A 144,179-nucleotide genomic window follows, 5' to 3' on the forward strand; every position below is an offset into this window, starting at 1 on the left:
TAAGGATGAGCCGAACACCCCCCAGTTCGGTTTGCACCAGAACCTGCGAACAGACCTAAACTTAGTGTGAACTTTAGAACTCTAGATTTTGAACGTTCGAGTCCCATATACTTTAATAAAGTGCTAATTTTAAAGGCTAATATGCAAAAAGGGTGCTTCCAGATTCTGATAAGCCCCCCCGCCCGCAGACCCCCACAACCACCGGCCAGGGTTGTGACCCTTGTGCCCATCAACATGGGGACATGGTGCTTTGAGGGGTCACAGACCCCCAAAGCATCCTCCCAATGTTGAGGGCATGTGGCCTGGTATGGTTCAGGAGGGGGGGGGCGCTCTCTCGTCCGCCCCCCCTTTCCTGCGGCCTGCCGGTTGTGTGCTCAGATAAAGGGTCTGGTATGGATTTTTAGGGGGACCACGTCAATTTATTTTGTTTAATTTTTTTTGACACGGGGTTCCCCTTAATATCCATACCAGACCTGAAGGGCCTGGTAATTGAATTTGGGGGGGAACCCCACGCTTTTATTTTTTTATTTTTTAATCAATGACTTTCAATGACTGTTCTCTGTATTACGGGGAGCCGACAATTCATTATAGCCACGAGTGATTTTAACTGAATTTTTTTTCTGCAGAAATTACACTTTGTGCAGGGACAGTTCTAAGCACGGGAAACATGCGCCCCGTCACAGGCATACTATAGACACCCCCCAGGTACAAAATTTAAAGGAATATTACACTTTTATTGCTTCACTTTAATCATTATTAAAATCACTGCTCTGGAAAACTTTTTTTTGCATTGATCCATGTCCCCTGGGGCAGGACCCAGGTCCCCAAGCACTTTAACTTGCATATTAGCCTTTAAAATTAGCACTTTAGATTTCTCCCATAGACTTGTACAGGGTGTTCCGCGGCTTTTCGAATTTGCCGCGAACACCCCAAATTGTTCACTGTTCGCTAAACAGGCAATATTCGAGTCAAACATGAGTTCGACTTGAACTCGAAGCTCATCCCTACTTGGGATACATACAGTTGTGCTCATAAGTTTACATACCCTGGCAGAAGTTATGATTTCTTGGCCATTTTTCAGAGAATATAACACAAAAACTTTTTTCACTCATGGTTAGTGTTTGGCTGAAGCCATTTATTATCAACTGTAAATCATAATGGCAACAGAATCTACCCACATGACCCAGATTAAAAGTTTACATACCCCAGTTATCAATACCGTGTATAGCCCTCTTTAACATCAATGACAGCTTGAAGTCTTTTGTGGATGAGGCTCTTTGTCTTCTCAAATGGTAAAGCTGCTCATTCCTCTTGGGAAAAAGCCTCCAGTTTCTGTAAATTCTTGGGCTGTCTTGCATGGACTGCGTGTTTGAGATCTCCCCAGAGTGGCTCACTGCTATTGAGGTCAGGAGACCAAGATGGTCACTCCAGAACCTTCACTTTATTCTGCTGCACAGGTCGATTTGGGCTTGTGTTTAGGATCATTGTCATGTTGGAATGTCCAAGTAGGTCCCATGCGCAGCTTCCTGGCTGATGAATGCAAATGTTCCTCCAGTATTTTTTGATAACGTACTGCATTCATCTTGCCATCAATTGTGACCATATTTCCTGTGCCTTTGTAGCTCACACATCCCCAAAACATCAGCGATCCACCTCCGTGTTTTAAAGTAGGAATGGTGTACCTTGCATCATAAGCCTTGTTGACTCCCCTCCAAATGTAGTGTTTATGGTTGCTCACTTTTAGTCTCATCACGCCAAATGACTTTGTGCCAGAAGGTTTGAGGCTTGTCTCTGTGCCGTTTGGTGTATTGTAAGGGGGATACTTCGTGGCATTTGCGTAGTAATAGCTTTCGTCTGGCAATTCGACCATGTAGCCCATCTTTCTTCAAGTGCCTCCTTGTACATCTGGAAAACAGCCACACCATGTTTTGAGAGTCCTGTATTTCACCTGAAGTTATTTGTGGGTTTTTCTTTGCATCCCAGACCATGTTCCTGGCAGTTGTGGCTGAAAATTTATTTGGGCTACCGGACCGTGGTTTGGTTTCAACAGAACCCTTCATTTTCCACTTCTTGATTAGAGTTTGAACAATGCTGATTGGCAGTCTCAATTCCTTTATATCCCTTTCCCATTTTATACAGTTCAACTACTCTTTTCCACAGATCCTTTGAAAATTCTTTTGCTTTCCCCATGACTCAGAATCCAGAAATGTCAGTGTAGCACTGGATGAAAGATGCAAGGGTCTGTCAGGAGTCCAGAAACTCATTGAGCTTTTTATACACACACACACACACACACACACACACACACTTAATACAAGCAAAACAGATCACAGATGAGGATGATTACCTTTTTAATAGCCATTCAAATCCCTTTGTCAACTTATATGCATGTTATCAGGCAAAAATCATGGTATGTAAACTTTTGATTAGGGGCATTTGGGTAGTTTGTTTCCATTATGATTTAAAAAGAGTAAACGCAGTTGATTAATAAATGGCTTCAGCCAAACACTAACCATGAGTGAAAGAAAAGTTTGTGTTCTTCATATTCTCAGAAAAATGGCTAATAAATCAAATTCTGCCAGGGCATGTAAACTTATGAGCACAACTGTATGTATCCCAAGGCACATAAGCATGGATGGGAGACTGCCCGGGAATACCGGATGCTGTAAGCTTTCCCACCTGCATGAGGGAGGCATCTGTGTTTTGAGAGTATCTCAGGCCAGAAGATCTTAGGGCAGTCTGAGGTGGTTTGCTCGATCTTTAGCCAGCAGAAGCTTAATAGGTTAGTCACACCCCTTTGGGCCTTAGCTGTTTGCCACAGAGTTGTCAGTCTTTTTGCCTTGAATTTGACTCTTGGAGCAGAAAATATGGGCTCTTTATTTTAAAAAAAATACAACCAGTAGCGATCCCAAAACCAAATGGGGACATAAGGTCTAGCTTAGATCTTAAGCCGATGGACATCCTCCGGTTTCAGGCTCTGTCCATTTAGTGTTGACTTCTCTGCAAGAGGTAGATTTCAGGGGTCCATAGTCATCAATTGACTCATTTCTTCATGTGCTGCTTATTTCCAGGCTCATCAAGGGTTTTTGCAATTGCAGCAAAGTAGTCTTTTATTTTGTGACTGCTGGCCACAGCTCCAAGGGTTCCTAAAGCTCCCAGCACTGGACTTAATGAAAACACAGGGAGTGCCAATCTCAGTATACCTTAATCTTTTTTTTCAGGAAGCAGTCTGTTCCAGATTTTCCTTTGATACAACTGCCTCCTCCATAAATGTATCTAGGTCAAGGCACGTTCCCCGTGTACAGTCCTAATCCAGGTCTTTTATGGAGGATCATTTTCTGTCTGAAACAGGAGGATCCAGGCACTGGCTTGCTAGAGGGCTCTGTTCCTGGGGTATGGCAGAGCTAAAATTAGTGGCGGATGGTTTGAAATCTGGAGGAGGGATTGGGAAGAGGATAACCACCGATGCCACCTTCTTCAGTTGGTTTGAAGGTGGCTATAGTTCAGTGGACTTGGTTTCCACAGGAGAAAATACTGCCCATCAATATCTTGGAACTTTGGGCAAGTGCACCTTGCTCTGGACGTGGGGACAGACCAGTTATTAGGTTTAATCCAGAAATGCCTCTGCAGGGGCATGTTTTATCTACCACGAGGGCAGCACCAGGAGTCATGCGGCTCAGGAAGGTAAACCACATTCTGAGATAGTACAAGTGCTGTTTCTATCACTAGTACATATTCCAGGTATAGAATGGCAGGGAGAACTCAATAGGGGCCAATGCACTGGTAACACTCTAAGAACCAGCTCTCCCTTTTTGACACTTTCCCTCCATTTCAACTTCTCCCACATGTTTTGTGAAGAATCCAGGAGGTGCCAACACTGATAATAGTGTTAGCCCAGGAGGGCTTGGTACACTGACATAGCAAGATTTGCGGGGGTCACGCCTTGGTCACTTCCAGTCCAGCAGGTCCTAATGGTCTTGAGGCCTGTATCTCAGCACTGTTGAGCCCTGGAAACCAGCTTTGGGGAACTTCAATTACAGTACTTGGAAATATATAATTTTGCCTGGGGAAGTCAAGAAGTGGCACCCGCAGAAATATGCAAATGGGAAATTCTCTTTTCTTTCCCCAATCAATAGGGGAAAGGAGATTGGCCTTAAGTGCCGTTAAGGGTTAGATTTCATCCCTATCCGTTTTTTTTTTCCCCAGAGGCCATTGCTGCTTGCTTCTCGCTGCTTGCTTCATACAGCGTGTAAACGTAGACAGTAGCACATGTCAGGCAACACTTGGGTCCTTGGGACTGGAATTTGCTCGACTGTCCTTACAGAAAAGTGGCTTCTTTGGTGGCTTATCACTTAACTAAGTGGAGTGCCAGAGTTGGCAGCTCTTTCATGCAAGAAGCTGTTCTTGGTCTCGCATCATGAGGTGATTTTGCGTCCTCAACCATTTTTTTTTTTGCCTAGAGTGGTGTCTAGTTTTCACTGAAAGACAATGTCTTGCTGTTTTTTCTGATCCTGAAGGAGTACGATCATTGCATACTGTGGAGGTATTTCAGGCAGTCAGAATTACATGAATTGTCAGGTCAGGAATCCTGGTTTGTGCTGCCAGTAGAGCCCAGGACAGGCGAGAGGCATCAAAGTTAACCATTTTCATTGGATTGGCCAGTTAATTATTTAAGCCTATGGCTTAAAATGTTTATGGTTGCTCTGTGTCCCATGAGGTACTCCAAGCAAAGGATTTTACAGGCAAGTATGACCAAAAAAAAAAAAAAGATTCCACAGTGTAAAGTTGTACAAAGTGAGGCAGTTCATTAACTTCCAGCAATAACACTACACACAGCATGAACTAGAGCTTTTTCAGAGGCAGGTTCATCAGGTCACTGGGGAGATTTAAACTGGTTACAAACATAACTGAATGAAGGTCTTCAAACAGGCAAAAGGCTTTGTTGCTCCTGAATGAAATGAGAGAAATCAAATAAAGCAGCAATATTCTGCTCAGGACAAAAAAACAAACCGATCAGCTGCTTATGTTTATCTGACTAATGAAGGCGATGCAATGAAAGAGTGGAAGCCACTGGTTGTTGGAGCCAGGCCAATCCTTGTCCACAAGGAAAGCTTCTTCTTTAACATTTTTGTAGCACGTGTGGTGTATCCAGAGCGATGTGGTGAGCACAGGAGACTTCCAGAACCCAGAATTAAGTCTTTCATAGACTAACACTAAAAGGATCAGCGCAGTCGAGGAGATTAGCATTCTTCCCTCTTAGCCAGAGGCACTTCTGCTTGAGAAGCCTCAAAAATGTAGTGCCAAAAGATAAATACTTTCTAATTTTTGGGGCAACAAAATAATTATCCCCCCCTCCCTCGGCTGTGGCTACAGTAACAAATTAAAGGTCAGGCTTTAATTGCTGTCTGCATGCCTTTAGGTGAGATTCACCTCCTTTCTTATGCAATGACCAGAAGTGATGTGATGCAAGTCTTCTGTATTTACATTAAAGCCAGTAATCCATAGCTCAGAACTGGGCTGGCTCAGCAGAGACCAGCCAAAATGTGATTAATTTATAGGCAGGGTGGTTCTACCAATGTCAATCCATCAATTGATTTAGGTACCATGATCCAGTCCATTATTTTTACTTGCGATTATTGCAGGTAGCTATAGCCACCATACAGTAGCACTGCAAGAGGCGTGTACAGGCAGTGTTGCTGGGGGAAATACAGTGATTCTTTTTCACCCATTGTGGAAGGATTGAAAATCAAATCTATGGATTGCTTCAACAGCAGTAAATATATGGACAAGAGTTCTAACCCTTCTCAATCCAAAAAAAAAAAAAATCTAAATTAAAGGTTTTGGCAGGATATAAAACTAATGAGGCAGTATAAAAAGAAAGGGCACATAAAGTAACAATATCCCTTGCAACTCCCACTGTGGATTAGCCACTGGCCAACCAGCCCCCGCCATACAACAGCAACATGGTGCGGCTGCGCGAATCGCCATCATATTACGTCATTCCAGATTTGGCCACTAGGGGCACACACCCCCCACAGAGCTGATGCAAGTGCCTGGCGACGATCACTCAGGAGGCACTAGGATCTGTGTAAAGTTTGCGGTTCTCTGAGGGGAGAACAGACAGATCATCTGTTCATACAGAGTAGAAACAGCGATCTGTCATCTCCCCTACACAGTCCCCTCCCTCCTCAGTTAGCACACACTAGGGAACACAATCAACTTCTTCCCTGCCAGTGACATTTTTACAGTAATCAATGCATTTTCATAGCACTGATCCTTTATACATGCCAATGGTTCCAAACATGTGTTAAAATTGTCAGCCATGATGCATATAGATATATAAAAAAAAACAAAAAAATATATGCCATAAAACTAAGGATTAGGTTGAAGTAAGTCTGGAAGCATGTGTCGTAATTAGGAAGAGCTCAGGCATGTTCAGCTACTAATCTGAACACACCTGGTTGATTCTGCTGTAAGTCACGACTTTGCGAGCACAGACCCAGAAGACACAGCTGCCATTCACTGCAGCACAAGCCGATCAGTGGGTCCTGCCCACTGATTTATGGCTGGGACCCGATTGGCTCAGCAAATGACAGACAAGAGCTCTGCATTGGTAAACAAGGGGCTCTCTTCATACAGCAGCGATGTGCTTGTTTTTCTCCCTGCAAAGCAGGGAATAAAAACCAGCACATTGGTGTGTGGTGTTTTATAAAGCAAACACATTAAACATTGTTAGGCACACATTTAACCCCTTGATCACCCTAGATGTTAAGTTCCCTGTCAGTACAGTGACCTGTGTATTTTGATCACTGTATTAGTGATGGACGAACTTCCGACGGGACGTTTCGCGAACGCGAAACGCGAACGGACACAAACGTTCGCGAAAACGACCGTTCGCCGCGGGCTCCATTGACTTCAATGGGAGGCGAATTTCGCAAACCTTTAGGTCGAATTTGCGGCCACGGGGTAATTATTAGGGGGTAGCACGTAGTCCCACCACCTGGACAATAGCATAATACATGTATGAGGTGAATTTGGGATCGATAACTACAAGCATTTTTTTTTTATTTGGGAAATTGTTCTGACAATTCAGGACTATGGAGCTAATGAAGGCAATGGAGGAGAGGGAAGGTCAGGGACCAGGGTAGGCAAACAAGAGGGTGCAGGAGATACAGAGCACTGACAGCAGCACCGTAATACAGAGCACTGACATCAGCACCGTGACATACAGCGCTGACAGCAGCTCCGTGACATACAGCGCTGACAGCAGCTCCGTGACATACAGCGCTGACAGCAGCTCCGTGACATACAGCGCTGACAGCAGCTCCGTGACATACAGCGCTGACAGCAGCTCCGTGACATACAGCGCTGACAGCAGCACCGTGACATACAGCGCTGACAGCAGCTCCGTGACATACAGCGCTGACAGCAGCTCCGTGACATACAGCGCTGACAGCAGCTCCGTGACATACAGCACTGACAGCAGCTCCGTGACATACAGCGCTGACAGCAGCTCCGTGACATACAGCGCTGACAGCAGCACCGTGACATACAGCGCTGACAGCAGCTCCGTGACATACAGCGCTGACAGCAGCTCCGTGACATACAGCGCTGACAGCAGCTCCGTGACATACAGCGCTGACAGCAGCTCCGTGACATACAGCGCTGACAGCAGCTCCGTGACATACAGCGCTGACAGCAGCACCGTGACATACAGCGCTGACAGCAGCTCCGTGACATACAGCGCTGACAGCAGCTCCGTGACATACAGCGCTGACAGCAGCTCCGTGACATACAGCACTGACAGCAGCTCCGTGACATACAGCGCTGACAGCAGCTCCGTGACATACAGCGCTGACAGCAGCACCGTGACATACAGCGCTGACAGCAGCTCCGTGACATACAGCGCTGACAGCAGCTCCGTGACATACAGCGCTGACAGCAGCTCCGTGACATACAGCGCTGACAGCAGCTCCGTGACATACAGCGCTGACAGCAGCTCCGTGACATACAGCGCTGACAGCAGCTCCGTGACATACAGCGCTGACAGCAGCTCCGTGACATACAGCGCTGACAGCAGCTCCGTGACATACAGCGCTGACAGCAGCTCCGTGACATACAGCGCTGACAGCAGCTCCGTGACATACAGCGCTGACAGCAGCTCCGTGACATACAGCGCTGACAGCAGCTCCGTGACATACAGCGCTGACAGCAGCTCCGTGACATACAGCGCTGACAGCAGCTCCGTGACATACAGCGCTGACAGCAGCTCCGTGACATACAGCGCTGACAGCAGCTCCGTGACATACAGCGCTGACAGCAGCACCGTAAGCAGCCCCAGGAGGAAGTCAGCACAGCACAGGGATGGTGTGATCCCCTCATAATAAGAACCCCCAGGAGGAAGTCAGCACAGCACAGGGATGGTGGGAGCCCCTCATAATAAGAACACCCAGGAGGAAGTCAGCACAGCACAGGGATGGTGGGAACCCCTCATAATAAGCAGCCCCAGTAGAAATATGACACCGCTCAACCTCTTCAAAGAGGAGGGTAGGGGCATATAGTACGGTGTGCTTTTTTGGGTCAGGGAAGTGAGCCAAATGAATTAAGAAGGTCTGTGTGCTTGATTCCAAAAATTGTTTATAGACATATACATGGTCTACTGATCACATGTGTTGAATTCCTCCGAGATCCATGCCTCATTCATTTTTAGAAATGTGAGGTAGTTAACACTGTGGTGAGCTAGGCGAGTACGCTTATCGGTCACAATCCCCCCTGCTGCGCTGAACGTCCTTTCGGACAGGACACTGGATGAGGGGCAAGCCAACAGTTCGATTGCAAATTGGGCAAGCTCTGGCCAGAGGTCAAGCCTGCCCACCCAGTAGTCTAGGGGTTCATCACTCCTCAGAGCGTCCACATCGGCCGTTAACCCAATGTAGTCGGACACCTGACGGTCTAGGCGTTCCCTGATGCTGGATCCGGATGACACCTGTCGATGGGTCGGCTGAAAGAATGACCTCATATCCGAAGTCACCAACACATCTTCAAACCGGCCTCTTCTTGCAGGCGCTGTTGGATTGGTACCCGCAAATCCTTCTCTGGGAGTGGGAATTGCTCCTCTGCCAGCGCACGCAAAAGCAGAATGCAGCATTTCTCGAAGCAAGGCCTGGAAGTGCTGCATTCTGACAGCCCTCTGCGACGGCGGTAACATTTCCGCCATTTTGTGTTTGTACCGGGGGTCTAAGTACGTTGCCACCCAGTACTGGTCCTTGACCCTCATGCTTTTTATACGGGGGTCCCTATTAAAACACTGGAGCATGAAGGCCCCCATTTGCACTAAAGTGGAAGCGGTGTGGTGGCCTGGCTCCTGCTCATCATCCAGGATAATGTCGTCCTCTTCATTCTCCTCTCCCCATCCTCGCACAACAGGGATCCCAGAAAGGTTTAAAGCATGCTCTTCTTGCTCCTGCTCATCCGCCCCGGCACCATCCTCCTCTGACTCCTCATCAGACTCCTGTTGTTGACTTGTCTCAGATAGAGTAGCCCCCCCTGGGAATTCATCCAGCATTGCGACTTCCTCATCTTCCCGCTCCTGCTCCTCCACAGCCTGATCAATGACACGACGCAATGCACGCTCCAGAAAGAAGGCATAAGGTACCATGTCACTGATGGCGCCATGGCTGCGACTGACCAGTTTGGTGATCTCCTCAAATGGCCGCAGAAGTCTGCATGTGTCGCGCATGAGCAGCCACTGGCGCGGTGAAAAAAAACCCAGCTCCCCAGAACCGTTTCTTTCGCAGAGTTCATACAGGTAGACGTTAACTGCACGTTTCTGCTGGAGCAGCCTATCAAGCATATAGAAGGTTGAGTTCCATCGCGTCGGGCAATCGCAAATAAGACGTCTGACCGGCAGATGGTGTCGCCGCTGAATGTCAGCAAGGCGAGCCATGGCCGTGTAAGATCTTCTGAAATGGGCCGAGATTTTCCTTGCCTGCCGCAAGATGTCCTGGACCCCAGGGTATTTGACAAGGAATCGCTGCACGACCAAGTTTAAGACGTGTGCCATGCACGGCACGTGCGTGATTTTGCCCTGTTTCAATGCGCTAAGCAGATTGGCACCGTTGTCACACACCACTTTACCAACTGTCAAATTGAGCGGTGTTAGCCACTCATCTGCCTGTGAACGCAAAGCTGAAAGGAGTGCCGGGCCAGTGTGGCTCTTTGCTTCCAGGCACAACAGACGCAGCACGGCATGGCAACGTCTCACCTGGCATGTGGAATAGGTTCTGGGGAGCTTGGGCGGTGCAGTGGAAGAGACGCTAGCAGCGGAAAAGGAGGAGGCAGCTGAGGAGGAGAGGGAGGAGGATGGAGTAGGAGGAGGAGAAGAAGAGTCAGGCCTGCATGCAATCCGTGGCGGTAAAACCAAATCTACACGGGTGCCACGGGTTACATGCTTGACGGCCGTCAGAAGGTTCACCCAGTGGGCAGTAAAACTGATATACCTTCCCTGCCCGTGTTTGCTAGACCACGTGTCTGTGGTCAGATGTATCTTGGCACCGACACTGTGTGCCAGAGATACATTCACTTGCCGCTGAACATGGCCATATAGCTCTGGGATGCCCTTCTCTGAGAAATACTTCCTTCCTGGGACCTTCCATTGTGGTGTTCCAATGGCCACAAATTTGCGAAAGGCCTCCGAGTCCACCAGTTTATATGGCAGTAGTTGGCGGGCTATGAGTTCTGACAAGCCAGCCGCCAACCGTTGGGCAAGAGGGTTATCCGGCGTCATCATTTTTTTACGCTCAAACATTAGGCCCACGGAAGCCTGCCTTTTTGCAGAAAAATGTGAGCTTGGCGTGATGGAAGGTGGAGTGGAGGACAATTGTGAGGAGAGAGGAGAAGGAGAAGTAGAAGACGAGGCTGGACGGTGAGAGCCTGCAGTGTGGCTTTGTGTGTTCCGTTGCTCCCACTGGGCTCGGTGATGGCTGCTCATGTGCCTTCTTAAGGCGGTCGTCCCTAGGTGAGTATTGGGCTTACCGCGACTAACGCGTTGACTGCAAAGATTGCAGATGGCAACGCTATTGTCAGCAGCGGACACGTTAAAAAAAGCCCACACTGCGGAGCCATGTGCCGGTGTCCTGGGAGCGCCAGATGTGACCGTACATGGTCGATGACTCGCTCCTGATACATTTGCAGTCTGCTTTGTCCCTGCTGTGCAATGTAAGTCATTGCTGCTTCTCCTCCCTATCTGCTGGTCCATATCTCCCTCTGAACTCCCCTCCTCTTCCTCTCTTGTGGGCACCCACGTGACATCACTAGACACGTCATCATCAACGTCACCTTCCCCACCGCTATAAGTAGAGTAGGCAGCAACACCGGGGACCAACCTCCTCCTTGGGCTGATCTGGGTACTGGCGTCAGACTGCTGAGTAGCGCTTGTTGCTACCTCCTCTTCCTGATCCAATACCAAGAGTGGCTGCGCATCAGAAATGTCCTCTTGATATGGATCGGAAAATAATTCCAGTGACTCAAGCGGAAGGTATGTGGTGGTGGTGGTGGTGGTCGTGTTGTTGGTGGTAGTGTCTTTGGGGGTGCACATAGCAGAGAGTGAAGAAGAGGGTGCAGATCGAGAGGATGAGGAGGGTGCAGAAGAGTAAGGCTGAGCGAGCCACTCAACCAAGTCTGGTGCATCCTTTAAAGTAATTGAACGCACCTTCTGCAACTTCCCACTTTGGCTCAAGCCTGTTGCTCCTGCCCTACCCCTACCACCCCTGCGGAAGGGCCTGCCTCTTCCTCTGCATGTCATTTTTTAAATGACCCTGTGACAAAACTCTTAGTCCCTATACCGCTGAAGGACTGCTGCAGTATAGGTGAGCGGTCAGCAGTGGTGCACGTCAACCCTATCTATTGTGGACCTATAGCGGTCCTTACAGAACAGCAGACTGTACCGCACTCAAGCCTATGTACCGTAGCACCCTATACCAAGTTACCAGTCCTTATAAGAACTTTTGTGGACCAAGCAGGTTGTGTATTAGTGTTTAGCAGACTGTACGTCAGTCCCTATACCGCTGAAGGACTGCTGCAGTATAGGGCAGCGGTCAGCAGTGGTGCACGTCAACCCTATCTATTGTGGACCGATAGCGGTCCTTACAGAACAGCAGACTGTACCGCACTCAAGCCTATGTACCGTAGCACCCTATACCAAGTTACCAGTCCTTATAAGAACTTTTGTGGAACAAGCAGGTTGTGTGTTAGTGATTAGCAGACTGTACGTCAGTCCCTATACCAATGAAGGACTGCTGCAGTATAGGGCAGCGGTCAGCAGTAGTGCACGGCAAGCCTATGTATTGTGGACCGATAGCGGTCCTTACAGAACAGCAGACTGTACCGCACTCAAGCCTATGTACCGTAGCACCCTATACCAAGTTACCAGTCCTTATAAGAACTTTTGTGGACCAAGCAGGTTGTGTATTAGTGTTTAGCAGACTGTACGTCAGTCCCTATACCGCTGAAGGACTGCTGCAGTATAGGGCAGCGGTCAGCAGTGGTGCACGTCAACCCTATGTATTGTGGACCGATAGCGGTCCTTACAGAACAGCAGACTGTAACGCACTCAGGCCTATGTACCGTAGCACCCTATACCAAGTTACCAGTCCTTATAAGAACTTTTGTGGACCAAGCAGGTTGTGTGTTAGTGATTAGCAGACTGTACGTCAGTCCCTATACCAATGAAGGACTGCTGCAGTATAGGGCAGCGGTCAGCAGTAGTGCACGGCAACCCTATGTATTGTGGACCGATAGCGGTCCTTACAGAACAGCAGACTGTAACGCACTCAGGCCTATGTACCGTAGCACCCTATACCAAGTTACCAGTCCTTATAAGAACTTTTGTGGACCAAGCAGGTTGTGTGTTAGTGATTAGCAGACTGTACGTCAGTCCCTATACCAATGAAGGACTGCTGCAGTATAGGGCAGCGGTCAGCAGTAGTGCACGGCAACCCTATGTATTGTGGACCGATAGCGGTCCTTACAGAACAGCAGACTGTACCGCACTCAAGCCTATGTACCGTAGCACCCTATACCAAGTTACCAGTCCTTATAAGAACTTTTGTGGAACAAGCAGGTTGTGTGTTAGTGATTAGCAGACTGTACGTCAGTCCCTATACCAATGAAGGACTGCTGCAGTATAGGGCAGCGGTCAGCAGTAGTGCACGGCAACCCTATGTATTGTGGACCGATAGCGGTCCTTACAGAACAGCAGACTGTACCGCACTCAAGCCTATGTACCGTAGCACCCTATACCAAGTTACCAGTCCTTATAAGAACTTTTGTGGACCAAGCAGGTTGTGTATTAGTGTTTAGCAGACTGTACGTCAGTCCCTATACCGCTGAAGGACTGCTGCAGTATAGGGCAGCGGTCAGCAGTGGTGCACGTCAACCCTATCTATTGTGGACCGATAGCGGTCCTTACAGAACAGCAGACTGTACCGCACTCAAGCCTATGTACCGTAGCACCCTATACCAAGTTACCAGTCCTTATAAGAACTTTTGTGGACCAAGCAGGTTGTGTATTAGTGTTTAGCAGACTGTACGTCAGTCCCTATACCGCTGAAGGACTGCTGCAGTATAGGGCAGCGGTCAGCAGTGGTGCACGTCAACCCTATCTATTGTGGACCGATAGCGGTCCTTACAGAACAGCAGACTGTACCGCACTCAAGCCTATGTACCGTAGCACCCTATACCAAGTTACCAGTCCTTATAAGAACTTTTGTGGAACAAGCAGGTTGTGTGTTAGTGATTAGCAGACTGTACGTCAGTCCCTATACCAATGAAGGACTGCTGCAGTATAGGGCAGCGGTCAGCAGTAGTGCACGGCAAGCCTATGTATTGTGGACCGATAGCGGTCCTTACAGAACAGCAGACTGTACCGCACTCAAGCCTATGTACCGTAGCACCCTATACCAAGTTACCAGTCCTTATAAGAACTTTTGTGGACCAAGCAGGTTGTGTATTAGTGTTTAGCAGACTGTACGTCAGTCCCTATACCGCTGAAGGACTGCTGCAGTATAGGGCAGCGGTCAGCAGTGGTGCACGTCAACCCTATGTATTGTGGACCGATAGCGGTCCTTACAGAACAGCAGACTGTAACGCACTCAGGCCTATGTACCGTAGCACCCTATACCAAGTTACCAGTCCTTATAAGAACTTTTGTGGACCAAGCAGGTTGTGTGTTAGTGATTAGCAGACTGTACGTCAGTCCCTATACCAATGAAGGACTGCTGCAGTATAGGGCAGCGGTCAGCAGTAGTGCACGGCAACCCTATGTATTGTGGACCGATAGCGGTCCTTACAGAACAGCAGACTGTAACGCACTCAGGCCTATGTACCGTAGCACCCTATACCAAGTTACCAGTCCTTATAAGAACTTTTGTGGACCAAGCAGGTTGTGTGTTAGTGATTAGCAGACTGTACGTCAGTCCCTATACCAATGAAGGACTGCTGCAGTATAGGGCAGCGGTCAGCAGTAGTGCACGGCAACCCTATGTATTGTGGACCGATAGCGGTCCTTACAGAACAGCAGACTGTACCGCACTCAAGCCTATGTACCGTAGCACCCTATACCAAGTTACCAGTCCTTATAAGAACTTTTGTGGACCAAGCAGGTTGTGTATTAGTGTTTAGCAGACTGTACGTCAGTCCCTATACCGCTGAAGGACTGCTGCAGTATAGGGCAGCGGTCAGCAGTGGTGCACGTCAACCCTATGTATTGTGGACCGATAGCGGTCCTTACAGAACAGCAGACTGTAACGCACTCAGGCCTATGTACCGTAGCACCCTATACCAAGTTACCAGTCCTTATAAGAACTTTTGTGGACCAAGCAGGTTGTGTGTTAGTGATTAGCAGACTGTACGTCAGTCCCTATACCAATGAAGGACTGCTGCAGTATAGGGCAGCGGTCAGCAGTAGTGCACGGCAACCCTATGTATTGTGGACCGATAGCGGTCCTTACAGAACAGCAGACTGTAACGCACTCAGGCCTATGTACCGTAGCACCCTATACCAAGTTACCAGTCCTTATAAAAACTTTTGTGGACCAAGCAGGTTGTGTGTTAGTGTTTAGCAGACTGTGCGTCAGTCCCTATACCGCTGAAGGACTGCTGCAGTATAGGGCAGCGGTCAGCAGTGGTGCACGTCAACCCTATCTATTGTGGACCGATAGCGGTCCTTACAGAACAGCAGACTGTACCGCACTCAAGCCTATGTACCGTAGCACCCTATACCAAGTTACCAGTCCTTATAAGAACTTTTGTGGACCAAGCAGGTTGTGTATTAGTGTTTAGCAGACTGTACGTCAGTCCCTATACCGCTGAAGGACTGCTGCAGTATAGGGCAGCGGTCAGCAGTGGTGCACGTCAACCCTATGTATTGTGGACCGATAGCGGTCCTTACAGAACAGCAGACTGTAACGCACTCAGGCCTATGTACCGTAGCACCCTATACCAAGTTACCAGTCCTTATAAGAACTTTTGTGGACCAAGCAGGTTGTGTGTTAGTGATTAGCAGACTGTACGTCAGTCCCTATACCAATGAAGGACTGCTGCAGTATAGGGCAGCGGTCAGCAGTAGTGCACGGCAACCCTATGTATTGTGGACCGATAGCGGTCCTTACAGAACAGCAGACTGTACTGCACTCAGGCCTATGTACCGTAGCACCCTATACCAAGTTACCAGTCCTTATAAAAACTTTTGTGGACCAAGCAGGTTGTGTGTTAGTGTTTAGCAGACTGTGCGTCAGTCCCTATACCGCTGAAGGACTGCTGCAGTATAGGGCAGCGGTCAGCAGTAGTGCACGGCAACCCTATGTATTGTGGACCGATAGCGGTCCTTACAGAACAGCAGACTGTAACGCACTCAGGCCTATGTACCGTAGCACCCTATACCAAGTTACCAGTCCTTATAAGAACTTTTGTGGACCAAGCAGGTTGTGTGTTAGTGATTAGCAGACTGTACGTCAGTCCCTATACCAATGAAGGACTGCTGCAGTATAGGGCAGCGGTCAGCAGTAGTGCACGGCAACCCTATGTATTGTGGACCGATAGCGGTCCTTACAGAACAGCAGACTGTACCGCACCCAAGCCTATGTACCGTAGCACCCTAGACAGACCAAGTTACCAGTCCTGATAAAGAGCTTTGTGGAACAAGTGAGTTGTGAATGATTAGCAGACTGCAGCAGAAGGGCAGCAGTCAAGTATAATATTCTTTCTATATTTGGAAGAAAGAATATTATACGTGTACAAGCCTATTACCGTACCACTGATACCAGTCCTGAAAAGAACCTTTGTGGAACTAATAGTAACAGCAAGTCTTTAAAATTATCCTCACTGCCTGACACACTGCTTCCTGCCTGTCCCTATACAAATTGGCAAAAAAGAGTAGGCTGGAACGATTAGCTGGAACAGCTCTTTTGTGGACCTGATAGTAACAGCTAATGATGATGATGATGATGATGATGAAGAAAGACTAATCTGGCTGAGCTGTCCCTAAAATAGCAGCATACAGCGCTCTGTCCCTTTATCTAAACTGACAAAAGAAACTCAGGCTGCTGACCTAACACCTATACCAGTCCTGAAAAGAACTTTTGTGTACCAAATAGCTAGCGTTTTCTCTGTCCCTACTCCACACAGGATCCTTTCCCTACAGTGACAGAAGAAAGAATGTAAAATGGCCACCGGATCGGGTGTATTTATAGGTTAGGGGGAATGTCCAAGTGTCCATGAGCTGTCATGTCTCAATTGGTTGTCCTGTAACACATGATAAACGTGTCACGAAAGGTTAAAGTTCTTGTATACATTAAACACGTAAGTCCGCCGGGGCGAACGACGGAAAAAGGCGTTCGAACCCGCGGACGGCGAAAGTCGGAAATTCGCCGCGAAACGACCGCCGGGCGAACCGTTCGGCCATCACTACACTGTATTAGTGTCAGTGGAGAGGTCAGTGGCAGTTGGTAGCAGATTGCCTATGGCATTAACTGCCACTGGTGGGTAAACAGACAATTCTAGTCCCACTATATGTCGCTGAGCACAGCAACCACTAGTATTTTGAAAAAAGTAAAAATAAAATTCTAGTATACATACCATCATTTGTAGACGCTATAACTTCCACACAAACCAATCAATATGCACTCTTAGGAATTCCATTTTTATTAACAAAAAAATAAATAAACCACACACACACGAACATAATATTGAGCAAAATTCATGAAGAAATTAGATTTTTTTTCTGCATCTTTTAACCACTTCCCAACCGGCGCACGCCAATGTACGTCAGCAGAATGGCACGGGCAGGCAAATAGGGGTACCTGTACGTCCCTTTAAATTTGCTGCCCTGCCATCGCGCAGAGCTCACATGCCGGTCAGGACCTCCGTGAGTCCGGTCGCGGGTCCCGCAGACTCGATCGTCTCACGGGGCGGCTGAACTAGGAGATGACGTTGTAAACAGCATCTCCCAGATCTACGTCGCAACAAGTGACGCTGATCTCTGCTCCATGTGATTGGAGCAGAGATAAGTGTTCACTAAAAGAAAGCCCAGCCCCCAACAGTTAGTAACATGCCCCTAGGAACACTTAACCCCTACACTGCCACCCACTGGTTAACTCCTTCACTGCCAGTGTCATTTACACAGGAATCACTGCATTTGTATAGCAGTGATTGCTGTATAAATGACAATGGTCCCAAAAATGTTTCTGCCATAATGTCGCAGTCACAAAAAAAAAAAACCTGCCATTACTAGTAAAACATTTATAACCAATCAATAATCGCTTATTGCGATTTTTTTTACCAAAAATATGTAGAAGAATACGTATCGGCCTAAACTGAGGGAAAGTTTTTTTTTTTTATATATTTTTGGGCGATATTTATTATAACAAAAAGTAAAAAAAATAATGCATTTTCAAAATTGGCGCTCTATTTTTGTTTATAGCGCAAAAAAAAAAAACTGCAGGGGTGATCAAAAACCACCAAAAGAAAGCTCTATTTGTGGGGGGGGGGAAAGGACGTCAATTTTGTTTGGAAGCCACATCGCACAACCACGCAATTGTCAGTTAAAGAGACGCAGTGCCAAATCGCAAAAAGGGGTCTGGTCTTAAGCCAGCAAAATAGTCCGGGGCTTAAGTGGTTAAAGTAGATAATTGTTTTCAAAATGTTGGTCTTTATTCATTTAGTTTGCAAAAAACTAAATTTGTGATCAAATAGCACCAAATGAAAGCTCTATTTGTGTAAAAAAAAAAAAAAAAAAAAAAAAAAAAATTTAATTTGTGTACAGCATTGTATGACTATGCAATTGGTAGGTAAAGTAGTGCAGTGTCAAACTAATTATAAAAAACAAAAAAAAGGGGGGGGGGGGGGGGAATAGGTACTTAAAGCGGGAGTCCACCGGGACTCGGCGTTTTTTTTTTTTTTTTAAAAGCCAGCAGCTACAAATACTGCAGCTGCTGACTTTTAAATAGTGACACTTAACTGTCCAGCGCGCCCGCGATGTCGGCACCCGAAGCCGATCGCTCGCTCGTCTATCGGGTCCTGCCGCCGCCATCTTGGGTATGGGAATCAGGAAATGGAGCCTTTCGGCTTCATTTCCCGGTTCCCTACTGCGCATGCGCGAGCCGCGCGGCGCAATCCGGACGGTCCCCGCTGCCTCTGGGAGCTGTGTGTTTCCCAGCAGGCAGCGGGGCACTTGCTGAAGGGGGCGGGCGCTTGCGGAAAGGGGCGTAACGTACGCCCCTTTCCGCAGAGAGCTAGCCCGGAAGTGGGTGCAGTTACCTGGATTATCCAGGTAACTGCACCCCCCCTCCCCCCTGAAAGGTGCCGATTGTGGCGCCGGAGGGGGGGGGGGATTCCGATGAGCGGAGGTCCATTTTAGGGTGGACCTCCGCTTTAAAATTGATATAATGCAAGAGGGGAGCAAGAGCAGTGTTAAGTTAATAAGAGCCCTTTTCAAATGCTGTACTAATTTAAAGGGGTCATTTGATCTGCTAAGTGCATCACTTGGTGGGGGACAGTCTGAGCACATGTGTAACAGGAGGTGTTCTGTAGTGCCACAGCAATATCTTGGTGGAGCAGATTTACAGGACATAATAGCACAGGTGTTTTACTTACTTGTTTGCGAACACTTGCTAATCAGAGTTGAGATTCTGATTTCACTCAATATTTTTCTCACTTTCTAAGTTTTACATTTGCAGGTTTGGCAGCGTTGTTCCAGTGCTCACAATTTTAGGTATTTTTGTACTTTTGACCTTCTGTGGTTAGCGTGGGGCCTCCAGCAGTCAGATGTACTCATCACATGGAGATGTTCCAACCTGTGCAGGTCAAGTTGACTGTTCTGAGCAAAGTACTGGCTGCTTGGTGCCATTTAGATATACAGACCTGGGTACTTGTAAAATGAAATTTTTCATAAGATCCATCCCATGTAACCATGCATGTTGGAATCCACTATGGGAGACCGCATGCAGTTTTATGGAGTCAATTATATGCAGCGCTTCTTAAACCACAAGAACACAGGAGAGAGGGATTTATGGATCCTGAACTCTTGATTCCTTTAACAAACCTAGTTTTATTGCTGCATTTAGTCACATATGCAGAGCTGGCCCAATGAGTGATAAAAGTATCACACATTTCTAAAATGAGAGATGGTGCTGCCTTCTCTAATCCAGCTGCCTTATGCATCAGCCAACAAGAGCCATTATTGGAATTAAAGCCCTGTTGGTATTGCAGAGATTTGTTCATTGGCCTTAGACAGTCTGAAGCACATACGACATAAATCCAGACAAAAAATGCAATGACTGTACAGCTTCAGATCAAAAGGCGGCACAAATCTATTGCCAGAGTGCAGGTAAATATAATGACTGAAATGACAAACCATGCCACCTCAATGCAGAAGGTCATATGACCCCAAAATGGTATGCAATAGATAATCCAAACTACATGCAATGTTTTCTAGAGCATACTTGTGTAAAGAGGCACCAACTGTATTTGCCTCCAGTTTTTATTAATGTGTTCTGCTCCTCAGGGGACAAAGCACATAGGAAGTTGGGATAAATTACTATGTGCTGCATAAATCTGATCACAGATTGGATTGATTCTTTGCAGAGAAACAAACATTCCCATCAGTCAGCATTGGTGGAATGCCTACCAGAGCTATTGGTTTCTTACAGGTGGGGTGTAGCACAGAGTTGTCCTGGCCAGGAGAACACAGCACTTATTGCTAGCAGCTACAGCTGCTGGCAATAAATCACATCCCAACAGACATGCTATGCTGTTTTTTGGGGGATATAGCAAAAAGTAAAAATGTGTTTTTCAAAATTGTCGCCCTTTTGTTTATAGTGCAAAAAAAAAAAAGCAGGGGTGAGCTAATTCCACCAAAAAGAAAGCTTTATTTGTGGGGGGGGGGGGGGGGGGGGGGGGGGGAGTCCATTTTGTTTGGGAGCCACATCGCACGACCACACAATTGTCAGTTAAAGCGACACTGTGCCAAAACGCAAAAAGTAGTCTGGTCTTAAGCCAGCAAAATAGTCCAGTCAGTCTGAAAGTGGTTAAGGTTCACTGAGAAGTTAGATGGGGCATCCAACACCACAGCAAGCAAGGAGATGGCCACTTCTTTAAATAGCCCCATTCTTCATCTCAAAGCACTTACCCAAGACAGTGTCTCATGCAGGAATGCATGGAGGGGTTGCTTCAGTAAATATTTGGAGAAAAATGCTACACCATCTTTTCCAGGACTGGATATGTGTTTAATGATGCAATAGAATATATGCCTGCAAAACCCATAGCAAGTGTACCTGTCCCATTATGTTTTGGAAAGGTTGGACACACCAAATTTAGGTTTACAGTTTATATACTTTTTAGGTTCATCTAATAAAATTATGTTTTCAAAAATAGAAATAATTTTTTACCAAAGTCCAAAAGACTTGGACAGTATTATATGTGCAGAGGGAGCGTTAAAGAAGCCCAGCATGTCCAGTTAGACTCGTAGCTAATTGTTTCTGCATTTCTGAAACTAAAGTGTAGCTAGTCTGCAAAGAAATGCAGGCAGATTTGAATATGCATTGGAAGTAGAAGATTATCAACCTTACATGAAAAAGACTTCACACTGAATAAAAAAATCTCTTTATTTCAGATTGGTTGGGAAGCAAATATATTACAACTTTATAAAATACAGTACCAACTTCACATCTCTCATACAGCAAGAAAACACTGCACCTTGTATAAAAACCTCTCAATTGACATGTAAAATAGACAGATAAAGAAACCCTCAAATGTACTGTAGCCCATCATAATTTAGTGTTTATGAATATGACAAACTACTATATCATGTCATACTTTACATGGATACATAATTTGCTGTGGTAGGTACTCAAGAAAAAAAAAAAAAAGAAAAAGAAAAACATATATGGTAAATCACACGAGAACAGCAGGGGAGGTCAAAGGCGGAAAACAAGATTGGTGTTTGGTGACTCCTATGGCAAGTTCCACTTAAAGTCTGAAATAGGCAGCCCCAATGTCAACTGATCTTAATAGCCATAATAGGAAACAGACAAGAAATGGGGCAAACTATTAGTGTAGAACCGTGGGCAAAATAAGAAAACATGCACTTACAAGGATACCAGAATTAAATGTTTTATCACAATCTGGACAAACTGATCAGGAACACAGGGCCAAAACAAGGCCGTCTTCTCGGGGGAGACCACTGGGAGCCATGGATGGAAAGCTGGTCAGAGGAAAGACATGGAAGACACAGCAGCTCAAGTCAAGCAGTTGAAGACAGTTTGATCCAGTGTTTGACTGGCTATTCATTCTTGTATCCATGCAAGCGTATACTTACTCTGAAATTGCATATTTCATAGCTTGTATATTTGCACCCACAATGTTATTGCACAAGTGCCAGTTTAGTCTGATGTAAACAGCCATTTTAATATTACTTGCATCACAATCAGGAGGTACCATTTAATTTATGGGAATATAGTAGACAGGACTTAAAATGTACACTGTAGGTGTGACTCAAGCCAGCTGCTTGTAGCAGGTGGCTGAAAATAGCCACTTAAAATTAAAAAAAGCTTTTCAAAAGCAACCATTCCATATTAAAATGTACTTGCTGCACAAAACCAGCAATAACCGTTTTGTGATCTGAATCAACATTACGCAGCCATAGAATGCATTAGTGGATAGTGATATGCACAGCTACCTGCCCTGCTATTGCCGGGTCATGAAAAGCATTAGCTATACCGATTTCAGTCTGGAAACTTCTTACACCCAAAAATAGGGAGCCATTGATGGAGATCACCAGGGAACTCCGTTGCCATGAACCTTAAAACCACTCTGCAAAAATGTTTATTGCCTCAACAGTCCTAAGGAATCCACATTTGAAGTACGCACATAATGGCATCTTCAGGATACCAGACAACAGCCTGGCTACTAGGCTGACCCCGCTGGCATTAGTACTTTCACAGGCAGACCCAGAATAAGCATGAAAATTGGGGAAAATTAGTAACAGTCATTGGCTGTATATTTGCTTCAGGTTAGTGACCAGCACCATTGAAACAAGAGTGTTCACATGACAGCAAGACAACTACTTTAAGCTAAGGAACAGCAGTTCATGCTTCAGTTCTCAAAATGATTACCTCAGTTTGTGGGCTACAAGCACACTTTAAAAAAAAAAAAAAATTCCCAACAGTTTGGTAAAAAGGTATAAGGAAAGCACATTGCCCTTTTTAACCTAATGGAGGGCCGAAGGCTAGAATTTCCCAACTAAAGCAAAAGGCTTCAAAAATAAGCAGGGTGTTGGTCATTGTTTCAGTTTCTAAACAATTTGCACTTTGTTCCATAATCAATGCAGTTTTTCAGAAACCTAAATGAATAAAATGCCCCTAAAAACACTAGCGTAAGGGAAGTTTAGGGAAGGGAAAGGGGAGGGGTGAACACGCACCATTTAGAATTTACAACTTCCCATTCAAATATTACATGATACTGCAAAAAAAAAAAAATAGTCATTAAATGTTATCCTAAAGAAAATGTGCAAAATCAATGGTCCATATTCAGTAGGACTACCTCAAACTCAACCTGTAGGGCCATGTCACAAAAAGGCGAGTAGATGCACCCAACCTGATCATGCATCGAATTCTAAAATGTTTTGCGGTTCTATTTCCCAATACTTACATAGCGTGACCTGGATATATTACCTTAATGTGCAAATTGAAAAATAACTGTTGCATATATCAGACTTGAAAGAACCATGCCAGGATACAGAAACAATGGGAATATCAGCACAGGGACACCGAATGTGCACATTGTTGTTCCAGGGGAGCTTCTCACAAAACTAGTGAAAAATAATGCAAATGTTTATTCACTAGCGGATATTAAAGCGTAGATACACTAGGCATTGCAGTCGTACTTCTGTTTGCCATTAGCTCACCTTTTGTGCTTTGCAATAGAGGCAACTGTAGCACCCTACCCAAAAGAATTAAGCTACAGAATATCTAGATATCCACACCAAGCTGATACAATCATTGTGAATGTTAAGACTCCTCAGTGTGAAGTCACTTGGTGAGCAGAGATCTCGCAACTAAGGAAGTCAGACTCCAGCCCCATGTAGAAAAAGACTGAAGCATACATTATTCCAATTGATGAATCCACTTATAACCACAATTTAAAACTAAACAAAAATTGTTTAAGAGAGACTCATACCTCTTCTCTTGCTATTCCACCTAACCATACCTAGTTCATGTCTTCTACAGCAAAAGCTGCACCATATTAAAAAAAAAAAAAAAATATAGGTAAAAACACCCTTAAAATTCTCAAATGTACTGTACACCTATGGCAATTTAGAGTTTTTGAACTTCCATTTCATATTTTGCATTAGTAAAGACTTTGGTTGTAGGTACTACAACAGTAAAAGGAGGACAGATGCACCAAGTCTATTAGTAGTGACAGTGTATGAAATTGAATATGCACTCACAAGGATGTCAGAATGAAATATTTTATCATACTGCCGAGAACAACATTAAGGAACACAGGACCAAACAAGGCAGCTTTGGGGAGCCTGTTCTGATCTTGCAGGATGTACGTTAAGCAGCCGCTAACATTTGAAGGAAGCCCCGCAGAGGCAGAAAGCAGCCATGGATGGATGCAAAGATGACCAGATTAAAAGCATTGAGTGTGCACACCCTAGAGTGAAGCTACGCAACCTTGGCTAGGTCCCATGTTCCAGACAGACATTTGGGATAGAGTATCCAAGGAGTTCACATTCAGTCTAAAGTTGCATAGTTTGAATGCTTGCATCTACTATGCTACTGCACGAGTGCCTACTTAGTTGTAAGAGGAACTTTGGCCTTGGCCATCAATCGGTGCAACGCAAATAAAAATTTCAATATCACTTTGAAAAAATAGCCATCGTTAGAGGTATGGTTTTTCATAAAAGGTATATAGTGAGCATGGCCTAAAATTTACACTGTAGGCATAACAAGTCAACTGTTGATAGCATTTAACAAAAAAAAAAAAACTATTATATTACGCCAATTTAACTTTTCTGTTCCATTTTAAATTTATGCTGCATAAATGCATAGCAGAAGTGTGCATTCAATGAACAGACTAGCAACTACAGTCAAATATAAACAGTCACTCAATATTTTCAATCAACAGCAGAATGCACAGCTGTCATTGCCCGGTGTGAATAGGCGTTTGCTATGCTGTCTTCAGTGTGGAAACGTACAGTGAATAAGCAGCATTACTGGAGGAACTTATGGCCCTGAATTTTACACCACTCTGAAGAGTACTTTTCCCCAAATCAGGCCTATTTAAAATGAGAACCTACAACACATGTGATGAAATGGCTGGATATGCCAGTTAGCTGGCCGATCTCCTGACACTGGCAACAGTGCTTTGAGTCTGAAGAACAGAAAGAAAGGAACATAAAGCAATTAGTATCCAAAGCATGACAGCTTAAGCAAACATCTCAGGAGTGCTCAATGGTAGCTTCTAGTTTTCTTTATGACACTACTCCAAGTCATAAGAACTTACTTTCTGTTGCGCCATAATTTTGCTAGGTCACTTAGGCTGAGAGGTAGCACTGCCCACATGGCTCAGTTCTCAAATTTATTGCCTCGGCTGTGATAAGGTGAATAGCACACTTAAAAAATCATCTCCCAGCAGTTCAAAGTAAAGTCACATTGCACTTTATGGCCTCAGAGGGTTGAAGGCTGCAATTCCACAACCAACTTGGTTTCTAAACACTGTACAGGTTTCTATAAGCTACAATGCACCTGCAAACACTAGTGTATTTGGAGCTTTGGGGGACCCCTAGAACGATCTGCTTCCATGTAAAAACTAAAAAATTACATCATACTACAAAAAAAATCCCCATAGTCAAAAAAATTGTATCCTAAAAAGAAATTTGTGCAAAAATTGTACAATAGAAAAGACGAGTAAATGCACTCAACTTTCTTATCATACATGGAATGATTTTAATTTTTTGAATACTCATAATCTGGATTTCCATTATCCCCTTAATGTGCAAATCAAAGCGTTTAAATATATTTAACTGCTGCACATGAACGATTTAAAACTGCCATAGACTAAGAAATGTGTCATGGTACAGAAACAAGTCTGCATCAGAAAAGGGGTTCCAGATGAGCTCCTCACAAAATAGGGCAGCAAATGCAAATTTTGGCTGCATCTACGCTTTAAAATCTACAAACAAAAGCATTGCAGTTGCCATGCTTGCACCTTCTTTGCATTATAGGCAACCAGAGCACCCTACACCATAAGCATTAAGCTACAAAATGCAGACCTGTCCACCAACTTTGGCATCTACTGTGTAGTAATTTTACACCAATTACGAGACCTAAACCTTACAATTGTGTATGATCCAGAGATCTCACAACTAGGGAATTCACCAACTCCAGCACCAGGTGAAAAGGCTATGGGGAGCTTTTTATTTCAACACCGATTTATGATGGCAAATTAAATTGTGGCCAAATATTAGCTAGGAGTGGCACAAGTCTCTTTATTTCACCTAACGCTACATCTCCCATACAGAAAAAAAAAAAAATAATAAAATAAAAAGTCCTTTAAATGCACAAATTTACTGTGTACCCTGTGGTAATTGATAGTTTATAACTCTGAAATCATCAATTCATACTTTGCATGGGTACACACTTTTTCTAGTGTACCACAGGACATCAGGATGCAAAATAATGGCCAGAATAAAGGTATTGATGGTTCAGCCACTTGAGTCAAACTGAAAACCCTGTTCAGTCCTGTGTTTGACTGCTGTTCTCTCTGGAGATTGTAATAAGGCATTTCATCCTTGGGAGTGCAAAATGCTTCAGTAGGACATTGCATAGCTTATAAGTTTAAACCTACTAAGTTAACGCACATGTGTCAGCTTTGTTCAACTTTAAAAAGAGCCTTTGCCTTCTGAAATGTTAATCAGTGTGATGCAAGTTATGGAAGATTTAAATATGTTCTAAAAGATAGCCATTTTTACCCAAGTAATGAGAATTGGCATCTGACTATTCCGCAGAGGTACCCATTGACTTTACCTACTTTCACCTCCATCCATCTCCCAATGGCTGGGTCATGCAATATAAAAATAAAATGGTTACAACCAACTGGAATAAATGGATGATTTACATGTAATCACACTTAAGTCGGATTTCCAGCTTGAATTTTTAAAGTTGCAATATGGGAGTGTTGCTTTAGTTCCAACATAAGAGCAGTTAAGAGCTTACAGTAACTTTTGAACAAATACTGCTAGATGGAATAGCAATTAGAGCATAGTTTAACTTAACCAATTTGACAGTATACGTAAATGGCAGCAGGTAATCACAAAAGCAGGGTTCTTAAAAAGCCATTAATATCCGTTAGAAAGTGCTACATGATACCATAGCCCACAACCTGTACAGCAAGCACCCAAGACCTAGGTTTTTTTGGTCTATGACACACTTAGCAAGTTCAACAGTATAAACTTGTGTTAAAGAACTTTTTTTATGGTGCACCGCTATAAAACTTAAGATTTTTTTTCTTCCTGCCAAGTTAACATACATATTATGTACAGTGGACTTCAACATCAGGAGGGTTTTTAAAAAGGAAAAAACTTTACACTACATACAAGGGGTCATTTAACTGGGGCATCAAACAATTTAAGGCTGCATATAGCATTGAAACCTTGTGAAAGAATTAATCATCTTCCTCATCATCATCATAATAACGATTTCTCTTGATCTGTTCTTCTACACTTAGTTCTTCTACATCTTCTCCTTCCCAGTAGCCAATGTCTTGAGACTTGCGAATGTGTGTTGGAGATCCATCCTTGGTCATTACCAGATCTTCTGTGCTTGAATGTTTAGAATGGGTGGATTCCTCAGGGGAGAGTTGCTGTTTGAAAACCTCTGCCTCAGAAATGTCCCCATTTTCTAAGAAGCTCTGCTCATTTGATCTGGTAAGAGATGCTCTCTTGTCTTCAGTTTCTTTTGATAACTTTACTTCACTGGTCTCAAGCTCATCTTGTGGGGGCTTAGTTGATATAGCTGTAGGTTTTCTTTCTTCAGTCTCGTCTTCAAAATCATCCCTTAAATTTAAGGAGTTACGCTTTTTAAGTACAGGAGATTGAGGCTGTTTTGCGACAACTGGCTTTGCCACACTTAGTGTGAATGGACGGCTTCGCTCTTTCAGAGAAGAACTTCTTCTTAGCTTCTTCAAATCTGAATCTTCCTCACTTTCAGTTTTCAGCATTTCCCCACTTGGAGGCCATTTAGGTTTGAACACTTTAAGGTTGTCCTCAAGGGCAGCTGCTGAAGTAGTAGATTCAGCAGGTGGTGGCCAAGCGATTCTCAGCTTCTTTGTCTCTACCAGTTTTTCCCGTTCAAATGAAGCATTAGTGGTTTTGGCTTCCATGGATGCTGCCAGGATGCCAACTTTTGCTATAGGAGCATCTTCAACAAGAGGACTGCTGGGTTCTTCATTGGCACTTGCAGTTTGGATTAGGTCATCTTGGTTTTCTGTGGCCTCTTTCTTGCCCTCCCATAGCTCTTTATGGGGTTTGTGCCCAAAACCTTCATCATAGTTTCCCTTAGATTTGAACAGCTGGTTGAAGTGAGGCTTGCAATAAGCATTTCCATGTAAAGAGGCGTAATTCCCAAGACTGTTTAGGAAAAAAAAATATATATATTAAAAAAAACTAAGTGGTTTCCATTAGCCACACAATGCAGTATAAAAAGCAAAAAAACAAAGCATGCAACTGTAAAAGTGCAGGAAAAAAATAAATTTCTAAATGGCAACTGTGCAAGCATGCTTGCAAAAAAGCATTTTCTTTTCCCAATGTTTCTCAACTGCCATCAGCAAGACCTAGGATTCTCCAAGACCTATTGGTCTAGCAAAGACAAATTTGGATTTGCACACAAGATGCGTTTGAACCTTACATAAATTGTATTAGGCAACTCTAGCAGATCCCCCTCCCTTTGTGCTCATCATAGCCCTCATCTCTTCTGGAGTGTTTAATTACTGTGCTAGCCAAGGTTCTCCACCATTCCTTTGTCCTCCCTACATAATTTTTTGTAGCAGTCAGGGGAGGAGTAGAAAAATACATACAAAAATGCCTTAAATATGCATATAAGCATCATTTGCATGGGCATGTATTGTTGGCAGGCAACATAGGTTCTTCCTGGCAAAGTATGCAAAAGTACTCCTGTTTAAACATGTACAATTCTTCAAATGGCTTTATGCATAGAGCTGCATGTGTTACATGCATAAAATCTGTATTGCTTCAATAATTCCTATAGTTGCATTTAGATGCATACACTGTCCCTGAAATTCGTAAAGTATGGTGCAGCAGATTTTGGAAAAGTTTCTCATACACATTCTAAAAAAGTTTAGATTGCACCGGTCAATAGAATTTGTGCTTTAATTTGGCTCCTTTTCCGTCATGTTTCAAATGTAGGAGGGACTGCTGCAGAATCTGAGCCATTTTTTCCCTCTGTACGCCAAGAGTCATCGTCTACTGCAGTCTTGGTTCACACTATTGCGAATTAGATGGGGGGGCCCCCCCCCCCATCCAATTTCCACGATAGGAAACACTGACTAGCTCTCACGTCTCTGGGACAGCCGAACGCACAGCAGAAAAGTTGTGCCTCTTTGGCAGCGTTTCAGGTCTGAATATAGCCAAAAAGTCTGACCTGAAATTGTGAACAGAGATGCACCGGACCCCCTGTTGTGCCCCACACCCGCACATAATGTGAACCCAGCCTCAGTCACACCCAATGCAGCTTTGAAATCCCGCCACTTTACAAGAAATTGCACCATTTCCAAACAGCATGTCAGTGCGACTTCAGGTGCAGCTTGGAAGACATCTGTGCGACCTCAAGCACAGATGTCTATGCAAGTCACCTGAATTTGCAAAAAGTAGTGCAAGAACTAATTTCAAAATCTGTGATGCTCCAATGGAGTCGCACTGATTTGACGGCTTATATTGTGGACAATAGGGCATGACTTGTCAGGTGATTTGAAACTCAAATTGCATGACAAGTCGCACCGGTGTGACTGGGTACTTCATTATAGACACTTTTACATTGTGTAGCATTAAACACTCTAAATGTAAAAAGTGGCACATTTTAGAACTGCCTGAATTTGGAGCACGAGTTACTGTCAAAACCAAGAGTTACAAACTCTTCATGAATTTGGCACAATACATGAAAAATGGGATTAATGCCAAATGTCACAGCAGCTTTACCAAATTCCCCCAGAATGCATCCAAACAGGGTATTTTAAGCTGGCCATAGATGGCTTGAATCTCAGCCAGTTCAGCAGGGACCGGAAGAAATTCAAACCACATATATGCAGGCCGATTGTATCAATGTTGCTCAAGTAACTTCAGTACAACCAGCATGTCAATTTCATGTGATCTCCAGCAGCTACAGCTGCTAGCAATAATCCACTGTTCTCCTGGCAGATACGGCTCCCCGATTAGTCAGCCACCCCCTAGACACGAGACGGTGCAAATACTCACCTCGTGGATGCATTTGTCCTCCGCCACCTCCAAGATCAGGAGCCAAGAGATCAAAGGCCATTGATAGCTCAATTCAGTCCAGAGCAAACGTTCGGTGACTGTCAGTCACCAGCTCTCTGCTCCTCCAGTGTTCACTGGAGGGCCGGAGCTGCTGGCTTGGGTTCTCAGTGGTGCACTGGGTGGCTAGGCCAGCTGCCAACCCAGGCATCTGGGTCGAGAAATTGCAACCTTGTCGGGATCTAAAGTCTGGACCAGCAGAGCAACCTTGCACTTTAGCATACGGGTTAAAAGGGGTGCAGAATGAAGTGCACTCCTGTGTTCCTCAGAAGTAGGGCCAAAAAAGCTTTGGCCCTACTTCTCCTATAAACATATAACCCTTGCCTTGTGAGTGACGCTGCTGCAATTTTGTTGTGCAGAGAGTTGGGCTTTAAGTAAATTGGCTGATAAAAGCAGGAGAGGGGATATTAGATAGGCATTGAACCAAAGTTGTTCAACAGAACTTACTTTGAGATCGAGTGAAGATAATTTAGTTCTGCTTTAAACACAACAACATGCACTCCCAAGTTGCTACCCAGCATGCTTTTCTTCTAGTCTTTAGATGGCTGCTCGGTTTGGAGCAACTAAGGACAGTACAGGATTGAGAGCAGGTGATACAGACCATTTCCTAAGTAATAAAAGCCCTATACCTGCCGGTGAAGTGTAAAAATACAAACATTGCAAGTGACTTAGTGCAAATGCCAAATGAAACACGCATGCTGTGCTTGTGGTTTAAGCTCTTGGTCCTTTACCAGCATCCTCTGGCCACCATCTAATATGCAGGCTTTGCACCATCATTTGTGATGGAACGGAAACTCCATCAAACATTAAAACAGCTGCAGAGGGAATCATAACAATTCTGAACAGTGCATTTTTGCAAACAATTTTATAGCAAAATAAAAAATTCAAATTATTTTTAGGCAATCATTGCTAATAATCTAGTAGCATTTAACAAATGCTATTATCCAATAATTAAAATAAAGCTCCCATTTTAGGAACAATATAAGCGATTGCTTAACTAAATATAGTTGAAGTGTTACTAAACCCACAACAGTAAAATCAGTGTGTATATGCAGTAACGCATGCTTGTTAAATTCACTGTGGATCCTAAGGGGTCAATCATCCACATTGCGTAAAAAGGCTGTTTGATCCTGTCTTCTCTAACTCTACCTTTCTTCCACAGTCCCCAATCCATTTCCTGATGGTATAGCGCATTGGAGGCACTCTGTACAGTGCTGATCACATACACCCTACAATAAAATTAAGAAAAACTCTAGCAATATACAAACCGAGCATGTGCAGAGGATCAGGGGCCGTACACATACACACAGGAATCAAGTCAATCACACATGTATGGGTTATGCTGCTGTCTTCAGAAGATGGTGTTGATACACTACATATTTTCTGTAGTTTTTTTTAAATTTACCAAAACCATAGGAGGAGGTCAAACCTTTAGTCTACTTTCACACTGAGGAGTCGGTGGCGGTAAAGCGCCGATATTTTTAGTGCCACTATTTGGCTGCTAGCGGGGTGCTTTTAACCCCCACTAGCAGGCGAAAAAGGGTTAAAACTGCCCACAAAGCGCCACTGCTCCATTGTTTTCAATGGGCAAGGGTGCTTTAGGAGTGGGGTATACACTGCTCCTACAGCGCTGCAAAGTTGCGGCTTGTAGGACTTTCTTTACCATCCTGCCAGTGCACCGTTTCAGTCTGAAAGCACTCGGGCTTTCACACTGGAGAGATACAGGAGAGGCCCATTACAGGCACCATTTTAAGCGATGTAGCGCCTGTAAAGAGTCAGTGTTAAAGTAGTCCAAGTTTCAATTTGTATGCAATCAGGCAGGCCCTTGTACTACATGGTTTTGATAAATCTAAAGGAAAAATCAGACAAGTTGTATAGTGTGTATGGGGTCCAACACTGGCAAGCAGAAGCCCACAAAGGCCTGACCATAACAGACCCTAACAAGCGAGCCTTCATTTTGTGAGCAAGCAGGGCCAAGACAAGTGGTTGGAACCACGGTACCTCTATGGGTTTCAAGATGTTACAATGATTTTTTATTTATTTTTTTATTTATTAAGCATTCATTGAGGAACACAGCGATGAAGTAATCAGACATATGGGATATTGAAAAAGCAACTCATCTAATAGGTGGGCAACAGCCACTGAGACAGCCAACAGATGTAGGATTAACTAAAATTAAGGAAAAATGCGCCATGCAAAAAGGGCATGAATCTTAACTGCAAGTAGGAGCATTAAGCCACCAACAGTAAAAAGCCTTCTGGAAAATTGACTGGCAAAACCAGTCAGGTCTTTTCCAGTTTCTAGAGGAACCCCCATGAGGGCATTCTAGGTGGCTTGTGCCCTGATGACAGAGGATCTCCTATTTAAAAGATTATGAAATGTGGCTGTAGGTAATCCGATATTGGGCAATTTATCCCTAGAACGGTTATGCAATCTTAACACCAAAAAGGATCATAATGCATACATTTACATCACCGGGAGGATTCGAAGCATTGGAACAATACATAAGTAAAAGCTTCTTTCCTTCATGGACTTTAGCGAATATCAATAGTTTTGGTATATTTTGTTGGTTTTTAGTTTGAGGAGATTTATATGGAAAAACTAGTGCCGTCTTGTCCCCCAGGGATCCTTGAGTGATTTCTTTCATCAACACCCTGTATTTACAAAAAATTAATCGAGGGGTAGAGCCTTAGCTAGCCTTTTATTTTTATGTCTGTTATATTCACACACACCATGTTTATTATGGATGTTTAAAGTTTATTGGACCATTTACTGTCATGTTGTTGCACATTTCATTATATGCAATGTAGTATTTAAGCTTTTTTTGCTCATTACTTTATAGGCATATATGTATGCTTTGTTAACAGTTTCGAGCACTGTTCATTATTGCTTTGCATTGGTGTGTAACAGACAACTGATTTTGAATACCACTGCTTTGCGGCCAATTTACATTGCATATGGTGCCTTCTAGGCATGTGTGTGCAGAGCGTAATGCACAAACTTATCCAAGGTACATTTACACATCGTAGTAACAGACTGGGTTATACCACTGCTCTGAAAAAATGCAGAGTGTTCTATAGCCAACTGACCTGGACAGAGTCCAGCATCACAAGCAGAGGTCCCATTACAATATCTCCATACCCCCATGGGCATTACTTCTAAAAGGAAGTCTTCATTCACTGAACACACCAGATAGAAGTCAACAAGTCAGTACACTGACAAGCCCCACATTCTTAATTCTATGGGATCAAGGTACAACTGATAAGAATCAGTGTGTCCAAATAGCCGTAATGTTGAAGCCAGACAAACACACACACCCCTCTGGTCTCCAGACTGGGAAAAGGTCACAATGGGCTGGTAGAGATCACTGTCAAGACCCATTTACCAATCACTGCTCCCACTCCAAACTTCATCTTACACACACTACACAAAAATCCCTCCATATTCATTATCCATTGTTGTTTCCAAAGCCAGAGAGGATTGGAGACTGTACCAATGTACATAATATAAAAAGATTGTAGCACACCCATTATAGATTTTACCGTGTGAAGCTTGCCACACACTGACATTTGCTCAGTGGGAGGCTCAGCTTCCTCAAGCCCAACGTCCCTCAATTGACAAATTGAAGGACCCCAGCAGAAAATGGTCAGCTTAAAAGTGGCTGCATCCAGTTACATGCAGCCCCTGTACAGGCATTTTGACAGCATTCAAGGCTGGCTGTCAAAATACAGTACCTGCCAACGGGAGAGCTATCCTACTGTTCATCTGTGGATTATTGAATATATTTTTAACAGTGTATGACCAGCTTAAAACTAATGAGCAGTGACCGCCATCACAGTCGTGAGTACCTGAGCTTGGTGGAACAGTGATAACAGCGAAAGCAGCCGTTATGATACACTTGTTGGTTGGCAAAGAGCCGCTCCATGGGGTAAACAGTCTTCTGACACCCAAAACAGATCTCTCGTGCCGGCAGCTGAAACTTCTGTTCAAAACACAATGAAACCTTTAAGACAAACTTTATTCAGACGTGCAGAATTAAGAGCATGCAAAAATGTATACATAACAAATGGAGTAGGAAAGGCTACTAAAGAAAAATGTAAGCAAAAGGTATAGCTTGGTGAAACAAGAATAAAAAAGTTACAACTTATAATAATTTGTGAAAGGAGCAAACAAAGCAGTGTGTTGAATACTGAATGTGTTTAAATAGGATATTTATTGTGGAGTATAATGCCAGGCTATGGTGTTAAAGATCTAATACCAGATGCGGCAACCACATTCCACACCTTGTAGAAGTATCTTACTGTCAAGACAACACCCATGCCAAGATGTTCACATATTTCATGTCTGGCATTCGACCCACTAATGTGGCCCTTACAACACATGCCATAATCTTAATGCACCACCTGGGAAAGCAGCATGCAGTGAACAAAGCATTCTCATGACATCTTAATTATAGACTAGACCCAATTGTATTGTACGGGCAATTGCAACAATGCCGCATGTAGAGTAATCACGTACAGAGAGGGCTGTACAAGCTGCAGCTCAAAAAAGGTACAGAAGTCCAGAGGGTGGAGGCTGCAGAGGTCAGACTACAAGGGGAGAGGAGGACAGGAGCAAATAGAAGGAATCAGAAGGCAGAAGCTGGAAAAGAGAAAGATAGCAGTCAAAAAGTAAGATTTCATGAAACAATTCTACTTACACAACTAAGATTAAACAGATTCAGTTATTTGGGAGTATGTGCAGAGGAAGGGGAAATGGAACAATCTGTTCTTTTACTGAACTTCATACACATCCATAGAACCCATAATATCCAGCCAGTAGCTATTAGTCTGATTAAAAGGTCAAATCCAGACTTAATAAATTCTGTCTAAAGTCAATATTTATGAACCTGGTGTACTCTAAACCTTTGTGCCCTGTGTAGGTCTTTCAGATATATGCCCTAATCAGTGTGAAACTCCTGCACTAAAAGACCAGATAGGTCTGCTCTTTGGCCTGGTCTTTTATCCGCCCGCTATCTGTTAGAAGGCTGTAAAACCTACAAGGATCAACCAAAGCTCTGCTCTCCAGGCTTTGTACAGCCAAGGTGACATCTTGACAAAAAAAAAAAAAAAAATTAACAACTGCAATTTACATACATACAAGTGCCTGTAGTGGTTCTAGGTGAGCTACGTTTTAGCCATGCTATTCCTGAAGTGGAACTCCAGGAAAGCCACTATAAACCATAAATACATCCAATATATGATATACTGTGGCTCTGACATATATTGGTGTCAATTTACAAAAATCAGTTGCAGCTATACATTGACAAAAAAACTGAAAGCTGATTGGTTTCTAAGTTTACACGTTAGAAGCAGATTGGCTACTGTGCACAGATTTCACTCTACAGTTTTAGAAAATCAACCCCAGTTTAACAGATTCCTGGTTCAGTGCCTCAACTAGATACATTTATGCCATCCACTGCACAAAGAAAAAGCCTTTGAACACAAATAAATGATAGTTTTCAGCCGCATCGTTTTATTCACCTTTGTAACTTTAGAAGGGGTGGCCTCCAGCTGGTTTAATGCTCTCGTTTGTGGGCTGTAACCAGGAGAGGTGCTGGGTCTCTGCAGGTCTTCCTCCAGTTTACCTATGTCAAAAGGAAAGATTTTTTTTAACTTCAGTTGACAAGATTACAAAAGGAATGAGTTGCAACTAGGAACACTGTTCGAGGTGGTTTGAACACCAGTATACTGCAAGTAATCAGATTTAGCCTACTGACTTTTTGTAGTTGTGTAGGCCACAAAAGATCTATGTCTAAAGGAAGAATGGCCTAAAAAGTGAACCTTTTAACCAACATAGTCAAACATTCATGCCTGACACACACTCCTATGACTAACCAGCAATCAAGAACTGTTGCTTAGCTAAGGAAATGCACAGCAGTAAGCTTCATAGCTGGCTTCGGGTCAGACCCAAAGGATAAGAACCTCATCACCTTGATCACAACACAATGGGGTTCACAGCCATGTCACAAGCCCTACTAAAAGCCACTATAAATGCTAGTGCCAAGAAGTGCAAAGTAGAGAAAAAAATAAAAAAAATAAAAAAAAGTGTACCATTGCTCTCGGACACTCTTCTTGGAGGGGTAATAGGAGTGCTCTCAGTCTGAGGTCTCTGTGAAGAGATAGTATGTGGGTTAATATGCATTTATCAAAAAAATAAATTTAAAAAGTGACCCAATAGGACTAGTAATACCTTTTCGGCATCAATAGAGGAATTTGAGAGGACAGGACTTGGTGGGACATTTTCCTTTTGCTCCGTCTGGTTTACCACATCATTCCAAATCCCTTTCACATCATTCTGTAAAAGAAAAAGAGAAACCAATGCAGCATTTTTTCCCAACCCCCCCAAATACATTAACACTGATCACTGTCCCCTTTTCCCTGAAGTCTGCAATTCACAATTCTATCACTTCTGGGCAGACCAAGGTGGGCTGCATCTGCTTCAAACCACTTTTTGAAGACTACCAGCAAGACCCTTTTTTCACACAGCTGTAAAACAAGGTATCCATTAGATTCTAGTTATTCTTTCTAAATAAAATTGGAGAATCTATTGAGGGCGACACTCAATTCTTGTCCACATCAGCCAAAGAGATGGCATCATTTAACCTCTAGCTACAACAGTATCGTGTTTTGGTGACCTGCTAGAAAACAGAAGTAGGCCACAGGCGAAAAAAGCCAAGCATGTCATGCTCCAATAATTCCTGGTGGCTCAGAGACTGGGAGTTTTCTGGTATAAATTAACTGCAATCACGGTACGTGGGATCATCTGTCAGCATGGCGACAAATACTGCATGAATCCCTATTTGGCTTTTTTATTGTAGAGTGACACTAAGCCTGCTTTATAAACTGGATGGAAATAGTAGTCTTATGCCAGTCCTAGGTTCCCTAGTGCAAGACAAATTATAGTGAGCAACCAACTTGGTGCTGTGGTAAAGTAGGTTTGCCATTGTATGAAGCCTGTTTCACAGCTTGCAGTTATATGACTGAATTCCAATGTCCCTGCATACCTTCAAAAAAAAATTTTTTTTTTTTTTTTTTAATAAATTGGGTAATTTGGGCTTGTTACAAATGCACGTCCCGTTATAGAGCTGAGGTCCAATACTCCTTACTCAAGATTTAGCCTAACAGTCTTGATAATAGAGCTTTGTAATGCTGCCTTCTAAGTTGTTAGAGACAAGTCCCTTGTGTTAAGATAAGGAAAGGGAAAGACCAAAGGCATTTGCTGTATAGTCACCTATGTTCTATGTCATTAGCATTACAGTGGTTTGCATTCTCTTCATTCCACACAATCAAGCGTGCTCAGGGTGAAACTACCAAGTAGCACTTTTAGGTTTGTTTACTAGACAGCATAAGGTTTGTGAAGCCACCCAGAACCTTCACCAGCACTGTGTAAGCTACTACGATTCTGCCCGATTAGGAAAGGACACAGCTGATACAAGTAGGAAAACTTGTTCACCTACTTAAATGGAACAAATGTAACTATTGATGACATACTTGGCCAATGCTGCTGAAAGCTGGAAATCACTGAAGTAGACTAGACACTGCTGCTTCGGTGATCTCCACTTGCTTCTGGGTCCTCTTCCAAGCACCTGGCCTTAAACATTGTGTTTAAAGCGGTTCTGCACACATTTTAATAACATATTGCCATTCTGGTTGCTATCGTTCGTACATTTCCTCATGCCCCTTTTTTTTTTTATTTAGCCTACTTTTCGTTATTTTCAAAGTTATCTTGTCACATGAGGTGGCCATAAAATACGTTGCATCTCCTGAATGAATGCAAAGCCTTCTCTGCTTGGGCAAGGTGGAGAGGCAGCTACCTGGTGCAGAACCCAAAGCAAGTGGCGATCACTGAAGTAGCGGTGTCAACTTTAATGATCTCCAGCTTTCAGTGGCATCAGCCAGTTATGTCACAAATTCAATCGGTCCAGGCTGGACAAATGTAATGAAAGCCTGGTACACGAGAATATTGGACAAATGATCATTTGCATGCTAGTCCCATACCAAAAGGGAGGTTACTAAAGTTACGTAAATTCTCGGACAGAATACAACTTTTAAAGTGATGCATTGTGTATTTTTCATTTCCAAGCATGTGTGGTCTTGGTCATCTGATTTTTCCAGACTAATACCATACAGATTAAACAAAAAATCGCGTGTTCTGGTATCTTATGGGAACAATGTTCGTTTTTATCCCTTCAGATAATGTTGCTTGAACTGTCGCGATTGGCTCTCGAAAGCAGTGTACAAATGATCAGATTATCGTACGATCATTTCAAAAGCTTTACTTTTCCATCAGATTTTCTGATTGTGTGCATTAGACATTTATAGGTTCAGTTTTTTTTCCCCTCGACATCCTACTTGCCTAGTTGGATGCAGCATTGGTCCCCCATTGGCTGCAAGACTGATGTAGCACCCTCCTAGGTAGGTGCAAGGGTGAGTATCAGTTGTTGGTTTGTCTGACAGGTAAATTTACAGTATATGCCGTCTGCTTCACAGAGGCTGTGATCGTTACAAAGTCTGGTGCTGCTCATGCCGTCTTGAAGTTCACACTGGTCTGGTAGCTATAGGATGCACTGGACAGTGGGAAAAAACCTTGCAAATGAGAGCATGGATGTCTATACAACCCTGGCAGTGGCAACTGGTGAATTTATTTTTATTTTTATTTTTTTAGATGGGGGGCATGGCAAACAAACTTTGCCCCCTCACTTGCACCACATTCCCTCCCTCCATGGGAGATTGACAGGAAGATGGCAGCCTTAGTACACGCACTGGAGCACTGGGATGTGGGGGGAGCAGCTGGCTCAGGCACTAAGCAGCTCGCTGAGAGGCTGAGCCAGGTGCCAGTCCAGGGTTGTCGGTGGAGCCAAACTTTCACGCTCTTGCAGCAGCCTGGACTGGCTCCGACGTCAGCCCGCTGTCTGCTGAAAATGGGTCACAGGAGTGCAAATTGAACAGCAATCCTGTGATCCAAAGCCAAACACGCTTTGGCTGTACTTTAGTACATGTCAATGTCTGGAATTCTTTATTGGCTCAATGCTGGGAAACTTCTAAAACCTGAGACAGAAAACAGGAAGTATTTACATTAATTATCCCATCCAAAAACTGATTAGCAAGGTCTAATGCACACTGAACGTTCTAAAAATTCCAGTAGTGTTGGCTGTAGAATGAGTTTTGCATCTTTTAACCACTTCCCAACCAGCGCACGCTGATGTATGCCAGCAGAATGGCACAGGCAGGCATATTGGCGTACAGGTACATCCAATCTTAAATGCCGCCCTGCCATTGCGAGCGCACCGCCAGCAGGACGTCTGAGTCCGGTCGATTGCTGCGGGCCTACCCGCGATAGTCTCATGGGGTGGCTGAACTGGGAGATGCCGTTGTAAAAAGCATCTCCCCCTTCTGCCTAGCAACAAGTGACGCTGATCTCTGCTCCATGTGATTGGAGCAGAGATCAGTGTTCACTAAAAGAAAGCCCAACCCCCAACAGTTTGTAACACCCCTAGGAACACTTAACCCCTACACTGCCACCCACTGGTTAACCCCTTCACTGCAAGTGTCATTTACACAGGAATCACTGCATTTGTATAGCAGTGATTGCTGTATAAATGACAACGGTCCCAAAAATGTGTCAAAAATGTCCGATGTGTCTGCCATAATGTCGCAGTTACAATAAAAATAGCTGATCGCCGCCATTACTAGTAAAAAAACAAAAATGTATTAATACCATAAAACTATCCCCTATTTTGTTAACGCTATAACTTTAGCGCAAACCAATCGCTTATTGCGATTTTTTTGAAGAATACGTATCGGCCTAAACTGAGGGAAAAAAATTTTATATATATTTTTGGAGGATATTTATTATAATAAAGTAAAAAATTGTGTTTTTCAAAATGGTCGTTCCATTTTTGTTTATAGCGCAAAAAATAAAACCCGCAGGGGTGATCAAATACCAAAAGAAAGCTGCATTTGTGGGGGGGGGGGGGGGGGGGAGGACGTCAATTTTGTTTGGGAGCCACGTCTCACAGCCGCGCAATTGTCAGTTAAAGTGACGCAATGGCAAATCGCAAAAAGCGGTCTGGTCTTTGGCCAGCAAAAAGGTCCGGGGCTGAAGTAGTTTACTGGCTGAAAAACGCAGCTGTAAAATCATCCATTGTACATGAGGCCATATCTAAACACAAAGCAGCTTGGGGGGAGTCATTTCATATAGAAAATTTGATTACAAAGTAAGGGACAGTTTTTTTTTTTCTGCCACTATAGACTTAGTCCAACTTCCAATAAATCTTTTTAAATCTGTGTGAGCGGAAAGGGCCAACGTAAAATTAAATCAGAACAATTTAAAAGTGCTTAAAGCTGATGACATCTTTCTGAAACTAAACAGATTTAGCAGAATGATTTCCTTTTCAGATTTCCTGAAATGAAAGCAGAGAATAGATGCAGACAGAGTGAGTCATCAATGAGTGTCCTCCACTCAGCCGAGCACAGAAAAGGACATTACAATAATCTGATGACCTCTGGAGGAAAAACACGTTCTCTTTTCAAGACGACGCCATTCAGCTTCAAATATGGCTAAAATGCATGCCCAAAGAAAGATTAGTTTAATTTTAGATAGAAAGAGGAAGGCAAGTAGTCTTCGTTTTTAGCTGCTCTATCCAGGGCTGAGAATTCCCCTAACATTCTTTCTGGTGACAGTTTTACCAGACAGGAAACGAGGGGAATTTTTCTTTTTAGAAATTTTTCCCAAGTCTGGGAAGGATGAAAACTCCCATGATTTTTTTCTGTTTTTTGTCCATAGTTTTCCATGTGGCGAATGGTAAATTCACTATTACCAGGACAAAGTGATGGAAAAGCTCTAAGAGCTATGGAGAGAAGTAGAAATGCAAGAGTTCTCCTTCCCAATTATCCAAAAGGGAGATTAACACCATATTTAAGTGAGGTCATCCACCTGGCTATAGAAATATTAGGAATGAATAGGCTGAAATACGAAGCCTTTGGCAGTCAAGAAAGCGTCTTTATAGGTATTCGTATTGCTTGCGTGGAGTTCAGCTTTGACAATTCTGAAATAAAATTACCCAGAGCTCCATGTTTCTGGCAATTGGATGTCTAGATCTCATCTACAGCACCACCAGTTATTTACTTTAATACCAGACAAGAGGGTACTCGAAGTCTGAAGGAAAAGATTCAATCTTCATACGGAAAGGTTTCTTCACAGCAACGGTTGTGAAAATGTGGAATAGACTCAAGTCAGTTCTGGCCTGCTCAGTAGATTGCTTTAAGGCCTGGATTCTTTCCTAGGTACACAATAAAACTGAATATTTATAGGTAAAGTGATCCAGGGAACATCAGATTGCCTCTTGTGGGATCAGGAAGACACTTTCTTCTCTCCCCTCCCACAGTTGGAGCAAACTGAATCAGGCTTTGCTTTTTTTTTGCCTTACTCTGGAGCAAATGTGGGTAAAGAGGAATACACTATATATTTTCCCTTCTATTGGTTAAAGATGGACTTGAGTCTTTTCTTCCAGGCAATGTAACTTGATTGTGAAATCATGAAGAATTACACAATAAGGTTTAATTGTCGTAGGGGGAAGCCATCTGTGGCTAGCATTCACATGAGCGGTTGCGAGTTTTTGAAGCCATCAGAAGGGCTCATTAAGACCCCTTTCACACTGGGGCACTTTGCACTGCTACAGTGCTAACAAAATGGCACCTGCAAAGCACTCTGAAACAGCCGCTGCTTTGTCTCCAATGTGAAAGCCCTGGGGGTGTTCACAGGAGCGGTGCACTAGTAGGACGGTTAAAAAAAAAAAAAAATCTTTGAAGCGCTGTGTATACCGCTCCTGCCCATTGCAGCGTGGCTATACCACCGGCAAACAGCCTCTGCAGAGGTGCTTTTTAACCCTCTCGACAGCAAATACAACGGTAAAGCGTCACCAAAACTAGCGGCGCTTTACTGTCGACGCACCTCCCGCCCCTGTGTGAAAGGGGCCTTAGATGAAGGATTTTGATTTAAACGCCAAATCTTTTAAATGCTAAACATGACCTGCGGCTTGCATTGTACTTGAATCAAGCAACAGGTTAACGTTTTTAATACAATGGAAATACGTATTTTTACATAAAACCTACTGAGCCTTCTGTACAGTGTCCTTCAGATAAAATCTTTAGCTCAAAGTTCCCCTGGACAGCTCAGTCTGTAAAGTCAAGTCTAAACAAACAGCCAGCACATGGGGGAATAGGTCTTGTTCTCATTCCTCAAATAGTTTCAGCCATTCCATCCTTTATCAGGTAGTGTCAGGTTTCTAGCTCAGAGGTTCTCACACAACTAAAGAATTTATTATACATAGCTGTGTATATCTGGGAGTGTCCCCGACTGGCACAATTAAACCATTTTGTAAAAGATGAGTCTAGGGATTATATAATCCCACCCTACCTGACAAATCAAAAAGGAAAAACCATCAGCTAACGCTACCAATGCCAGCCTGAAAAATCCAGAGACCGGCATCCTCTAGATAAGCGGTTCTCAACCTCTCTAGTGCCATGACCCCTTGATAAAATTTCCCAAGTTGTGGGGACCCCTAATGGTAAAATTTTTGTAGCGTGGGTTGTTAGCAGCCAAGGCAAGTAATTTGCGTCCCTAACCCATGGATATTTAGCGCTCAGAGACCCTGCCACATGTACAATATTAAAACCCCTTATGGTATATTTAACCACTTGGGATCCGCGCTATTGCAAAATGACGGCAATAGCGCGGACCCACATTTCCGGGACTACGTCTATTGACGTAGTCCTGGTTACGAGCGGCCTGCGCGCCCCCTGAGGGGCGCGCGCGGCGCGCTCTGTGATCGGCGAGTCCGTGAGACTCGCCTGATCACCGATCCGTGTAAGGGGTCGATCCCGACCCCTTATCACGTGATCAGCTGTCAGCCAATGACAGCTGATCATGTGATAAAACGGAGCCGGTAATCGGCTAGTATTCCTCCTCGCGCTGACAGCGCGAGGAGAAAAAAAAAAAGCCGATCGCCGGCGGCCGTGTTCGGGACATCAGTCCCGATCACGGCCAGCAATATAAAAGGACACCTGCCCCCTGCCAGTGCCCACCTGCCACCCGCAGTGCCATCCTGAATAAAGTAAGTGCCCCCCTGTCAGTGCCACCCAGCAGTGCCCATAGTGCCCACAGTGCCACCCAGCAGTGCCCACAGTGCCACCCAGCAGTGCCCACAGTGCCACCCAGCAGTGCCCACAGTGCCACCCAGCAGTGCCACCCAAAATCTGCCTCAGGTGCTGCACCCCAGTGCCGCCCATCAGTGCCCAGCAGTGCCGCCCATCAGTGCCCAGCAGTGCCGCCCATCAGTGCCCAGCAGTGCCACCTATCAGAGCCACCTATCAGTGCCACCTATCAGTGCCCATCAGTCCCATCTATCTGTGGTACCTATCAGTGCCCATCCGTGCCACCCATCCGTGCCACTTATCCGTGCCACCCATCCGTGCCATCTTATCTGTGCCCATCTTTGCCCATCAGTGCCGCCTTATCTGTGCCCATCCGTGCCACCCATCCGTGCCATCTTATCTGTGCCCATCTTTGCCCATCAGTGCCGCCTTATCTGTGCCCATCGGTGCCGCCTTATCTGTGCCTATTAGTGCCGCCTTAACTATGCCTATCAGTGCCCACCAGTGCAGCCTATCAGTGCCCACCAATGCAGCCCATCAGTGCCCACCAATGCAGCCCATCAGTGCCCACCAATGCAGCCCATCAGTGCCCACCAATGCAGCCCATCAGTGCCCACCAATGCAGCCCATCAGTGCCCACCAATGCAGCCCATCAGTGCCCACCAATGCAGCCCATCAGTGCCCACCAATGCAGCCTATCAGTGCCGCCTAATCAGCGCACTTCAATGAAGGAGAAAAATGACCCGTTTGCAAAATTTTATAACAAACTATTAAAACATGATTTTTTTTTTTTTTTTTTTTTTTTTTGCATCTTTTTTTGTTTGTTTAGCAAAAAATAAAACTCCGAGCTGTAACTAAATACCACCAAAAGAAAGCTCTATTTGTGGGAAAAAAATGATAAAAATTTCATTTGGGTACAGTGTTGTATGCCCGCGCAATTGTCACTCAAAGTGCATCAGCGCTGAAAGCTGAAAATTGGTCTGGGACTGAGGGGGGTTTAAGTGCCCAGTAAGCAAGTGGTTAAAGGATGTACCACTCCGTTCTCCTTTATTTCCCTTCTTTCCTTCTCTAGCAGTCTCTTGTGCACTTATTCTCCCCCCTCTTTTCTTTGCCCTTCCATTTATTCGATTTTTATTCCTTCCATCACTCCTGGGGTGAAAGGTGGGGGGAGGGGAATGGGATGAGTGGCAATGCTGAGGGGAGTTCTGATCAGCCAACTTAGGTGACCAGGGTCATCTGCTGATGTGAGAACTATAGTGGGGACTTTTAATGGCAACTATAATCATAGGTAGTGTGACACTTACTGCGTCTCCAGCTTCACTGTGTCTCAGACTTAGTGGTGTCTCGCAGCAGTGAAACCTATGCCGAAATCAGGCGTTGGTGTCTCCTTCAGCCCCTCCCACTTCACATGCCTCACCAGTCAGCTGACCTCTAGTCTCTGCCCCTCAGCCATGCTGTGAACTGAAAGGGCAGCTGCAAAGAGGCTCAGTGGGCAGCCGTGGGCTCCAGGAACGGCCCAGCTGGGTGAGCGATGTGGGCTTCAGGAAAAGCCCCGGATTCGGTGACCCCAGGCAAATGTCATTCGACCTGAGGGGGCTCCCAACCCCCAGGTTGAGAACCTCTGCTCTAGATTGAAGGCATAACTAGCCTGGAACACGCAGATCAGGAGTTCAGACGGTTGGTTGCATACCGGTCACAGGCCAATAAAGTCTGACTACTCAACCAGCATTTTTAGAAATCAATGTCATTCCATGTATGATATTTCTCACCACTGTCAAATGACTAGACTAAAAAAAGTCAGTTTTAAAGCAACACATCTGCCACTGATGAAATTATGTAATAAACACCTCAGACCACCAATTCTTCTATACAACAGACAGGAGAGATGGTTGGTACTTGGGGTGGCATCAGTCTTCCTGTTTTGAAAAAGCATGAATAGCTGGAAAACAGCTAATGAATTTCAGCCATCAGGCCTTAACTTATGACTACGGCCTGACGTCTAATTTACACACTGCACAACAATCACCTCTGAGAACCTAGTTCTAGTTTTCAAAGATCAGACATACCGTGGGTGAGACAGGCTTGGATTGCTTGGTCAGAGCAGCTTGATACTTGGCCATTCTCTCTTTTAAAGAAGAAGTGCTCTCCAGGACATGAGAAATTTCTAAGCTTTTCTGAGAGGAGAGTTTACTGGGGCTGCTTTCAGGAGAACCACCTAAAATAGAAATAGCACAGGATTACTGCTGGAAAAAGAAGAAGATTAGCAATGCAGCTGTACATCTACAAACTAGAACCCAAGTACATAATATTCTTGGAATTATCCGACAACCTTCTCCAGTACCGATCCTTGACCAAGGCAGTTTTTTGCCAAAGTGGTCACCTTGGGTCATTGCTACCTGTGCGAGTGAGCTGTTGGCTCCAGTAACTGATGCCAAGGCTGCACTTTCACAAGCCAAGTCACTACCTGCCAAATCTGTACAGCAGCTAGGCAGGGAGCCTTGCTAAACCGTGCTAGAGACCAGATTATGTGTGGATGCCCTGGCCATCAGTGCTGCCTCAGGCAGCTGCCTTAATGGCCTTTTAGAAGTAAAGACCCTATGCATGCAAACAGTCCTAACATTAAAAATGTCTAATAAAAGTTTGCCGTTACCCAGCAAACAAAACTGCAACAAATATTCAGGCTTAATATTTACTCTGCAATTAAAATGGAAACGCTTAAAAGCAAAAGCGCATTTGTTTTTTTCTAGCCCGTGGTGACCTGAAGAAAAATGCCAAGCACCCTAGGGAAAAAAATAAAAATATTCTCCTCTTTATGACATTAGCCAATTTTAGGTATAAACATTCTCGTCCAGGGAAGACTGAAGAAATTGTCACCCTTTAGAGCATCTTTTATTCCAAAAACACTGTTTGAAAGCAATAATCAGCTACTCACATGGAACTCTACACTTAATACATGCATGACAGGTTAGCATCAATATTTTGAACTGGGCATTTGCCATGAACAAAAGGCTCTGCCAGATCCTAGCCTAGGCAGCACAGATCAGATGTCTACACCAGGGGTGCCCAACCTTTTGAAGAGCGTGGGCCACTTAAGTGACTTGGTAACTGGTGGCGCACCACAAGGAGTGGAATAGGTGGCTGACAGGTCTGTGTCCACTCCGCATATGCAGAGCAGACACAGAAACAGCCCACTCTACTCTATGTGCCTTCCACTAATCTGATCAGATGGAAGGGGACAGATCCCCTCATTTTTTGGTGTATTGCATTGGAGGTAGGTGGGTGTTAACGGACACAAGTCCATCATACTGGTACACTGGTTTACCTACACTGCGGGTGTAGAGCAGTGCAGTTGTGGCTTTCCTGCAGGTTAGCTGCACTTTGCCATAGACTTCCATCACACAGGTGTAGTACAATTTCTGAAAGAGCACCATATCTGCAGGCAATGGACATTAGTCTATGGCTCAGTGCAGGTAACCTGTAGGTGTAGGTGTACTGCACCGCAGCTGTGGGTCAGTTTGAAAGCAGCCCAGTAACTACAACAGAAATGCTCATATATACCGATTTTAATATTAAACTTACTTTTAACAGTCTGCCTAGGTCAGCATGAATGGAAGTGTGCACTTGCCATTACTCGGCCTGTGACAGGAGGCGGCGCTATACAAGAAGCTTAGTCTTGTGTGGCTCTGCTCCACAGCCACTTTCTTTCTCTACCGCCGGCTTCATTTACAACACTGACGGACTGGAATGGCAGGTTGGTAATCCACGATCTTGGCCAACCAGCCATCAGAGCAGGAGAGCACGGACCACATCAGAGGGCCACATGTGGCTCCCAGGGCACTGGTTGGGCACTGCTGGTTTACACCTACCAATCTACAAGGCAGAATGGTTATCAGCATAAAAAGTAACAATGGAGCAAAATAGTTGCCCCATGTACACAGATTAACTACTCAAGCCTGACAATACAAGCTTTGGAAAAAAATATATACACACATACACACATACACACATACACACATACACACATACACACATACACCCCACAGGAAGCACACACTGTCAGACCACCTGGTCAGATTTGACAGATTGGCGACAGATCTATTAAGACATTTGATTTTAAGACCACACTACTTACACGTTTCGCCGGCTTTCAGGCTCAGCTTTTTTTATTAAGCCAGGTGAAACATTAAAAGGGTGTGGTTTTGGGAGGATATAAGGTGAAGGCAATTTGTCACATCTGATTGGTTGCTCTCATTGTGTGCTTCCGATTGTAATCTATTGCAGCCACCATATCTAGCAATTGGCAAGTTGCATTTGTTTTATTTTAGGATCCCCCCCCCCCTCATCTGGCCATACACTGTTCAAATCACAGCAGGTTTAGCAGGAACCGGCCGAGATCCGAACTGTTAATGGGCAGGCCAAGTGTACCAAGTTGATCAATAGAGGCTGGTTGTACCCAAGTTGCTCATACAAATTATAAACATGTCAGGATCAGCACTGCTGAACTGGCAGATTTTCAATAAAGTCAGTTTTAGTAGATGGGATATGGAAGCCTCTACAATTCAGTGATTACTGGGGGAAGTCCAGACCAGAGGCTTGTCTAAATAAAATTTAAAAAAAAAGCCTTAAAGTGGTTTTAAAGTCAGGTTTTTTTTTTTTTATCGTAATTCATTCTGAGCATTAAGATAAAAAAGTGTGCAGCAGCCCACCTAATGCTTAACTGAGCCCATCTAAATCCAGCGAAGTTGCACGCGAGACTCAGCTGCCTGGGACTCTCCCTCATTGGCTGAGACAGCAGCATGGCACCATTGGCTCCTGCTGCTGTAAAAGTCAGTGAGCCAATGAGCGAAGAGTGAACCGGGCCAAACCACAGCTCTGTCTGGACAGTGTGGCAGCTCAGCTAGGGTGACCCCATATGCAGCTTGCTGTGGGGGCACTCGACAGGAGTGCCAGAGAAGAGGATCTGGGCTGCTCTGTGCAGTGATTTTGCACAGAGCAGGCAAGTATGACAAGTTTGTTATTTTAAAATGAAAAAAAAAAAAACGGACTTAAGTATCACTTTAAAACATGCACTCGAGTCATTTTGCGGAAGCACTTACCCTCAGTGATGGAGTACTCTGAATCCTCAGTTGAAATGTAGTTTTCAGAACCTAGTTTTCCAACATTAAGTTTCCCGGGTTCACGGTGTGGATGCTTTGAAGAGGAAGGAAATACAATTAGAAAAAAAAAATGATAAAAACCCTCCAAAGATTATCAGGCAAGGCTGCCCACGCATAGAAGATAATTTCCCAACCCAGCTAATTACATTTACAATCAGATTAGAAAACTACTGTGTGTCTGGAACATAATACCACAAATCCCCAAGCCAGCCAACCTTGGGGGAGGAACCACAATACATTAATGGAGTGATAGGAACTGCTAACATTCATTCTGACCTGGGATCATGCATGTTTATAAAAAGATCTTTTGTTAAAAGTATTGTGGCTAGATCACCCAACTACCATCTCATGTCTAAGGTATTGTTCACATAGCGTACAAAACATCCAGCATTTTTTTAGCCATGCACCAATGTCATATTGGAAGCAATAGCTGTGACCATGCAGCCCTGGGTCCCAACAGAAATCAACAAGACTGCCTGAACAGGGATGCAAGGAACAAAGCAGAACGCCACCCAAAAGGGGACAACTCCCCTGCTTATTTGCTTCCTCCCCCTTCAAAACCAGGTACCCACTCCCGGGTAAGAGCACTCCCGGGTAAGAGCACTGCAATCTGTGTGGCAATCTACAAAATTTGACCTCCCCGCTGCCTTCTGTGAGGCACAAAGGTCCCAGAAGACCGCGGGACCATTCAGAAAGCGCAGCATGACTCACGCATTCGCAGCAGGAAATGGGCCTTGATGTCGCAAAGGCTTTGTTTCCCTTAGTGAAGACAAGGGCAGCTGCACCCGGAGAAGTTTGTTGGATCAGGTTGGGGTGCAGACATTGCGGGATCCCTGGACAGGCAAGTGTCCTTATATTAAAAGTCAGCAGCTATAGTATTTGTAGCTGCTGACTTTTACAGGTGGGAACTTAAAAAATCAATGGGTTTGGAAAAAAAAAAAAAAAGGCCAAAGGTTGCTAGTGATTGCAGCGCCCACAGCGGCTCCCTCTAAAACACCATGAGGACAATTTCCCCAAACTCCACTCTGCACAGTGCCAGCTATTGGACGGAGGAAAAAATGCATCTGCCTATATGTTTAGTAGCATTCTCTCTTGATTACTACAAGGCACCTCACCACCGTTCCCAGTGGAGTCCACCCCCCCCTTCCTGCAGTAAATAAGCTTCTACATTAAACAGAAAAAAAACCCTTAAGATTAGGGACCCTATAAAAACTGTCCCATGGGGTGTACAGACTGGAATTCCGAAGTAATTTGTAACATACCGAGAAAAAGTTTAGCGCACAATTTACGTATTGCAGCAAGAAAATGAAAACAGTCATCACAATACACATTATGAATGCAGCATTAAAAGAAAGCATTTCCACATGTGCTTGTGTGTTTCCATAACGCTCCATTTACTTCTGCACAGAGGTTTGCATGTAGCAGCAAGTTATGGCTGCTCTTATGTACATTCTCATTGAACGGATTAGAACAGGTCATTTGCAGTGATGGGAATAGTTTCCATGCAGCTGCAGAGTTAGGCCTCGTTCACATAACCGTACGCCCATGGAGGGCCATGGTTACCTGCAAAGGAATTGCACAAAAAAGAAAAAACAGGGGGATGCAAACACCTAGTGCATTATCCAAGATCTATTAAAGAAATCAAAAAGCCAAGCTTGCCGACATTGCCCGTGTTTGGTCACCCTTTGCCACATCGGTTGACCAGTGGGTTTGTCTTGCCTGTCACTTTTGTCAGTATTCCATTTGACCTTTTGGCTTCGTTGATCAATAAATCATAGGTAAAGCACTAGGCCTGTGATGGTAAACCTTGGCACCCCAGATGTTTTGAAACTACATTTCCCATGATGCTCATGCACTCTGCAGTGTAGAAGTGTATCAAGGTAAATGTAGTGCCAAAACCTCTGGGATGCCAAGGTTCGCCATCACTGCACTCAGCGTTTGCTCCCCTCATGCGTTTACAGTTTCGCTTTGAATTCCCCCATCTGAGGAGGGCAGCATCATTGAAGCATTTTACCAGAGGAAGTATAGACTTCATACAGCATCTTGGTCTGGGGACTGCCCTTTTGAGCCCTGGAGTAATTTGTTCTTCTGCACATGGATGCACAGCTATAGTGTTGAGGCAGTCCCATTGACAACACTTGACACAGGTGGTGCTCCCAATCGGACAGCCGTACGGGTGCATTCGAGGCCATACACAGATGTCACATTGGGGAGTGGCAGCTGTGTCCATGCAGCTGCTGCTACCCCTATTCATAGCAATGGTACTGCTGGCATGGAACACCTGTGCAGCTAAATACTGCCCCCCATAGGCGGTACAGCCTTATAGTTACATAGTAAGGTTGAATAAAAGACACCAGTCCATTCTGTTCAACCTGAGTGTCTACAATTGTCCCTATCCCTGTACATTGCACACTCACATTGGTCCCTATCCTCAGGGAGCCCACAATCCAGGGTCCCCATTCATCTACTAGGGCCAATTTTTTTTGGACAGAAGCCAATTAACCTACCTACATGTCTTTGGAGTGTGGGAGGAAACCCACACAGGCACAGGGAGAACATGCAAACTCCAGGCAGGTAGTGTCGTGGTTGGGATTTGAACCTTTTTACTGCTAGGTAAGAGTGCCAACCACTACACCACTGTGCTGCCCTAAATGCATGACATCAGATGCAAGATCGCTCATCTTAAAGCGGGAGTCCACCGGGACTCCGCGTTTTTTTTTTTTTTTTTTTAAAAGCCAGCAGCTACAAATACTGCAGCTGCTGACTTTTAAATAGTGACACTTACCTGTCCAGCGCGCCCGCGATGTCGGCACCCGAAGCCGATCGCTCGCTCGGCTGCCGGGTCCCGCCGCCATCTTGGGTATGGGAATCAGGAAATGGAGCCTTTCGGCTTCATTTCCCGGTTCCCTACTGCGCATGCGCGAGCCGCGCGGCGCAATCCGGACGGTCCCCGCTGCCTCTGGGAGCTGTGTGTTTCCCAGCAGGCAGCGGGGCACTTGCTGAAGGGGGCAGGCGCTTGCGGAACGGGGGCGTAACCTACGCCCGTTCCGCAGAGAGCTAGCCCGGAAGTGGGTGCAGTTACCTGGATTATCCAGGTAACTGCACCCCCCTCCCCCCTGAAAGGTGCCGATTGTGGCGCCGGAGGGGGGGGGGATTCCGATGAGCGGAGGTCCATTTTAGGGTGGACCTCCGCTTTAAACTATAAACCATCCTTATGCCTTTACAAAGGCAACTTACACATACCATTTTATTTTGGCCCAATAACACCCTCAACTGAGCTGTAACTAAACCTCATAAACCAGCCTGGACAGCACTGGTTTTAAAGCAGTATTAAAACGCAAACAATGCAGCTTACCAATTCTTAAATGTTATTACTGCTTTTTTAGGCTTTATCACCTGGTGATCCTGCCAGCAAGTCTATTTTTCAGCAGAACAACCTGTCACAGATATAGCAGGTAACCGGGTTCGAACAAACCATTTACCACTGACAGGGGCACTTACAATGGGCCATGTTTAGCCCAAAACGAACACTTGCTGTAACCACATAAAGTGTTAACTGGACTTGAGCTCAAAATGCGTGCATCAAAATGTGTTGGTGTATTGAAAGCCGATGGTACAACACTCCTCTCCCCAGATGCAATTGGAACACTTGTGGCTTACAAAAGCCCAAAACAAAATTCATTCCATGTATGTGGCTTTGGCCCTTCACCTCTTTTCCATGTCAGATGTTCTCCTGGGCCCTCAAGCTAGCCCACAATCACACGTGACAATTTTCATAGGATATTTAAGTCTATAGTGAGAATTTATTATTCCTATCCTGGCCCCGCTGCCAGACAGACATTGATGGGAGTAGAGGCAAGTTATGAACCAGTGTATATAGATACATTCCCCAAAAAAAAATCCTTCACTGAATTATATGGGGGATGTGTAGCAAGCACTGCCTTACCCACAGCCACCCAGCACATGCCATGTCAAAAAGGATGGGCAGGCATTTGTGTAAGCACATCAGCTGTACAAACCATTAAAAAAAAAAAGCCATCTATTTTTTTCCCCTCAAATGCAAAGCTCACAGGTGTGAATAGGGCCCATTAAAAAGAAAAGCAATTCTTTTGTTATGCATTCACATGTGTGAACAGGGCCTTTATGGCCAAGCCATGGGAAACCATTCACTTTGATTTAAAATGGTGTCTGGCCACTTCTAGGATTTATACAGCCCTAATACACAACCCTGTCTGGTAGGGCAGGAGACCTGTTGCAGTTTGTGAAAGCCAATAGGTCTCCTAACCTGCCTAAAGAGCGAGAACTATGTGCATGTTCTTTATTAACGCATGAGAACCAACTTTTTATGCTGCATCTCCCATTCTAAGCTCTGCAAGAGGCAGATACCTGGTCAGATTTAGGTACTTTCATTGCCTCACAACTAAAAGCCGCTCCATGACAGTATAACAAGTAACCCACAAAAAGACTAAACCGACCAAACCAAAAAATTCTCCTTGTGCCTCTAAACCTCCCAGACACTACAGCTTTACAGGAGGATTTCAGAAATAGAGGCAATGGCATAGGTGCACCGAGAGGCTGGCCAGCTACAGGATTGCAAGTCAGCAGTGGCAATGCCAATAGCCACACCCTGCAAATTTTTCATCCAACTAATGCAAGCAGGCACAGCCAACATGAGCAGCAACCCTGCTATGAACTATGAGCAGTGCAGAATTGTTGTCACATCACAGGAATCTGCATTAGGTGGCCTTCACAGGTATGTATAGTCAGCGTAGACGGACGTACTGTATAAAAAAAATGCTACAGCTCAAGTTTTGAATGGGGGGGGGGGGGGGGGTGTTATGTAGACTAAAAATGTGGAATTCCTATCAGGTACAAGGACTTAGAATGTTAACCCCAAGGGTACGCTTCCCATGTACACAAGTCATAACAAATTCCTAAATTTACAGTACACCAATAATGTGACCTATTGCGATGTGTGATGTAATTTACACATAAATCAAGTCTAGCCTAATTGTACAATCTCCATTCAAACGTAGATGGAACCGCTTTTGTAAAGGCTGCAATTGTTCCCTCCCAAACATGAAGTAGGAATGACATACACAGGAAGTTTTACTTGTTACAAGTTACCAATTACAGGGCTATTCATATACAATACACACAAACAGAAGATTGTCATACACAAAGCTGGGGGCCCTTCACTGGAGACGACTTGCTGCATTTCTACAATTCTACCCCTGACCACAGACCCTTCAAAAGCCTAGACCGGCGACAGAACATGACATTTTTTTAGGGAAAAATAAAAATCCCATTAATCCACTGCTCTGCCTTTCCAAAAGTAAAAACTGAACTCCAGGCATGACCTTTCTGCTTTAGTCACCCATGGAGTAGGTTCCTCTCCATAATTATGATGAGACTCATGACTACAGTGATGTACAAATCCATGTCTAGGTACCAGAGCAACATATAGCCCAATAAAATAAAAAACCTTTATACACTTGAAGGCCAGTGTCAGACTGGCATTTCTGTCACCAAAAACCAACCATCAGGAGGACCATGAAAGATGTTGCCCGCCTGTAACCATGTTGGCAGACACAGTGATATGTTACTTGATAGCTGTCTCAAACGCTGCTGAATCTCACTAAAGCCAGCCCCACAAATGGGTCAAGTCTTGGTCGGTTCAGCAGGGACCAGACGAGATTCGAGCCATATAGGAGCAGACTGGTTGGACTGAAGCCAATCGATTGACTTCAGTACAACCAGCTTGTCGGATTTTGGGTATGGGGTTACTGCTGGCAGCTATAGCCGCTAGCAGCAATCGTGTTCTGCTGGCCAGGAAAGCTCCACCAGCAGAACACAACATATCAAGATATTTCACCCAACACTGCCATCTAGGGCTTGCCTAACAATGGGATCAATTCCACTGGGAAATCTTCCCACTGGGATTTCAACAGGATAACTAGAGTTTTTCAATTGAGTTCAGCCTTAAGCAGCCGATATTATAAAATCCTTTCCTTCCAACATGGATGGAAAGATCGCTCAATTCAGCCATTAGCACTGTCGCCTCCTGCAGTGCCATTGTGTTCTGCTGGCAGGCGAAACAATGATTCCTGCTATCGGCTATAGTCACCATCAGTAAACACATAAAAAAAAAAAAAAAGTATATGGAGAATCCATAGTCTTATGTCCACCACGACTGGGTACTCAACTTACACAGGACTTTCCTTTGCTCCCCAAGGTTGAGCAGACCTTCGGAGGAGTGAAAGGCGGCAACTATAAGTTTCTGGGGAGGGTGAAGGAAAGTGAACCTGAAGCTTTGCCCTGCATTTGTAGGCATATCTGGCGTCTGAGTGGTTTGCGAGGAATTCTCACAACTCTATGCACTTGATTTTATTTTTACCAGTACAGTTTTTCCCCTTTTGTCTGCAATTTAATCCATAAAACATGTTAGCAGTTCATGGTTTCTGCTGAAATTAGCCCCAAATGTGCATGATTACCTGTAGGACAAAGTCCAGCTGAGGTTGGCCGATTTAAAAGGTTTCATGTCTACACCAGCAATGCAGAATGTTGGTGCCGTAAACGCATAAAATAAAGTAAATTGACGTTTTGCCTAGAAAGCAGCAGCTATGCTCCAGGCTCATTTAAACTGCTCAAATTGCAAACAAAGCCTTACATTTCTTTCCACCCAGAATGGCTGTGGAATGAGCGATGGAGGAACAATGACCCAGTATCCCAGGTCACAATGTGTTAATCATCTCTAGCAATGCTCAGATGGCTGCCACGAAATGCATGGGGCGGGGGCTGAGAAGATTTACAGTCTATGACCTCATATATATTGCTGCTCTAGGCCCTGAAACCAGAGCTGGGATACAGAGCACAGCCATAGGAAGTCCTAAACCACAAGTAGTGAATAGACGGGCCTTGGACAAAGGGCTGCGCACACAACAACAAGTCACTATTAGATTTCCTGTCAGGCGGAAGGCAGACACACCCAGACTCATTATCAGAAGGGGAAAAAAAAGCTGGCTTATCAGTAGACTGCATACTGCGAATGGGTTAGGACCGCTTCACCTACAACCTTTCCACAGCTTCACCTACAACCTTTCCACAGTAGAGAGGCATGAATTTGTCTACTTAGAAATTATATCTCAGAAGAGACAGAAGGTCACCCATTCTTTAAACAAATCTTTAAAAACAGTACTAAAGTGAAATTTAGGTCTATCATTGGCTTTTATGACAACACTAGCCGAGCTGCAATGCCGATTCTCTGTACTCAGAGTCTAATCCAAAAATACAGATCAGGAAAGTAAAGGGTCATAATCCCTCACATATGTAGAGTACATGCACTATATTAAGTGTATAGGAATGTCTGACCATTCTTTCAGAAGCACATTTGAGGTCAATCTCCTCTCCAATTCATCCCAAAGGTGACTGTCCACCCCCAAGCTCGCTCATACATGTCTTTATGGACCCTGCTTTGTGCACTGGTGCACAGTCATGTTGGAACAGGACGGGGCCATCCCCAAACTGTTCCCACAAAGTTGGGAACATGATTGTCCAAAATGTATTGGTATGCTGACACCTTAGAAGTTCTCTTCACTGGAACTACAGGGCCAAGCCCAACCCCTGAAAAAACTCCTCCACACCATAATCCCCCATCTGCCAGATGATTTGGACCTGTGCACAAAGAAAGGTACATAAAGACATGGCTAAGAAAGCTTAGGGGGGGGGGGGGGGTGTAGGAACCTGACTGATCTGCACAGAGTCCTGATCTGGTGTGGATGTTGAAGGGCTCATTTACATTTATGGTGGGGAATAAAAAATACAGTTGAGATGAATTTTGACCATCCTTTGTAGCACTTGACCATGCTAGAAATAAAACCTATTCCAGCAGAGTCACACTGCAACCTCCCCATAGCTGCATTGAATGCCAGCAGTTGTATTAGTGCGGAGTTCAGTGTTAAAGCAGCAAAAAGGCTTCTGAATAAAAGAAAACCCTCTTCAGAGGGACAGCAGACCCTGCCAAACATGCAGACTAGCCCTAAAAGCATTTCCCTTAAAGCTTCATCTCTGAACAAAGTTAAATCATCCTGTTTGAAATTGCACAGTAGCCTTGTCTCCCTGCAATGCAGAATTAACAGTGTCACCCTATTAATAGGAAGTGGATCTATTGGCAGGATCAAAAACGGGTAATAAGTTGGCGGGGACTCAAAAAACTGCCGTGTCAAGGGTAGTCACTCTGCACCACACATCTTAAAGTGGTAGTAAGCAAACATATTGCAGTTTTAGATGTGATGGCCGCATACATTTTATCCTGCCGGGAGAATGATTATTGCTAGCGGCTATAGCAGCTGCTAGAGATAAGCGCAAGAATCCACCGGGCTGGTGGTACCAAAGTTGATTGATAAACTTTGTACATTCAGCCTGCCTTTGAACCTTGGCTTGTTTCTGCTGAACCAGCAGAGTTTCAAGCTGCGTATGGCCAGCCCAAGTACACTATAGCGTCAAAAGTATTGGGATGCCTGCCTTTACACGTCCCAGTCTTCGCCCATAGGGTTGAATATTGCATTGGCCCACCCTTTACCGCTATAACCACTTCAACTTTCACAAGATTTAGGTGCGTCTATGGGAATGTTTGACCATTCTTCCAGAAGTGCATTTGTGAGGTCAGGCACCGATGTTTCATCAAGTTGAGGTAAGGCTTTTAAGTTCCTCCTCCCCAAACTCCCTCATCCAGGTGGCTGTTTTTCAGGGCTTGGGCTCTTAAGGAGTCCATATAAAAAGACATTTTGGACCCAACTTGGTGGGAACAGTTTGGCGATGGCTCCTTCCTGTTCCAACATGACTGTGCACAAAGCAAGGTCCATAAAAGGCATGGATGAGAGAGTTTGGGGTGGAGGAAGTTGACCAGCCTGTACAGAGTCCTGACCTCAACCCAATACATCATCGGTACCTGACCTTACAAATGCACTTCTGGAAGAATGGTCAAGCACTTCCATAGACACTCCTAAACCTTGTGGACAGCTGAGGCATCCCAATACTTTTGCCAATATAGTGTTTTTTAATCTGCTAGTACATCCAACACACCCAGATGAACAATGCTGCTGTCCAAAAAGTAGCCTCCAAGAGGGGGCACACTAAGGAGGGCATGTTACTGGCCCGATGAAAACCAGGGAGAAAAGCTTTGAAAACAAAAGCAGCCACCAGATCTGACAGACAAGTTGCATTACCATTTGGGGTTTAGGGTTTAAAGCAGCTTTAAATTCTGCCCATACATCTGCATAGAGTCACATCTGGTTCAGCTCGAGACAAAGCTGCACTTCCCAGTACCAAACTGCAGGCCCACAGACAGAATGCCGGACATCTTTTCTACCCTGATTGTAGCAGTCTGTAGACAATGGGGTTGACTTACTAAAATCGGGGTGTGCAAAATCTGGTGCAGCTGTGCATGGTAGCCAATCCGCTTCTAGGAAGGGAAGCAGTAAGAACTGGCAGCTGTTGTCCGAGAAAACTACATTTGTCCTGTCTTAAAGCCAATTTAATCCCGGTAACACAACACGTTAGGGGGCAGTCAGCCTAGCCAGTTGCTATTTTGGGTAATGCCAAGCACAAGTCTGATTTAGAATACACAAAAAAAAAAAAAAAAACACATGCTTTTGCAGTAACATTTTTAGCTAGAAGATATTCCAATGGGACGCCATTCACTGCACCAGCATGCACTGGGCAATTTTAGTGCTGGCTGTGAAGCAGACAAGATTTTCCAACCCATTCCATCATCATTTACCCCAATGAGCCAGGGACAAAAGTGTTTGAAAGTGCCATAGATATAAAATCACCCAAACAGAAAGAAATGAAGTCACCCAGTATTGACACCTTTATATTTTAGCTCTACAATGGCTCCACCATTGTCCTACAGACAGGCATTTTATGGTTTGAAAGCTTGGGACTTGTACAATGTGAGCAAAATTATATCACACACCCCCCCCCCCCCCCCCCAAAAAAAAAAAAAAAAAAAAAAATAGGGATTGAGTGTCCTCTCCAAACTTTCTGCAAATATGGTCTGAATGTACATTCTCTACCACCCCCCCCCCCCCCCCCCCATTTACAGTTTAAGGGTAGAGTTTCACCTGACCTTTTCCACTCAGGAGCTCCATTACAGAAGGTGCCAAACACACAATAGGAAGAGAAAGTGAGCTCCGAGACAAGCTGCTTCCTGCTCAGACTCATGTTGATTCATTCCCAAACTGCTGACATGTCTGTTTTCTAACCAGGTGGAAGCAAGATGTCACAGAGGTGGTATAATCCTACTTGGCACAGTGACCACCAATGCACTAGGCAGGACAGCTGGCACGCCATCTTCTGCTCTAATGCTTCAACTCATTTTGAGCAGCTTGTAGTTCATGAGCCAATAGTACATCTCAACTTGAGATGCATCAAGTATGAGAGGTAGAAGGAATAGTATGGCGGAATCACACTGCAAATTCTTATAGTACTCTCCATCTAACCCCCCCACCCCCAGCGTCAGACACTTCTGCAAACAGCTGTGTTAACTCCTGATGGACTCCAGCAGTGTCTTGTTCAATTACCAAGTGATCATCTCACCAGTGCTTTGTCGCTGAACCTGACCCTGAACTGCCTGCTGTGCCAGACTGACTGCCTAATAGATAAAGGACAGGAGAGAAGAACAGAGCAAATGCCATTTAAGCTGCCCCCATACCATACGATCCAATTGCAAGCTAAACACCACTTTAAAAATTGCATTATAGAAGACAATTGTAAGCGGAAAGCTTGCCGCCCAGTAAACTTGCCTGTGCCAGCAACTATGTAGTGCCAGGGCCCGAGTACAAATTAAAGTTATAACTTAGGCAGATCCCCTTTTAAAAAATTTTCTAAAAGATAGTCAATGTGAATGGTAAGCTTAGGCACCCAGCAAGCTTTAAGATCTTCTCAAATGACAAAACATCCAGCTACAGTTTCAAGACTGCATCTTATGTACTTCCACGTGGTAAAACAATTTTTAGCCTAAAATTAGACGAACATGTTGACTTTTCTCCCCCCCTCAAATCTTACCTTATTATTGGCAGTTTCACCTTTCTCAAACATCATCTTCAGATTGTTCATTGGAACATGGAACTTCTCAATCTTTGGAGAAGGCTCCGGGGTGTCCAGCTTGGCAGTCTCCAGTTCTTGCTCCATGCTTTCCACCCCGGTGGGCTGAGAATGGAATTCTGTGGCACTGGGGTATTGGAAGCGACTTTGTTCCTTCAGAGGCGAGCGGACCTTGGTGGGGCTGCCTTCAGGATGGCCAGCAGGGGCAGTTTCCGCCTTAGAACTGCTGACCCTTTGCCTCAGCACAAAACTGCCACTGCGCTTTACTTCTGTCTGAGCAGCAGGAACCGGAGTCTCCCACTTTTTCTTCAACACGCTCAGGGAGCCCCGGTTAAAGCTGGGAGGAAGTGCCTCTATGTTCTAAAAGGAATAGAAAATGAATGCACGTGAGTTAGGAAGCGCCGGTCTATGGGAAAGAAAAATAAACCTGCAGAACAGAAAAAAAAAGGCAGATCCACATCCAGGCAGCTCCTAAGGAAATTATGGTCTTTGCCACATGTAAAAAGCATTTAGCCCAGAGGGGTTAAGAGGCGGAGGAAAGGCTGGGCAGGAAGTTTAAGGGAAAAAAAAAAAAAAAGAGGATATCCATATATGGGCAAAACAGATGGGAAGAACAAGGAAAAATTATGAGAAAGTGACTCATTTAACTAGGAAGAAGCTAAGAGGAGCACAAAGAAAAAGAAAAAAAGTCAACTCTTGTTCATTCCTGCTGACACGTCTGGAACACGTCGCCACAATGAGCAAAATATATGCAACATATTGTAAAAGCAAAAATCTTAGTCAGCACAAAAACTAAAAAAAATTTTTTATTTTTTTTAAATAAATCCAAAAAAGAAAAAAAAAATTAGCAAAATTAAAAGGGCTCCCAGATTAAGAAACCCAGATTCTTCCAATTACCATCATGCATATTAAAGACAGACGCCAAGAAACAATGTCCTTTCGGGAAAAATGTCAATTATTAAAATTTTAAATAAAAACTTTGGATTAAAAAATATGAAATCATGCAAGCCTATGATGCAAGGCAATAAAATAGATACTGAAAGTTTATTAAAAAGAATGTAACAGAAGACAGGGAAAAATTAAATCCACTTCAATTCACAAAAATATGCAAATGAAGCTAGAAATGATGCACCATTTATGGAATGGATGGTAGTGACAGATGATGTGCAATATGAAAGATGGAAGAGAACAAAGCGCCATATAGTACCTGCCGTCTCTGCATTGCTGCGGTCCCTGTGCCTGGAAGAACAGTATGACTGCAGCTGCTGTGACAGGCTTTATAGAATTAGAAGTGATTAGCAGCTATATTGGGATCCTAAGTCGCTCACCTCATCACACGCTGAAGAAAACTGCGCCATCTTTGTTAACCCACTGACAGATAACCATGAGAGAGAGCCGAGAGCTCAAAAAAGGGACAGTTTCAAGTAGCTACATACTGTGACATGGTAAAAAGATTCTACAATTTAAGCGTTCTAAAAAAGGCAGTCATGTAAAAAAGGAAAACCCAAATCGCACAATGTATCAAATGACCACATCGGAAGACTGGTGTCCACATAACCGCAGGGCTGGCCAGTTCCTATAATGACCTAGTCATGGATGCAGATAAGCAGGGATGGTGTTGCTGGGTTATGCAACGTAAGGTGCAAGTTAAAGAGGGAAGGTTGGCAACACTTAGTCTGGCATATGCCCAACAACTTTTTTCCCTGCAGGCATCATACTAACACACCCAGTGATAGAATGGTCTTATGTTACACCAACTTTTCATGTATAAACACTTCATTAATGGTAAAAAGGTATGTAAACAAATGTGAGGGACGATGCTTGCCCAGGTTATCAGAGCCGTGACACAGAAAAATCAATCCTTGCTATTTGGAAGGCTACAAAAACACATTTAAGCCTGATACACATTAGAAGTTTTTACGTTCAACCCAGCAGTTTAAACAGGGGAAAAATAAAAAAGCTTGTTGCACCAACACAAGCAATATTCGTGCAGCGATCTCCCATTGTGCTTTTGTGCTCTGACAGGGGCACTGCGTCCTTTACCAGAACATACTGATCAGCACTGGCAGCCATTGGTTACCAGTGGTGATCGAATGCCGTCAGATGTACACAAGCAGAAAGCCAGCCTTTTCCTCCTCCAAACCAGGCGATTTTGGCCCATGTGCGAAAAGTTTTTTTTTTGTTTTTTTTTAAGTGGTCAGACCTTACTTTCTATACATCACATCAGCGACTCAAGACCGCATTGAAGCCAAAACATGAAAGCCAGGTAATTAACACTCCCAAAAGTGCTCAATCACTCCCCTCCATGATCCTCTCAAGTGTGGTTAATCCGCTCGGTGTAGGATTAAAAAAGGCCATATACAATTTTTACAGTGAAAAATAGGAAGAGAAAAAATTTTTTTTTTTTTAAATGAGACCTCCTGGAGTCGATGCTTAAACTAAGGGCAAAACTTTTTCCCCCCCCTTTAAGCCCCATACACAGTTTTTCTGCTGAGTTTTTCCTTCAGGTTTACCAAAACCATGTAGTGCAAGGGCCTGCCTGATTGCATACACATTGAAACTAAGGTTTGACCTCATAGTAGATGGTTTTGGTAAATCTGAAGGAAAAACTCAGAAGAAAAACAGATAGTGTGTATGGGGCTTTTTGGATAGCGCAAGAGGGTTTTTTGCCATCTATCCCATTGCAGAGCTTTTTCCTCACTTCCTGTCCCATAGCCCAAGAAGCGAGGAAATCCCTGCAAATAAAAAAGTGAATTCCTTGGGGACCCCCAGGTCACCAGAACTAGTGTCCCCATTGGAAGATTCCCTCCCCTCTTACTTTTCAGGGGACAACCCAAAACTTAAGATTTTTTTTACTTTCACATTCGATAATGGTAACCAGGAGAGAGAGAGAGGGCGAATCTTCTTTACGGCACAGCAATAAAAAAAACTGACAAGCGTTTTAAATTCCTCACCACTATCCAAAAGAAAAAAAAAAAAAAAAAAAAAAAAAAAAAAGTTTTGCCTTTACCTATACTTTTTTAAAGTGAAACCTCAAAAGCTAAAAGTTTGCCCTTCAGTAACAAAGCCAATAGCCTCACTGCGTGCAGCAGTATGAAACCATGTTGCCTACCTACAACATAGAACAGCTTCCAAATGAGGAATCCCCTACAGCAGGGATATGCAATTAGCGGACCTCCAGCTGTTGCAAAACTACAAGTCCCATCATGCCTCTGCGTATCATGGTTGTGGCTGTCAGTCTTGCTATGCCTCATGGGACTTGTAGTTCTGCAACAGCTGGAGGTTCGCCAATTGCATATCCCTGCCCTACAGCATGCATCTCCAAACTACAGCCCTCCAGCTGTTGCAGAAATACAAGTCCCATGAGGTATTGTAAAATGGACATTCAGACATGACTAGGCATGATGGGAATAGTGGCTGAACTGGAAGGCCATATTTTGGAGATCACTGCCCTACAGGATCAGTTTTTCCATACATCTAGTCACTTTTGGTGACTGATCCAAATTGAACATGGCGTTCTACAAATAAGAACTCTGAATGCATGTGCACCTTTTTGATCACCGCAGAATCTTGGGATCCGTGGTCAAGCACAAACAGGAGGATAGCCTAAAACCCGAGTGACTGTGGACCAACTTAGGCTAAGAGGGTCAATGGATCCTGGTGAATGCACAGCTTGAGTAAAGAGCACAGGGTTGTCCAAGGAGGTGTACTGAAGTTCATAAAGCACTATGCTGGGAATTTGAGGAAGAAGCAGTCGATTTGATCACTAAAGAATTATTTTGGAAAAGACCTTGCAAAGGACTTGTTTGTTACACCAAATGACAAGTTTGTATTAGGTCCACTTTTAATGCATTAAGTTTCAGGGCACTTGATGACTAATGTTTTTAGGTGAACAAAATGTTAACACGCGTGTGGGGGGGGGGGAGTGCCATTTTTAACTCCATTTCTCACTAATAACTTATTCACCCAAGAGGGGGATACACAGATTGTGTAAGCAGCTTCCAAGGAGTAGTAATATCACACCAGTGATTTAAGGGCAGGACGTCTGTAGATAAACCTGTAATATTTCGGGATTGCATGTGCGCATGTTGGATTACAGAATCTAGCAACCTGGTGTCACGCATAACTTCAACGTGGAACTAACCATCAATTTAACAGTTTCCCACATTACATTCAAGGCATGCAGTGAATGTGAACTGTCACAGGCAATTGTTCTGTCAACCGCATTGTCAATCCCTCAAATGGTGTCATAGCCGACCACATGCTCAGCACCATGATAAGTGTAGATCAAAGGAAGAAGGAAACTTCCCTGGATGTAAAGGAGAGGATGATTTAGTTCTCCTTTAAGCATGCAAGTGGGCATGTTCTTCACAGTGCATCTACCATATTCATCAAGATTAGTGCGTTTCAGATACCTCATCCACTGGATAGAAAAGAAAAGACTCCTAAACAAAGCTCAATATTTAACCCCAAAATCATGCTGGTCCAGTACTTGTACGGTAGATACCTACACCTTTTAGAAAGCCCATACAACACAGCTAGTACTGGCCAGCAGTCACAAGCTTTTTCTCCATGCACAAAGCAGTTACTGGCAAATCCCCATCAAAAAACATAGATGCAAGTCAAGTTTGTTCAATGAGCATCCACCGGTGGGTCATTTGCAAACATTGTGACCAAGTAATATTGTAAGATACCAAGTGACGGGGTTATAACCATTTATGAAATCAAGTGAGCTCTACAAAAGAAAAACCATTAAAGTATTGAAACTCAGTACTAGATTTTGCCATAGGGATATTAAAACTTGATTCAATGCACATAAGACAAATTCGAGTAGCACTATATTCATGATACAACATTTAATGTGTTGGCTTTTAAAGTTTATAAACAAGTACCCGACTCTGACCTCTAGCAAGTGTGAGGAAGCAGTACAAGGAGCCAGTCATTTGTGAGCCTACAAGAAGCACACCGACAGGATAAGAGCAGAGCAACAGATCAGCTTACTCTAACAGCTTCTCCTTTCACTGTCCAGTCACAAGCTGGGGCGGGTCAGACAGGCAACTAGAAGCATACCACCAATACTACAGGGAAATGCTCTAGATAGAAGATTAAATAAAGCAAAATCGGATTTTGAGAACATCTAAATGGAAAAAATGTATCTTGCAATTTTGGTTGGAGTTTTGGGTTAATGGCATCTCCCATTACATCATTTAAACAAGACATTTGCCTCTCGATGGCTACTCAAAAAGGCACGCAAGGGCTTTATATGTAGTTCATATAAAGAAAGACCTATCCAAACCATGTTCAATCGCTGGCCACAGAAGCAGATAACACTGTATGTAGCGCTAAACTACTGCTGCAAGACTACTCGACACGTCTCATGAAAAGGGAGACCATAATCAAAAACACTGCAAAATGACCCTTTAGGTTTAGTATACACTAGTAAAGTTGTGAATTAAAATTCTGAATACAAAATTGAGAATTCTCAGTACATTCAAAAGTGGTTCAAGATTCCAACTGCTTAAGAAGCACAATCGAGAAATTTTCCCATCATGTTCTTTCAAAATTAACTGGTAACATGGACTGAAAATAGTCACTTGAACCCCACTTTGATAAAAAAAAAAAAAAAAGAAAATTGCGTTTTTATAACAAAAAGCGAGTTAACAAAATTTTATTAGTTTACACCCAGCTTCAAATTGTTTTTGTAGTAACCACTTTCTTGCTTTGAATTTAATCCTAGAAGGTTGGCATTCTTGCCTCACGCAAATCTCGTTATGTCTTCGAAGTCCTGTCTTATCAGATAAGAATCTCACTTGGAAGGCAATCAGTCTCTACAGGATTACAGATCACTGTCCTCTTACTCATACCCCCCACTGGCCATCCAATTATGCATGTCCCTGCCCGGTCTGCATGAGTGCTAGACAGCCTGAGTGATCCTATCATCGCTCAGACCCCAGTCCTGATGAGCGAATACACAATGGCCTCCCCTCCAGCTTTCATTGCAAGTTTTGGCCCGTCTCATTCCAAAACAGAAACCACCATATGTCTGGAGTCACATAATGGAAAGCCCCAACCTACAGGCTGGAAAATACCCAGGAATTGAAGTTCACACTTCTGTCTAATGATATAATTATGCAGTGTCAAGCTGAAGAAATTAACTGAGGAACGTGTTCTAGAAACAAAAATGATTACACAAGTGCATAAAACAAGACCATCATGTTTAAGGGAAAGGACAAAGAATGACTAATAAGGACTAAGGTTTTTTTTTTGTTTTTTTTATAAACCAGTAATGGTTTGCCTTTGGTGACAATTTGTATTAATTTTATAACATAGCTGAAACTCATTACAAGTCATTAAAGTGAAGGTACTGCCTTGCACTGGGATGAATACCAAATATTAAAACAAAAACAGGTTATGCCAATATGTATGCTACAATTCTCCCCCGTCCAAAAAAAAATAAAAAAAATTGCAATAAAGCACATATTGATTGGTTTGCAAAAAAGTTAGCGTCTACAAAAAAGTTAGCGTCTACAAAATAGGCGATCGATTTATGGCATTTTGTTGTGATTTTTTTTTACTAGTAATTGAGGTGATCTGCGATTTTTAGCAGGACTGCAACATGGCGGACAGATTGGACACTTTTTGGGACCATTGACTTATACAGCGATCAGTGCTATAAAAATGCACCGATTACCTCACTGGCAGGGAAGGGGTGAACACTAGGGAGGGATTAAGGGGTTAAATGTGTTCCCTTGTGTTTAATTGTGGGGGGGGGGGGTGTGACTGACTGGAGGAGGAGACAGATCGCTGTTCCCAATTACTAGGAACAGCAGATCTGTCTCTCCTCCAGTCAAAGCAGGGATTTGTGTGTTCACATCAGGAGTGGCCATCGTATCACAGCGGCTGGTTGGCAAGTGGTTAATCGTCAAATGACTTCTGTCCTAATGTTCTTTAGCTGTGGTTTTCCCCTTTTGTCAGTGAATGAATGAATGAAATACTTATATAGCGCACAATGCGAACTGAATCGCCTCTAGGCGCTGTGGCGAGCTTTGATCATCTGCTAAAAAAGAGGAAGGTCTTGAGTTTTTTCCTAAAAGCCAGGTGATTTTCTTCCAGGCGGATGTTGATTGGTAGAGCATTCCAAAGCAGAGGCCCTTGGACAGCGATGGTGCTGGTCAGTGGGTGGTGCTGGTGCTTTTGACAGCGATGAGCTACAGTGATAGTTCAGGTTATGGATAAGCATACCTTTCTCAGCCAATACTTCTCTGCTATGCATGCTGGGAAAAGGTACTTATTCGGAAGGAGTCAGGGGATCAAGGTCTTCCCGCCCAGGCTTGCGGCCTGGTTGGATGAGTGTGGAAAAGCTCCTGGTTGCTAGGCCTGAAGCCTACCCAGGTGGTTTCCTGGCTGGTAGGCCTATCCAGGTGTTTAAGTATTTGTTGAGAAAAGCCTGCAAACATCAAGAAATAGAGGGATGGAGTTTTAAGGAAGGCACCAGAGGGGACCCTTCATGAGCTGGGAGGACTTCTAAAGGAAATTACATAATGTACAGTGTTGAGGGGGAAGCGAGCAATTTTCTTTCCTGCAACCAAAAAAATAAATTGCATCTATGGCCAGCCTTAGCTTTTTTTATACCAGTTTTGACATTTGAGGTGTGTGCCTTGCCAATGTTTAGAGACGGGCATATGTACACGGGGGTCAGAAGAATGGGGCAAGTCACAGAATGGATGGTAGCTTTTCTGGTGCTATACAGGTCATGGGGATGATACAGTATGTGACCAAGTTAAATACAAGATGGCTTGCTAAAGTTAATGCACAGGAGAGGACATAAGAAAATACATTTCTAGGAGGTGGAAAAACTACTTACAATCTTTTTCTTTTCTACACTGGATTCCTCTGCAGCTTTCTGATATCTGAAAGGAAACAAAGTTTTAGCCTCAGGGAGCAATGACACATGAGAACATGACAATTATCAGGAGGACCACATTCTGCTACAAGAAATCTTCATACCTAATACCAGTTACTAAAATCTTGACCTACTGTGTCCAATGGTGACTAGTCATATGAACCAAAAAAAAAAAAAAACTGCAACCAAAACGCTAACTTCGTGCGTTTGCCACAGCTGATCAACTAGGCTTTCGATCGGTCAAAGTTTTGTCAACTGACGGACATTCCTTGGACTGGTCAGAAGGAGATTGTTCAAAATTCAGATTGACAGATAATTTGAGCCAATTTCAAAACTTGGGACCACCACTTATGTCATTCAGTACTTTGGGGTCTGAGCATTTACAGATCGCCACCTGTATGTCCAAGAGACAAAGAAACATCATTCCTCAGGGCCGGATTAACATAGGGGCTATTGGAGCTTCAGCACCAGGCCCTTGTCTCAATATAGGCCCAGATGTGGCCAAGAGGGTAGATGATCAGTACTGCAGCAATTACAGGAACAATGCCCTGTAGCAGCTGAAAGCCAGGTTGCCCCCTCTCGCTAGCTTTCAGCTGCTACAGAGAGAGACACAGGGTAATCGGTCCTTAAGTTGGCCACCACCCTTACTGCTCAGTGACCCACAGTAGATTGCTTTTCAGAGTGCAGTAGAACAGTGGCTTACAGGCATTCAAGAGGTAGTACTGCCACTTCCTGAATACCTGTGTTTTTTTTAAACTGCCGAATCCCAATTTTACACTGCAGGACCACAATGCAACTGTGAGCCAAGCATTAAGCTTGTGGCACGGCCCAATTATACACAATGGGAGAGTTTGGCAGGTGGTAATGCCACTCAAACTGCACCCCAAGTTAACGCTGCAGCCACAAAGCATTGCTGCCATGCATGTGTACAGCCCTGCCATGTTAAAGTTCAGATTGGCAGCAAAACTGCAGCTCAGCCATCCATTTTAATCCACCCCGGTCACACCTCTGAAAGAGCCAATATTTAATATCCCAACAAAACTTTCCTCTCCACAACACAGCTGCCTTGCCCCCCTCAGAGTTATAGTCCCTTAGTTAAAATGCACCCCACAGAGTCCCCCACCCTTCAGCTCCCCTCCTTTCTTCATACCACCAAATCAGCCCTTGCTTGACACCAACAGGAATTTTTTCCTTCTAGTGATACAACTGACCTAGGGTCAATTTTTTCTTATGCGATACCACAGGTACACATTTTCCTTTTAGTGACACCAAACTTTTTAGTTAGGAATCGTGGGGCCACGTACAACCTAAAAGCAGCCTTCCCTGGTAATGCATTTTGCATGTACCTCATGGGCTGGGTTATGGGATTAATAACCGGTGACAGACGGCCAGTCTTAATGAAAGCCTGGTAGTCTGCTTTCGTAGTGTTGCGTTAGGCAATAGTGCTCCTATGTTGTCACCTTCTTATATGGGCTTCCAATGGGACAAGGGGAAGAAACATTACATAAGCATTGTCACCATCTGGAACACTGGCCCGATAGCGTCAGGTCCCAGTTTATGAGGGTGAAACGCCACTTCAGGCTTGTTTGGTCACTTCTCATGTGGGTACACTGTCGCACCCCTGTGACTCAGACTCATCCAACAGAGGGCTTTACCCACTCCAGTCTCAGGATGTATCACAATGTCAATATCCACCCAGATTGTTGACCAGCACCTGCTCCACAGCTGGTGACTGAGAAGTGAGCAATCAGCAGTCGTGATCGCTCAGTTCTCTGGTTTACAACCGGCAGCTGTAGCATCAGATTGATACTTCAGCCACATACTGCAGGTAGAGACATTTGCTTTTGTTTATTCCTGCAATTTTTTAAACGCAAAGTTTGTCAGAACACTGCTTAAAATTTTATCTGGAGGTTTCACCTCAGATATAGTTTGCACCAAAATACCCCCGAAAGAAGACTATTGGGAACAGTCAACAGCCTCTGTAGGCCTGTGCTAGGTAGCCTACAAAGAATGAATATCAGACCAGAAACCAGAGTGATATCTTTCAAGGGGTATTCAACAATCTGAACAAAAACACACACACACACACACACACACACACACAAACACACACAAACACACACAAACACACACAAACACACACAAACACACACAAACACACACAAACACACACAAACACACACAAACACACACAAACACACACAAACACACACAAACACACACAAACACACACAAACACACACAAACACACACAAACACACACAAACACACACAAACACACACAAACACACACAAACACACACAAACACACACAAACACACACAAACACACACAAACACACACAAACACACACAAACACACACAAACACACACACACAAACACACACAAACACACACACAAACACACACACACAAACACACACACACACACAAACACACACACACACACAAACACACACACACAAACACACACACAAACACACACACAAACACACACACAAACACACACACAAACACACACACAAACACACACACAAACACACACACAAACACACACAAGGCAACTTCAAGTTAAGAAAACCATTAACCACTGTCAGCTCAGCAGTCAAAAGCCCACCAATGCCACCCATCAGCAAAAGTTCTTAGTTTTCACTGCTCTAAAGTAGCCTGGCTCTGCTCCTATTCAAAAAGTGGATGCCAAACAGTTTAAAATTAATAGGATCCAAGGCAGTGGTCTCCAAACTGCAGCATTTTGCTTGCTTTTATACAGCCCTTGGGGCACCATTAAATCCACTGATGGCAACAGTGGGGCACAACTCCTCCCAAAGACACTGATGGGGCACAATTTCTCCTGACAACACTTACCATAGGGCCCGACGTTAATGTGACCATGTCCCCCAACAACATCAATGATGGGGCCCAATTCCTCCCACTGACAAAGATGGAAAGTTTTCCCCAGTGATATTGAGACCTTTTCTACTTACAATGGCCACACTCTGCCCCCCTAAAGTCCTGAAGGACTGAAAATTGACCCTTTGTTTAGAAAGTTTGGAGACCCCTGATCTAAGGGACTCAATCCTTAAAAAGCCATTCCCTGAACATCTGGGTTGATGATCCTCTGGCAAGAACCAACCATTACAAAAGGAAGAACGCTCTCCAAACTTAAATATGCACTTACCAGTGCCACAATAAATCGGTGTAAATCTGGACCAATAATGAAACTCACATGTTCCATCTATAGGTATACTACAGTTACTTTCTAATCTCACTTTTAGTAACCAGCATTGTTAAGGTTAGCAAAGGTGTACTTTAGTAAGTTCTCAGTGTTTACCGTAAAGCAGATCTAAAATTCTAATATAAAATTCTTCCAAACCATCTGGCCTTCACCACCACACAGTAATTAAAAGACCTTGGTTCAGACATTTGATTCCAGCAGTTGGCAGACCTGCGGCACTCGTAATTGTTTACCCATCTTGTTCCATGCCAGCTGGGCAATGTACTTCACATGCACAAGTCTGCTGTATAAAAAAAAAAACTTTAGTGGAGTTTCCCAGTCTGTTCTACAAATTATGTGAGAGTAGCCCAAAAGCACGTTCTTCCAATTTTCAAGTCTGAACTACGATCTCTTTATACAAGCCAATGTGAGCTTGTGTCCTGACATCCATATACACTGGCCTCAGCTGCAATTTAGACAGTCAATGTTCAACTCTTGGTGCTTGTTCACAGCTATTTGCATTAAGCTGCATTGATCTGCATTAATGCAAGTCAAAGCAGGCTCATCACAAGGACAAAGCAATTACCACTGCTGGCTATGTGGGCAGTTCACACCACAGAAATGTGTTTGAAAAAAAAAAAAAAAAAAAAAAAAAAAAAAATGTAAAGACACTTTAGGTGTACAAAATGCTTGTCGAGTGTTATATTGTCTATACCCCAATCTCATGCTGAGCAAGGCTTTCATAGTGCTTCATGGTGTGCTGTAGACACCTGCCAATTGTTCTACATGATCACCTCTTAGGCCCTACATGGTTTTTTTTGTTCAACCAGCAGATTCATTCTGATGGTCATGGCTTGATTATGGGTTATAAACAAGATAGAGGCTCACAGACAAAGCGCAAATCTTGCAGTCAAGATTACATGTAGAAGTGTGTAAATGGAGGGGTGGCTGGGTAATGCACCATGTTTCAGGTTACACCCCGAATATGGGTTTAATATGACACGTGCTCTGAAAGGTGTTGTACTTGTTAAACTAGGGGGTCAGCGATCTGTAGATCACGATCTGTTAGATCGCAGAAAGGTGGCTGCTAGATTTCAGTCTACTAACCAACCATTAAAGCAGGGTTCCACCCTAAAGTGGAACTTCCGCTGATCGGAACCCTCCCCCCCCTCCGGTGTCACAATTGGCACCTTTCAGGGGGGAGGGGGGTGGAGATACCTGTCAAAGACAGGTATTTACACCCACTTCCGGTCTATGCCTCTTCCTGTCCTGCCACGCTGTCTGCTGGGACACACATGGGTCCCAGAGACAGCGCGGACAATTCCTATTGCGCTGCGTGGCTCGTGCATGCGCAGTAGGGAACCGGGAAGTGAAGCCGATTCACTTCACTTCCTGATTCCCTCACCTAGAATGGTGGCGGCAGCAGCCGAGAGCCGATCGATCGGCCTCAGCATCGCTGAACCACGGGACAGGTGAGTGTCCATTTATTAAAAGTCAGCAGCTGTAGTATTTATAGCTGCTGGCTTTTAATATTTTTTTTCCCCAGTACAGTCCCGCTTTAAAGAGCAGACAGTACAAGGCAGAGGGACTACTTGTCAAGATGGAGCAAGAGCTGCATAAAACGATTCCTCCTCTGTAGTGCTGGTTCATGTCCCATGTGGAGTGATACCAACTACACTCCATCTCTCATCTCGGCTAGTGGTCTCCAGAGTGGTGCCAGAGGAGGAGATCCTCAGGTAAGTGTGAAGCAATATACTGGGCATTCTAGGGCTGCATTCACACGGATATGCTGCGGTTTACACACACTTTGTGTAGTGCACCTGCAGCTTTTCTGCACTTAGCCATAGACTTCTATTAGATCCTGCTATTTTACCAACCCCCAACTTTAATGTGTGAATGAGCACAAGTGCTGCTCCTCTGAAAAGTGATCCGAGTGTGTCGATAGATGGTGAGGAGGCAATATGTTGCCTTCTCACCACTCGATTTAAACCCATGATTGCAAAGCACACATTTGTGACACGGTAGTCCTGCAATTAGAGGTTTAAATCGTGTGAGGAAAGGACACTGATCAGTGATCTTTGAACTCTCCCATGTTGCTCACGTAGATCTCCACCTCTAAGGTTGCCTACCCCCACTTTAAACAGTCAGTATATAAAAGTTATTCTGTCCAAAACATTTAATTAAAATACTGCCACTTTGTGGTCACATGTGGCATTGCAATTTTTTTTTTTTTTTTTTTTTTTTAAATGGATTGGATTAGGGTAACCATACATGCCCAATCTGCAAATGCAATTTTGAGCATTGCTTGTGACTAAAAAGCGATAAAGACTCTTTAGTGTTTCCCCGTGTAACATTAAGTTGGAGGAGGCCTTTCACCACAACCACCCATTACCCATCTGCTAGGTTAATTACAAATATTAGCTAATGGCCACCACCTGTTTTATACCCTGAACTTTGTTATAAAAGATTAAACAGAACGTCTAACAAAAGTCAAATAGAAAATCAATACAAAAACTTGAGCCTTATAGCACACAGAAGCACTTTTGCATTAAAGCCAATCACTGGCAATAAATAAAAAATAAAAAAACCTGCCACAACTGCTTGTTGTAATCCCCAATAACCATTCCTTGGTAGACAAGAGGTTAAAAAAATGATGAAGCAAAGTTCTCTCCTGCAAGCAGTTGGCTGAACCTGCAAAACTGGAGAAATCCCGTTAGTGGCCAGACCACCTATAGGGTCCAAAATGAAAGTTTCTCTGAGACCCCATAAGGCTACATTTGCAGCTAGGCATTTTTACTTTACTGACCGCGTGTCTGTATGCATCCATTTTAATGGCCGCCCCTTCATGCAACGCACCAAACTAGCTCATCTAGCTTTGTTGTGTTTAATTTTTTTTGTGGAGGAAAAAAAAAAAAAAAAAGGCTTAGGGTGCCACAAAGAAATGCGCCTCAACATGTGTTTTCACACATTTTGAACACTTTTAAAAATGCCCGATTATCAATGCGTTCATGAAATGCCCGGGTGTACATGGGGCCTTAACCGCTTCCCTACCGGCTACATACACACATCACGGTAGGGAAGCAGTTATGATGGGACCATAGTTGAGACTACAACCATGATCCTGGTATACATTTTTAGCGCTGGCAATTTTCTTTTAGGTAAAGTACTACGAGCGGTTGGGCAGCCACTGGAATACTTTTACAGGTGGTGGAAGGGTGTCCCAGCCCCCTCCTGTCGCCATTACTGGACTCGCTCGGAACAATTGGGAAGCCCAGTAACAACGCGAACGGCGGCATGCAGGTTCCACTGACATCAGAACCTGGAAGCGATAACCATTTCATCATCATTTCCGGTCTCAGTGTTCTATCAAATAGTGCCCTCCGTGGAAAAAGTGCCCGCGCATGACGGGAGATGCCATTTCAGAGCCACAATTGAATGTTATGCAAACAGCAGAGGAACACCATATTTGTCAGATTGTGCCTTGCTGTTGCAGGGAAAGTTGTGGCTGTGTTGATACCTGCCCTTAGACACAGGCAAAGAGACCTCGAGTACACTAAACCCATCCCGCAACAGCGAGGCAAAATCTGACAAATAGTGTCCCTGCCACGGTTTGCATAGCATTCAACTGTGGCTGTGAAAATGGTATCTGTCTAAAAAAAGCCTCCTACGATTTGTGCATGCGCGATGGTGATGCCACGCTAGCCGATCAGGAAATCAGCAGGTGTGTCCTTTAGTTCTGCACATGCACAAATTGACAGAACACTGGCTACAAAGAAGCCAGTAGAGCAGCTGATCAGACCTGTGTCTATTGAGCTGCAATGGAGACCAAAAAGATCGCTCTTTAAAGAGTACCTGTGTTATTGCTGTCAAAAGGAATGTAAACATTCAATTTTACAGCAATAGCAGCGATCAAAGATTTCCTGCTTTTAAAGTAGCATCGTAAAAAAATAAAAATAAAGTTTTTTAGTTATTTTAAGTGCCACCTTCGCCTGTGGCAAACGCACACATTGACCCTACATGTAGGGCCGCTGTCTTATTGCAGACACTAATCCTCTTCTGTCTCCCACTGCCAGCTTCTCCTCTACCTCCAGCTGCACTGAAAGGGGATTGCTTCTAGCACCCCTTCAATCTGCTATATGGGCCCCTGTCTGCCCCTTTCCCACCGGCAGCTGCTGCAGGCACATGGGGGGGGGGGGGGGGGGGATGTCATTTACTAGCCCTTTGAATGAATACAGTGAGCGATTGGCATCAACAACATGTCCATTCACAAACTGAAGCATAACAAACAGTTTAATATGCTTCAGCGGTGAACAGGAAGCCTCAGAGCGCATCCCATTTATTCATCAGTGCATCTGTAGGGAGAGGGACAGATAAATCCAAGTCCAGTCTTTCAGCTGGTTGGGGGCCTGCCAGGGCCCCCGCGATTCCCAACAGCAGCCCCACCAGTGTGCATAAGTAAACAGTGATCACACCACACGATGTGAGGCATCACTGGAGGTCAAAGAGCAATTCTAGCACCAGCTCTGTGTAAATCTAAACTGGTAACCTGCAAAGGCTTTAAGCGCCACCTATGGATAATTTAAAGTACTGTCGTTTGTCGCCATTCCACAAGCGTGCACAATTTTAAAGCATGACATGTTTGGCATCTATTTAATAAAAGTGTAGCATCTTTTATATTTGACCAAAAAAGTGGTGTTTGCGCTCACTAAAAATTGTGTATTTTTCCTTAAAAAAAATTGCTTTTAAAAACCGCTGCGCAAATATCGTGAGAAATTGCAACACCCACCATTTTATGCTCTAGGGCCCTTACCCAAAAAAAAAAAAAAAAAAAAAAAAAAAAGAAAGAAACCAGATATCTTCACACACGTTTGAGGATTCCAAGTAATTTTCTAGGGGATTTTTTATTTTTTTGCAAGACGTGTCAAAATTGGCCCAGTATCGAGGTGGTTAAAGTAACTCTGGGCAGTCACTCACTAGCATGACCACCACAGCAGTCCCCCCCCCCAAAAACAAATCTATGGCGGATTTATTATCCCTTAGCCAACACAACATGCATAATACTGCAACCCTCATTTTGCAGAAAAAGCAGTAGCAGGGATTTTCCAGCATCCTGAACGGGTCATCAGGCGCTCGGAATCAACACTACTCTGTAGTCATCTATCAGGCCCAGTACACAGGTGATAATCTGCCTCCAGTCTGCACGATCGGATGGAAGGCGTACGTGTTCCTTGGAATTAGAAGCTCAGTTACCTTGAATGGAAATATTTGCGAGGCTAGCAACAGGTAAACTTTAACCTTTACCAAGTAAAAAAGTAACTAAATAATGAGCTGTAATGTGCTGAAGGAGCCAAAGTAAAAAAGGAGCTTGTCATTAATTTACGTCACTCGGTACTAGGGGGTAAAATAAATACACCGGCTCCAAATGCTGCATGGAATGATAAAAAAAAAAAAAGTTTAATATTGCTACATTTAAAAAACGCATAGCTGTGAGCAATGTAGTACAGCTGTGGCACCGCAGCATGTATGATCTCATCTACTATGTGGTTAGATGACTTCATAGTTGCCTTGTCTACAAAGATGCAGGTTATTAAAAGTGTACAGTTTGCATTAAACTTCCACCAACGAAAGACAAGATCCACAGGCAGATCTTAAACACTAAGCCCCCCGTTAACCCCTGGTGCGACTTGTCACATAAGTTGAAAGGTCCATCTCACATGACGAGTCACACCATATTTGTTGGCAATGGAACTGTTAAAATCAGTGCGATGCAGACTTTCCAATGCCGCATTAATGTGAAAAAAGTATTTGCCAATTTCAGGTGCGACTTGCATAGACCTCTTTGCATGAAGTTGCACAGATGTCAGCAAAGTCACATTGACACGGTTTTGAAATGGGGCGATTTCAAGCAAAGTCACACAATTTCAAAGTCGAATTCGGTATGGAAGGGGTCAAATGATCTCTATTCTACAAAAAATTATCCATATACACACTACTTAACGGCCCTCTTTTTTAATTAAATAGTTTTTACACGTTTCCTCTGCAAGATCCCAAAACCCGCTGCCTCCCTCAATTTTTTGGGGATAAAACCGCCCCGCTAGTGGCCGAAGAGCGCTGCTAAAAACGTTAGCAAGTGTGCTTTCACACTGAAAATCTGCGGTAAAGCAGTGCCATTTTTAGTAACGCTTTACCATTTTAGCTGCGCTATTTGACCCCTGCTAGTGGCTGAAAAAGGGTTAAATCCACCTGCAAAATACCGCTGCAGCAGCACTCCACTGTTTTCCAATGGACAGGCGTGGTGGAGGAGCGATGTATTCACCACTCCTACACCGCTGCAAAGAAGCTGCTGGCAGGACTTTGACGCCCTGCCAGCGCAGCGCCCCAGTGTGAACGCCCTTGCGCGCTCACTGTTTTTCAGGTGCTATATTTAGCATTGTAGCGCCTGAAAAATGCCTCCAGTGTGAAAGGGGCATCAAGCGGCGTTAATAGCACCACTTTACCACCGACGCCTGGGGCGACTCAGTGTGAAAGGGGGTCTTAGGCTTAATCTACAGGGGATGTTTTTACAACTTCTCCTGAACGACTTAACTCAGATAGCAACAGATGTTTTAAACTTCCCTTGTGCTACATTTACAAAGAAAAGGTTTTCTTCAAAATAGCCAAAAATGAAAATGCCTGTAAACGTAACGCAGCTAAATGAGAGTTTAAACGTTTAGAAGCGTTTGGCGCTCGAAAGGACGCTAAACTCAGCGTCTGAACTCATTTTTTGATTGCTCAACTGCCTAAAAATGACATCAAACCTGTGTACACATAAGATAAAACATTGGATGAGTTCAGGGGCAGCTGAAAAAAAGCATCCAACCGCCTCTGACCAGCAGCCGTGTACATGAAGCTCAACTAAACCCACAAATGTAAAAATCAGTTTGTATATGCAGTAAAGCATTTTATACTCACTGTGGAACCTAAAGGGTTAATCCTGCACATAGGATCAAAACAGACTTTTTATTCAGTCTTCTGACCCTCCCCTCCCACTGTTCCGAATCTGCCAATACTACAGAGCCTTGGGGGCAGTCTGCACATGCTCAGTTTGGTGTATATTGCTAAAGAGTTTTTTTCTTGGGAAGGTGAATGATCAGCAGAGGGCCAATCAGCACTGTTCAGACAGAGGGTCAGGGGTCCTGCATGGGAGAATGAAAACTCCTCCCACAAGCTTTAAACATACGGATAGAAGACACAAGACTGCTATATACTGCTGATGGAAAAATGTATTTGGCAGCTTATATTTACTAAATTAATTAGATTTGTGTGTACTGTGGAGGACCAGATACAGCAAGTCCTTAACACAAACGAGAGCCATTCCAGGAGCTCCTTTGTAAGTCTTACAAAGATCAGTGATTGCAGAAAAAGGCTGCGAGCGCTGATCAGCGTGTTCTAGTGGGGGAGGAGTCCCTGTCAGAACACAATAGCACAGATGGCAAGATCACTGTACCAACATTGCTTGTGTTGGTACAGCGATCCGTTATTTTTTTCGTTCAGCACGTTGGATTGAATGAAAAACTGCAAACACATTCGCATCTTTGACAGTTTGCAAGGCGAAGGTTTGTATGTAGGGACTGTATAGTGAAAGCAGGGTCCTGGTTTTAGCAACACTTCTGGGCTCTTTCACACCATATGTGCATGAAAACTGCACAGATTTCATGCAAACATCAGTTACACATGTTTTCATGCGTGTCAGTTATGTTCCTTGTTCACACCGATGATGGCATGTCCTTTCTCCTGTACAGAAAACTGCACACAAGGTGCAGATTCCTACGCTGAAAAAAAAATCTGCACAGTTAACCTTTATTTTTTTTGAAGTCCGTGCAGAAAAACTGACTTCTCTGCACCATGGTGTGAACAAGGCCTCAAATCTTCAACTGACATGTTGCTGCACATATGGAGCTATGACTTCAGCCATTGATAGTTCCATAGTTTGCTTGAGAACACCAACAATGCGACAGTTACGTTCCTGAAACGTGTTGGGAACGCAACTTTTTTGAAACTGCTAAAATCGATGGGTTTACTTCCACTATAGAGCAATCTATACATCAATCTTATATCAATCAATCTTATATTAAAGTGTTACTATACCTATATCAGTAAAACCAGCCTATATATGCAGTAAAACATTTTAAAGTGGAGGGCCACCCTAAAAATAAAAAACACAAAGTTTTTGCTGCATTCAGTCTTTGGGCAAAATGTTTTTAACCTGAACGAGAGATTCTTCTACGTTCATGAGAGGGAGTTTTACCCTCACCTGAAGGCCTATGTGTACATGGAGACATAGGCTCTGCTTTTATTGGAGTTGTGTTTAGGGGCTGGGGGGGGGCACCCAAACATCAAAAGCTCCTCAATGAGTTTAGGAGCAGTTCGTGTACATGAAGTCCTACACAAAAAGTTCTGAGCACTATGGGTTAGCTAAATAGCCAGCATGACACTGCTTGCTCTGCAGATCTTTTTGCAATAAAGATTCAAGGGTTTAAAATTTTAAACAAGCACACCCAACTGTCTGAAACCATCACTTCAACAGATTGGAAACTGGGAACGTTTTAACAATACATCAAGAGACCAGAGAGGAGGAAGGCATTGGTGCCTATTTAGAATTATGCATAAAGTTTAGAAAATGTTTAAAAAATGTAAAATCTTAATTTTTTTAAGACATTCTACATACCCATTCTGTGCAAAAGTATTGCACAAAAGCAGCCCCAGACCTTCTGGCATCCCCCTACCAAAAATCTAGATCCCCACCTCCTTCCACTGCCCCCTTAGCAAGCTACTAGGTATGGGGCACTTGTGCAGGCTTGATCCTGAGCCAGGCTGTGTGCATCTAAACATGCAACTTGGCCTTACCCCACGTTTCCTCCTCACTGCCAATGGCTTATGCTGCTCCAAACCAAGCCTGTAAATCCAGAAAGAGCAGAGCTTGGACAACGGCCCCAATAGTGCTGGATTGAGAGTAGTGCTTGGCAAGTGCTTAGGAAGGGGGTGGGGGGGCAGCTCAGAGTGGGAGATTTTTACCTTAAAGTGTTACTAACCACACAACAGTAAAAGTCTATATGCAGAAAAGCACACTTGTTATACTCACTATGGAACCTAAGGTGTTAATCCTCTGCATTGTGTAAAAAGGCTGTTTGATCCTGTCTTCTGGTCCTCCCCTCCTTTCAATTGTCCCCCAACAATGGAGTCACACTGCACATGCTCAGCTTGCTGTGCATTGTTGAAGTGTTGAAGTGTTTATGTGATCAGCACAGGGCCAATTAGCACTGTCCAGTCAGGGTCAGGAGTCCTGCAGTCTAATAGTACAGTCAGAATGAAAACTCCTACAAGCTTTAACTAGTGCTTGGCTGGACACTGGTAGAAGTCACAAGACTGCTTTAACCGCAGAAGAGAAAATGTATTTACTAAAATTGCATTTCTGTGTACTGTGGTAGACCAGATATAGTGAATTAAGGCATTAAGTGCATAGAATTTGGATCAGCGGTGGTGGGAGTTGCACACCATTGATTTACCAGCTAGACTAGCAGTAAGGGTGCAGTCACACCTTCAAAAGGCACCTGCACTGCCATTAGAAGCAAGAATGCCAGCGAAAGAAAGCCCCATTGAAAAGCATCGAGAGGCTGCCACCTCTTGCAGCTAATCATGGCCAGTTACATGTAATCTAGCATGCAAGTGATAATCCCCGCAGAGATGCAGGCAGTCTGCACCATGCAGGCACCATCTATATAGCAGCACAAACGTACCAGCCAGCAGGTCTGCAGGGTACACATGGCAGAGGCAAATCACTGAAACTGGCTTAATAGTCAAGTTTCTCCACCCATGTTCATGGGTGCCTATACACATTACACGATGGGTGGACCTTTGGGAATAAGCCAGCCGTTCAAAGATCTCTTTACACACCAAGTGGAAAAGGAACAGACTGTTCACAAGATATTTTCCAGCACAACACATTATGATTTACAGAAGCTGAAAACAAAGGAGGAGCAGTAGGCTGTAGCAAATATAATCACCTTGTTTCTCTGGAAAGAAGCCCAATTGGTTGCCATGGACATCTGTGCAGGTCAAATGCTTGCAGTTTCAATAATATCCCCCCCCCCCCCCCCCAAGATAACTGCATAGAGGGCATCACAAAATGAGCCAAACCCCTCCACTTCCCTTGTGTCTTGTTTGGTGTCAGCAGTGCACATTAGTTGTGGTCATGTACACTATATACCTCCATAGTGGGAGCATGGAGAACACAGGAAGGCAGATCAGTCAGACTCTGGACACAGGTGGTCAGACTGCGGACCTACTACAAGTTTTGGACTGAACCCCAATGCAAGAAACCAGACCCAGGAACGGTTATACAAAACTATTGGAAGATCACCACACATGCAGCCACTCTAAATCGATGCTCCCATTCTTAGGGTCTGCACAGGGCCACAAATACCAAAAAAGGGCACAAGAAGCCCACAGGCCACAATTTGGGCACCAGGGAACTAGCACAACAAGTTTATTATTAAGGAAGATTTACCTATACAACCAGCCCACTTATTGGCTAAATAAAGCAGACTATAGAGGACTGTTAGACTTGTAGGCATCAGCAACTGCTCTAAAGGATTTGTGCTGATTAGCATTGTCCTATCAAGAGGAGCCCTGGATGCCCACTCAGAGCTTATCATGGGGAAAGGAGTTAAGGTTCTCTAACCTTCCCGGCTGCAACAGGAGTTTCTGCAGCTGCATACAGACCTAAAATGGTCAAGCCAAAAATTGCTGGATGGAACGACCCGAGCTGAAAATTAAAGATTTTAGTTCAATTCAGAGAATGCAGTAAGGGTTAAAAATGTTCGCCTTTACAGCTAAACCTTTAACCTCAAGCTAAAATGGCATTACACCCGCTTTATATATTTGTCACATGTAGCCACACAGCTTAACTCAAACATTGAAAAAAGATTGCCGTTTATGTTTTACTAAACCAAAATCCTACTTAGCTTGCCCCCTTCACCTTCTGTAACATATTAAACTATATTCAGGGTGTGGCAGCCCCTGTCCCCTCCCTGAAAACCCATTGTGACAGCAGGCTGAGGACCCTCTCCAGGCACCTGCTGTAAAAAAAAAAAAAAAAAAAAAAAAAAAGTGGCCACGTGGGTGGAGAATTCTGTGAATGGGAGAACAAGTACTGATAGGCTTGGCAGCTGACGGCTTGTAGTTCTCAATGAACTACCAGGATGCTGTTGAGCACTCTGGTAGTTCATGGATGCTTCCCATCATTGTATATGCCTGCCCATAGATAGTAAAAAGATACAATGACAGTCTGCACGAGTCTGACATTGCACCTGTGATCTGCTGATCACAGGTGCAATGCTTTGCAGGCGATTAGCAAAAAAAATACACTAAGACCCCTTTCACACTGGGGTGTTTTTCAGGCACTTTAGCGTTAAAAAAAAGCACATGTAAAACATCTGAAAGAAGCCTCATCTGCATTCCCAGTATGAAAGCCCGAGTGCTTTCACACTGAGACCCCTTTCACACTATGGAGTTTTTCAGGCGCTTTAGCGTTAAAATGAAAAATAAAAAATCTGTAAAGCGCCTGAAAGAAGCCTCAACTGCAATCCCAATGTGAAAGAGTGCTTTCAAACTGAGTCATTGCGCTGGCAGGGCATCAAAAAGTCCTGCAAGCAGCTCCTAAGGCCCCTTTTACACTGGGGAGGTGCGGGTATCGGCGGTAAAGCGCCGCTTTTTACCATAGTTTTAGCACCGGTATTTAGCTGCTAGCGGGGCTGTTTTAAGCCCCGCTAGCAGCTGAAGGGTTAAAACCGCTCGCAAAGTGCCGCTGCAGTGGCACTTTGCCGGCGGTATAGCCACGCTGCCCCATTGATTTCAATGGGTAGGAGCGGCTAGCAGGACTTTTTTTACCGTCCGGCCAGCACACCGCTTCAGTGTGAAAGGGGCCTAAAGCGCCCATACCCATTGAAATCAATGAGCAGCGACTGCAAAGTGCTTTGTGGGCATTTTTAACCCTTTATTTGGCCACTAGCAGGGGTTAAAAGCGCCTCACTAGTGCTCGAAAAACACTGGTAAAATGCTGGCAGTATGAAAGGGCTCTTAAAGCACTTGGGCTTTCACATTGGGATTGCAGATGAGGCTTCTTTCAAGCGCTTTACGGGTGTTTTTTTTTTATTTTTTTTTTATTTTAACGCTGAAGCGCCTGAAAAAAGCCCCAGTGTGAAGAGGGTCTCAATGCAAAAAGATATGCATTACAAAGGTGAACTCATCCATTGAGGGGGTTGGGGAGTTGTATTTAACCCTGGGTCTAGAGACTAGAAAAAAGGTAGGCAGCACAGTAACCCAGCGGTTATCACTTGGCAGCACTAGCGTCCTTTGAATCCCAACCACAGCGCTGTCTGCATGGAGTTTGAATGTTCCACCTATGCTTGCATGAGTACTCTGGTGTTCCTCAGACATGCTGGCAGATTAATTGTCTCCTTTCTAACTTGGCCCTAGTAGTCTTCCAAGTTACACTTAGGCCCCTTTCACACTGAGGCGTTTTTAAGACGCTACAGCGCTAAAAATAGCGTCTCCTTCCACTCCAGTCTGAAAGCCGGAGGGCTTTCACACTGGAGCGGTGCGCTGGCAGGACAGTGAAAAAAGTCCTACTAGCCGCATCTTTGGAGCGGTGAAGGAGCAGTATATTCACTGCTCTTACCCATTGAAATTAATGGGGTAGCGTGGCTATACCGCCGGCAAAGCGCCGCAGCGGTTTTACCCTTTTTCAGCCACTAGCGGGGGTAAAACAGGCCTGCTAGCGGCCGAATACCGCTGCTAAAACGATGGTAAAGCGCCACAAAAAAAAAAAAAAAAAACGGCGCTTTACCACCGACACTTGCACCACCCGTGTGAAAGGGGCCTAACATAATTTCAAAGTCACAATCAATGTGAACAAGAGTTTAAAGAGGAAGTAAACCCTAATGGGTTTACTTAGTCTCCCTGCAAAGGTAAAGCATAATGGGCAACTATGCATCGTGTCACTTACCCGTCACAGGAGCCAGTGATGTCACCACTGTCCCCTGTAACACGGAGCTTCCGTCTTCTTTCGGGTATCGTTGCTCCAGCCACTCACAGCGCCAGAGCACAAATGGCATCACTCGCGCGCATGCGCACGGGAGCCGCCACCAATGGCATATTGCCATTGGCAGCAGAATGCCCAGTGCACCTGCGCGCCACTGTATGGTGCATGCGCGGTAGACAGCGGTGCCTGTTTTTTGTAAATATCTCCTAAACCGTGTAGGTTTAGGAGATTTCTTGGACCTACAGGTAAGCCTTAATCTAGGCTTACCTGTGAGTCAAAGTAGTTTGTAAGGCTTTACAACCACTTTAAAGCAAGGGTCTCAAACTGGCATCCCTCCAGCTGTTGCAAAACTACAAGTCCCACAATGCCTCTGTGGAGGTCATGCTTGTAACTGTCAGCCTTGCAATGCCTAATAGGACTTGTAGTTTCGCAACAGCTGGAGGGCCACCAGTTTTTCCTGGTTTAAGGGCTTGTATAGCGTGCAAGAGCAACTTATTTAGGCATCTGCTGTAGTGTGGAGGCAGCCAATGGTAAGTTAATGAGGACGCAGCAGCTTTACAGACTTGCATGCACATCTGACTGACAGGCATGTAGTGAAAGATGCTGCCAAAACGCACGCTCTGCATTCAGGGCAGCATACCCGTCCCTGCATGCCTCAAAATCAAGTGTGTGGCAAGTCCACACAGCCACTGACCAACACAGGCTGCTGCACACAGCGGCAGACAAACACGTGGCTCTTGCATGCTGTACAGGCCTCTATAGGAATGAGCCCCAAGAAAGACATTATGCAATTCATTCCCAAAGCTACTGATCAGCCATGGAAGGAAAAGGCGACTGCCTGCCAGATTACATTCACCATCCTGGAAGCAGATAACCCTCACACTACAAACAGGTGTGTCTCCCTCAGCAAACAGAAAAGAGTTAATAGATTCCATAGTCGGATTGTGACTAATCATTCCAGGAGTGGTCAGGACAGGATGCTGCATGTCTCCCTGTACTGGAACAAGGAAACGCTGCTTATCAGCCAGATGATCAAAAACGCACTGCACTCAAACTAGAAAACCGCACCTGAAAACTGATAAGACTGACAGGAGACTGACATACACAAACCTATAAGATTGTTATTTTTAGAGCCAAAAAGTACTGCGCAGCTCTGTACAAGCTATTTACCGGGTGCAGCAACATCGGCCATACACTGATCAATATGCCATCGGTTCAGCAGGGACCAACAGAACGTTAATGTTTCCAAATTCGGAGCAGTTGCCGATTAGACAACTTTCACACTGAGGCAGTTTTCAGGCATTTTAGTGCTCTAAACAGCGCCTGTAAAGTGCTTGAAAACTGCGTTATATTAATTCAGTGTGAATTTTCACACTCGGGCGGTGCGCTTGTGGGACATTAGGAAAAGTCCTGCAAGCAGCATCTTTGGGTTGGTTTGGGGCGTGCTGTATTTAGCGCTCCCAAATGGCCCTGACCATTGAAATGAATGGGCAGCGCTTCGGAAGTGCCACAACAGGTGCTTTTAACCCCTTCCTAGAGGCTGAAAAGTTTTTTGGTGCTTTTTAAAGAAATGCACTACAGTTCATTTAACTTTGTTTGCTATGTGACACAGTCACATCTATGGTCTTCAGGCGCTGTGCATTTGGAAAGGTCAAGGACTTTAAGCGCATGCTGACCAGCCGCTGCAGTTATACTGCGGCAACATGGCTCGGCTGCGCGACTCACCGTCATGGTAAAGTCAGTACCATAGACAGCCACTAGGGGGTGCATGCGCGCCGCCTGCTCACCCATGGAGCCGAAGTGCCCGGTGGCTGCGATCAACACTGGGCTTCCACGATTGCTCGGGGCACCCTGAGAACCAGGATCTGCGTGTGTAAACAGTTTCTGGTTCTCTGAGGGGAGAACAGACAGATTGTCCGTTCATACAAAGTATGAACGGACGATCTGTCAAATCCCATGCAGTCCCCATGTACTAGGACACACTTAACCCCTTCATTGCCCCCTAGCGGTTAACCCCTTTACTGTCAAAATGGCAATGGGAGTGATCAATGCAATTTTATAGCACCGATTGGTCACAAAAATGTGTCAAAATTGTCAGACATAGCGTTGCAGTCCCAATAATTGCAGATCATTTCCATTACTAGTAAAAAAATTGTGTTTTCAAAATTGTCGCTGTTTATAGTGCAAAAATACAAACCAGAGGCAATCATACCACTAAAAGAAAGCTCTATTTGTGGGGGGGGAAAAAAAAAAAAAAAAAAAAAAAAAAAGAGAAGGACATCAATATTGTTTTGGTGCAACACTGCAATTGTCAGTTAACGCAGCGCAGTGCCGAATCACAAAAAAATGCTCTGGTCAGGAAGGGGGTAAAATCTTCCAGGGCTGAAGTGGTTAAACAAAAACAGCTTTTGTTTTTTGGTTCAATAGACTTCAATGGACAAGCTGCAGAAAAGCATGTAGTGTGTTGTTGCCATGATTTGCATTTTTTAATCTGCCCATAAGAAAGCATAAAAAAAAAAAAAAAAAACACAAAATAAAAATCAGAGCAATGTCACAAGTGCAAAAAACGCACAGCAAAAAGCACTGCAGAAACAGAAAAAAAAAGCAAACTGCATAGGTGTGAACCGAGCCTCACATGTATCGGTTTTCGGACCTTAATATTCATTACAAAAAGAAAAGAATGCAATGTCTGAACAAAAACCGCATACACGCTGTCTGGAAATTCGTTTAAGAAGTTTTCTATTTTGCTCCTTTGAATTTTGATGGTTGAAAACCAACTTTGATTTGACTCCCACAAGAAAAACAAAAAAAGCAAAAACCCACACATACTTAATTTTTGAAGACAGACACGGTTTTTGTATGGCCAGCATAAGTGACAGCAGGTGCAGGGAGCCTTTATTAAGCCACCTGCCTATGACAAGGGAGTCTGTCACACAATATATTACAGTTCTGGCTGAAAGCCTGCAAAACAGTCTTACATTTTTCTTTAAATAAAAAAAAAAATAATTAGATCTCCGAGTCCGATGGTATTTACCAGATTCACCCTCTAATAGTATATATCTCCTCTAATAGTATATACACAGTAGATCTCTTCTGTTATTCTCAGAGTGGATTCGAGATTTTTCTCCCCAACCATATAGTTGTTTATATTTAAGAATTGCCTTTCATTTTAAAAACTTTACATATTAAGTAAATTATATACCACACTTGTTAAGGTTATTATGCGATCAAAATAATCGGCCAACTAATCCATTATAAAAAAAAAAAATGGCTGGTTGCAGCAAAAAAAAAAAAAAAAAAAAAAAAAACAATTCTGCTGCATCTCTAGTGTGATTATTAAGCATAAGATATTCCATACAATAGAGCTTTACCTGGAAAAGCGTTCCATGATGGCAGAATTCTTTGGCTTCACAAGGGATAGCTCCTTCGCTGTCACTCTGACAGACTGGGAGGCCCACTGGCCCCTTTTAAACCTTGAGTCCATCTTCTGCAACCTGCGGAGGAAAATGGTAAATATTAATCTCAGGCAGCACAAGCCAACACGATACAAAAGGCAAAACCCTCTGCCGACTGCTGTTCCAGCAAGTTATTTGCAGAGAAAAAAAAAAAAAAAAAAAAACAGGCCCGGCACAGTCTTGCACACTGCCAGCATAAGAGCCCATTCACACAGGGGCAACTCCTGATCCGACTTCAGGTCGCCCCTAGTCGCCTCAGGTCGCCTCAGGTCGGACAACATTTAAAAAGCAATGTAAGTGAATGAGAGCCGTGTTAATGCACGCTACTGAAGTCGCTCCGACTTCAAAAAAGGTTCCTGTACTACTTCTATCCGACTTGTAGGCGACCGGTACCCATTGATTTCAATGGAGGTCGCCTCCAAGTCGGATCTCCGTCTATACGGAGGCGACTTTGACAGAATTATCAGCTCTCAAGAGGGAACTCCACGGCAAATTTCTGAAAAAAAATTGGCGTGGGTTCCCCCTCCGAGAGCATACCAGGCCCTTAGGTCTGGTATGGATTCCAAGGGGAACCCCCTACGCCGAAAAAACGGCGTGGGGGTCCCCCCCAGATCCACACCAGACCCTTATCCGAGCACGCTACCCGGCCGGCCAGGAAAGGGGGTGGGGACGAGCGGGCGGCCCCCCCCCTCCTGAGCCGTACCAGGCCGCGTGCCCTCAACATGGGGGGGTGCCTTGGGGGAGGGGGGGCGTGCGGCCCCCCCCCACCCCAAAGCACCTTGTCCCCATGTTGATGAGGACAAGGGCCTCTTCCCGACAACCCTGGCCGTTGGTTGTCGGGGTCTGCGGGCGGGGGGCTTATCGGAATCCGGGAGCCCCCTTTAATAAGGGGGCCCCCGGATACCGGCCCCCCACCCTATGTGAATGAGTATGGGGTACAATGTACCCCTACCCATTCACCTGTGAAATAAAGTACAATAAAACACACAACACAGAGAAAAAGTATTTTATTGCACAGCCGGGGGTCTTCCGTCTTCGGGGGTCTTCTCGCCGGACTCCTCCGCTATGTGTGTGTAGCTCTTTTGCCAGCGGAGGAGTCCGGCTTTCTTCCTCCCCGCCGCCGGCCTCTTCTCCCGACTTCGGGGGTCTTGTCCCCCTCTTCGGTTCTTCTGCCGGGCCACCGCGCCTGGTCCGGTGGCCCGGTCTTCTGTCGCCGTCTTCCGTTCTTCTGTCGCCGCCTTCGGTTCTTCTGCCGGGCCACCGCGCCTTCTTATAGCTCTTTTACAGGCGGTGGCCCGGTCTTCCGTCGCCGCCGCCGCCGCCGCCTTCCGTTCTTCTCCTTCTTCTTCTCCTGGAGATGTTGACTCGACGAGCTCTCCGGCCACAATGCCAGGGACGCGCTCCGCTGCCTCTTATATAGGGACAATGGGGCGGTGTCACATGGGTTGATGTCACATGGGTTGGTCACATGGGTTGATGTCACATGGTGACCCCGCCCCCTTACCATGTGACATCAACCCATGTGACCAACCCATGTGACATCAACCCATGTGACACCGCCCCATTGTCCCTATATAAGAGGCAGCGGAGCGCGTCCCTGGCATTGTGGCCGGAGAGCTCGTCGAGTCAACATCTCCAGGAGAAGAAGAAGGAGAAGAACGGAAGGCGGCGGCGGCGACGGCGACGGCGACGGAAGACCGGGCCACCGCCTGTAAAAGAGCTATAAGAAGGCGCGGTGGCCCGGCAGAAGAACCGAAGGCGGCGACAGAAGAACGGAAGACGGCGACAGAAGACCGGGCCACCGGACCAGGCGCGGTGGCCCGGCAGAAGAACCGAAGAGGGGGACAAGACCCCCGAAGTCGGGAGAAGAGGCCGGCGGCGGGGAGGAAGAAAGCCGGACTCCTCCGCTGGCAAAAGAGCTACACACACATAGCGGAGGAGTCCGGCGAGAAGACCCCCGAAGACGGAAGACCCCCGGCTGTGCAATAAAATACTTTTTCTCTGTGTTGTGTGTTTTATTGTACTTTATTTCACAGGTGAATGGGTAGGGGTACATTGTACCCCATACTCATTCACATAGGGTGGGGGGCCGGTATCCGGGGGCCCCCTTATTAAAGGGGGCTCCCGGATTCCGATAAGCCCCCCGCCCGCAGACCCCGACAACCAACGGCCAGGGTTGTCGGGAAGAGGCCCTTGTCCTCATCAACATGGGGACAAGGTGCTTTGGGGTGGGGGCCGCACGCCCCCCCTCCCCCAAGGCACCCCCCCATGTTGAGGGCACGCGGCCTGGTACGGCTCAGGAGGGGGGGGGGCGCCCGCTCGTCCCCACCCCCTTTCCTGGCCGGCCGGGTAGCGTGCTCGGATAAGGGTCTGGTGTGGATCTGGGGGGGACCCCCACGCCGTTTTTTCGGCGTAGGGGGTTCCCCTTGGAATCCATACCAGACCTAAGGGCCTGGTATGCTCTCGGAGGGGGAACCCACGCCAATTTTTTTTCAGAAATTTGCCGTGGAGTTTCCCCTTGAGCTCATTCTCTGCTTGGCCGCGGCAAAAGTCGCCTGGCCTGGGGCGACTTGTAAGTCGTCCCAAGTCGCGCTTGAAGTCATCACAAGTCGTTTTGAAGTCGTCCCAAGTCGCCGCTGTCAAGTCGTGTCCAAGTAGCCTGATCAAGTCGCCTACAAGTCGTGTTGCCCCTGTGTGAATGGGCTCTAAGGGTGAGGCCAACAATCACTTACTATTCCAATACAAGTCAGGTCTGCCCAGCAATGACATATCCTCACACCTGCATGTCACGGCAGACTAAAATCTAACAATGATGGGGACCAATTATGTACCTCTAAGGAAATGGAGCCTTAATACCAGCCATAGCTGGAGTAATTTAGGTTGGAGGGGAAAAAAAAAAAAAAAAACACAACACACACACACACACACACCACAATTCCCCCCCATCATGCTGGGATTACTGCTAGCGGCTAGAATAGCCACTGACAATAGCATGTAAAATCTGACAATCTAGTTGTACCCAAGATGATCCATTGATCAACTTGGGTACATATTCCACCTGCCCTTACCTGGTTGAAACTTCAGCCAGTTCCTGCTGAGCCAGTTCCTGCTGAGCCAGTTAAGATTTGCATAGTCTATGGCCAGCTTTACAACCTGTTCTCTCCAGAACTAAACTCAGGAGAGACTTTAAACGGTTACTAAACCCATAGTAAAATCAGTCTGTATATACAGTGAAGCATGCTTGTTATACCAACTGTGGAACCTAGGGGGTTAAAAAGGCAGTTTGATCCCATCTTCCCTGATCTTCCCCTTATTACAATGTTCCCAATCCATCTGCAGAAAATAGAGCCTTTGGAGTCACACTGCACATGCTCAGTTTGGTGTGTATTGCTAGAGTTTATTTTATTTTATTTGGAGAGCGTTTGTGATCAGCCCAGGACCAATGAGCAATGTCCAGAGAGTCAGGGGTCCTACAGCCTCATAGGACAGCCAGAGTAGCATGGAAACCCCTCCTACAAGCTTTAACCAGACAGACACTGATAGAAGTCACAAGACCGCTATATACTGCTGATAAAGGGGATTTCGAAATTTAGATTTACTAAAATAAATGCATTACCGTGTGAGACAAGATATAGGGAATACTGGGTACAGTAACATTAAGCATGCCCCATATAATATAAATATAAATAATATAAATTATATTTTTTATTATTTTTAATATAATATAAATAATATTTTTATATAGCGCCGACCGTTTACGCAGCACTTTACAACATTAGGGCAGAAAGTACAATTACAGGGGGAATCCGAGGGCCCTGCTCGTTAGAGCTTACAATCTAGGAGGGAGGGTCAAGTTATACAAAAGGGTAACAGCTGTGGAGGGTGAGCTAATGGAGAAAATAGTGCAATTAGGAGGCAGGATAGGCTTCTCTTAAGTGGAACGTTTTCAGGGATCGCCTAAAAGTGGATACATTTAGAGACAGTCTGACAGATTGGGGTAGCAAATTCCAGAGGATGGGCGAGGCTCGGGAGAAGTCCAAGAGGAGGATATGGGAGGAGGTGATGAGGGAGTTAGAGAGCAGGTGGTCTTGGGAGGAATGAAGTGGGCGATTAGGTTGGTATTTTGAGTAGAGGCTAGTGATGTAGCTGGGGGCAGAGTTGTGGATGGTTTTGTAACTTAAGGTTTGTATTTTGAATGTAATCCGCTGGGCAAGTGGCAGCCAATGGAGGGATTGGCAGAAAGGTGTAGCAGATACAGAGTGGTTTGTAAGGTGGATTTTTAGCAAGTAACTAATCTACATTAGACCCAAGCATGAAATTTGCATACCTGTGGGAAAACTCTGGAAGGTGGAAATTACTGTAGTAGACTTTGCTACTACAGTTATGGCCATCTTCTTGGCCCCAGGTGCCATTCACAGTACGCCCTGCATTTCTCAACTAATGCAAAGTGCTCTTTGATTGGATTAAGTGGAAACCTGCCCAATTAAAGAACACATTGCAAACATAAGGGAAAATTTAAGGCATTCTGTGACCGGTGCCCTTACTGAGCAGGCAACCTCTTGTGGCATGGGACACAAGATGGTGGAGATCACTGTTGTAGCAGACTCCTCCACCTCTGCTGGGATCCCACAAGTATAGAATGTGTATCCTTGCATTGACCTGGCTTGGACCAAAGTAACCACTGCAAAAATACATAGCTGGAATTCAGCTTTAAAGAAATATGGCCAAAGCGTTTTACGTCCTACGCCTATAGAGTGCAGTTTGTTCTTCACTCCTGTGACCCATTTTTAGCCAACAGCAGGCTAAAGTTGTGTCAGCCGACGTCACTCAGCCGGGTCAAGCACTGGATCAACCCAAACTTTAGTAAGGATCCTCACAGATGCTTGGACCAGCAACTGGCATACTGAGCCTGGCATACTGAGCCAGCCATACTCCAATCCCTGGCACGCCAGTGAGCTCTGGAGGGGAAAGAGGAGAGAGCCTGTGACAGTCACAGCTCTCCCCACAGAGGGGAGAAGTGATTGATTAGCTGTCTTATTGCTCAGTGCAGAGGTGGCAGGGGCCAGATTCAGTATCTCATTTCCAAAAAATGAATCTCCCCAAGACCAATATTTGCAGACATTGCAATTTACAACCCAACTTGTTTTGAGGAAACTATAGCCATAGTAAAACACATTGACACCCTGCATCTGGAGCTACAATTGGTCACTTATTTCCCAGTCATGTACTATGTGCATCACCAGTATTAACTTAGGTTAAGCCCTAATCCACACCAGGAGTAGGGAATTAACCCATTTGCTTTAATATAGCAATGATATTTTACTACTCTAGATAAACTGACCAACTTATGCTTCCCGTTATGCCTAATGTCCACCATTTTATTTATTATTTTTAACATTTAGTTCTCGATTTCTTTGAGTTTTGTATGTGGCAGGGCGATGACCTTGGATTTTAAAGCTAATTTTATTTTTTGTTAAGAAAAAAAAAAAAAAAAAAACCTTCATCTTTTTACCTGATAATCTGGCTGCAACAGCACCTTCCCCATTAAACAAGGTGTTCTGTACTGCATAAAAGATAACTGGGAAAACTGAAAACATTGAGACTTTAGTTAAAGCGGTTCTTCCCCCTAAAGGGGAAGTTCCGCTATTATCCCTCCCCCCCTCCGGTGCCACAATCGGCACCTTTCGGGGGGGAGGGGGGTGCAGTTACCTGGATAATCCAGGTAACTGCACCCACTTCTGGCCAGACCGCCGCATGGCTCCGCCCACCACCGCATGGCTCCGCCCCCGTTGTGTTCTGGGAAACACACAGTTCCCAGAGACACAGCGGGGAACCAGTGCAGCGCGACTCGCGCATGCGCAGTAGGGAACCGGGCAGTGAAGCCCTCTTGCTTCACTTCCCGATTCCCTGACAGAGGATGGCGGCGGTGGCTGCAGCGAGACGAGCGATCGCTCGTCATCTGCCGCCGACATCGCTGGAACCTGGGACAGGTAAGTGTGATATTATTAAAAGTCAGCAGCTGCAATATTAGTAGCTGCTGGCTTTTAATATATTTTTTTTTTGTGCAGCTCCTCTTTAAGTGCACATGAAGTTAAAGCGGTAGTAAACCCGCACATTTTTTTTTTTTTTTTTTTTTTTTTTTAAACCTGCAAAGCAAAAGGCATAATGAGCTAGTATGCACCGCATACTAGCTCATTATGAAATACTTACCTTAGAACGAGGCCCCGACATCTGGCCCGATCCACGCCGAGGGAGCTGACATGCTCCCTGTGCGTTTCTTCCGGGTATCGCGGCTCCGGCGCTGTGAGTGGCCGGAGCCGCGATATCGTCACTACCGCGCATGCGCGCGGGAGATTTCAGTCCGGCCACTCGGCTGCTGCCGGATTTTGACGGCGAGTAACCCCTTGTGCGCATGCGCCGCTGCAGTCAGCGGCGCATACCGAGGGGAATATCTCCTAAACCGTACAGGTTTAGGAGATATTTTTTTTACCTACAGGTAAGCCTCATTATAGGCTTTCCTGTAGGTAAAAGTTAAAACTTTGGGGAACTTTAGTCAGAAAATTTGAGAAGTTCAGCCTGAGATTTTTAGGCTAGGCTTCTATGGATCACAGGAGTGCAATTTATTGAAAACGGATCACAGGAGTGCAAAACAAAGAGTGGTCTGAAGTCCGCTCTCTGCTGACATCACAGGAATCAGTCCGGGCACCGTGTCATCACGACTTAGAAGTCTGCATCTGCCAGGTGCCTGGACTGATGGGCGTTTCAGCCTCAGTGAGCCACCGACAGTCGCTCCCTGTCCCTTCCACAGCTCAGCGCTCCAGTGAGTATGGAGGAACAGAGGAGAGCTGCTGATTGATAGTCAGCAGCTCTCTGCTTGGGGAGCGGAGAAAACTGCTGAGCCATGGGTGGTGTTCAGTGGCTCAGTTCTCAGTGAAGAGGCGGCAAGGGGACAGATGCAGCATTGGTATGATGCTGCATCCACCCAAGTATGAATCAAAAAAAAAACCCACACTTTAAAGTCAGCTAGATCACTTCAGGCTGGCCCCTTTTGCAAGTATAGCTATTTATAACATCACCCTGCTCTGCACATGCTCAGTTCTCCATTTTTAGGCACTGCTAAAGTTGAAGAGGCCGATCGGCTGACAGCCTTAAAGTGGAATTAACCCCTCCCATCTTAAAACTACAGAAGCTACTTCTGTTAGATCTGCAACTGCCATAGTGCTGCACATGTGATCAGTTCACACACCATCCATTGACAGTTTGAGGACATAATCAAGTCAAAACTTTACATCCACATCGGTCCCTACCCTCAAGGAGCTTACAAACCAAAGTCCCCAACTCACATTCATATACTAGGGCCAATTTAGACGGAAGCCAATTACCCTACCAGCATGTCTTTGGCGTGTGGGAGGAAAACGGAGTACCCGGAGACAACCCACGCAGGCACAGGGAGAACATGCAAACTCCAGGCAGGTAATGTGGTTGGGATTTGAACCAGCGACCCTTTTTAATAGGCGAGTGCTACCCACTACACCTTTGTGAGAAGTGGGCATCTATAAATGCCCACAGCATGGGATTGTGGCAGTCAAAATATAATTGTGTGTCTCTCTTTAAATGCGGTCCTGACAGGTCATGATGTTTCCAGGCGGGAGAAAAAAAAAATAAAAATACTTGAAAATTACATGTGAAGGACGGCTATAGAAGACCTAGGGCCGAAACTACTAATAGATTATGAAATTAAATCGATTACCATTTTCATAATAGATTAATCGGCCACTAACAAAATGGGGTTAAAAAAAATTTAATTAGCCCTTTATAGTACAAAAAGCAAATCGCTACTGTAAATATTACTTTCACTGTCCCATAGTAAAAACTGGACCCCTTACAGTAGCAATTTGCTCTTTTTGTACCAATTTGTTTTTTTTTTTAACCTCATTATGTTACTAAACATCTCAGACCTAGGTCACACTTTTGGTGCTTTTTGCAGAAACACTACAGTTCATTTACATGGTTTCCTATGGGACATGTTCACATCCATAATTTTTTCAGCCGCTGCATATTTTGGAAAAGGACAAGGACTTTTTTTTAAACGCAAAACGGTGCTATTTTTTTTTTTGGTTCAATATACTTCAATTAAGAAGCTGCAGAAAAGCAATGTAATAATGCGTTTTTGCGGGCAATTTGTTTTTTTTTTAATCTGCCCAACAACAAATTGGGCAAAAAAATATGTAAAAATGCAAATGCAGCAAAATTCGTTTAAGGTTATTAACCGATTAATCTAAATAATCGGCCAACTAAACGATTATGAAAATAATTGTTAGCTGTAGCCCTAATAGGACCCCCGCATCTAGATTCCTGTCACAGTTTAACATGGAGTGATTTGGCAAGCTCCCCTTTCCTCCCACCCCGTCGCAGCATCTGTTATATGGTTTGTTACCCTTTTGCTGAATGTTTTTTTTATTTATGGCACTTGCTTGAGTTGTATGACTGAGCGAGATATTGATATTTTAAAGGGATTGTAAAGTGAATTTTTTATTTTATTTTTAAATAACATGTTATACTTACCTCCACTGTGCAGCTCGTTTTGCACAGAGTGGCCCCAAACCTGCTCTTCTGGGGTCCCTCGGCGGCTGTCTCGGCTTCCTCCTGCAGGTGCTTCTCACGTTCGTGCGAGCTCCCTCACATGGTGAGAAGCATCTGCGGGCGCGCTCCCATGATACAGCCGTCGGCTATAGCCGCTCGCTGTATCACACGGCACCCCGGCGCTCCACGTCAGTGGATGTGATTCACAGCAGCGCGAGCCAATGGCTGCACTGCTTTCCATCCATCCACTCCAGCCAATCAGCGGCCAGGCTGAATGGTGGAAAGGATGTCGGCGGACGAGCGCAGGACTTTCCAGGGTTGAGGTAAGTAAAACGGGGGGGGGGGCTGGGGGCGCAGGCACTGTCAGATGTTTTTTCACCTTAATGCATAGAATGCATCAAGGTGAAAAAAATTTACCTTTACAACCCCTTTAAGTTTTAAAGTTTTTATTTAATCGATGAATTTATAAAGAAAGAGGAATTTTATATACCAATAATAAAGGTTCCGCGGCCATGCGTGTAATCAATTTTTATAATTTTTTTTGTGAGTTTTGTATTTCTTTATACATTTAATAGTTACAATTTGTACAGCCTACATTCCCATGTGCCGCTATAGGATTTACAGCTGGGGCTTCAGCAAAATGGCAGCCTCCAGCAAGAACAGGAGCAATGCTAGAGGCAATTTAGCCCACACACCAATTTTGGTGGCATAGTTAATGCAGAACGCATGTTCCTTGCTAAAGAACTTTTTTATTTTTTAATCAAGTTATGGGTAAAGTGCCACTTTAACAGACAAACATTTTCTGAACTTGCAGAAGTTAATAAAAAAATGAAATAAAGAAAAAACCCATACAAAATAAAAAATACACACAAAAGAAACCAAACCATCATGTCCAAGGTACTGGTAAGAGGCAATACATTGACATTTAGGTCTTTTATTTAGAGATCTGCCCAACAGAGGTATGAAGATACTCCATGGCATCATCAACGCCCTGAAGGTAAAGGCCTAACAGCCTCACGATGCAGTTCTGACATTTTACATTCTTGTAACCAGAGGCATTATTGTATAACATTGTCAAACAAGTGGAGCACGAGACATGAAGTTTGTGCTATAAAATATACAAAAGGCAAGCGACAACCAAATAAAGCTAGCCATACACGCATAGATTAAAGTAGACGCAAACCCTGTTTACACCACTTGTACCTACATGGAAGCCTTATTTGAATATCTCATGAACTTGCAGTTTAGGAAATATTCAGTATATGTGTTGCTGCCGACAGACACATGCGCACTGAAGAGATGGCCCGATGGTGCAGTTACTTCAGGACCCATGCCATGACCAGTGGCTCCCGTGCGCAGTGACATCGCAGCTCCGGCCAAACACAACCCTGTAGCCACGAACCTGGAAGTAACTCCAGTGGAATATGTCAGCCGTGTACTCGGAGTACCGATGAATAGTTTACTCTGTGTACTCTACACTGTTTTAAGCCATCGTTCTGAGGTAAGCATTTCATAATGTGATGCATACTAGCTTATTATGCCTTTGCCCTGCATGTTTTTTTTTTACGACCTCTTTAAAATAGAATGATTGGAGCATCTACTGTAAGGTGACCAGATTTTTTTTTTAAATGAAATCCAGGGACTTTTTTTTACTAGCAATGGCGGCAATCAGTGACTCTCTGCCCATTGCCGCCCACCTCACAGCCTCTCAAGTCTTACTCTTTGGGCCCCGGGTACTACTGGGTGAGGAGCAGAGGAAGATCACTGGCAGGGAAGGCAAGGAGATAAGCAGGCAGAGGAACATGTGAGCGGAGCTGGATGGGCATGCACCTGAAAGTGAAGAAATATTCCCTCTGCTCCGACCACCACGTGATCAGAAAGGGGCATGGATAATGGAAGAAAATACACCCCCCTAAGCTAGTAGGAGCGATGGAGCAGGGGGTGTGCAATTCAGATTTTTTTTTTTATTCTGCACTGTCTTTGAAATTGCCCCAGCCACTGTTCAAATACAATCCAGGGACAAAACCGGGGACAGACTTGGTCCAGGGACATTTTCCTCACTCTGGGGACTGTTCCCGGAAACTGGGGGTGTCTGGTCACCCTAATCTACTGCCAGCCATTGTATTCACAGCCACAACATGCTGCCTGAAAAGCCAAACAACGGCATCTGACAGGATGCGACAATTTTGCACCTGGATTTTTTTTAGGCACGTTTGCCAACAGGGCCACCCCAATTCTCAAAATGTAAACCATGAAGAGGTGGCCTAAAAGGACCTTTCCTATTCCTTCTCCATGACACCTGTTCACGGGAACGCTCCAGACCTTGCACCTTGTTTTATCATTGCAGTAGCTCAAATATTGACAGAAACACCCTACAAAACTTGTATCACTTGTTTTCACATGCTGAGATATTGGTCATGATTTGATTAACAAATCAATCAATGCCTAGCCTAGACACACCCGAAGAAACTCCCATAGAGCAAAGTGACATCCTCCAGCAATTACAAGAAAATCAGGGCAGTAGAAGTGAAAGGCTTCAAGCACTTAACACAGCACTATTGTACAGAGATCTGTGACATGACAGGAAAATGGTTATACGCCAATTAAGTAAAAGGGTCCCGATCAATTAATGGGGAAAACCTACATAGGGGCCAACGAGCAGAAAACAAAGCAGAACAAACTGCAACCTGTAAGCCAGACAAACCTGTCACACCCCAGTGACCACAAAATGCTCTTCTCATGAAGGCTGCCCTCATTCCAACAGCATTTGTCATCTCTACACATGTACACATTAACTCTATGCTGTACTGCCCCAGGGGAGATCACAACAGTCACAACAGAATAGGCCAAGAAGCTGAAAAATAACGCAGATATTTAGGCCTCACACACCAATTTTTTTTTACAGCTGTTATTGGCATCAGGCATTTTTGGCAGAGGAGTTTTCTGTCTGGGGGGGGGGAAGAAAAAAAAAAAAAAAAACTAGTGGGTTTTAGGCCCCTTTCACACCTGTGCAACCTAAAAGCGACACGACTTGAAGCAAAGCCTGTGTAACCTTGAGGTCTATGGACCTCTAGCGGCATCAAAATCGCACCAAAGTAGTGCAGGGACTAGTTAAGGACCAGAAGAATTTGCTCCCTTAATGACCAGACCATTTTTGCGATACGCCACTGCACTGCTTTAACACGCAGTTGTCGTGCGACATTGTACCCAAACAAAAATGTATGTCCTTTTTCCCCCCCACAAATAGAGCTTTTGGTGGTATTTGATCGCGGTTTTTATTTTTTTGCCCTATAAACAACAAGTTTTTTCATTCTAATTTTGCATCTATATTTTTGGTAAAAAAAAAAAATGCAATAGGTGTATATTGAAGGTTATCACATCTACAAACTATGGGATCGATTTAGGGATTTTTATTTTTACTAGTAAAGGCAGCAAGCTGCAATTTTTAGCAGGACTGCAACATTGCAGTGGACAAATCTGGACGCCAAATGACATTTTGGGGACCAGTGACAGTACTACATTAATCAGTGCTATAAAAATGCACTGCACTGATCAATGTAAAAATGGCATGGGAAGGGGTTAACTTCTCTCAGCATGTTCTGTGGGGTGGTGGTGGGTGGACTCACTGGGACATGACAGATCACTGTTCCTGATCACTGGGAACAGCAGAGATGACATGTCCCCTGTCAGAATGGGGATCAGTCTTCTTTACAAAGGCAGGTCCCCATTCTGCCTCTGTACTATGCGATCGCAGGCCGCTGGCGGACATGGAGTCTGCCCCAACCACAGCGTGCACGAGCCGCTGTACAGCTACAGCGATTTGCGCAGGGGGGCCAACCTGTCAACATTAAAACGGTGGCTGGTCGGCAAGTGGTTAAGGTCGCACAGATATGAACGGTACTCATAGGAAACCATGGAGTACGACCTGTCATGCGACTTTGTAGTCGCAAAAGGGTGAAAGGGGCCTTAAGAGGAGTTTTCAGCCTGAAAAATGCAGCCATTTGGTTTTCATCAGCATTCGAGTCAAAAGCATTTGTGGGAGTATAGTTGCTAAACCTAGAAAAAAAAAAAAAACACTGAAATACGCTACAAAACTAATTCTACGGTTACAGCCATTTTAATAGGTCTAGTGTGCATGAGGCCTTAAAAAGTAATAAATAGTAACAAGCCAGCAAATTCTGTAAGATTAAGTCTATAAAACAAATAAGCATTTGATTTGTTTATTCCTCCTTTTCAGCCCGGCTGTGAGAATGGAGAACCCGAGTGTAAAGGACACATTACAAAGGCCGATTCAGCAGCCAGGAAGGCATGTTCAGCCAGAGAAAGGCCACTCTGTAGAGGGAATTAGAAAAAGGGAACAAAACCTAACAGAATCGAAACAAATAAAAGTAAGCAAGTATCAGCTTACCCAATAGATACGGATCAGTAAAAGGGGAGAAAAAAAAAAAAACACACCAGGAACTATAAAGTTATCTCACACACCACTACAAATAAACAACGCAACATTTATATGTACAGAATATTCCCATACCAAAAACTAGGCCAGCCACAGATGTTAAAGTGATTGCAAATAATTTTTTTTATCCAATATAAAAAACTACTTGCCAAGGATTTGTTTTTTTAAAGGCTCCATGCACACTAGCACTAAAAATATGCTGGATAAAAATTGCTGGTAGTCGCTCTTTGTTGTAGCATTTTAGAAGGTTATTTGATTAGCATTTTTGCAGTAAAAGAGAAAAAAAAAAAAAAAAAGTCCACGAAACGCTATTAGCAGCATTTTTTCTGGAAAAACATTCCAAGAAATGCTACAAAAACTATTTTTTCTGCTCCTAGATGTTGAAGAATAAAATACACATACAAAAACAGCAGCTGTAAAAAAAAATTCTGGGGTCCATCACTGGCATTAATTGCTTCTTAAAAGTGTCCCCTTGGTGGCCTCCCCCCCCTTAAAAATACGTCATCCTATCCCTGCCCGAATATACAGAGGACTCGGTACATTAAGTCATTGACCTGGAACAAGTATGCAGATCAGATCTGCATACTTGTTCATGAAAACTGGGTGTCAAAAATGCCGCATTTAATGGAGTTTGACTTTTTCTGCCTCTAAACATGTTAAAGTACAACCAAAGCTAATTTGGCTGTACTTCCGCTGTGGATCTGACTTCCTGTGAGAATGCAGCGATGAGCGGCATTGGATCGATCGGTTCTCAGTGTTAGAGCCAGCGGGTGGACAGATGCAGCATCAGACCAATGCCATATTCACCTAGCCAAGTATGATTGGGACAAAAATACAAAATCCCATACTTTTAGAGCGTTAAAATATTATCTTACAAACGTGTTATACTTACCCGTTCTCTGTAATGATTTTGCACAAAGCAGCGCAGAGCCTCCTCTTCTTGGGTCCCCAGCCAGCACTCTGTGCCCCTCTCGTCAAGTGCCCCCATAGCAAGCCACTTGCTCACTCCTGAGCCAGCTCATGTCCATAAGATGGGGCCAGTGCTCTATAGAGAGATGCACTCCACCCCCCAACCCCCCCTCCGACGGGTCAGCGCATGCACAGTAACAAACGTCGCTCCAACTGATATGTTAATCGGATGACGTCACAGCGCATGCACATCTTAGAGGCATTTACCAATGCTATACAAATCAGTGGAGGGAGAATGTACTTGTCAGATTCTGCATCACCGTTTGCAGGGGGGGGGGGGGGGGGGGGGGGGTTTCGCCTGTATTGAACGGTGGGTTCATTGTGAAACCGCGTGTTTTGGCTGTGTGCAGGGGCAGGATAAAACGCACCCACAACCCATCCCGCAATAGCAAGGCAGAATCTGACAATTACATTCTCCCTCAGACCTTAGATTGTCAAATGCTGTCTCCAACGATCTGTGCAGGCGCCATGTTGAAGTCACTCCAGCAGATCAACTTAGCTGGAGTGACGTTTGTTACTGCGCATGCCCATCGGAGGCATTGCTTATAGAACACCAGCTCAGCACCAACTGCCGCTCCCGCCTGTGATTGACAGCAGCAGGAGCCAATGAGGAGCAAGAGCCTTGGCACATAGCTGGATGAAGATTGGGCATGTGGGGGGGGGGGGGGGGGGGGGAGATGCACATTGAAAGGTTTTTCACATTCATGCACAGAATGCATGACGTTAAACAACCTTCAGTCTTAACCACTTTAAAGTGGTTGTAAACCCTGTTGCACCACTTGTACCTTCAGGTAAGCCTATAATAAGGTATACTTGTAGATACTGGAAATATCTCCTAAACCTGCTTGGTTTAGGAGATATTTACCATATACGCTTGCACTGGCGTCATTGGCGCGTGAGCACTGAACAGCAAGCCCCTGCAGTTTCTTCAGCAGCCGTGCCCAGCAACTCCCACGCGAATGTGTGGGAGTGACATTGCGGCTTCAACCAATCATAGCGCTGAAGACTAAAAATCTGGAAATAACTCCGGGAGACATGTCGCCAGTCAAAGCGGTATACAGGGACCCCTGCAAGAGCTTTGATTTGAGGTATTTCATAATGAGCCAGTATGCAATGCATAAAAAAAGGTTTACGGTGATTTGGTTGGCAGAGATCATAATGAAAAAGTGTGAGTAGACCGGGATGGACTGGCCATCGGACTACCGGGAGATTCCCAGTGGGCCGGTTTCAGCCACATCTGTGATCCACAGCGATCTACCCGTAAAACGCTGACAGCTGGCGCCTGACGTGTAGATCGAGATGCATGCAGAGTAGCGCAGGAAGCATCTGTCTGTAGCAAGTTCTCAGGTCAAGCAGTGCTGCTCGCGCCCCAGCGGCCCCTCTTCTCATCTATCCCCATTGGCTTGTGATATCTGGGATAGACGAGAAGAGAGGAGGGGTCGCTGGGGAGCGAGCAGCGCCACGTGAGAAAACTTACTACAGAGAAATGCTTCCTGTGCTACTCTGCATGCTGGCAAGATCCACTGATGTGCCCCCTGATGTGCTATATGTCCCATAATGTGCCCCATGACCTAATATCCTAAGCCCGGATATGCCCCGCCCTGATGTGTTGTGTCCTAATGTGCCGAGCTCTGTACCCCGATGTGGTGTGCCCTGGGTCGGTCTGGATGAAGTCCAGGGCCACATTTTTGTCCCAGTTCAGCCCTGAGCACAAGGGACTTGGGGACAGATCAGTACAATCGTGATAAATGTGAGAACTTAGACAGCATAAAATAAGACCTCAAACCATTGACACGATATTTATGGGAAAACGCTCGTCAAATTTGTACCACATTCGCCATACTAATGGTAAACACACATGCTTTGATTTTACGAGGTGCAATTCAATCAAAAAAAGCAACTAACCATAATTTCCCTTCTGATCAATTTAGAAGAGATACAAATCAAACCGAGTCTAATTAGCCAGGAGGAATCATTGTTTGGCATTGATTAGCAGTGCTGAGATACTTTGTTCACAAATACAATTGTACTACAACCAGATTAGGAGACTGAATGGTGGAAACAAATGTGATTGATTAGAGATGATCAGAATTAATCATAACTTGAATCCCACTTCCCTGTGTGTGACCTTGTTGAAATGGGTCTTAAAGTTATTTTCGAAGATCGATCATAAAAAAAAAAAAAAATAAAGTTTACTGAACCACGTATGATGGAAAAAAGACCCGATCAAGTAACAAGTGAGATTCTCTTCCCTTTTAATTGAAATCCACTTCCCTATGTTTGGCATATTGATCAAAAGGGGTTTATTTTTCCAATCAATCTTTCCCAAGAAACAGTAGGTGGCCACCATAACACCATTGGAGAGACCAGGTACATGCTGACCATAGAACAGAGGGCACACCAGCCTAGTTCATTATATGAAGGTTAAAAACACTCAGTGAAGGTACACAGCATGCCAAGCCACCGTCTCAAGGCACAGCGGGATCCAGAGTAGTCCCACCCCAAGAAGACGGAATCCAGGATTCAGAACCAATTTACGGATATCAGGGGTAAACCCTCTTCAGAGCTGATGTGCTGGTGGCTCTGATGAAGAGGGTTTACCCTCGAAACAAGCAAGCCAATTCCGGATACTGGGGGGCGTCTTCTTGGCATTGGACTACTCTGGGCCCCCTTATCCACTGTGCCACAAGACAACGTCTGGACATGCTGTGTACCTTCACTGTGAGTATGTTTTTATCCTTCATATAATAAAGTACGCCCTGGGATAATGCACTAGGCTAGTGGGCCCACTGTTCTTTTGCACTGGCCTAAATCAGTCGTTAGAGGGCCACCCTGGCCACCCAGATTGACCCTCGCCTGCCACACTTATGCACAGGAGCCATTATTCCATATGCAGACCATACACATGCATCTAAACTGTATTATCTAATCAATATGCAATGTGATCAGAATGATCAAATCTGATACTGATTGCTTGTCCGTAACTTTCCTGCTGATCAGTTTAGAGCAAATTCAAGCAACAGTCAATTGATCAGGGCGGAAAATTATCTTGAATGAATCAGCAATGAGGATTTGGCCACACATGAGACGGTATTTTGATTGGATGGTGGAAATGGAGACGCGACGGAAACCCATGTTTGCATCTGCCAACTATTAAGGGAAATCAGCTTCCCCATGCCTGCAATATCAACGGATCGCATTATTGTCCATTCGTTATTCCTATCAGGAGAGATAGAAAACAACCGTGAATCGGCAGCAATAAAATGCCGTCATCTTCCTCATGGTACAGACGCCATTACACCTTACCCTGCTGGACAGACTGACAGATACCAGGTACACTGCAGATTATAGCGATAACAGGTGCAGGAGAGGAGTACACGATCAGGTTACCTGTCCTAAAGAAAAGATGGGGCTGGCTAGAACGAGGAGGAGGAGGATTACCATTGCTGCACGCATATTACCAAGGCCATAGAGGAAGACAGGATCATAAAATGCATTTATCTGGGTGTACTTTGATCCCAGGATACTTTGTTCCTGTACATACAAGTGGAGGGGATAAGGGAACAATGATAGGTGGGACAGGGGACAATGACACGAGGGGGAGAGAGATTGGGGGGACAATAGATGACAATGATACAGGGAGAGATATCAGGGGACAATGATACAGAGGGGGGGGGGGTCATTAGTAGCCTGGATGCCTAAGATGGGAAGAGGAGTTACCGGATCATTTTATTAATTTATGAATTAGGATTCCAGTACTAATCCATAATACAAAATATCCTTTACTCAAAAATATGCTCCAAGAAATGGCTTCAATAAAAAGGAGATGCCAATTGTATAAAAGCTAAAAAAAATAAATAAAATAAAATAAAAAATGCAAAAAAATAAAATAAAAAATTTCTTAAAAGTAAAAAGATTAATAGGTAAATTAGAAGCTAGAGATCGAGAGATTAAAGAGAGATATAGATTGTTTAGGGAAATATATATATTTTCTCTAATACCTAAATATAACAAAAAAAATTAAAGGAAAAAAAATAAAAAATAAATAAAGAGTAGAGCAAAAAGACATTTAAGAAGAAGGTCACCAGCATGCCAAAGCATGGAGAGCTGCAGATTACTGATGGGGGGGGGGGGGGGGGTGATCCATCCAGAGATCCCATGGAGAATTGGGGGGGGGGGGGGTCACTATGAGAAGCACTCTGGCAGTGTATGGACAGCTCTGCCGATCAGAGATGTGCAGTTCTCCCCCCTATACTGACAGATGGATCGGAGCGATCATCATCAGACAGGTGTCGGGAGGACAGGAGAAGCTCTATCTGTAATCCATGTCTCATGCAATGCAATCCCAGTGCGTGCAGAACTACAAGTCCCAGCATCCCGCACAGGCCGCGGTCGCCCCGCACTCACCGTAGTCTCACTCCTGCCGCTGGATTCCTCTCCGAGCTCTGATCTCCCCGCACCTGCTGCACAACTCAGCACCTGTACAGCCCCGCCCACACTGCACACGTCACCGTTCTCGGGGAGCGTCTTATATAAAGGTGAGGGGGGGGGGGGGGGCGGAGGAGCGCCACCTACAGGAGGAGAGTGCTAAAGGGCCGGACTCGTCATCACAGGGGGAGGAGAGGAGACGTGTCCGGGGACAGGACTGTGCGATCCCTCTCACTGGAGGGGGAGGGGGAGGGGGAGGATTACTGAGACACACAGAGGTCACTGCAAGAGCTGCCTCTATCAGCCTCATCTGAAATAGCAGCTGGTGTGCGGGGATGGGGGGGGTGGAGATCTCTCAGTGCTGAATGTCATCCTTCTCCTTATGTCACCGACCTGGGAGCAGAATGAGAAGTTCACACCCTGCAGGAGGAGAGACCCAGCCGGATCAGGAAGACAGGATCTTGATGACAGCGTAAGGATCAGGATGACAGCCTAAGGACCAGGATGACAGGATTAGGATGAACGCTTCAGGATGGTAACCTAAGGATCAGGATGACAGGATCATGATGACAGCCTAAGGACCAGGATGACAGGATCAGGGTGACAGCCTAAGGACCAGGATGACAGGATCAGGGTGACAGCCTAAGGACCAGGGTGACAGGATTAGGGTGACAGCCTAAGGATCAGGATGACAGGATCATGATGACAGCCTAAGGACCAGGATGACAGGATCAGGGTGACAGCCTAAGGACCAGGATGACAGGATCAGGGTGACAGCCTAAGGACCAGGGTGACAGGATTAGGGTGACAGCCTAAGGATCAGGATGACAGGATCATGATGAAAGCCTAAGGACCAGGATGATAGGATCAGGGTGACAGCCTAAGATCAGGATGACAGGATCATGATGACAGCGTAAGGATCAGGATGACAGGCTAAGGACCAGGTTGACAGGATTAGGGTGAACGGTTAAGGATGGTAACCTAATCATGACAGGGTCATGATGACAGCCTAAGGATTGGTATGACAGGATCAGGATTACAGCCTAAGGATCAGGATGACATGATCAGGGTGACAGGATCAGAATTTTTAATGAACGGTTCAGGATGACAGGCTAAGGTTTAAGATGACAGGATTAGGATGACAGCCTAAGGATCAGGATGACAGCCTAATGATCAGGATGACAGGATTAGGATGAACGGTTCAGGATGGTAACCTCAGAATAAGATTGGTAGCGGCAAGATGAAAATGGAAGCCTCAGCATCAGTGTGGCAGCCTTGGGATAAGAATAGTCATTGCAGGATCGGGATGGCGGGATCAGGATGGCACGGCAGGATCAGGATAGCAGGATCAGGATGACAGCTTCAGGCTCTACACTTTTAGAGGATGACGAGTAAAGCAATATCACCTTCCATATATCTTCATCATCACAGGTCCCCTTTAAATGAGAGAAATCTTTAGACTGTTACTGGTGACAAGAAAACTCATTGTGAGAGATATTTTGTATCCTCCATAGATGATCTGTAATAAAGTATCACTTGTGTTATGAATGATGGATACATGTGTTTGGTAATGAACATCCTTTCTCTTCCTCCATGGACTGGATTGCACATTATATAGCCAGGCAGACATGTGACTGAGGATGACGGACAGACATATCCTGTATATGTCCCACCTCTGAGGATCACACGCTGTACTCGGATCATTTATCAGTGGAAGGGATTGGATTTACAGGAAGATATTCCTACAATAATAATGAACACATCATAGGGGCAGATTTATGAAGATAGGAATGTGACTTTCACCAAACATTCCCGATGATGAATTCATCACTGGCGTTTACTATGTATGGACCTGGAAGACCCACCTACATTGGTGAAGGGTTAGTTCACCTTTATGTGAAAGTTGCCTGTGCAGGTACAGGGCTACTCTGCATAAAAACAAACTGTGCAGCTCTGACCAAAGTTGGATAATGCCCTTGCTATAGGTGTAGGCCATTGACGTGCCTCCTGAAGCCTGGCTGAAAATCCCCCAGACATGGCATCATCCCATCCTGCCTTGTTGCTAAGACATTGCATTAAAAATCATAAGCTACGTGAGATCTGAACAAGGCCTTACAGTGCATTCTTCACCTTTTGAAAGGTTTTTTTTTCCCTTGATTAGGCAGGTCACCCCCAAGCACTAACCCACCTTTCACGTCTGGGGGACTCCTTTCATTTGCAGGGTCCTCTGGAGCCACCCTTTCCTGAGTGCTAAAAGGTTGGAAAACAGGGGACATGTTGCCTGAGCAGCCCAAGATTACTACATAAAAGAAGGCATGAGGGATGCATGCTCACTGGGGCAAGCCATGATGGGACTTACAATCCCACTGACTGAATCAGGACATAGTTCTGACATAACATGGGCTCCTTCCCCCACAGGGGGTTTGGGAAACCTTTGCTTTGTGCACTGGTCCAAATCATTTGGTGGAGGAGGGATTATGGTGTGGGGTTGTTTTTTCAGCGGTTGAGCTTGGCCCCTTAGTTCTAGTGAAGGGAACTCTAAAAACATCAGTATAAAAAGACAGTTTGGGCTCCCAACTTTGTGGGAACAGTTTGGGGATGGTCCCTTCCCGTTCCACCATGGCTGCACACCAGTGCACAAAGGAAGGTCCATAAAGACATGGATGAGAGAGTTTTGGGTGGGGGAACCGGACTGGCCTGAACAAGAGTCCTGACCTCAATCTGATAGAACATCTTTGAGATGAATAAAGGGGAGACTGCAAGCCAGGCCTTCTCGTCCACATCATGCTCGTGCCTGACCTCACAAATGTGCTTCTGGAAGAAGGATCAAACATTCCCATAGACACTCCTAAACCTTGTGGACAGCCTTCCCAGAAGAGTTGAAGCTGTTATAGCTGAAAAGGGTGGACCAACTCAATATTGAACCCTACGGACTAAGACTGGGATGCCGTTAACTACTTGCCTACCGGCACTTACACCCTCTTCCTGCCCAGGCCATGTTTCAGCTTTCAGCGCTGTCGCACTTTGAATGACAATTGCGCGGTCATGCTACACTGTACCCAAATACATTTTTTATCATTTTCTTCACACAAATAGAGCTTTCTTTTGGTGGTATTTAATCACTGCTGTTTTTTTTTATTTTTTTTTACTTAAAAAAAAGACCAAACATTTTGAAAAACATTTTTTTTACTTAGTTACAAAATTTACTGACAGAAACTAAGTAATTGCTGGCACTGGTGGGCACTGATTGGTGACACAGTTGGCGCTATATTGTAATCAGGGCACTGATGATCAGTGCCCCGATTACATTCCTAGATGTCCCGTGAGTGTAGTTGCCTATCGGCTCTCCTCGCCACTCTGTCAGTGTGAGGCGAGGAGAGCCGATTACCGGCATCTTCATGTTTTCATGTGACCGGATGTGATTGGACACAGCCGATCACATGGTTAAAGAGCCGTGGCTCTTTACAGAGATTGGGGTCGCGCCATGTCCTAGCAACACGGTGCGGCCGCGATCGCCACGTGGACATTCTGGGACGCTGTCATTTGATGCTGTTCCAGAACGAGAGCCGCCCCGCCGTCATTTGACGGTGGGCGGGCGGTAAGCAGTGAAAGTTCATGTGCGTGTGAAGACAGATGTCCCAATACTTTTGATAATATAGTGCACATTTACTACTTATTGGCGCTGTAATCTATTTTCATGAAATTGTTTCTTACTGTGTTTATCTGTTTCCTTATAACGTCCTCCATGAGCTCTCAAACCTCTCCTTTTCTCTCTCACTTGCGTTTGTTTGAAATTGTGCAGTTCATTTTAGTTGCAATCATGTGCACTACTCTATGCACACTGCACATAACAAAGCCCATCATCCCTGGTCCATCTCAGGAATAGGGATGAGCTTCGAGTTCGAGTTGAACTCATGTTTGACTCAAACATTGCCTGTTCACCAAACAGCGAACAATTTGGGGTGTTCGCGGCAAATTCGAAAAGCCGCAGAACACCCTGTACAAGTCTATGGGAGAAATCTAAAGTGCTAATTTTAAAGGCTTATATACAAGTTATTGTCATAAAAAGTGTTTGGGGACCTGGGTCCTGCCCCAGGGGACATGTATTTTAAAAGCGGTATTTTTTTTCGGGAGCAGTGATTTTAATAATGCTTAAAGTGAAACAATAAAATAATATGTAATATTCCTTTAAATTTCCTGGGGGGTGTCTATAGTATGCCTGTAAAGGGGCGCATGTTTCTCGTGCTTTGAACTGTCCCTGCACAGTGTCATTTCTGCAGGAAAAAAAAGTAATTTAAAAGCACTTGCGGCTATAATGAATTGTTGGCTCCTCGTAATACAGATAACAGTCATTGATAAAAAAAAAAAGCGTGGAGTGCCCCCAAATTCTGTTACCAGGCCCTTCAGGTCTGGTATGGATATTAAGGGGAACCCCGCGTCAAATGAACAAAAAAATTACATGGGGCTCCCGCCAAATATACATACCAGACCCTTCAGGTCTGGTATGGATTTTAAGGGGAGCTCCACACCAAATTAAAAAAATTGCGTGGAGTTCCCCCCAAAAATCCATACCAAACCCTTTATCCGAGCACGCAACCTGGCAGGCCGCAGGAAAAGAGGGGGGGCGAGAGAGCACCGCCCCTTCTGAACCATACCAGGCCACATGCCCTCAACAAAAAAATGTAAAAAAAACACACACCGTTGGGAAAAGTCCTTTATTAAAAATAAAAAAAAGATTCCAGTGGTGGTAATCCTGGATACTTGCTATCCAGCGATGGATGATCATCTCTCCGGGGTCCAGCGATGGGTGATCTGATCCAGCGATGGGTGATCTTTCCCTCCACTGCAGCGCATCCATCCTGTCTCCACTGGAGACAATGCGGGAATCCCGGCAGCCTGACTCTTCTTAGCTGAGGAGGGCGGGGCCACCCGTCACCTGACCACGCCCCCTCTGACGCAAGGGGAAAGCTGGGCTTCCCCAGTGACGTACGGGTGACCCCGCCCCCTCAGATGTAATACAGGTTTCCGTTACATCAGAGGGGTGCGGGGTCATCCGTGGAGTTCCCCTTAAAATCCATACCAGACCTGAAGGGCCTGGTAATTGAATTTGGGGGAACCCCATGCTTTTTTAAATTTTTTTTAATCATTATGTATTATGGGAGCCGACAATTCATTATAGCTGCAAGTGATTTTAAATGACTTTTTTTCCTGCAGAAATTACACTTTGTGCAGGGACAGTTCTAAGCACGGGAAACATGCGCCCCTTTACAGGCATACCATAGACACCCCCCAGGTACGAAATTTAAAGGAATATTAGACTTTTATTGTTTCACTTTAAACATAATTAAAATCAGTGCTCCTGAAAAAACGGCCGTTTTTAAAACTTTTTTTTGCATGGAGACATGTCCTGGGGCAGGACCCAGGTCCCCAAACACTTTTTAGGACAATAACTTGCATATTAGCCTTTAAAATTAGCACTTTTGATTTTGAACGTTCGAGTCCCATAGACTTTAATAGGGTTCGAAAGTTCACACAAAGTTTAGGTCTGTTCGCGGGTTCTGGTGCGAACCGAACCGGGGGGGGGGGGGGGGGGGTTGTTCGGCTCATCCTTACTCAGGAATGAAGCACGATAGGGTGGCTACAATGCGAGCACTGTGGGACCATGGAGAACGACCATAGCCACCCTCTAACAAATCTACTCACAGCAGGAAAAAAAAGAATTAGCAGACTTTTTCTGTTTTTTTAGCATAACAGAGAATGCCATAAAAAATTGTAGCTTGATGAATGCAGCATGTTATAAAAAAAAAAATATAGGAGGACAATAGATTTTAACGCATTTTACAACCCCTGTCAGGCTTTATACTTGTGTCCTATTGGGGAGATTTCCTTTATTTCCTACCCCTGACACACAACAGAGAGAATCTCTCCAAAGTGAGAAAAATCCCCTCTATTCCTGTTATGAACAACTCAAATCTTCCTTAAATTTCAGTCCTGGTAACAGTGTTCACCTGAACCCATAGAGAGGGGGAATCTCCCCAATGGAGATGCAGACAGTGACATAAACCTGACAGAGGTTCTAATCCTTTTAATTATCCAAAATTTAAAAAAAAATGGCTCTAGATACACTTTAAGAACTTTATAATATCCGTTAGTGTGTAATAGAATTCAGAATAAAGGCCCGTACACACGGTCGGACTTTTTGACAACAAACATGCAAATTAGCTGTTTTGGAGCAACATCCGACTGTGTGTACGCTCCATCGGACAAACTTTTTCTGTTTTCATCGGACTTTTGTTGGCTGTGCGAACGGACAAACTTTCTGGCAACAAAAGTCCGATGGAGCAAAGTCCGACCGTGTGTACGCAAAAGCATCAGACTTTTGTACAAGGTACAAACACGCATGCTCAGAACCAATGCAAAAGATCAGACTACAATACAGAAGTTGACCAAAGGTGGCGCTGGAGTCATTGAACGTCCTCTTTTGAAGCGGCGTCAGTACGTTGTGACGTCATTACGTTCGTGTTTGTTGTCAAAAAGTCCGACCGTGTGTATGCAATACAAACTTGTGGACCACGCCCTTTGTACAAAAGTCCACGGAAAAGTTTGTACAAAGTCCGACCGTGTGTATGGGGCTTTACAGTTTAATTGTGAACATGCATATAACAATCATTAATTTAAGCCAGCCTTTCTCAACTTTTTTAACTCAGAGAAGCCCTTGAAATAATATGCTGGTATCCGGGAACCCCAGCTTGTAAAGGCTGTGGGGTTGATTTACTAAATCTGGAGAGGGCCAAATCTGATGCAACTGTGCATGGTAGCCAATCATCTTCTAAGGCCCCTTTCACACATGCGGACAGTATGTCCGTATTTCATCCATCCGTTTGCGGATGAAATACGGACATACATGCATCCCTATGGGATAGCGGGTGTCTGCGGATGAACATCCGCAGACATCCGATATTGTCCACCTCCGCTACTGTCCGATTCTGCAGACGGAGGAAAATCCTATTTTTCTATCCGTCTGCAGAGCGGATCAGATGAACACGGACAGACGGTCCCTGTTCATCCGACCCCCCATAGAGGAGAGCGGAGATCTGACAGGGTGGTCCCTGCACAGTGTGCGGAGACCGCCCTGTCCGCCGCTGGCTCAGCGGGGACAACGGAGCGATCCCCGCTGAGCGAGCAGATCATCACGGGGTGGATCATTACTGATCCGCCCCGTGTGAAAGGGGCGTTACTTAAAGCAGACCTTCACCCTCCCAAAGATGATCCCACCTCTCCACCCCTCCTCCTTTCCTCTGCTGGAATAGGGCATCATTTTTTCCCCTTTTGTTTAGGTCTTGTTTTTTATGTTAACTCCACCCCGTCTCCCCATCCATTTGGAGAATAACATGCAAACTGCCCGCTGTGCCTCCCAGAATATGTATGTCACATGTGCCATAGCCTTCCATTCAAGAACAGGAGGAGAGGGCCTATCAGCCTGTCATCGAGTGGCCCGCCCACTGAACCCAGAAAAACTGGCAAGCTTCTCAATGACGTCAGGGAAAACATGGCGGCGTAGGATGGATCTGTGGCCAGGCATGAGATGATCTCAGCGGGTCAATGCTTGATGCATTAGATGGGTGAGTATCTGAAATGTTCCCATCAGGTAAGTGGGACAAAAACAAAAATGGGGAGGTTGGCCAGGGTTCCTCTTAAAGCTTTGACAATAAAACCTGGAAACTGATTGGTTTCTATGCTGAAATGCACCAGATGTTGCACTCTCCAGTTTTGGTAAACCAACCCCAATGTCTACAGCCCATTGTACAATCGTGTGGTGGTCAGTGGGAAGAATGCTCCATTCATGTGTGGTTAATGGAAAGAATCTTACAAATAGCTAAGGCTCGGTTCACACAGGGGGCGACGCGAGGCGACACGACTTGCCGTGCCGCGACCTGACAAGTCGCCCCCATTCTGTACTACGGAACCGTTCTAAGAGGAGCGACTCGAGTCGCTCCGACTTAGAAAAAAGGTTCCTGTACTACTTTTGGGCGACCTCGGGCGACTTGCATTGACTTCTATACAGAAGTCATTTGCAAGTCGCCGCTGAGGTCGCGGCAGGTTGCGGCACGGCAAGTCGTGTCGCCTCGCATCGCCCCCTGTGTGAACCGAGCCTTAAAGGATCATTGGTGTGAGGTGCAACCTGAGAGTCAGGAATTGTTCCTTGCTCAAGGAACCCCTAGCAAAATCTGAAGCAGTGGTCTCCAAACTGTGGCTTGCAGGCTGCATCTAGCTCTTTGCTTGCCTTTATCTGGCTCTTGGTGTACTATTTTTCCCATTGACACCAACAATGAGACACCATTTCTTAAAAGATCACCAAGAGTGGGGCACTGTTCCTCCCACTGACACCAATTATGAATCGATATTTCTTCTGCTGGCACCAACAGTAGACCACTATTCCACTATACACGCAGACCTGAACGGATCATTTGTGTGAAAGAGTCCTTACCAATACCAGTGATGGAGCACTATCCCTTCTCCTATTGACCACAGGTGCTATATAATTTATTAACTCCAACTGACCCCCAAGCCTGAGACCTTGTCTACTTCCAGTGATGCTGGGGCATTTCCCACTCCCACTGGCCACAGTTCCCTAACATTTGAAGGACACTGCCATAGTCTCCTTCCATGACATTTGAAGGACAGTAAACTGGCCCATTGTTTAAGAAGTTTGGAGCCCCCTGCTCTGGAGGAACCCTTGTTGGGAATGGTTGGTCTAGACAGATAGAAAAGAACAACGGCCTTATAACTACCCAGCAGAGTCAGACAAGGTTTTCCGTTGTGTTTCATCTATTTGATTGCCTGAGATGTGGCTTGAAGCTTATGCTGTCCATAGATATGTAAGAAAATTGTTGAATGGACTGATTGTCTCCTCATGTCTATATGTAGCCTATGTAAAAGGGGTTAAATGGGTCCAATCCCTAGACATTAATAATTCATCTTGCTCCTTAACAATGCACACCTAAATAGGTTGGAGGGTTTGTTTAAAGTTTAATGAGCTCAACATTGTGTTGCTCAATTTTTCTCTAACTATACCTGTTTTGATCAGCTGCTGAAACTGTTTTCGGCTCCGGTGTGAAGTGCCCATTATTACTATACACAATGGGCATGCTGGTAAGCTTAGCTTTCATACAATACGGTGTCTAGTGCTTATTGTATACACTCAGGATATACCTACAGAAACAAAACGGTCATTTCACTTGAGTAAATGTCATCACAGAGTTTATTGTGTGCAACAGATGCATGTGTTTGCCTATGGTAAGAGAAATGTGGAGAATTATGCATGCTGTACACATGAAGGTCATCCGCAGGGATATACACTGATTAGCCATACCATTATGTCCACTCACTATAACATTATGATCACCCACCAAACTTTGAGAAGATCCCCCATTGGCCACCAAAACAGCCCTGACCCATTGAGGCAAGGTAACATCCACATGAATAGCAGGACCCAAGTTTCCCAGCAGAACATTTCCCAAAAACATCAAACTCTCTCCACTGGCTTGCCTCCTTCCCATACTGCATCCTGGTCACATCTCTTCCCCAAGTAAGTGACGCAGACACACCCGGCCATCCACTTGATGTAAAAGAAAATGTGATTCATCAAACCAAGACATCTTCTTCCATTGCTCTTTGGTCCCGTTCTGATGCTCACCTTCCCATTGTAGGTGCTTTTGGCTGTAGATGCAGGTCTGCATGGAAACTCTGAGCAGTCTGCAGCTATGTAGCACAATACACAAGAAACTGCCATGGATTGCGTGTTCTGACACCTTTCTATTCCAGCTTTGAGTAAGCACTAACTTTAGCGTGAAACGCGTCAGTATTTTTGTTCTGAATTTTTTCCTTTGCTGCTGTGATTTGTGTGATGTGAGGTTTTTTTAGTTGAAAAAATAAAGGCACAGTTTACTTTATTCAATCCGGAGTGCGGCTGTCCAGAGTTCTTCCGTTTTTTTATCCACCTTTCTATCGAAACCAGAATTAACTGTTTCAGTAATGTGAGCTACAGTAGCTCTCCTATTGGATCGGGCTACATAGGCCAGCCTTCTCTCGCCACATGTATCAATGAGCCTTGGCCGCCCATGACTGTGCCGTCATTTTTTCTTACTTGGAGCATATCTGTTAGGTCCTGACCACTGCAGACCAGGAACAACCCAGAAGAGCTGCAGTTTTGGAGTTGCTCTGACCCAGTCTAGGTGTTACAATTTAGCCCTTGTAAAGTCACTCAAATCCTTATGCTTGCCCATTTTTTCTGCTTTCAACACATTAACTTTAGGGACAACATATTCACTTACCTCCTAATATATCCCACCTACTTTTAGGTGCCATTGTAACAAGACAATCAATGGTATTCACTTTACCTGTCAGTGGTCATAATGTTATGACTGATCAGTGTATCTGGTCTTCAGTCATCCAAGACATGGCTCATGTAGTTTTATTAAAGGTTCCAATAAACATGAGATGACAATCACAAGATCTCGTTATTCTGAACTGGAATGGATGACAATCTCAGGTCTATGAGCAACAGCAGATATTGCCAACATATGGTAAGGCCTTGATAAGCTAGAACTGGAGGTGGCTGGTAGGGCATTCTCTCATGCCTCCATTATGGGCCAAGTTAAGGTTGCATCTTTTTAGATCCGTGTGAAATTATTAATGCGCATATTAAATAACTATCAATAAAGCTGAGTAGCTGCCAACATGAAAAGTTGTGGACCTAATAGTAACAGCTAATGATTAAACTGACTGTCCCTGCAGCACATAGCGTCCTGTCCCTCTCTCTACACTGACAAAAGACAGGCTGCTGCAACAATCACTAGCACAGCAGTGCCTCAAACCTATATCCTGAACTACACCTAACACCTATACCATGATACTAGTCCTTAAAAGAACTTTTGTGGACCTAATAGCTAGCGATTTGGGTCACTGCAGTCTCTCCCTGCTCCACACAGCAACCTCTCCCTATAGTGACATAAGAAAGAATGTAAAATGGCCGCCGGATCGGGTCTATTTATAAGTTAGGGGGAATGTCCAAGTGTCCATGTGCTGTAATGTCTCAATTGGCTGTCCTGTACCCCATGATGGATGTGTCATCATAGGTCAAAGTTCTTTTACACAGTAAACACGGAAGTCCGCCGGGCGAACGGCGGCAATAGTCCGCCGATCGGGCGGACCGCGAACAGCTGAAATTCGCAGCGAAACGACCGCTAGGCAAACAGTTCGGCCATCCCTATTTGTTTATTAAGTTGCAAGCATGAAGGGACTTGTAGTTCCGCAACAGCTGAGGGCCACCAGTTTGAGATAGAGAGAAGGAGGTCTTGGGAGGAGCAGAGAGGATAGTTTTGGTGATATTTTGAGACATACTTAGTGATGTAGCTTGGAGCAGAATTGTGAATGGTTTGGATATTGTTGTTATGGTCAATTTATTTGGTAGGCAAGCTGAAGCGAGTGCAGTTATCGGCAGATTAGGGTGAAAGACACTTACAGGCTGAAGTGGAGTTGCCTATGGAGAGGTAGACCAATGAGGAGGGATTTACGATAGTTAAGGCAAGAGATTCCAAATTCTTACCTAGGCGAGAAATGTGGGAGTGGGCGCCTGTCCCACCAAAAACATACCCGTTTTCAGGAAAAAAGAAAAAAACACACCAACTATTGGCATTCATGTGATCATCTCAAATCTGCGTACAATGAAATGATGCAATAGGTCAATGGGAATCAGATTATGAAAAACTGACTAGGCACGGGTACTCGAGCAACTGTCATCATTCGTTAGCCGATGTCTCAAACAGGGCTGTGAACTTTAGACCATAAGAGTGCTATATAGTTGACAGTGCAGAACAAAGGAGAACTGGTTACAAAAATTTCAACCCATCTTGTGCCTTTCATTTATACAATGTAGCTGTCTCAAGTTTATCTGCTGTACTCTACCCAGTTGTCATTTGAGCTTGTAAAAGGATATATCAAAGGACAGGCATCGTTGTGCATGTATTGTATATACTTAGGTTGTTAGCTAGACTCATTAAGCAACTATATACATGTACTAAGTATATATATTGAACAGTGTCATTAAAATTACATTGAACCCATACATTAAAAAAAAATACTACATTGCAGCTTGTCAATTCTTTTATGTAGTAGCTGCATTCCTTTTCAGTTTTTAGGTTTGTTTTCCCCCTTTATTTTCACTTGGTGATCCTGCCACTACGTTTGTTTTTTTTATACTTTCTTTGTTTTTTTTCTTTGTTTGTATTTTTCAACTTTCTATAGCTGTTATTTTTCAATTAATTTTTGCTAAACCAACAAAATGTTAAAAAGAAAAAAAAACTTTTACATAGGCGGCACTGATGGGGTGGTACTGATGAGGCTGCACTGGTATGCAGCACTGATAGGCAGCACTAAAGGGCACTGATAGGGGGCACTAATGGATACTGATAGGGGGCATTGACGGGTACAGATGAAGCTGCACTAATAGGCAGCACTGATGGGCACTAATTGGCACTGATGGGGCTGCACTGATAATCAGTGCCCTGACATGTCAGGGTTGCTGATTACCGGCTCTCCTTTCCTCAACCTGTGACAGCGCGTGAGGAAAGTACTGCTGATTACCGACAACTCTGGTTACCAGGGGTTGCCCGTCTATTGTGGGCGCACAGGCGCCGCCTCCCCTATCCACCACCTTCGCCCTACCTATCCATGCGCCTGTCCTTTTTCAGGACACTGGGTGCATGAATTCCTATGATGGGGGTGGGCGGGGAGTGTGTTTTGAAACACCTTATTAGAGCCACAAGCTTGAAAAGGCTTCAAAATATAGTGGGCTCGGGGTGCAGAGCATTGCATCTGGAGCTGACCAAGTTGAATGAATATTCACTGTTGCAACACTGATCCTCCTTCCGGCCAATTGGGAAGCGGGTCTGATACCTGTCACCCGATTGTCTGAAAGGACAGGCAATCCTATTGGATGCCTAGGAGGAGGAGAGGGAACACATGGCAGAAGCGAGGAAGAGAAGACTCTGGAGCTGCTGCCCGATGCCCACCCCAGGTCGATTGTCCTGCGATGCCCCGATCCACGCTGCTGGCTGATGTGTCCACGATGCCCAATCCCCTCTGCTGCCCGATGTATCTGCCACCTAGATGGGGTAAGTGCTGGTGGACCGGAAGACAGCGAGGGGGTGGGGGGGGTGGTTGTTTGCCAACCCCCAAACAAAAACAAAAAACAGCCGCCACTAACAAAAAACAGCCGCCACTGCTGGTTACATTGTGATCAGTTGTGATTGGACACAGCTGATCACTTGCTGTGATTGGTCCTTTACCACGATCTGTGATCAACTGTGTCCAAAGGAGGGCATGAGAGGCGTGGTTCCTGGAGGATGCCTCTCTCGGAATGAGAGCCGAGCTGTAGCCATCTTTCGGCAATGGCGTGATTAGGAAGTGGAAAAAAGAGGATAAAACTGCGCTACGGGAAAACCAATAATATTGAACGGAAGCTGCAATTCAAATGTACACCAAAAATACACCAAACAGAAATAGAAAGAAAAAAGAACTGCGCTAACCACAAATACCCAATACGATTAGGGTATATAGAAGTGCCAGACCCACACTGTGGGTCTTAGTATCTGATGTCTCTAAGACCACCTCCAAAGTATAGTGTAAACCATATACAGATAAATGCAGTTGAATACAAAAACAAACCATAAATACGTGTCAAATAATGTGAATTCCCCAAACACAGTATAAGTATATCAAACTCTGTGTATGAACCCCTAAACCATAAAAATGAGAATACGAAAAAAATATTTGCTATTAAGCATAAATGGGCTATCAAAAGAATATATATTTGTGTTTAGAGACACTCTATATAATGTCCATATAGTCATGTGTCAAAATTAATAATAATAGAATGTCCGTATAGTAAACAAACACCAGTGAAGCAAAAATTCAAATGAGGTACGGCAGTGAAGAAAAGTTCCAAACAGCTGAATTACAGATGCATGAATTAAAAATCTTCTCCAAAGATGTGGTGTGCTTATCCCATCACCGAATGAATGAATTGGCTCCTTACCAGATCCAAGCGACCCCCCGTTACAGAGGGTCACCACAAGCAGCAGCAGTCAAAGGGTATCCGGATAACACTTCCTCCTCAGGTGATCACGAATCTTCCACGCGATAGGGTTATGGCTGTCACTCACTCCCAACTCGACGTGGTATCACATAAGGAAAAACATAGGCTCCAGATAGTGTAAAACCAAATGACTTTAATTTTTTAAAAGCGAACGTAAACACTTACATAAAAGACTTTAAAAGCAGGTTCAAAACAAAGACGTGCACCGGCCGGATACACGCCAACGCAGAGACCAACCCGTCCTTCCTGGTCCACAAAAACGAACACGACTGGGGTGACGTCGACACGTTCGCACCGCCCTACGCGTTTCGTAATAATTTACGTCGTCCAGGGGCACGGGCGGCGTGCGACGTCACCCCTTTTATAGCCATAAACTTAACCAAGCCTCACTTTGGGTCAGCGGCCATCTTAGATGTCACATAAACATTAAGAATCAAAAAACGTAGGCCAAGCCTCACTATCAGTCACGAACGTCAGATGTACGTATCCGCAACGGACGTCCTAAGGCTGCGGACCATACCTCGTTTCCATACGAACGTCATATGATCATAAGCCAAGCCTCGCTTCCAGGTATTAACCCTATCGGCAGAGGGACGTGGCAAATACCCTCATTTTAAGGTGCCCTTCCTATATCCAGAAACAGGGTATAGTGTAGATCACCAAAAAAGGGGTAAAATAAAATGGAAAATCAATAAGATGAAAAGAATAATAATGATAAATTAAAAACAGAAAAATGGAATAAAATATCACAAATAGGAATAAAAATACATGAAAAATTCTACGTTTCCCGATGTATTCATACAGCCATCAAATTCAATTAGGTATAGGCAAATAGGTATAGAAATACATCAAAAATTATACATTTACCCGATGTATTTATATAGCCATCAAATTCAATTGAAAAATGGGATTACTGTAGACATGTATTTCAAATGCCTTGCTGTCTCGCATATTCCCCAGGGGTTATTTCTAGAACACCCCAAACAAATGTCGAGGGATACACTTAAACGTAACCTAGAGGGCCGCCAGACCCAAAACCAGGCCTACCACACAAGAATATGCTCTACAGTGATATATACCAAAATAAACAGCAAGAAAAAATAAAATAAAAATACAAAATACAGTAGAGTGGTTTTACAGTAAAACGTGGTGGAGAAGCGTTACATCAAACAGGTCACCTCAAGAGTTATTAATAAAGGCATTTACATCGGTGTCCACATTAAGGCCAAACGGAACATATGTTTTTAATTTATGAATCCAGTCCATTTCGAGCTTGGATATCTCCCTAACCAAGGACCCTCCCCTCCAGTGGGGCCTGTATTTGTCTAGGCCGACAAATAGGGTACCTGATGGGTCTCTCTTGTGTGTCTGGTCGTAATGTCTGGACACAGGGTGTTTGTCGAACCCACGTCTGATATTGCCAATGTGTTCGTTCACCCTGACCCGAAGTGCCCTCTTGGTCCGCCCAATATACTGGAGGCCACAGGGGCACTGTAAAAGGTAAACCACAGCCTCCGAGGAGCAAGTAATAAAGGACTCAATATCGTATGTTCTAGAAGTACTCGAAGATACGATATTAGAAATCTTAGAGCCCCTATGCGAATTCAGGGTACAAACCTGGCAGTTCTTACATTTATAGTAGCCAACTAGATTTTGGAAAAAACATCTATTGGCCCTAGGCGGGTCATGTACACTGGGGGCAATCTTGTTTCCCAGTGAAGAGGCCCCTTTAAAAATTATTTGGGGTTTAACAGGTAGAATAGGATTCAAAACATGGTCACTAGTAAGTAAGTGCCAATGTTTTTGAATCAAATTTCTCACACCACGATGTTGGACTGAGAAAGTCGTGACAAACGGTACACCACCCTGTATATCAGCCCTAGCACTTTGTCTGTCTGCCAGTAGTGAGGGTCTATCTCTAGTCCGGGCAATCTTCATGGTTGCATCAAGGGCAACAGGATCATATCCCTTTTCCAGAAATCTACCTGCCAAAATCGCTGCCTGTTCATCATATTTTACAATGTCCGAACAGTTCCGTCTGAGGCGTAGAAATTGCCCCAAGGGAACAGCTTTTAGCCAAGGTTGAAAGTGGCAACTATCGGTAGGGGTGTACGAGTTCCTATCGGTAGATTTGAAATATGTGGATGTGATGAACTCATTACCAACCCTCCTGATGTTAAGATCGAGAAAATTGACCTCATCCTGGCTAGCCTCAAAGCTAAATTTAATCCCTCTGTTGTTTTCATTTAGACCAACCATGAACGACCGCAAGTCTGGTTCTGTTCCTTCCCAAAGGAGGAGGACATCATCGATATACCTCGCCCACAGGACTATCTCAGACCTTCTAGGGGCATCGATGATGTCCTCCTCCCATTTGGCCATGAAGAGGTTGGCCAGACTGGGGGCATATTTTGCCCCCATGGCCACACCCCTATCCTGGCGATAAAATTGCTGGTCAAACCAGAAATAGTTGTGTCCGGCCGCATATTCCAAAAGTTCTATTAGGAAATCAATCTGAGGTAAAGGAAGGCCCGATCCCCTCTCTAGGAATAATCTCACTGCCTCGACCCCTAAGGAGTGGGGGATGATGGTATACAGTGAATTCACGTCTGCCGTGACCAACCAAAGACCATCTCCAGGGGTGATACCGGACAGAAGATTGATTACATGTTTAGTGTCCTTGACATAAGACGGGACCTTTTGGACCAAAGGTTGCAAATAATGATCTATATACTTGCCCACCCGGGACGTAACCGAGTCAATGCCACTGACTATGGGTCGTCCCGGGGGGCAAGTTTGATTCTTGTGGAGCTTCGGGAGGTAGTAAATGACAGGTGTACGGGGGGCACAAGGTATCAAAAAAAGTTTTTCTTTATCGTTTAAGATGCCCCTCCGATGGCCTCCCTCCACAATCCTACCCAGTTCCTTCTTATACTTGTCCACTGGATCCCGATTAAGGATAGTGTATGTTTCCCTATCTTCCAAGATGCGATACATCTCTTTCATGTAGTCACAACGGTCTAATACCACGATCCCCCCCCCTTTATCGGCGGGTCTAATGACCAGGGACTTGTTATTACACAAGGTGTCTAGGCCCATCTCCAGATCTCTCCGCATTTTAACTTTCTTTACCCTAATATCCTCCAGGTCACGTAGTACCACATCCCTGAATACCTTAATACTGGGTGCAAGGGATCCTGGAGGGTTAAAAAGGGAGGCATTTGAGAGGTTGGAGTGTTGAAACTCCGTAGTTCTCGTAGTACTCTCTCTGATGGGATTACCCAACATATACCGTTTTATATTTAACTTGCGGACGAATTTGTGTACGTCCATATAAGTTTGAAACTTGCTCAGGCATCTGGGCGGAGCAAATTTCAAACCTTTGTCAAGTACTTTGGTTTCAGAGGTCGTGAGTTCCTGTTTGCTAAGGTTAAAGATTCCGGTTCCTATGGCCTCTTTCTTTTTTGTTGACTGGGCTCGCCTCCCCCCTCTAACCCCTCTCTTTGTTCGACGGACCTTTTCAGGCCTCTGTTGTCCCTGGGAAAAAAATGTTGGCTATTATTCCCACTGGTGTGGGGCCCTTCCTCATAGGCGGGCTGTTGGTGTCCCCGTCTAAATCCTGGGCTCCCCTGGAAATGGGAATCCGGATGGCGTCCACGGTCCGCCCTCCAATTCCCTCCCACTCGGTCCGATCCCCTGGGGGTCTCAGAATCGGAGAGGGGAAAATAACGATTTTGAGTAGGGACATTATAATTATAATTCCTATCGTCTCTATTGTGATAGGGGAGGTTCCCTTGGTAGGGGCCCTGAGTCCATTCTGGGGGCCCATAGGTCCCTGAATGGCTGGGTCTTCCTGTTCTCGGGGAAAAAGGTACTCGATAAGGGTGTGGCCCATTTGACTTGGGGCCTTTTTTGGGGATTCTCTGTTGGGGAGCTCCCACATATTGATTCCTAGTCCGGTTTGGAGTTTTATGATTGTTCACAGGTCTCCTAAAACCATAACTGGTACCGGGATTAGGTTGGGTGCTGTTCGGGGGTGGTTGTGCGGGGTTACCTCCCACTGCGCCCAATATATTCAGTTGTTGTGATGTATCCATCTGGACCTCCACCACCTCTTCCAACTCTAGGTCCCTCTGCCAGGAGAATACCATCCCAGTATTGTAATCCTCCTTATCTCTATTATATTTCCGTTTTTTCTTAATTTTCTGATCTCTTTCTTCTTTTTCAAGCACCTTCAACAGGTTCTTGGAACATTCCCTATATTCCTCACTGTCCCTGAGGGGTAATAGGGAGTCCCTAATGGCCTTAATCTCTATATCTAATCGGGCTGCTTTCTCACTCTTTTTTTGAGCTAAGAAGCGTAGTAAACTCACACCTGATTCATTAAAATATCTATACCAGCCTTCTAAATCCGGTGATTAGGAAGTGGTTAAAAAAGCCAGAGTTCAGCTTTAATTTATTAATCAAGTTCTTCTTAAATCCGCCAGTACATCTAACACGACCCTCTTCCCAGACTGACAGTGTAGCTGACCAAAAATGTCTCCTCTATGCAGAGTGGAGACACCCTAAGACAGGAAGCGTGTTACAGGCTGTATTACCTGGTGAAAATAAAGGAAAAAGCATTAAGAAAACAAATGCAGCACCCTCATTTAACCGTTTGCCGACCGCCACACACAGATGTACATCGGCAGAATGGCACAGACAGGCAAATAGGCGTACCTATACGTCCCTTTGAATTTGCTGCCTATTGGGCACACACCCGCTGCAGGAGCATGCCCCTGTGTACCAGGAACCCCCCCATGTTCGCCGGCGGCCCGCAATTGCGGTGAGGAGAGGCAGAACAGGGAGATGCCTTTGTAAACAAGGCATTTCCCTGCTCAGGCCTGTGACATGACAGAGATCCTCTGCTCCCTGTCATGTCAGTGGTAACCCATCCCCTCTACAGTTTGAACACCTTCCTAGGACACACTTAACCCCTTGGTTGCCCCCTTCCCTGCCAGTGTCATTTACACAGTAATCAATGCATTTTTATAGCACTGATCGCTGTATAAATGACAATGGTCCCAAAATAGTGTCAAAAGTGTCCGATGTGTCCGCCATAATGTCTCAGTCATGATAAAAATCACAGATCGCTGCCATTACTAATATAAAAAAAAATCATAATAAAAGTGCCATAAATCTATCCCCTATTTTGCAGACGCTATAACTTTTGCACAAACCAATCAATTAACGCCTATTGTGATTTTTAATTTTTTTTACCAAAAATATGTAGAAGAATACATAATCGGCCTAAACTGAGAATGAAATTTGATTTTTTTATATATTTTTTGGGGATATTTAGTATAGCAAAAAGTTAAAAATATAGCTTTTTTTGACCCCGACCCATCCCTTGCATTATTGAACTACACCACACAGGATTACACCAGGGCACAACTCCGTCTCCTCCTACAATTCACCACTGCAGCCATGCAAACAATAGCTAGAGCTTGGAAGTCCCCCAGCTTAAACATAACTGAAGTGAAAAATAGAGTCACCCCATCTATGATACATAGCAAAATTGAGGCAACAATTTTAGATAAAATTCCCCAACACCTCAAAATCTGGCGTCCATGGATAGAACATTTTCTACCTCCAGATTTTGACAAACACCTCTTGGAACCTTAGCTCTTCCCTTGTCCCTTGAGACCACGGCGCAATATGATGGGGACCCATGCGAACCACCTGACTACTTCCCCCCCAACCACCCTTGCTTCCTTTCTTTCTAGTCTTTCCTCTACTTTAGTGGTCATCAACCCTGTCCTCAGGGCCCACTAACAAGCCAGGTTTTATGTATTAAGTTGGGGAGATGCAGACTAGAACACTGCAATCACTGAGCAGCAAATGATATCACCTGTGATGTATTTCAGTTATCTTGCAAACCTGGCCTGTTAGTGTGCCCTGAGGACAGTGTTGATGACCTCTGCTCTACTTAACCTCCTTCCTTCCCTCCCTCCTACTCCCCTCCTAGCTCAATGTTTACTACAGGTAACGTAACTTACTGGTATAACTTACCTCGCTGATACCTTGACCACAACCCACAGAGTGATATTCTCATCCTCCTGCCACAATGGGCCTGCCCTTGGCCCTTCCTGCTTTAGCACTATTTTGCCGCATACACGCGACCAAACTTTCCGGCAGAAAAGGTCCAATGGTCTTCTCGACTGACTTTCGGTGGAGTTATGATGGACTTCCGAACAAACGGACTTGCCCACACATGAAAGGATTAAAGTCCGTACAAAAGTCCGTTTGTTTTGAACATGATGACGTACGACGGGACTAGGAAGGGAAGTTCAACAGCCAGTAGCCATTAGCTGCCCTTGCATCGTGTTTGGTCCGATGGACCAGCACACAGACGAATGGTTTTCCCGATAGGGATTGAGTCCGTCGGACAGATTTGAAACATGTTCTATTTCTAGGTTTATCCCACACACGATCGAACTATCCAACAGAATAATTCCGTCGGGCCTATTCTGCCGGAAAGTCCGGTCGTGTGTATCATTTGTATCCCTTTAATACATATACGTTTGTATAACCTGTTCATATTCTGTCTCCCCTTATTCAGTTTGTTTTCTTACACTATTGTTACACTAAAACATTTTCTGTAAGTTGCACTTCTTGTCATAACTGAGATTGTCAGTTACCGTTTACTGCTTGTTACCAATAAAAAATTTGAACAGAAAAAATATTGCTTTTTTTCCAAAATTGTCGCTCTTTTTTTGTTTATAGCGGAAAAAATAAAAACCACAGGTGATCAAATACCACTAAAAGAAAGCTCTATTTGTGCGAAAAAAAGAACGTCAATTTTGTTTGGGTGCAACGTCGCACGCCCGCGCAATTGTCAGTTAAAACAATGCAGTGCCGAATCGCAAAAAATGCTCTGGTTAGGAAGGGGGTGAAATCTTCAGAGGCTGAAGTGGTTAAGGATTGGTAAGCTGCAATATATTACATTTTTGTCTGATATCACTTTAATATGTTTTCATACAGACCGTGAGAAAATCATTTCTAAGAAATACAATGCAGTGAAAATAAAATCATATATTGTCCTATGTCCTCAAACCATGTAACTGATACATCTATCGTTCGCTCTCAGCAGACTGAGCCGTGGATACCTGATTTAGACACAATCTGTCACATCAAATAAGGAAATACCAACAACGTATGTGCATACAAATTTCCTGGGATTGTTTACACTTCCATTGCTTTGCACAATCTTGTTTCACCTGCATTCCCTGCAGGATAATTACATCATGTGAACAGGTTTCTGTATTGCTGTGGCATACTTCTACAAGTGTTGATAGCTGAACCAATATTATTTAACCCTAGATGACAAATTACAGCATCAGTCAATGAGCGCTGACACTCAAACTTTCAATTTTGTATGACCTTACCAATTCACAGAGCTGTAATAATTAACCAGTTCAACTCAGGAAGATTTTACCCCTTTCATGACCAGGCCCTTTTTTGCAATTTGACACGGCGCTACTTTAACTAGTGATTGTGTGGTCATGCAACGCTGTACCCAAACAACATTTATAAAAAAAAATTCACACAAATAGAGCTTTCTTTTGGTGGTATTTGATCACCACTCTGTTTTTTGTTTTTTGAGCTATATACAAAAAAAGACTGAATATTTTGAAAATAAAAAAAAATAAAAAATAAAAATATTTTTACTTTCTGCTACAAACATTTCCAATAATAATAAACAACAAAAAAAAAAAAGTCACAATTTATTCTGCTACATGTTTTGATAAAAAAAAGCCAAGTATATATTGATTGTTATGCGTTAAAGATGTCTACTGTCTACAAACTATGATCTATATACTGGAATTTTTATTTTTTATTTTTTATACTACTAATGGTAGAAATCAATGACTTATAATGGGACTGGCTCACAGTTGGGTGTCTTGGAGCAGACACCCTGCTGCTCTTTCTTCTGTGATCTTCCAGTGATCTCTTTCCCAGGGGTATTGCCATTTTGGCCCCTCCCATATGCCTGGCCCTGGGTCCACTCACCACCATCAGCTCCCGGTAAGGTTGCCACCTCATCCCTTTAAACCCTAACACATATGAATTAGGGCTCCTTCACACGGACGTGTCCATGTACGGAGCCTGCTCTGCTCAACCGGGATCGATCCCCGCTGAGCAGGTAGATAACAGGTCCGGACCTGGCAGGGACGGACCTGTCAGAGCGCTGCTCTCCCCTTTGGGGGATCAGATGAGGACAGACCGCAGAGTCCGTCGTCACCCGGTCCAATGCCCAGACGGATGGAAAAGTAGGTTTTTCCTCTGTCACACTTTTTCAGATCGGAGTGGGTTGGATGTCAGTGAACATGTCACCGCTGACATCCGATGCTCCATAGACCTCTATGGAGCGTCCGTAATCTGACAGGCGAACCTGAAAGGATCGTTCGTGTGAAAGAGGCCTTTCACAAGTTCTGAGGCTAACTGGATGCAGATAAGGCACCAAGTGAGTTCAGCCACAGAATCTGTGTAATTAATATGGGTTTGGTTTTAAAGGGATGAGGTGGCCTCACCTGTGGACTCAGTTCGACAGTATTGGGATCCAGGTGTTTATAGATTTACTCTGTGGCTTGTATTATTTAGCTTATCTTTGATTCTATCAACATAGTACATTTTATATACTCAAAATCCAACTTGGCTGTCTCCTGAAGTGGGCTCTGCCTCACGAAACGCGTAGAGATTACAGCCCTTTATGAATCAGGGATTATGTGTTCCAGCAAATGTTTGGTACCTTATATATACAAGTTTGATTAGTCAATTATGATGATGCAACTAAAAATTTAACTTGTTTTTTTATATATTTTGAAATAAATTTTGTACTTTAATATTTTGTTGTACCATTTTATTTAGCACCACTCACAAAAGTGTCATGGCCATATTTCCGTTTCCGTTTTTTTCTGAATTCTGGGACTAAGGCCGCGTACACACGCGGGGACTGTTCGCTCAACTTTGTCCGCTGAACAGTGTTTCGGCGGACAGTCCGCTCGTGTGTGGGCTTTCAGCGGACAGTTTCAGCGGACAGTCTACTGAACAAAGTTTTTCGGAAATTCCGAAAAACTGTCCGCTGAAACTTTGTTTCAGCGAACAGTCCCCTCGTGTGTAGGCTTGTTCGTCAAACTAAGTTCCGCGCATGCTCAGAAAGGATTTACACGCCGAAGTTTGCATTGCAGTGTATAGGACGTTGTATTTTTCGTCCCGTCGTACGTGCCGTTCACGTAATCGCGCACGGTTTCAGCGGACTGTTTGTTCGTCGTGTGTGGGCAAGTCCGTCCATGCTAATTTTGAGCGGACTGTCCGCTGAAACTGTTTGACGGACAAAGTTGAGCGAACAGTCCCCGCGTGTGTACGCGGCCTAAGTGCAACTCTGGTTTGAGCTTAGATGGCCTTCTCTTCTTTCTTGTGTAGCGCTGGCTCCTGACGAGCAGGCGCTATGTTTTTTTGAAAAGTTAATTTGCCTGAAACCACAGTTGGGTTTTGGGACTATTTCTCTAATTTTTTGGTTTCAGTACCAGTCCAGCTGGATTGCACTGGGTTCTTCTTGCCCGCAGAGGTCGCTGTCACCGCCGGCAAGAGTAGAAACGCAGTCTAGCTGAGTGCATTGAATGCCATTATTCTCTCTGAACCAACCCAGTGGAAGTGTTTTCCTGCTGTACATTCTGGGAGGGGGTATTTATTTAAGGTACAGACGCCACATGGTTCGGGGTTCCATCTTTATTTTCTGTTTGCTTGGTTCTGGTGGTCCTCCTGACCCAGCCCCATGGCCCTCCTGGCCTGGGGTGCGGAACCATGCATCCTGAGTCTCGGGGCCGGCTGGCCCAAGGTGACGCAACTGCAGGGACAGGCCTGACTGGATTTCGGGCCTACTGATCCAAGGGTGGTCCAGTGCCGTCTCATCTGAAAGGAGAGGCCCAGCAACTGAAGAACCCCAGGGGAGGACTCTTCAGGAGAAGGCTGTACACAAGTCTGGCTTCTCTGAAGTAGCCTGGAGGCTTAGTTGAAAGATGTACCTGGATCAACACACATATGGTATCGCCGGATCGGCTGAGAGAACCTGGTACCGTATGTTAGCTCTTTAAATTTATCTACGAAGCTCCGTAATGCTCAAGTGTATATCACAAGTCTGTGGCAGAGACTTTTTTGAGCATCCCACCGGCTGCTAGACCTAGTGAGAGGAGGTCTGTCCGCAGCTTGTTAAATCCAGTTGTGAAACGGTCTTTATTCTCTGGATTTCCTCGAAGGACTTCCATTATTTTTGCAATCTAAGTACCTGAACTCACTCCTAACCCTCTACGCTTTATTGAAAGACTCTGTTTCTGTTCCAAATAAATAACCCAAAAGAAGATTCAGTGTCAGTTTCCACATTCTTTGGGCCATCTACCACGGGAACCCCTAGACACAAACAAGAAGGTAACGGTAAGCCCAAATAAAACCAGCAGCTCCTTCGGGGGTCAGGGCTACACTTGTTTATAATGGGACTGTGATATTGTGGTGGACAATCTGACGCTGGGGGGAACTGACTATCTGTCACTGACAACACAAGTGCCATTAATACAGTGATCAGTGCTAAAAATATACACTGTCATTGTACTAATGATACTGACTGGGAAGGGGTTAACATCTAGGGCATTCAAGGGGATAAATATGTGCCTAAAAATGTGTAATGTGTGTACAGTGTGCTGATTTAAAGAGGAGGGCCGGTTAAACAAAAAAAAAGTCAGCAGCTGCAAACACTGCAGCTGCTGACTTAATAAACACACTTACCTGTCCAGGGCGCCCGCGATGTCGGCAGCCCGAGGCCGACCCGTCCCTCGGCTCTCGGGTCCCGGCGCCGCCATTCCCTGTAAGGGAAACAGGCAGTTGAGCCTTATGGCTTCACTGCCCGTTTCCTACTGCGCATGCACGAGTCCCGCAGCTACTGCGCATGCGCGAGTCCCGCAGCGCTTTCTGAATGGGACGCGCTGTGTTCTGGAACACACAGTTCCCAGAACACAGCGTGACCCATTACCCAGAAGATGCCGCGACGAAGAGAGAAGACAGAAGATCTCCGCGGAGGAGGAAGAGGAAGATTAGGATAAAGTGCCTAGCAACAGGCATTTCTGGTAAGTAAAAAAAAAAATTTTTTTTCATTTTTTTTTTTTAGATTTTTTTTTTAATTTTTAACATTTTTTTGTTTTTCAGGGTGGCCCTCCACTTTAACTAATGATCTCTCACTTGCAAAGCAGGGATGAGAAATTGACAGGTCGCTCCCAATGTACAGGGCTTTGTGTTGAATTTCAAAATAGAGTTTTTCGGCTGTGAATGTACACAGCGGATCAGCACGTCCCGGCCATGAATCATTGGCTGTGATTTGGTGACATGCTCCCGCTGTGTACAATCACAGTGGGAGCCGGCCGGGGGGGGGGGGGGGGTTTGGGCACGTGTGTGTGCCGTAAATCAGGAAGCAGGCAGTGACGTATTAGTACATTGCTTTGCCTACAGTGCCCACCAGTCCACAGTACTTGTCGGCAAGTGGTTTAAGTATAGGCAAAACACGTTTTTTTAGTTTTCGACAAAGTGAAGAGAGGTTAGAACCAGTGGCGGCAGGTCCATAAGGGGCACAGGGGCTCCACCCACCCCAATCTCCATGCATCCGTCCCTAATCTGCATGCGGGGTGCAAGACGCATAGATTTCTATTTCTACAAGCTTTTTTTTTGTAGAACATGATTAGAGCCTGGGGCTATAACTGGCTTTGAAAAAGGTTGGGCTCGGGGCATTGCGCCCCAAGCCCACCCACTTGTGACATTAGCGAATCAACATTCAATTTTGTCTTCCTGCTTCTCCTCCCAGCCAATCAGGAGAGGAGGGGGATCTTAAGACCGGATTGGCCCGGGAGGAGAAGCCGGGAAAGCTGCCTGGATAGAATAAGCGTTGACCTTGCCGGGGGGGACAGATGGGGTTTGTTTGACCCCCCCCCCAAAAAAAATGGAGCACCAGCTGCCACTGGTTAGAACCCCAGTCAGTATTTGCCCTTTATAAAGCTATCACTGAAAGTGAAACAGAAATCACATATTTTGGGTTGTCACCTGAGCAGGAATAGTGTAGATTACCTCATTTTGGAGGGGTTTCCTCTCAGTTCCTGTTCTGACTAAGGAAATCTCCCCAATGGGACATGGATGGGGAAAGAAATTATGGGGGTTATACCTCTCCCTTAAGCCGCGTACACACGGGCGGACTGTATGGCCTACTTAGTCCGTCGAAACACATTTCAGCGGACAGTCCGCTCGTGTGTGGGCTTCGGCGGACTTTTTCAGCGTGCAGTCTGGCGTACTAAGTATTTCGGAATTTTCTAAATACTGTCCGTCATACTTTGGTTTCAGCGGACAATCCGCTCGTCAGTAGGCTAGTTCGACGGACTAAGAATGGCGCATGCTCAGAAAGGATTTACACGGCGAAAGGTTGCATTGCTGTGTATTGGACTTCCTATTTCTAGTCCCGTCGTACGTGCTGTACACGTCATCGCGCAAGCTTTCGACGGACTGTTTGTGCATCCGTGTGTGGTCAAGTCCGTTCATTCGAAAGTAGGACGAACTGTCCGTCGGATTGTATGACGGACTAAGTAGGCCATACAGTCCGCCCGTGTGTACGCGGCTTTATTCTTACAAAATGAAAAGGTATTGCATTTAGTTCTTAGAATTAGATTGGCAGCACCAATTGGCAGGTAGGAAAATTAGCTTGAAAGTTCCTAGAAAGACATAAGGAAATATATTGCACAAATGTTGTTGCTACAACCCAAGTCATCATACGTCCCATAAGCTAGATATGCAAATGTAACTAAAAATTACAGGCCATGTAATATTTTAACCTTCTAGAGTTGTCATTGGTCAAAGAAAGCTTCTATTCCATGCTTTCTTACAAGTGCCTAATATTTTCTAACTGCCACTTTCATTTTTTATTTATTTCTCTGCTCTTTTTCTCTAGGATTGGATATCTAAAGCAGCTTTTATTCAAAGCTTATAGCTTTGTATAATAAAGATCAGGTATATTCATGACTCAATAATAAACATGTATGGCCAGCTTAAAGTGGTTGTATAGTCTTTTTTACAACTTTTACCTACAGGTAAGCCTATAATAAGTACGGTATAGGAGATATTTTCCCCTCGCAATGCGCCGCTGACTGCAGCGGCGCATGCGCACATGGGATTCTCAGCTGAAGGTCAGGCAGACGCCGGACCCTGCCGGAAAGAAATCTCCCGTGCGTATGCGCAGGAGTGACGATATTGCAGCTCCGGCCACTGACAGCGCCAGAGCCGCGATACCCGGAAGACACGCCGAGGGAACATGTCAGCTCCCTCGTCGTGGATCAGGCGAGATATCGGGGCCTCGTTCTAAGGTAAGTATTTCATAATGAGATAGTATGCGGCAAGCACAAAGGTAAGACGTTTCTTGTAGTTGGTGACCAAGTTTGCACACATCTCAAGAGGGACTTTGGACCACCCTCTTATAGATTTTAGAGGAAGAAAAATGTTTAGGTACAGACTGACTTTCCGCATTGAGGGGCAAATGGATGAGGCCATGTTATTGTAAAATCTTGGATGAGAACCTTCTTCCCTCAGGCAGAACACTGAAGATGGGTCATGGATGGGTCTTTTAGCATGACAATGACCCAAAACATACCACCAAGACAAAAAGGAGTGACTCAAGAAGAAGCTAATGTGCTTCTTCTTGAGTCACTCCTTTTGTCTTGGTGGTATGTTTTGGGTCATGCAGTGGCCTAGCCAGTCTCCAGACACTAATACTATAGCAAATTTATGGAGGAAGTTTAAGGCTTCATGTACACGGGATGCTGTTCAACCTCATCTGAACGATTTAACAGCTAGAAACCGCCGTCTAAAAACGTCCGTTTAGCTGCGTTTAAATGCCGCGTTTAGTTGCGTCTAGTCGCGTTTAGCGGCGTTTGCGCCTAGAAGCATTTGAAAAAAAAATACATAAATATTTTTTTCAAAATAGCCAAAAATGAAAAAGCCTGTAAATTAAACTAAATGCGAGTTACTGCGTTTAGCCGCGTTTGGCATTTGAAATGCCTCTAAACACAGCTTCTGAATGCATTTTTTTGGGTTCCAAAAAAAAGCTTCTAAACGCAACTGCCTATAAATGACTATAAAGGACCCGTGTACATGTACTGATAAGATAACAGAGGAGAGTTCAGGAGCAGTTGAAAAAAATGCCCAACTGCTCCTTAATGTTAATTTACCAGCAGCAGTGTACATGAGGCCTAAACTTCAAGTTGCCAAATGACAGCCCAGAAACCTTAAAGTGGTTCTGCACCTAAAAAAAAAATATTAAAAGCCAACAGCTACTAATATTGCAGCTGCTGACTTTTAATAAAATCACACTTACCTGTCCCAGGGTCCAGCGATGTTGGCGGCAGATCGCTCGTCTCGCTGCTGCCCCTGCCGCCATCCTCTGTCAGGGAATCGGGAAGTGAAGCCTCACGGCTTCACTGCTCGGTTCCCTACTGCGCATGCGCAAGTCGCGCTGCGCGTCTCTTCTGGTCCCCCGCTGTGTCCTGGGAACTGTGTGTTTTCCAGAACACAATGGGGGGGGGCGTCTGCGGGGGTCTGCGGCGGTCTGCCCGGAAGTGGGTGCAGATACCTGGATTATCCAGGTAACTGCACCCCCCTCCCCCCTGAAAGGTGCCGATTGTGGCACCGGAGGGGGGAAGGGATCAGATTAGCGGAACTTCCCCTTTAGGGTGAAGAAACGCTTTAAGGATTTAGAGAAGATCTGTAAAGAAGAGTGGACCAAAATCCCTCCTGAGATGTGTGCAAACCTGGTCACTAACTGCAAGAAACGTCTTACGTCTGTGCTTGCCAACAAGGGTTTCTCCACCAAGTACTAAGGCCCCTTTCACATGGGCGGACCATCTAGGTCCGCCTGTCAATTTTTTAGGCGGATCTGAATGGACGCTCCATACAGGTCTATGGAGCGACGGATGTCAGCGACGACATGTCCGCTGACATCCAATCCGCTCCGCTCCGCTAAAGTGTGACGAATGGAAACCCTATTTTTCCATCTATCTGGTGGATCCGGTGAAAACAGACTCTACGGTCCATCTTTATCCGATCCCCCATAGAGGAGAGCGGTCCTCTGACAGGTCGGTCCCTGCACAGTGAGCAGAGATGGACCTGTCATCTGCCGGCTCAGCGGGGATCTACAGAGCTATCCCTGCTGAGCAAAGCGGAGCATGGACACATGGACACATCCGTGTTAAAGGGCCCTGCCCCTAAACATAGCTCCCAACTGTCCCTGATTTAGAGGGACTGTCCCTGATTTGGAGCAATGTCTCTCTGTCCCTCATTCCTCCTCATTTGTCCCTCATTTTGGTCTGATCCATATAGATGTATATAAAATGCACTTTTATCTTTCAAAAAGTGTTTTCCAGTGCTAAATCTTTCATCTATATTCAAAATGTCTGCATTTGTAAATGTTAAAATCCAATATAAAGGAATAGGAGTGGCAAAGAAAAAGTCCTTGTGGATTTAATTAATCTTTTTTTGGTTTAATTCTCCTTTTAAGGGTGTGTGACAGGGGGCGTGTCCTATGCCTACATACGTTTGCAAGTAGGTGTCCCTCATTCCCATCTCAAAATGTTGGGAGGTATGCCTAAATCATGTTATGCTTGGGATCAAATACTTATTTTACTCGCTGAACTGTAACATTTGTATCATGTGGGTTTTTTTTCTGGATTTTTGGTTGATATTCTGTCTCTATCATTTAAAACACACCCATGATCAAAATGATAGACCCTTAATTTCTTTGTAAGTGGGCAACTTTACAAAATCTGCAGGAGATCAAATAATTATTTTCCCCACTGTATATTGCTATGTCTTATCATGTTCAGTAGAGCCACTGGGGTTAACTTACTAATGGCAAATAGGCTGTTCAATTTGAGGAGGGGATTTTTCCTTAGCTTAGTGAATGAGGAGAAGCTCTGCTGACTTCAATTGTCTAATCACGTGTAAAACAAGAATATTGGCTGGGTATTCTTTGCTAAGTGAATTTTCACCACATTTACTAAGCTAAGTGAAAATTCCCATGCAAAGTAAACAGCCTATTTGCCATTGTGTTATTAGTAGTGACAGTCGACTAAGGTTTCTTTCAGAATGGCAGCAGTGCCTACCACATTTGAAAAGCAATCCATGGTGGATTGCTTTTCAGAGGGTAGTATAGCACCAGTTAGCATGCGTTTTTATTTTTTGTTCAGTCCCAAGGAGGTTTTTGTAGCCAAAAGTCACACAGCAACTGTGAACAGAGCATTTGGCTAGTGGTTGAAGTGCCTTCCCATTTAACTCAAACAAACTGATTGCAAGTAGGGAAATAGAACAATAACTGACATTAGCTGCAATAAAAGGACGATGAGCAAACAGGCATCAGATAGATCTGAGTCCAGGGCATGAGCAGACAGACTAACCTGTTGATCAGGCATAACCTGAATGTCCAGCATACTCTTACAATTTCTTGATTAGGGCCAATGTGCGGTGGAGAGCTCAATAGGGAAAAGCAGATAGCAAAGGCTTAAAGTGGTTTTACCCCTTAGGGCTATTTCACACATAATGTTCACTTTTGACAGACTCCGTTTGCTCAGTGGGGATCGATCCGTTGATCCCCGCTGAGCCGGCGGATGACAGGACCATCACTGCTCACTGTGCAGAGACACAGTTCAGGAGATATTTACCATACACGTTTGCGTCAACGTCTTTAGCACATGCCCACTTTAGAAAGGGATCATCTCGATCATGCCATTTATATAGGGCCCCGTGCTGTGACCATTGGCTCCTGTGCGAATGCGCGGAAGTGGCGTCACGCGACTCTGGCCAGTGACTGAGCCGGAGTCCACGACCCCGGAAGGAACAGGGGTGAAGATGGACGCTTCCACCTGCGGGAAGATTGCGGACATTGCAGGCTTCTTTTGCAGGTAAGTGGCACATAATGGGCTAGCATGCAATGCTTTTACTTTGCACGGGAATAAAGAGGAAGTAAAACCCATTAGGATTTACTTCCTCTTTAAAGTAGAACTATAGCAAAAATATTTTTTTACATTTTGCATAGTGTAAGTAGGGTTAAAACCCCTGTTATGTTTTTTTCTTGCCAACCGTGTTCCATTGCAGAGATTAATCCCTTCACTTCCTGTACTTGCCAAACAGGAAGTGAGAGAAAATCCCTGAAAATGAAAGGAACTCTCTTTAAGATCATTATTCCTCAATCAGTCCCATTAAGTAGAAGATCCAGATAACCGTTCCCTTGACTGCACAGATAATAGCGCATGCTGGAATTTTTGGAAAGCATCTCATGAGCTACAAGACTGTATAATTATGTTGAGCGGATGCACATTCCTGCATTAATAAAATTCTAGTGAAGCACTTGACGACAAATTGCTTTTAAAGTGTAAAGTTTCAAAGACAACAATTTGTTTTCAAATGAATGGCTGTGTGCCCTAACTTGTATATATGGTGGTGCTATCATAAACAGAAATACAGCGTACGAGCATTTGCAAAAAATAGAACATTTTGCATTAAAGGAGAAGTACAGCCAAAGCTCATTTGGCTGTACTTCTTCTGTGGATCACAGGAATGCAGTTCATTTTGCACTCCTGTGACTTGTTTTCAGCAGAGAGTGGGCTGAAGTCTGCTCTTTGCTGACGACACAGAGTTGGTCCAGGCTCGGCATCATCACAACCGTGGAGTCGGGATCCGCCCAGATCCCTGGACTGACACCCGGCTCAGCCTCTCAGTGAGCTGCTGAGAGCCTAAGCGGGTAGCTCCCGCCCCCTCCACAGCCAATAGCTCCACTGAGTAAAGGAGGGGGGGGGGCAGAGTGGAGAGCTACTGACTGACAGCAGCTCTCTGCTCACGGAGCTGTCAGAACGGAGGGATTGGCGGGGTGTTCGATCGCTCAGTTCTCAGTGTTAGAGGCGTCGGGGGAAAGATGCAACATCAGACATAAGTAATCTCCAAACAAAAAAAAAACATTCTTCTCTTTTATGATAAAATACATCACATCCATTTTTTTCTGCCACCCCTGCCTCTAAACATAGCCTGACAATGCTCACAATCCAAGGCTGTCCCCACTGGCAGCTCCAATCTCCCCTCTCCCTGCATTCACAGACTGCCTATGGCTTCCGCTGTCTTCAATCAAATTCTGTGAGGAGGGAATGGAGGGGGCGGGGCTGAGCCACACTGCATGTGTCTATAGACGCATACAGACTGTCTGGGGAGCGCACCCACACACGTGCCCCTATAGCACAGTGCTATCTATGATGGCACCCAGGGTCGGGGGGGGGGGGGGATACCACCAAAGAAGAGGTGAGGGACCGCTCTGCGCAATACCAGATGGTAAGTATAACATCTTTTTTTTTATTTTAATAAAAATGTGACTTCAATATTACTTTAATCAAAGCAGCTGATGTCTAATAAGTGAAATTACCCTTCTGTACCGCAGATTTTTTTTTTGTACAGTAGAAGTTCAGCCACAGCTTCCTTCTGACATTCTAAAATTAGAAGCATTTCTGGGTCACACTGCAAATTACCGAAAAATACTAAGAAAAGCAAAGCTTAAATTTAAAAAAAGAGTACAAAACTTTTTTTATTATTAGATTGCCCAAAACAAATTATTTTCTTCTGTGCATTTATTTTTACTTATGTACCGATCACCCCAGATAGGGCCCACAGTTTCTCCCTGGTTCTTTTCCAGAGTAGCAGCAGCCAGACACACAGCAATAGGCTCTCACTCCCTGTGGTTCAATAAACAGGGATCTTGGGGTTGCTCAGTAAATGTGAATAGGCCAAGAGACGTCATATGCAGCTTCCACCACTATGTGCATAAAGAGCTAATAAGTCGCAAGGCATGGGAGGCAGGAGAAATATAGCAAGATGGGGTCTTGGTGAAAATATTAAAATATTACTAGATTTATCACAAACTACCCTACAGCGCAGGGCAATGTTGCGCCCACTTCTGGATAAAATTAAAATGCTGGGGGGTACTTACCGGTGGGGTTATCTGATCTCGTTGATAAAAAAGAAAAACTCTTTGATATTTAACTTGCGGCACACTGCAGAGCTCCCGAAACTGTTTGTCTTCCTGGGGGTGGAAGCTTTTGTGATTCCGAATTGGTTGCAACCAATCAATGTCCAATACGATTTCCAGAGGTCGTATATAGATACATCAAGCAGGTAACTCCGTGGGTATATGTAAACCCTTCACCAATGATAAGGATGACCTCTCACCTTACCGAGGGGACTCTTTAATTATAGAGGGTCAAATACTGATGACAGTGTCATTCCATCAGTGCAAGGCTAAAGATTCAAATAGACGAAGGCTATATTCAAAATTCCAAATGGATCTGGTCCTAGCCAAATCAGAGCCCCTGCGTTTTTGCTATATTTCCTTAGAATGCTTCATCTCTTGCTGGTATGTAGATCTACGTCGGTTTTAGATGTGCCTGTCTAGGTTACCCTGCCCGGTCCGCTGTAGCCTGGAAGCTCCAATCTCTATTGAAGAATTAAGTGCGGTGATAAAAACAGTTGAACATAGGAAGGCACCAGGCCCTGATGGATTTACAATACAACATTATAAGAACTTTTTCCTTAGTTAGGTACACATATGATAAAAGCATTCAATGCATTTGGCCAGACTTCTGCATTCCCCCCGGATGCACTTTTGGCACATATCTCAGTAATCCCGAAGGAAGCGAAGGACCCGTCGGAATGCGGAAGTTACCGGCCAATCTCACTACTTAATGTACATCTAAAGCTTTTTACTAAAATACTTAAATATAATAAGAAAATGCTAGTGCGCTCCACCTAAGATAACCTACAGGAAAGAAATAATGTATCTAGGAAGCAGCCAGCATAAAAAAGTGTTCTCTGCACCAGAATAGATATATAAATTAGTAAAAATGCGGCGCTACCAAAAATTGCTAAATAAAAATAGTGTATGATAATCTCAAATATATGTGAATCAAATAATATACACTAAATATAAATACAATAAATAATGAATAAATATCAAAAAATGTAAACAAATATACGTGTATACATTAGACGTGCAAAGATAGTGAATAGAAATCCGTGACAAAATATTCAGACACCTAAACAGTCCACATAGACAATCCAGATGCAAACAAACATAATAGAATATCCAAAAAATTATTAGTGAAATATCGTGAAAAATAAATAAATAGATTAATATTTAGTCCATAATTAAAGTGCATTAGTGACTGATGCCATTGCAAAAATTAATGGATAAAGTTCATGCAAAAAAATGTGATCAGACGATTCCCACACGTGCCAAATCACTGCAAGCTTCAGTGCTTAATGGGTGCACCACCTATTTCCCCCAGCCTCTCACCTCCAATAACTGGTATACAGGCACTGTATAAAGGGTAACTGCTGGCTTCTACTTTGTTCACACTGCTTCACCGCTGATACTGTGAGGATATCTATTACTTGCCCTCCCAATAGCTCCAGGGTTTCCAGGCCATACAGGATAGAAAAACACAGAGGGCTCTCATGTGCAGTAACTTCGCTATTTTATTGAAAGACACAGTAAAATCCACACTTACATTTAAGATCTCAGCAAAATGTGCAGCAGACGCGGACTTCCGGTTTCGGCCGAAAACCGGAAGTGATGGGTCCGACACCGAATTCCTTCCCTGACGCGTTGCGTTACAGAACGTAACTTTTTCAAAGGGTAACAGGAAGTAGGTGTCATGGGTATTTATATACGACGAGCGCCGTCGCCATATTAACTCAGGGCGGCAGCGCTTTTTTTTAAACCCTTCACCAATGATAAGGATGACCTCTCACCTTACCGAGGGGACTCTTTAATTATAGAGGGTCAAATACTGATGACAGTGTCATTCCATCAGTGCAAGGCTAAAGATTCAAATAGACGAAGGCTATATTCAAAATTCCAAATGGATCTGGTCCTAGCCAAATCAGAGCCCCTGCGTTTTTGCTATATTTCCTTAGAATGCTTCATCTCTTGCTGGTATGTAGATCTACGTCGGTTTTAGATGTGCCTGTCTAGGTTACCCTGCCCGGTCCGCTGTAGCCTGGAAGCTCCAATCTCTATTGAAGAATTAAGTGCGGTGATAAAAACAGTTGAACATAGGAAGGCACCAGGCCCTGATGGATTTACAATACAACATTATAAGAACTTTTTCCTTAGTTAGGTACACATATGATAAAAGCATTCAATGCATTTGGCCAGACTTCTGCATTCCCCCCGGATGCACTTTTGGCACATATCTCAGTAATCCCGAAGGAAGCGAAGGACCCGTCGGAATGCGGAAGTTACCGGCCAATCTCACTACTTAATGTACATCTAAAGCTTTTTACTAAAATACTTGCTTCCCGTCTTCAACCGCAACTTCACCAGCTAGTGCATTTGGACCAAGTGGGGTTTATTCCTCACTCACACGAAGCAAGGGATAATACCATTAAAGTACTCAAATTGGTTCACTGTGACAATAAAACAAAATCTCCCTGTGTCTTTTTGAGTACTGAGACTGAAAAAGCATTTGATAGAGTTAACTGGCAGTTTATGTTTGCGGCTCTGAGACATATGGGACTGGGTGAGCATATGCTTCAGTGGGTTGCCGGGGTCTATGCTTCCCCACAAGCCCTGGTTAAAGTAAAGGGGGTATTCTCAGAACCTATTAAAATCTCAAACGGCATGTGAGAGGGATGCCACCTCTCCCCCCTGTTGTTCGCTCTATCACTAGAACCATTACTGAATAAAATTTGGCAAAATCCTGATATCCAGGGGCTTCAAACAGGGGACCGTAATTATAAAATCTCAGCCTATGCAGATGACCTGTAGTCCTCTATGTCTAGTCCACATGTCTCACTGCCAAATCTTTTGAAGGAATTTGAAAGATATTGAGCGCTATCAAATTAAAAAATAAACTATGCGAAATCGGAGGCTATGGGAGTTGCATTGCCCCCACTGGCACAGCGAACTATACAACCTAATTTTAACTTTAAATGGGTAGATGCAGCGCTAAAATACTTGGGTACACACATTCCACCAAGGCTAGATAAGACCTGTATAGTAAATTTTCTGCCGCTAGGAAAGGAAGTCCACTCCTTATTAGATAAATGGCAACAAGGATTTCACTTGTGGTTTGTCCGGTGTAACATTATCAAAATGAGTATCTTGGCAATATTTTTATATTTATTTCAGGCCTTACCTATAGCCATCCCAACAGCTTTTTTTCGCCAAATAGATACTCTTTTCACTAAAGTTATATGGGCGAATAAAAGACCAAGGATTAGTAGAAGCCTTATGATAATACCTAAGTGCTCTGGTGGCTTAGCAGTGCCAGATGTATTTAAATATCATCAACCGTTCCATATTGGCAGGGTGATAGATTGGTGTGGACAGAAGTAGAACAAGAGTTCAGCCCAGTACCCTTGCGTAAAGCACTTTGGTGTTATGCAACACTATCGGACTCTCTTAAAAAGCACCCCCTTATAGGCCCAACATTGCGAATAGGCTCCAAGATCTGTCAGAACCCTATATATTTGTCAGTACAATCATCATTGTTCCCTATCTTGGGAAACCCTAGTTTTAGGCCAGGTATGGAACCAGTTATGTTTCATAGACTGTTAGAGAGGGGTTGCACTCAGGCATCACATTTCTTGTATTCTGAGACTTGGCCCACAGTTGCCTCGTGGACGCAATGGGAGGGGGTCGATTTGAAATAAACTTTTGGCAGGCATTACAGCTGTGCCATTTCGTTGAGTCGTTAGGACCAGCGATAAATTATCGACAACTGACTACATTTGAATCATACTGTGTGGAGAAAGAACCCCTTTACTAGACGATCTCTAAACTATATGTGATGTTAATCGCTCCCTCTGATAACTTTGAGATGCCTGGAATGGTAAAGTGGGAAAGAGCCCTTAATAAGACCTTCACGCCAGCTCAACGTCAGAAGATAATATATCTTATGTTCTTTGAATTAGTTGAATTCATCGACTCAGGAGGTTACATTACATATTACTGACGAAGTGGTAAAGAACTCAGGAGTCTAAATACAAATTACCGACGAGGAGGTATTACACCCTGTCAAGACTTTGTAAATTCTTTCCAGAGGCCTCAGATCGCTGCTGGCGATGTAACAAGGAACGGGGGACCTTAATCCATATATTCTGGTCTTGTTCTAAGATCAGACAATACTGGCTGGAGGTACAAAGGATCTCCCAAAAATTTACAGCCTTCCTAATACTAGACGACCCAGCTTTTTTCTTGCTTCACTGTTCACAAATCCCTCCACCGACATATAAGAATTCTGTCTTATGCCATTTAGTTAATGCTGCCAAGGTTTGTGTTGCTCTCTGTTGGAAAGACCCTAAGCCACCATCGATTCCACTGTGGCTTAATAAGGTCAGAAATGTTGGGGCCATAGAGGACTTGGTGCTGTCGGCTTAAGATAGAAAAGAGCAGTATACCAAAATATGGACAGTATGGAATTTATTTGTATATTCAGAAGAGGGGAAGAGACTATTGGGGAATACATCTGGGGAATGAGGCCTGTCCACCTTGCAATCCTATAAGAATATGGAAGTTCCCCATCCTACACAAGGAGAGGGGGAGAATGGGGGGGGAGGGCAAGGGGTTCGACTTTTTTTGTGGGGGGTTAGGATTATGATTTTGGGTATTTTTGTAAAAGATAAAATAGAAGGGAGGACCAGGAAGTATCTTGTATTTGAGTACATGAAGATACAATAAGAATATAATTAGGTGGGGAAGCTCAGAGGTGAACATGGGTGTTTATAAGGGCAGAATGATTAAACAATTAGGGTTATAAGTGGAGGAATAATAAACCCTGCCTAAATAGTAAGATGACAAGAAATGATTTATGTATGTACTTGGTATGTGATGTATTATGCCGCGTACACACAGATTTTTTATGACGGATGTTGGCTCAAACTTGTCTTGCATACATACGGTCACAAAATGTTGTCAGAAATTCTAAACGTCAAGAATGCGGTGATGCACGATGAGCTGAGAAAATTGAAGTTCAATAGCCAGTGCGGCTCTTCTGCTTGATTACGAGCATGCGTAGAACTTTGTGCTTCGGAATTGTGTACACACAATCGGAATTTCCGACAACGGATTTTATTGTCGGAAAATTGGAGATCCAGATCTCAAATTTTTTGTGTCTGAGAATTCCAATGGAAAATGTCAGATGGAGCCTACACACGGTCAGAATTTCTGACAAAAGCTTCCATCGAACATTTTCTGTCGGAAAATCCGACTGTGT

General features: G+C 44.6%; 1 protein-coding gene across 3 annotated transcripts; it reads right to left on the reverse strand.

The window, feature by feature from the left end:
• Positions 1-21,140: 21,140 nt before the first annotated feature.
• On the reverse strand, positions 21,141-105,766 carry LIMA1 (LIM domain and actin binding 1). Of its 3 annotated transcripts, XM_077484270.1 has the most exons (11): positions 105,630-105,766; positions 87,131-87,253; positions 67,426-67,471; positions 59,523-59,921; positions 48,396-48,489; positions 45,366-45,514; positions 36,335-36,439; positions 36,196-36,253; positions 35,626-35,729; positions 33,952-34,085; positions 21,141-28,186 (listed from the first exon to the last, which is right to left on the reverse strand). In XM_077484270.1, the coding sequence occupies exons 2-11, from the start codon at positions 87,241-87,243 to the stop codon at positions 27,223-27,225; spliced, it is 2,166 nt and encodes a 721-aa protein (XP_077340396.1). In that variant the 5' UTR covers positions 87,244-87,253; positions 105,630-105,766; the 3' UTR covers positions 21,141-27,222. The 3 variants fall into 3 exon arrangements, with proteins under 3 accessions (XP_077340396.1, XP_077340399.1, XP_077340398.1); XM_077484273.1 differs by lacking the exon at positions 59,523-59,921; XM_077484272.1 differs by lacking the exons at positions 67,426-67,471; positions 87,131-87,253; positions 105,630-105,766 and adding an exon at positions 60,769-60,795.
• Between the last annotated feature and the right edge of the window lie 38,413 nt (positions 105,767-144,179).

The sequence above is a fragment of the Lithobates pipiens genome, unplaced genomic scaffold, assembly GCF_037356315.1.
Source record: "Lithobates pipiens isolate NorthernLeopardFrog02 unplaced genomic scaffold, aLitPip1_a1.2 Scaffold_16, whole genome shotgun sequence".
Lineage (NCBI taxonomy): Eukaryota > Metazoa > Chordata > Amphibia > Anura > Ranidae > Lithobates > Lithobates pipiens.

Excerpts from the sequence above, each read along its gene's own strand:
- LIMA1 (XM_077484270.1), bottom strand. The coding sequence starts at position 87,243 with ATGGACTCAAGGTTTAAAAGGGGCCAGTGGGCCTCCCAGTCTGTCAGA. Across the intron at positions 48,490-59,522 it reads GTGAAACTGCCAATAATAAG|CATCCACACCGTGAACCCGG; the intron begins GTAAGATTTGAG and ends TCCTCTTCAAAG. Across the intron at positions 36,254-36,334 it reads CCTCTATTGATGCCGAAAAG|AGACCTCAGACTGAGAGCAC; the intron begins GTATTACTAGTC and ends ATCTCTTCACAG.